Source organism: Phragmites australis, chromosome 6 (genome assembly GCF_958298935.1).
Source record: "Phragmites australis chromosome 6, lpPhrAust1.1, whole genome shotgun sequence".
NCBI lineage: Eukaryota > Viridiplantae > Streptophyta > Magnoliopsida > Poales > Poaceae > Phragmites > Phragmites australis.
Window position 1 is genome coordinate 6,490,872 of NC_084926.1, and position 121,428 is coordinate 6,612,299.

Sequence of the window (121,428 nt, forward strand, 5' to 3'; positions counted from 1 at the left end):
AACAAAATGAATGAAATTGTGAGATACAAAGCACGACTAGTGGCACAATGTTTCACTCAATGACCAGGTGTTGATTATAAAGAAACCTATTCTCCGATGATGGATGACATTACCTTTAGATATTTGATCTCAATAACAGTCAACCTAGAGTTAAAAATAAAATTAACGGATGTTGTGACCGTATATCTTTATGGGAGTCTTGATTCGAATATTTATATAAATGTACTTAAAGGAATACCATTGTTGAATCAGGATAGAAGAAATAGACATCTTTATAACGTACAATTGAAGAAGTCATTATATAGGTTAAAAAAAGTCAGGTCCCAGAATGGATTTTTACATGAAGATGATTTGAATATCATCAGTACAAAAGAAGAAATTGAAGAAGCAAGCTTCTACCTGAAGTCTGAATTCGAAATGAAAAATTTGAGTAAAACCTAGTTTTGCTTAGACCTGCAGCTAGAGCATATGGCAGATGGAATCTTTGTACATCAGTCAAACTACACTCAGAAGGTATTAGAGTGGTTTGGTTTTGAAAAATCATTTCCTGTCAAAACCCCTATAGTCGGAAGATCATTGCAAACAGATCAAGATCCCTATAGACCTAGAGAAGATGGGGGTAGTATTAGGACCGGAATTTTCATACTTAAACGCAATAGGTGCGTTGATGTATTTGGCTAATTGCACTAGGCCATACATAGCGTTTGCAGTAAAACTACTTGCACGATATAGTGCAAAGCCCACTAAAAGTCATTGGAAGGGTTTAAAGGATATTTTGCGTTACTTGCAAGTTAGCAAAGATATGAGTCTGTTCTACATAAAGAATCAGACCTAAATCCGATTGGATACGCAGATGCTAGTTATCTATCAGACCAGCATACAACAAAATCAAAGACTAGCTATATTTTTCTATATGGTGAAACTGTAATTTTTAAAAATCGTCAAAGCAAAATTTTGTATCTATTTCGACAAACTACTCGAAAATAATAGATTTATATGAAACCGCACAGTAATACGTATGACTTAGAAGAGCGATCGATCAAATCCGACAGTCATGTGGTTTGAACACTGCTAACACCCCAACCATTATCTATGAAGATAATGTTGCATGTGTTGTACAAGTGCAATCGGGATTGTGAAAAGCAATCTAACGAAACATATGAACCATAAGTTCTTTTATGCTCATGAATTGCATAAAATAAATAAAATAAAGGTAATGCATACCAAATCATATGAAAATCTTGCAGATTTATTTACTAAGTCTCTCTCCTGCATATAGTTTTAAAAGATATGTTCGTGATATTGGAATGATGAGGCTTAGAGAGTTGCATATTCCAGTGAAAGAATTTTCACATACTATCGTTGCGAGGAATTAAATCTTGGTCAAGAAGATTAAGTGACCAAAAATTAATTATGAAGATTATATGAAATATTTTGGGTGGATTATACTTTTTTTTCGCTTAGATGAGTTTTTCTGAAGTTTCTCATGTTAAAATTTTAATGAGGCAATTCGTATGATCATGTCGCGAATTATGTACTCTTTCTCCTAATTTTTGCAAATAGGGTTTTGGTGAGTTTTAATGAGATATATGTATTTCGTGAGAAGTGACAAGGAGAATTGTTATGAAACCTGAAGTTTACAATCGAATATAGGTCTGTCTTTATCTCTTAAAAAATTCGATTCTATTTTTAACACTACCCCTCATTATAAATATAGATAAATAAATAATAAACAGTTTTGCCTCTACAATATTTTTTTAATTGTTCTATTAAAAAAACACTAGGCTATACTGATAGCAGCAGTTTCTCGCCAGAGAGATCCTGAGCAGGGAACGCACAGCACACTCCACTAAGTAAAAAAAAAAAAGGCAGGCAAGCACGACTGCACGAGACGCATCCCGCGAACATAACTCCATGAAAACGTCCAACCGTCGATCGCCGAAACCATTGGATACCGCCTCCCGAAGCATCACATCAACAAGCACTTGTTAATCTAAACCAAATAGGTTAGCTTTGTAATAATACACAGCTAAATGCATCGTATGATGCAGAGACTAAGAACCTCTCCATTTGCTTTATGAAATAAAATATCCCTTTATCTAAAAAGCATGAGGAACTCGCCAAATGCCAACACCACGCCCGAAAATCAGGTGGTGACGAAGTGGCCTGACGCGACGCGAGGGCCGGCCCACGCGGCAGCGCTGGGGATCGGCAGACTGCACGCCTCGCGCCGCAGTCGGAGTAGCCTGCGCTCGTCTGCTCCGTGCCGTCCTCTCTGGCGCGCGGAGTACACTGTGGAATGGACAGGGACCGGTCCTCGGCTGAATGCACGAGCAGCGCCAGGCCAGCAAGCCGACCACGATTCATGGGGAAGCCAGACGGCGACGAGTGCATGTTCGGGTCGTGCGCACGGGTTTTGGTGGGACTCGCCCGGGTCGAATAAACTAGCCAGCAAGCGCTGTCGGCCTGTCGCCGCTTCAGTACCTCGCGGGCGTGCAGTGAGGGCGACTGCGGGAGTGATGCTCTTGCACGTGTACTGTGCCCGCCGTTGACGCTTGGGCGTTACCACGGTCACGGAGGCCATAGCCTTGGCGAACAACATGCAAAGGACGAGAAGATGACGCCTCTTGCCATCTGGCAATGCCAAATGTGAAGAAGCAAGTCGAGCGGAGGAAGAATGCCATGAACACGTCTTTTGCATGTTGCACAAAGTTATGAAACGTCCTATTACAGAAGCATGCAAATGGCAAAAGCACAGGACTTCAGTTAACTACTACTGTGTACCACTATGTTTTGGGCGTCAATTGTACGGTAAAAAAAGATCGGGAGATAAACACAAACCAGAAAAATCATGACAGCTCACAAGGAAAACCTCGTTTCGATTCCCGGAGCAATCCTTTTCCCCTCAGCAAAAGGATACAGGTCAACCCATCATAAAAACATAAAAAAAACTGCCAGATTATTTCAAAGCCCTCAGCAGCAAATGCCACTGGGACAGGAACTGAGCAAGAGCAAGAAGAACTACGAGAAGAAATAATACATAGGAAATCGATTGCCTGGCCTGCCCTTGTATGCCGCGACGCCAATACGTGTAGGCCGGTTTAAATCTTGGACCACCGCCGCGTTGCCACGCTGCTATTCTTCTCCCCCATTCTGTGTAGATCGAAGGAAGCTGGCAATGGCGAGACGAAGGGAGCCGCAGCTTCCTGCTTGACTTGCATAGCGTTTGAGCCTTGGGGAAGGAGAGAGGTATGCGGTGGGCAAGACGAAGGGAACGATGAAATGGAGTCCAAGCAAGGGAGCAGGTAGCTATGTACTGAGTAGTGGCAGGGAGCTATCCCTCTTCAAGGGCTTAGCCCTGTATGTATTTATTATCTTGTCTGCTGCAGGCAGGTAATTATAAGATGCAGCCGATGCTTAGCGAGTAAAGTCATCTCGTTATCGTGTTCCCAGGTAAGACCTTGCTGTGGGCGAAGCCGGCGATTCTAAGACGCACGAAACTGGTGAGTGAGCAGTGTTGCCTGCATGAGAAGACCGTCGTTTACAGGTGAAAGAACCGTGATCGAGGCAGTTGCTCACTTTGGCTCCTGGATATGAAATTAGAATGGGGTTTGGATAGGATTTGAAATGTACTCCAGGAAAACAGTCGAATCAAATCGTACTCTCAAAACGAACATTGCAAATCGCATGTAAGGATCAGAGATGAAGCATTATGTGCAGAAACTCCTGGGGAAAGATTAAATCTTTTAAGTTTGTTATGTACAGCTCATGGTTCAGAATAGAAACACATTACAAACGATAATAACCACCAAGTACATAATCACTAGTCCGAGAAAAAGGTGAACAAATCGACCGACAAGATACAGAACAGTACAGGAGATTTGCATGAGTATACCAGGAGTACAGAAAATACCTAGCCCACGGCACACACACACACACACATATTTCCTATCGTATGATATTGAGCAAATTCAATGAACAAACGGCACCTATATCTATCTGCATTTGTTGTATCTATCATGCTATCATACACAGGAAACAGTAGTACAAAAATCACTACTGGCAGCGACGACTTTGGGCACCATGAAAGCACTGTTCCCTGTATAAAAAAACAACACTATGTGGAAAAATAACTGCAGCTGCATAACCATCAGGATCCTGCCACACTGTTTCCATTTTCGGCATATGGGGCGTTTGAAGTAGCATCATCCGTGGTCAAATTGGATATGCTATCAGACAGCGAATTCACCTCTTCTCCCTCGGATGGTGCTGTTGTTGAAGCACCATCCTCCGAAGCAATATCAGAGGCTGCATCTGAAGTCATACCATATGGCTCTGGTTGTTCTGGGACTTCAGATGGTGACTGTGGCTGTTTCTGTAGGCTCCAATACATAATGCTAGCAGTAAGTGTTAGGATCATCTTCTGATTCACCTGTTGAACCAGTAAGAACGTAAGGATGCGAACCCATAATGTATTGGCATGACTAACTTTCAATTCTCAAGTGAGAATCAGCATCATTATTTTGAGAAAATAAGAATGATTTAAAACAACACATGATGCAGATAGTGTAACATTTAGCTGAGATCGTGGATGAATTGCAGTAAGTAACACAGCAAGTAATGCGACATACTGGGTATTCAGTTCATTTTTGGTGGCAAAACTACAGGCGGTTTCATATTTACTAGCAATAGCCCTTTTACCTCTATGATGTCCTCTGGCAGCAAAAACACAGAGCATCCAAGCTTCCTTGCAACGCTAATGATGTAGGTAGCATTCAGCTTCTTTTCCTCATCTGACAAATTTAAAAAACAAATTGTAGGTCAGCCAATGTTATGATTCAGTTTTGAAGTCATATGTGAAGAAAACAAAAAAGAACAGTCAGAAATAAGGTCATCAAATTGAGTGCATATGGACTGAAAACAGACCCTCTCCCCCCTTTGTAACAACTTTCCAGTTCACAACCCTCGGCTGTACTGCACTAAGAAGTTCAAGGAAGAACAATCCATTTGATAAGCTCTTGTCCTGAAGGGGAAAATAAGAAAGTAAGCAACTTGAGCTTTCTGACAAGAAAATAGAACTAGCTATGAAAATTTAAGCACCTTGAAACTTTCCATTCGAGAAGTTCTTCCTGACGCTTTCACTTTGCTGTTGGCCCAGTTTAGTATATCAGCATCAGTAATTTCTTTTCCTTGGGACCCTTGGGAGTGGAATCTCAGTCTGTTTAACAGCTGAAGGATATTGAATCTCATCAATTGCCACAGAAGTGCTGAAAGACAACACCAAAAACAAAGTTATATGCTGCTACAAGCAAGATATTAAGGGCACGATCCATTCGTGAGCTAGAAAAATTAGATGCAGACAGACTCACCAACTATCAATTTCTTATTTCCCTGAACAATATCATTCCCAGCTAGATTTACTAAAGAAAACTTTAACTGCTTCCCAATTTTTACAACTTGATTGCAATTCTCCAGTTTTCTAAATGGCAATTTAATAGGGGGTTTTGATGCCAGCTTCCAATTGACAGATCCTGGAGAAACCTTGTCAAGTACTTCAAGAAGTACCCATCTGCATGAGAATATACATTGCTTACCAACTCATTTCGAGAAAAACACAATATCTATCAAATTTATTGTTACCCATTGCGAACATCTTCGAAGACATTGTTCACATATGATTCAACCCCAAGGCTGTTGATCCACATTCGAAAGGCCCTTTCTTCTCTAGATAATAGAACATCATCATGCGTGGCTGTCTGTGTAAGTGTAACTTGTTTGGTGTCACTAGTTAGACCATTCCTGCACAGCATAGGACAGTAGCATCCAGGTGATGATCAGATGACAATGTTGAATTCTTGGCGATTATCTATTAAACTTTTAATGTAAATGTGGCGGAACATGGGGAAAATAGCTCACATGACTTGACAAGATAAGTCACATAATGAAAGTTTTAGTGCTTTTTTGGAAACAAAGGAAGCCATATTTACCTATGCTGGAATATTTGGGCAACAAATGCAAGATTTAAATTGGCAGAGCCCTCGGTGATATCCTTTGGGGTCAAGTATCTTTTACAGTCCAACTTCTCTGCTTGTTCAAGTATCAGTTTAGCCCTCTCACTCGGATCCTTGGTGTCCAATGTAGTTTCAGGGGAATGCTCTGGAGCAAGTGCTTTCAGAAGGTAAGCATAGGCTTCACCATCCTGTACAGCACTAACTTGTGTGACCATGGTTGTTGAAAAGAGTAAGCACAGGAGCATGAAAAAGAAAGCAATTTTGATGGATCAAGTATGGTCTGACACACTTTTCCTATATTGCCTAAGATGATCATAGCATCCAGCTGAGAGGGATAGTAGAACAAAGTAGTCCTTAAACAAATGTCGAAAAACCAGCTTTAGTTTGTCAATATAACTCAAATGCAGCAACAAGATACATCAAGTGGCATGTATCTGCACATAAACAAGTGATTAACAAATTCTGGGCATTTTTTTTTAATCATATGCACCTTCACATCTGAAGAGAAATTGTTAACAGTTTTCTTGTAGCCAGCTTTTTTTAGATGATGATTCATCCACCGAAGCAGCATCTTTTCTGGTGACAAGCTCAAAACCTCATCTATATCCTGCACAATAAGCAGTAATATGAAATCTGATTTAAGAAAACATGCATAAAAAGTTAAACAATGACAGAATGCCTTTATTTACCCTGCTGTCATCAAACAATTCCACCAGCTGTGGGGTCTTCTTGAGGTTCAGATCAGCCAAAAGTTGAATCTGATGATAAGTACAAACAACTCTTGAATTGATGAAGAGTCGGTTGAATTGCCCCAAAATACAAAGCTCAGTTCAATATTTACCTTTATGATTTGTGATATCAATCCAAGAACTAAATGAGGCTGCAAGGACAACAATATAAGTTTGTGTAAGTTATCATGTGTCTTTTCAGTGAATTGCTTGAATCAAAAACAAGAACTGAGAGAAATATTAAAATCACTGCAGGTAGGTAACTAAAAACGTCTGTAACACATGGAGCAGCAGAAAGGAGAAGAAAACATGCAACATTCAGCAAAAGAACAGGGAAATAGAGGGAGCACGTACTAACAAGTGATAAAAACATAGAAAGATAGGTAGCAAGTTAGTTATGATAGCAAGTCTGGTACCCAAGTTAACCAACAATGTACAATACATTAAAGAATAGAGGACAAAAAATTCAATGAAAATGATCATGTAACTTTTCTAGATCTGTTAGTCAGTCACACTGCATAATGAGTTACAAGAAAGGACTTCAAGTAGGGGGACACAGAACATACCCTTCCCTCCACCAAATCCTGCGTACCAATGTTTACAACAGTGCATCCAATGGCCTTTGCAGAATTGAGGCATAGTGTGTGATTTTCATTCCTCTCCCATGGGTTAAGAACTCTTTTTTTATTTATTGCTCTCTCATCAATGGTCCCAGGCACAGCTACATTGATCAGTTTGCTGAGAAAATGGTCCATAAATGAACAACCATCAGAAAGGGCTAGCTTCAGACAATTTCAGTTTAAAGCGTAAATGGGCATGAACCCTATATCTGCTACTAGCTAGAAACAAGCAAGTCGTCTCACCAGAGCAGAACACCGTCCCTGACGAGATCGAACAGCTGGTTTCCCGACGGGTCAATTGGCAAGTACTTCTTCAGAAATGGGTCTTCACCAAGGTAAGTATTGATGTGCGCCACATACGACGACTTCTCAGCCTGATTGAGATTGTGCAGCAGCGTAGTGGTGCTGGACTTGAGAAAGGACGACGAATTCTTGCTGCGCCCGCCCCCACCACCGCCACCATCCTTGGCACTCACCCTCGCCTGCAGATTCAGATACTCCTGAAAAAACACCGCACCAAATTCCCCATTCCCATCAGATCAACATGAGAATGGCGCTCCATTCATGTCCACATTACCATTCAATAACTCAGAGCAACGCCGAGATGTACCCGTAGGAAGGACTCGAACTCAATCTCCTGGTCACTGTCGGGGTACGACTCCGACAAGAAGGCGGCGATCTCCTCCTCGGAGACCACCTCCTTGAGCCCCCTCAGCTTCTTCATCAAGTCCGGCAGATTCTTGGTGGTGACATGGCCGGAATCCCTCTTCAGAGACACAAACTGCAACCCCACAAAACAAAAGCTACCAATTGGGACGAAACCGACGAACCAAACGCAAACAACTGCGATTTGCGGTGGAGAGGAGACGAGCAAAGAAGCTCGCGGATTCGGACGTCACCTTGGCCTTGAGCGATCGGAGCTCGACCTGCGTGAACTGCCCCTGCAGCGAGGGATCGGACACCACGACGCCCACGAATCCGGACATCTCCTCCCGCCAGGGCCCGGTTCCACGCGCCCGCGCAGCGGCTGCAAGAAGAATCCAGATCACAGAGGTCCCGGCCTGGTTGGAACCCCTGGAAAGTAACGAGGAGATGGCGCGTCCGCGGACGCGCCACCGACGGGCGGCGCGCGGCGCGGGGCGGCGAGAAGATACCTTTCGAATTGGTCACGACAATCCCTCCTCCCCTTGTGCGCGCTTTCCTTGTGCTCGACGGAAAAGGTAAGCAATGGCGCCCAGGCCTCCAGATTTCGTGGGGGCCGGGGGAAGCTGTGGAGACGATCAGACGAGGAGAGGAGCGGTAACGGTGGGGCCGGTTTCGTTTGTTTATTCTCAATTTTGTCTTCGATTTAGGTTTCCTTGGGGTTAAGCCATTGGAAAAGGTAAAGAAATTGAGGGAGTTGATTTTTTTTTTTCTTCCTTTCGCTTTCTTCAGGGCTGAATTGATATAATATTATATGCAGAACTACTATACTATATAGGGCACAGTATAATTCATAAATCATATTTTCCCCCTGTTTTATAACCATTAGATAAGAGTCAGAATCACATAAACAAATTCAGGCACCAAGAATTTCCTTATCTAAACATGTTTAGAAAATTAGGGTACCAAACAAGGGTTATAATTAATATGGGTTTCATGTGAATTGATAATTAGCTTTTCTTTAGTTCCGAACGTAGATTCTCAAGAATTCCCATGTATCTCCTTTTAAAGCAACCGATGTTTCTGTTTGGATTGTATGAAATTCATAAGTGGAAAATTGCTGTACTCGTAGATGCTCTGAACTCGTAGATTGTATGTGCAAACCATCTTACATATATTGTTGTAGTTATGAAAAAACTTGATATTTTTCGTTTGGTGAAAATACATTCCGAATTAAGGAGCAGAGTTTTGCTATGCCTTAAACATGTTGTAATCGATCGTTTAAGGCGCCATATTTACATTGAAGAGTACTAGGGCGCAGAGACAAATGCTACAGTAATGCATATTTGATCTTCAAATCGACCCGGGACCGCCGGCGGTGGTCGCGGCGGCGCCAAGCAGTGGCCGTGCGCAGCCTCCCTCTCCCATTCCCGTTTCCCCCTTTTTCTTTGTCAGATCTGAAGCCCTTTGCCTGCTCGCCGTCCAGGTATGCCGGTGGAGTATTGGCTCCGTGGCCGGCGCCGGAGAAGGGATGTGGTGCACTATGCCCATCTCTTTACCTCCACATGCAATTTTCCGTGCTCCCTCCTATCAGTCCCCCTCGTCTCAGATCTGGATCTGGGGGTGGCTTCCTCGTTGAAGGGGAAGAGACGAGGATGGGGGAGGTGGAGGAAGTGGCGGGGAGACCCGTAGCTGCGTCTTCATCGCTCTGTCAGGCCCTCCACGCCTCGTCAAGCCAGTCCAGTTTCGGCAGCAGCTGTGGCCTCCTCCTTCCTTCGGCTGACCGGGCCTGTAACCGGTGCTCCGATTGGCTGGGGTCTAGGGGACTCCGGTGGCTTGATCGGCGCCTCGGCTGCGATGTCGGTGGCTCTCTGGTTTGTATGGCGGCGTTGGCATGTCGCGGGATGAACTCCACGGCTGCGGCGCATTGCTTGGCGGTGGACATCAAGAGAAGGGCAGGTCAATTTGCTTTGCTGGGGTGCTCGTAGTGTGCCGTCGTCCTGAGGAGCAGGCCGACCGTTGACGAGGCCCGTGAGCGGGCTCGCGCCATCGTCCTGAGAGCAGACTACTGGTCGTTTGAGGAGGTTCGTGGAGCGAGCTCGTCGTTTTTTGTCGTGTCGTGGAGAAGACCGATCTGGTGGAGACCCATGCGAGTATTTGGCTTGTATCTTTGATTAAGGTTTTTTTGCTTCTGGTTTTCTTCTGTTGGAGGTTAGAAGCTAAAAGTATAAACAAATATGATTGTTAAAAAATATCTTTTAAAAGAACCTGAAGTTTTTTTTCTGAAAAATAAACTAAAAACTAAAAAGCTAATTAAAAATATTTTTTTAAGAAGTGATGTGCTGAAAAATAAAAAAAAACTGTAAAAATCAAAATTTTAAATTTTAAAGCAGATTTTTCACAAAAATTAAAAATACAGTTTTTTCATAAAAACCAAAAGTAGAAACACAAATAAATAGATCTTAAATCAGGTTGGCCTAACTTTGCGCCCCTGTAGCGTGGTCCTTCGTCTTCGACATGGTGTAAGCCGAGGTTGCCTCTTTTCCGCTCGTTTCAAGCTTGTTCTGCCAATGGGCGTCTTGCTGGCTGCTGTCATTGCTTGTTTCGGCTCGTCGTGCTGGTGTTACCGTTCTTGGTGCAGTGTTGGTGTTGATGCAACGCGCAGTCCGTTGGTGTTTTCGTGGGTTTGCATGATGAGATAAGGTGGGGCTGCTGCCACGGTGAGCACTCCATTGTGGATGGTTGGATTAGTTTGGAGCTTTTGCAAGTGTTGGTTGAGTAATGTGTGTTGCTTCAATCCCAGTCGATTAGGCTTGTTTGTGAGTGGTGGGTGAGGTTTTCTTCTTTTCTTTCTGTTGTGTTTCCGTTTGCTCCGCTTGTAGGAGCAGGTATCTCTGTGCTGTTCCGGTGTTCCCCGTCCAGGCTGATGTTTACTCCTTTCTTTTAATATAATAGGCATCGCTTCTGCCAGTTTCAAAAAAATTGAAACAGACATTCAGAAAGCAAAAGAATGTCAAGACCGGCCACGGGCCATCTACCGGCTCCAGCACGCGTCCTCGTCGCGTTCTGATTTGTGTTGCCGAAAGCGTAAGGCCTGGCGTGTTGCTACTCGCCTACTATTCGCGTCAGAACACACAAACCTGCGTACATGTACGACACATGGCAACCTACGATGCTCTCGCCGCCCTTGGCACATTCTAGCAACACGCGTGGGTCGTTTCTAGCCTTCTAGGCACACGTATTGCCAGCGACGGGCTTTTGATTTTAACATGAGTGTACATACCACGTTTTATATATAAATAGAGAGTCATATTTGTTCGAATGATTGAGAGCCTGGTAGTTTTTATAGCATTTATCGGTGTTTCAGATTCATCAATATCATTCTTATCAAAACTATCTTCAGATGTTAATACTATATCAGTTTTATTAGTTTCATGTTAAATTTCCAGATTAGAACATCCGTATTCAATCTCTTTATTATTAGAATTTGTATTAACTTAAGAAGGGAAACTCCTACTCTATATAAACTGATCGGATGAAAATAACAATTGAAGTACATATGGTTTTAGTTGATCACAGTAATCCACTTCATTATATTCTTCCTCGCGATATCCTTTTACATTCTTTGCATCAATATTTAGTAATACCTCAAGATTTATGTAACTACATGTGCTCGCAAATTGACAGGTGTAGAGCCTAAATTAGCAGCAAATAGTTGATCAATTTAAATATTAGAATAAAATACATGTGCAACATTTGAACATTAAGTATGATCATAAGCAAACATACACGGATAGATGGTACCAGGCGTCCATGCGTGGGCACGCAGCAGTGGGCTGTGCCGCTGGGACTGGTGGCCGCAGGGGCGCTGCGACTTAGGCCGTGGTGGTGAGTTAGCAAAGTGAACTACTCTCTATCGTAGAATTCACCTACTAAATATTACGTATAGAAAAAAAATTTGAGTATATATATATACCCTTGTCAGTGAGTGTGCCCGCCACTGCGTATTGCACGCGCAGCTCGTTTATCCGCGACAGAAATGGAGAAGCAGAAACATTCAGACTTCCAAAGAAAAACTCATAGCAAACAGTGAATACGAATTGGGCTCTAAATGAAGTAATCACAGAGACGCCAGTAAAATTGTGCTTGCGGTGCGAGCTGCGTGAACGAGCAATTCTGATATGTCATGCATCAGGCATGAAAGAAAGGCGACTGGGGAAATCACGGTAAAGTAGACGGCGAACACTTTTCGCATAAAAGAAGCAAAAAAGAAATGACGGCAAACATGCCCAAATATTCATTAAAAAATTATCGCATTGCTGTGCGTATATGCAGCCGAGCTGACACTGGAGCTCCTTCTGTCGAAATTGTCTCGCACTGTGGTTCCAGCGTCCGGCCGATGCATTTCCGAAAATTCCAGATCGCCAGGCTGCTTGCACACGCAACAAGAACGGCCAAAATCAATGTGTACGCGCATTTTCAATGGATCCAAAAACGGAAAGGGGACGAGAAATAGCGATGTGGATGTAGTCGCGCCGATCGGCACAGCTGCGTCGCCAGTACAATCCTTGGCCTATTCGGCGTGGGTCTCGGCTCCTGTGCCGAATGTTACCGAGTGTAGTCGATCTGACGGCAAGAACGAGAGGAAGCACTTGCACGCCCGTCCGTCTCAGAGAAGGAAAAGCAGCAGACACCCCCGTTCAAAAAGAAAGCAGCAGACACGCCATTGGCAAATGCCTAAGTTCAGAGAAGAGAAAAGGGAATTCTGTAAATAAAATACTCCATCTCTGATGGCTTGCTCCGTCTGATCACATGTAAGGTTCATAAATGCATTTGGACACTGAAAACTGTCCCCCGACAGTAACTACGGTAACTATACAGTAATTTGGTAGAAACCAATTAATTTTTTTAAATTTTTGTTTTTTAATTTTGAATTTGTGTTTGCCAGTAACCGCTCGGTTTATGGATACAGTGCTCATCGAATCATCCAATAATCATAATAATTGAACAATATCATTTGTGTTTTAATTTTGAATTTGTGTTTGATCAGTAACTCAAAGACTTATATTTACCATTTATCACTTTGCAATTACATTGATGGCTCGATGTACAATGGAATTAGTGCACAACCATCGTTTTGCCGCTAGCTTCGCCGCTGCACCATAGCCAGAAAAACACGCTCGTGGCAGCCTGGGGACTGGGCAGCAGCTCCGGCCGAGGCCAGCCATGCCAATCCCCACGCCGCAAACTCCACTTGCGTTCCTGTGCCACGCGCCCGCCGCCGCCCGCTCGGAGCTCCGGCTCGGGCTCAGCACGGTTGACGCCCGCGTCGCACGACGTCCTCCCGGACGTTGGCGGCACGTTTCCTCCTCGCGCGTGGGGTGTAGGACAGTACACCCTCTCGGCGCATTTGTGAGACCCGGACGCGTAGGCCCGTGGGCAGCTAGATTGATTAGCGGTGGTCGGTGGCACATCTCCGCTCGAGTCCTTGGCAATACAGCCAATGTCAGTGGGCCTAATGAGAGTGACTAAGCACTGGGGCAGGCCTACCAAACACCGGCCTGGTCTTCGGGCGTCACTTGTTTTTTTGGAATTTTTAATGCAAATAGATCCAATCTAATAATTTCTTTTGGATTCACCGCGACGCTACTCAATACGTGAGGAGCTCAAGCTAAGCAAAGATACCACTGTCACTTCACGTGAGCGGAGTTCAAATCATTACGCTAGAAAAGACGTGTGAGCACGTTCACACCACTGCCCTCCGCCTCTTCGGTGGCATGTGCCACGTGATCAGGATTCAATTTGAGAAAGATCGCTGATGGTAATTCCTATAACAATAATAGCATTCGAGTCGGTCTTTAGTACTAGTAGAACGATAATTAGTTTATATCGTAATAGATTTGTACCAACTATAATAGAACCACTTATATGTATGTAAGTTTGATCTCGAACCGATACGTTAGGTAACTAGTTTATATTCAATTCCAATACTTCTAATGTATATGGTTCCAATGTTCTATGCACTACCTCTTGAGTTTTGAACACTATGTTAATAAGCCAGGAATCCACCTTTGTTAACATATTGACAACTTGTCTTGAGGATGATGAAGAAGAGATGGTAATATTATCAAATTATTCTTATAAATTGTGGTTCATACTTACTACTTAAGTGTTGATTTCTGCATTTGTGCTCTCTGTTTTTAGAGAAACCTGATTCAAGTGTTGTTGATTGATCATTGATGCTTGCTGGTCGAACAATTGTCACTACATCTGTACATCAGCTGCTGATTGCTGCTTCCTGCTGATTGATCATTGACACTTTAAATGCTTGCAGCAGATTCAATTGTATTACTTTGTGTGCTACTTTGTTTCATTGCTTGGAAGTTTCTGATCTGCATATGATGTGTATCAGTGCATGTGCTTGTTTGCTGTTTCAATGGGCTGCATATGATGTTATTTTGTGATGTACTACTATCTTTCTAGCACTATTACTCTATCTGATGCCTGTGAGTTATGATGCTAGCAGCAGATGATGTTATTTTGTGATGCAAGCAGCAGATGATGTGAATGTGCTTGTGCTTGTATTATTTTATCTTGATGCTTGTCTGTTTTATTGTTTCCTTGTTTTGACATGGTGCACAAAACAGAATTGCTGGTTTTGTTTCATTGATGGGATCAACAGTCAAGTTGCAGAGTGCCGACATATTGGGTCTCGGGTCCCTACCGGGGCTGGGGCCGGGGTTGTTTTGAACCCAACTTGCTTTTCGGGTTCAAATCGGGTTTTATGTTTTAGGTGTTAGGTCGGGTGTTCTCGCTCCACCCGATCCTGACCTAACCCGTTGCCACTCTTATTTTCAAGACTAAATACTTAGAGCTACTGAATTAATCTACAATTCAAGTTTCTCTGTTTTATTCCGGTGAATACATCTAGAAACCAGTTTACAACAAGGTAGTTTACCTCATTTATTGTATTTTTATAATTATAAACTAAAAAATTCATCATATATATACACATATTTACAACAAGAAGTATTTAATATAAACTCGTTTAAATAGTGTACTATTTGGTTCTACATTTTTCAATTGTTTCATGTAATAAGTGTTCACAAGATCTGGATAAGTGGCATCGTTGGCACCTCAGCTGATCACTACAAGTAACTCTAGAATTATCTGAAATGATACACAAAACCTGCGCGATCACTAACAAAATAACTCTAGAATTATCTGAAATGATAGACAAAACCTGCGCGCTAAGGGCGCACGAGCTTTCTAGTCAAGACTGGGCTTAGCACATTTTAGGTGAACTCACGAAGAATTCTGACTAACATGTTCGACGTATTGCGCATGCTGCTGCTTGCACCCCAAATAGTATTGCGGCTTCCGGTAGATTTTTTTTTGGGGGGGGGGGGGGGGTTGGAAACTGGCAGGAGCACTGCTCATTCTATTAGGAGAAAAATACAATACGAAGTTCAGGTGCCATATACAGTCGAAACTGAACCTAGGCTAGCGGTCAGGAGATCACTGGCAAGAGGTAAAAAGAAAGAAAGATGCTACAAGATGGAAACATTGAAAAATAACTAGGAAAAAACTAAAGAAATGATAATTTGTCACTCTCAGATTCCTTCGCGAAGCACTATCAATCTCGTTAGCTCTTAGGGTTACCTGCAGCTGGTTTAAAATTTTCTCTTAGAAAATTCTTCTATTCATTTATTTCTAAACATTTCACCAAATGTAGAAGATTGCAGCCTTATGATCCTATTTTAGTTGTTGTTGCATGCTACCGGTAGAATTTTACTGCATTCAAGATGTCATGTTGCCATTTATAATCGCCTCGACCACATGCAACTATCGAGTAATACGAGTCTCCAGCAATCTGTATCCCCTCCGCTAAGTCATTCTCCACCCATCCGTGAATTGAATCTCAGACTCCCGATCCGCGAGATAAGTCATTCTCCGTAAGAATAATAGCGAAAGGGTAAAACCAAAGAGTTCAAATTCACAAAGCAAATCAGGTCACAAGTGCATTGGTGAAATTCATCTCCATTGCTCCGAACTCAACATGCAGTTCGAAAACGAGACCCTGACAAAAGCTCAAGGCGCGCGCGTAGATTGACCGACGTGAGTACCTGACAGTGCTACAATGAACAATCAAACAAGGAAGCGATATTCACACACTGAAACACATGCGCGCACATGATGAGAACCTACGGACAGGACGAACCAGAGTACCAGACAGAAAAGCAAGACACAAACGAAACGGATGATCTGCTCTCGCATAGGAACGGTGAAGTCGTAACCGAAGCAGGTCTCGTCGCCGCCGACAAAGGCTCAGCTCGTCGACGGCCACTCCCGGCGTATGTCGAAGGTGTAGTTGATCTCCAGGTAGCACTTCCGGTCGTCGTCGAGGAACTGTCAAAACAAGAACACACATCCTCTGTTGTCAAACCTTCTGAACTCTGAAGTTACCACTTACCACCCCTGAATTAAAAAAAAAAACTCGTCCTGCGTTTACCTTCGTTCTGGCGGAGTACGATCCCCGGGCAAACATTCCTGACGGGGTGGTGTCCTCCGGCGTCACGTACGTGTAGGGCTCCAGCTGGGGGCTGAACGTGCCGAGCATCTCCTTGGCTCGGTCAACTGCACCACCGCGTGACAACCAGCAAACCATGAGCTGTGAGATCAAGTGACTGCAACGACGTCGTCGTTCGCGGAAACGGGAGGCGTTGAACGGCGTGTCCGGCGAAGATTCTAGCGGTTCGATTTCGGTTTCTCACCTTTGAGGCCGGTCTTCCAGACGGTGTTGGTGTAGCGGAGGCCGGACACGATGTTGTTGCTGACGGAGAAGGTGAACTTGAGCCTGTAAGGGGAGCCGTCCTTGAGGGTGAACCACACGCCCTTGGCGTTGGGCTCCACCGGCAGGGGGAGGAAGATATCGGGCCGGCCGGGCGACAGGATCGACAGACTCGTGATCTTCACGTCCGGCTCCAGCGTCTCTGCAAGCGTACGTCATGGGTTCAAAATTCAAATCTGATTATATCAAATTCGGATGCCATTAATTTTTTTCGCCGCTTCCAGATATTTGCATCTCCCAGTGAAATGACCGAAAAAGTTTCGAATGCACTACATGAATTGTTCTGAATTATGTATTCTAGTGGGGGGCAGGCTCATCCTGAATGGTCTTCCGAGAACCAGGAAGGCTCTTAATGTTCAATTTTTGTAAACAACATATGCTACGCATGAAAATGTGTTTTACGTTCGTCTAAAAAGTCTAAACTAAAAGGCAAAGGGTTCCTCGAACCATGCCCTGCAAAATGTGTTTATCTGAAAAGCAGCAAAAGTAGCATATAACTATATCAGCACAAAAACCAGCATGCCACTTTTCAGAATTGGAAGATGCTGACATTGGTATCCTGTATTCCTGCTATGGCTTTAGGGTCTTGGATTTGTCTCATCATTGCAGAATACAAGATCACCATGCATTAAAAAAAAACGGTGCTCCTCCAGACTTTTACTCGAGGACGACCAGCATGAAACCGAATTGCAAGCCGGCCGGCCTATCCAACGGAGCCCACCGCCTTTCACTTTTATCCGCTGCTTTATTTTCTCACGCTTCCTAAATTAGGAGCATGATTCAGACGATGGGCTTAGCGGGGTTAGGGCTTCGGGTTGGTGGTGGCGGATTCCTGGTGGGCGACAGGCTTAGAGGAAGGTCGGCAGTGGCAGGCTGACTCGATGGAAGAGGAGGGTGTGGGGGCGAAGCGACGAGGTGGCGGGGACGCCACCGGCAGCGGGCAATGGAGGACGCCCTGTGGGCGGTGCCGTGGGGCGGGTGCGAGTGGAGATAGCCTGGTGTAGTCGGGTTAGTGCGGCGGCGGTAGATCGACAGCGGGAGCGCCGCTAGATATGGGTGGAGGCGGGCAGGAGTAGAGCTGGGACTCGGGGCTGTGCTATTTTGGGCCGGTCACGACGCATCACGGTCCAGCCCAAGCATGGCACGTCATGAGCATAGATGGATTGGGTCGGTCTGACATGGATTCATAGGGTGTGTCAGGCCCTGATATGAAGCATGATAGGCGGTCTGGCCTGACACGAAAATAACCCGAGGCATAGTGACCCATAGAGGGGACGACGGCTTAACAAAGCCCAGCAATCGTCGACCACGAATCCTCCGTCGTGGAGAAGCGGTTTGGCCACGGCGGCGACAAGTAGGGTGGGGTGAGGCGCGCGGAGTGAGTATTTTCACTGCCACACGAGCGCAAAGCAGAGTAGGATGAGCTCAAGGAGGCACATGGAGAACCAGACTCACGACGCGGAGGCGAAGGAGGATAGGCCGAGCGGGAAGGCCAAGAGCACAAGCGGGTTGTGGCCTGAGGCGAGGTGCTGGACCAGCACGAAGAGAAGCTGGTCGCAGAGGATGAACGTCCCCCGTGCGAGCAGGACCCTGAGCGTGATGAGGCACTTGAGCGCCACCGCGGTGTTGCCGTTCCCAGACGCCGCGGCTCATAGGCCGTGGCGAGTGCCGCAGCGATGAGTCCCTGTGGATGACCGCCGGCTGGTGGCTCTCGTGGAGGTACTCCAATGCAGTCGCCACCTCGAATACGACCGCCACATGTTGTGCCTAGGGCAGCATGTTCCCGCCGCCGCCGTGGAGCCTCTCATGGAGGTCGTCATTTGACACATACTTGAACACCAACATGTCTTCATCCCGTTCATTGCAGTATCCGAGGAGGCGGATGATGTGCAAGTGGCGAAGGGAGAGGAGCACGTCGAGCTCCTGGCAAAAAGCTCGGTGCAGGTGCTCGCAACTGCAGCTGACCTTGACAGATCTGAAGCGGGAGGATGAGAGCGAGGCGAGGCACACCATGCTGAACCCGCCGTGGCCGATAACCCGTGACGACAACCCCCGTAGTTGTCTCCACCTCCGCGCACGCCAGCTGCCTCGCAACTCCGCTGTCCACCTCCTCCATGCCCACTGGCTCAGCCGGCACCACCTGCGAGCTCGCCACGCCTATCTCCCCATGCTTCATGAGGTCTCTTCCCTAGTAGGCGCATGTGAATAGTCCACAACCCTTGAATATTGTATTGAGTTTCGTGAGCCTTGAAAAGCGAGAATGCAAGTGAGCTCTGGAAAGAATGAGCTCTCTTCTCCTACACTTGTATCCTCTCTCTCTCTCTCTAGCTTTGTTGCTGATGTCGCTGGGTTTTTGGCTCTACCTTCATGGCTTCATGGATAAGCTGGGACAGGTTGGATAGAGGAGGGATATGAAAGAACAATGGCTAATGGATGGCTCACTGGCTCCCCTGTTGTCGCACACGGTCCAACATCGCTGCTGAGAAGTGAGAAATGGTCAAATGAATGAGGATGAGGAGGATAGTGTACAGGAGGAGGCACTCGTCCTTGGGCATTGGCCATCACGTCAAGTGAACATAAATTGTGAACTTTAGCTTTATGCTGTGACTCATAAAGTGCACTGCACACACACTTATGACTCAACTGTGTTATATTTCTATCAACTTTAGCTTTTATGCTGTGACACATCGAGTGACACAAAGTGAAAAAAGGCAATGAGCAAGAACCAGGAGCCCAGGGTAAACGGCTACTTCTCTACTTCTATTTAATCTTCTAGTCTGACGTATATTTTTCTACCACACCAAGTCACCAAATACAGCAAACAACCATGTTGCCTCATTCAAAATCATGTGCAATTCGGAGCAAGCGCGCCAGAGCCACCCAATGCTCAGTTAGCCCCCCTCCAGCTCTCAACCCTTGCCAGTTGTCCCTGAGCATGGTAGATTATGGCATGGACGACCGTCACATGGACGGTCTCAAGGGGTACGAGGATGGACATACCGACACAAATCTGATGGAGCCTGGGGATGTGAAGCATGCCTCTGTTGGTAACACGTCCACCTCGATCGAATGGTGGTCAGAAGCGTGGAAGCATATGAAGCTGGTTGAGGAAATACAGGGTGGTGATATGGCATGTCTCACAATTTGCAATTATTGTAATGCTAAATCATCTGTGTCGACAACAATAGGTACCAAACATTTGAATTGACATTGGAAATGGTGTCAGGAGATGGTTGTTGTTGTTAGGCAGATAGCCGGGCAACCTACACAGACACAAGTTACCTTCGCGCCTGACGGTTCGGTAAGCACATGGATATTTGATCTTTTAGTAGCTCATCAAGAAATTGATAAATATATAGTTTCTGATGATCTACCAATTAGAATGGATAAAGCCTTAGTTTTGAGATAATGATCAAACATGGTTTTTGTCCACAATATCAACATGTTTTGATAAAAACTACTAAGAATGATATTTTAAAATTGTTTCATAGTCAATTAGACGCTTTAAAGCAAAACTTCCATAGCGTGACCTACTCATTTGCTTTAACAAATGATATTTGGACTTCAACACACCAAAGAACATCATATCATCGCACATTATATAGACAACAACTATAACCTAAATAAAAGAGTAATAGGGTTTAGAATCATCGATGAGTCACATACTGGAGAAGTCATTGTCGCACGTGTGCTAGAGGTTATTAAGGAATTTAAAATAAAAAATAGAATTATCTCTATAACTTTGGACAATACATTAGCCAACTAAAAAGCAATGGAGGACCTAGAACCTCACATACATGCTACATTGGTGGGTATGTTCTTCACCAAAGATATATGTGTCATATCATCAACATCATGGTACAATAGATATGACAATGGTAAGTAGATATTTGAACAATATTCGTGGTGTCGTCCGTCTCATCTCTAGTTCTCCTATAATATTTAGTAGTTTCAAAGACTATTGCAAGACGCAATGTAAGAAGCCATGGAAATTCGGACTTGACATGAAAGTGCGCTGGAATTCAACATATATTATTTTCGTAAATACTTAGAATGATGGTTAACTATTTAAACAAACTTATTGGTACATTGCTACACGTTTATGACTTTTTCTAAAAACCCTTTTACAAGGCAACAATGCAAATATCCGGTGTTTATTATCCTACATCATACTTAGTGATAGAGTAGCTCTGGAGAATTGCATCCAAATTTAACAAAAATGAGGATGGCAATGTTTTAGCTACCATTGTTGAACAAATCAAAGATAAACATCTAAAATATTTCTCTTCTATCCCACATCTCTATTGTTCTGCTGTTATATTTGACCCGCACAAAAAGTTGGGTGGTTTGGAGCTTGCTTTGCAGGAAATATATGACTTGCTCAATCTTGATTTCTTAGATGCCTACAATCATATCAAAGAAGAAGTATTTAGGGTTTTCTAGTTATACCAGGGCAAATTTGGATGTAGCCTGCTAGTTTCAAAGTCTACACAGCAGCACAAAAAGCAAGTCGAGTGTGGCCAATTTGTGGAACAAGATCAAAGGCAAGGGATTCGCATTATCATCTCAGCAGACAACTAGGTCATCTTGGAATACCATGGCATAGCTTAACCACTACCTTGAGCAAGATCTTTACACCCATGATCCAATGCTTGTAGACAACAACACTATCAACCTTCTTGCATGGTGGAAAGATAAAGAGCGATTATTTCCTGTGTTGTCACACTTTGCACAGGATGTTCTCCTAGTTCCAGTGTCGATCGTCTTGTCGCAAGCGACGTTCAACATGGTGGGGAGAATTATTGAAGAGCGGAGATCATCACTCACTCCTGAAATGGTAGAGGCAATCACCTGCCTCAAAGACTGTGAGAAGGCGAACGCTAGCACACAACATCAGCTTAAGGATCTGGAGATCACGGAGGCATTAGCGGACCTTGAGAATCTTGATCTTGATGATAATAAGTGAATCATGTGTGTAACGGTGTATTGTACTCTTTTCCTTATGAGGGTACCCCATACTAGGGAGTGAGGTTTTTAATGAGGCAATCATATTGTAACACATTATTTTATAATAAAACTTCTTTATTTTCCTCCAAAAATATTTGATACATCTATTTTAAGTATTATATTCTTTTTTACTCTTTTATTATGCTCACAAGCTGATGCAGTGATGTGTATAGCTTCTGTGTCTGTGTATTGCACATGTGGCATGCGGAGGCATTGACATGAAACATACTACCCCAACATGATAAAGTACCAAAGTACTAAAGCCGCAATAAATTGATCCCACGCATGCCTGCACTGCCCTTCCATCTGGTCACTTTTTTTACCACTGTCATTTTCACAGCTTCACCCATTGCGTGTACACATGGCAAAGTAAGCATGCACATGGACAGATCGATCACGTGTGCCGCTTGCGAGTTGCCAATCCGGCAGGGGGCCTTGTGCTGACACATTGACACTCCACACAAAGTGGGACCCATCGGAGACGGTCGAGTCAATACAAGTGTGTGCGCCACTATGCCTTCATTCACCGGTACGACGATACCCCCACACACTGACACTTCACCCACCCCAGTACTGCACCGCCTGTAGGATGCAGCACCTCCCACACGCCACGATACCGCCCGACAGCCACATACCACCCATCGCATCGTAGGAACAGCACCGGTGTACAGCTGCAGGCACGACCGCATGTGCTTGCCGCTCCCCCGCGGAGCCGGTGAGTGAGAGCGCAGCCTCGATGTTGCCCTTAGCCGTGGTGGCATTGTCCGCCGTTAGCCTTGCGGCCCTTGCCGCGAGCGCAGCCATCGAGGGCGCGTCGTGGGTGACACAGATGGGTCGGTGTAGAGTGCGTATGCGCAGAGGTCTGGCGTCACGTAGTACCTAGGCTCTTGCATAGCTGGTTCACCACCGTCTTTACCCCCATGCCGGAGCCGCCATCCACGAAGACGATGAGCAGGATGAGAAGAGCAAGGAGCATGGGAGATTAGGAGGCGGTCATTGTGGTGGTATGATCCAGGTGGCAGCCATGGCGTCGTCGCCATGTGTGTGCTCCTCTTCCACCTCGTCGTCGCCCTCCACATCCTTGCGGCCGCCACCCACCTTCCTCGACGGCGACTGCGTGGGGCTCACAAGATCGCGGTTCCTGGTTGATTGAGGAGCTGGTGTAATGGTGGGGTGGCACCCGACCTAGCCATCACCATGGTGCACGCTGAGCGCTAGCTTGGATGGCATGAGAGGTGGAGACGGAGTTCCTGAGGAGGATCAAGGAGCTCGCGGCAGCGGTAGTGGTGCAACTGGCGGGCGCGATAGGGTGTGGGTGGCCCGCAAGTGTGGAGTGGAGCACAAGGAGCCTCGGGCTGCCGCTGTTGTTGTGGATACTGAAGCGAAAGAAGCCAACGGCAGGTGGCGTGGTAGTCATGGTGGGACGAGCGATGCTGGGCCCATGCCAACCCAGCACGATGTAGCGTGTAGTGCCGACATGTCGTGCTTGAGCCTCATTGGAGGCTCCTCGTGCTAGTCCAGCACAGTCCAAACATATTCTCATCTCGTCCTAGTACGTCCCGTTGGGCCTGAAGTTCAAAAGGCTGTGCTGGGCTGGTTCGGCCCGGCCCAAATCTCAACTCTAGGCGAGAGGTAGGGGGAGCGGAGCCGACGTCAAGAGATGGGGTAGCGTCGGAAGGCGGGTGCATCGGGAGGTTAAAGATGATTATGAGCCGTTAGGTGCCGGTGCTCACAGCTGTTGCCTGATTTTTTTTTTAAAAAAAACAGGCGTCTGTTTTTTTAGCATCCGCCTTATTTTCTACGGCACAACGCAACACGATTACATGAACCTCACGGTACCGTGTGGGCGGTGCATTAGCGAAGAAACAGGCTAAGCACGGAAACGCATGAACGGCTCACGGGACCATCTCGGCAAGGCGGTGCTGACATGCAGAACTGCTGCATGTGCCGGTGTCCCACTGGAGCATTTAAACAGGGTCGCAAGGACGAGCGAACCAATTAAACGTAAGCACGGAGCAATTTGGTGAAAATTTAACTTATTGCTGTGAGTTTACCTCCCACGGAGTTCAAATCCACACTGCCGAGGAGCTGCTCCTTCCATCGCCGCAGGCTCTCGTCGTCCTACAAACGCAAGCAAGAAATGAAGAAATCAGTGCACTGATACTACTAGCAAGAGCAAGAAGATCAACTCGCATGCAGCTGGCCAGCTGGGAAGCTAGCAGAAGCAGGAGTATCGGCAATGGCGCGCGTACGTACCTTGTCCTTCTCGAACTGGTCCTTGATGCTGACCCTGGGGCCGAGGTCGATGACCTTAGGGGCCTTCTCGTCCTCGTCGACGTCCTCCTCCTCCTCGTCGACGTCCTTGCGGCAATGCGGCGGCGCCTCGCCGCACTTGCCGTTCGCCGCGCCGTTGCCGTGCTCCGCGGGCACAGCGTTCTTGGCCGCCGCCTCCTCCGGCCCGGCGGGAATGCCCTTGCTGGAGTGGGACATGGCCTCGACCGCCGACGACATGGTCACCGCGCACAGCTCGCGCACAATGGCGTCAGCCAATAACGACTGAGCAGACGCAGAGGCGGGCGAGGCGCGCGGGGACAAGAAGAGCTAGCGTTGCAAAAGCGACGAGGAGGAAGACAAAGAAGAGGAGAGCACAGATGCCGAAACGGCACCAAAAGGAGAGCACACGACGTGAGGCGGTGGACACGACGAGGCGGACTCGGACAGGGGGAAGGAACGCGGCGCAAGGCTCCAAAAGGAGGGCGCGGCACGGCGCGCACGCAAAGCAGAGGAAAGAGGGCGACGGGAGATTGGTTGGATCCAACGACGGCAGCGGCAAAGGATAAGGGGCTTTAATTCTCCCCTGCAGGGAGGGAGAGGCGAGTGAGTGGAGACAACGTGACGGGCACGAGTCCTGCGCTGCAACCCCTATTGGCTGTACAGCTGTGGTAGCGCTGGTTAGGAGTCTAAATTTTTAAGACGATGATATGATTGGTGGTTTTGAAGTTTACTGCCTGCACATGATATGGGAGAAGCCATTTCTCCTAAACTAAGCTATATTTGGCACAGCTTATATTTTTTACAATTTATTTATTGAAGAATCTTATAAAAAACATATTCTATAATTTATTGTTAGAACCAGCTCATTAATAATTTACTGTTGAATTCTATCGTTTGACACAGCTTCTACGAAATACTCAGAATCCACAAACAAAAACGGTGACGAACAGAATCTCACACTACATATTAGGTAACCTTTCTAGTTACTCTCAGTAAATCATGGATTGGTAGAAACTTCCATTTACTGCGTAATCAATTTGGTCCAAGATCTGACTGGTGTCTTTCCCTATCCGCGCGGTCAGCTTTGTCCCAGGTCTCGTCCGATATGCCCCTTGTGCATCACGCTCCAATCATGGATATGCACGATGCACCAACACTAGGTCATCGGATGCGGTGTAATGCTCGAATCGATTGGGGCACGGCCGCACGGGCACCCGACGCCAACTCGCCTCGGTCATCAGTACTGCGGCTGAACGTTGTCAAACAGGCAACTACTGCACCAATTTTTCCCTCCATTCAGCCTGGTTGGGGTCCAAAGTGCAAGAAACTTTCTGCCACCTGAAGAATCCTCACATGCCAATGATCAACTATGTAAAGAGCTAGACCAAAGGTGTTGGATCTTATTCAGGCGGGTCCACTCAAAAGGTATGTGGACGACATCTTTTGGGCCGACACCATCCAAAAGGAGCGTGCCAGATGCATTTTTGGGTCCATTCGATGCAGGATGACTTAATCGTAGCAGTAGTAAGTGCATGGTTAGATTCCCAACAACCAGACAAGAATAACTTTAAAGAAAATGATAAATCAATAAACTAACCACCTCTCTTTGATGGGCTAAGTCTTATATCCATCGAATCAAATCTCTCTTATTTAAAAAGTATGTAATGGATCATGCACCCACTGAATCCCTCGCTCCCGACATGTGAGCCGCCTTCTCTCTGCATCACGTCTGCGGTTTGCCTCCCTCTGCTCCTTGAACCGTCATTTCCATCCCGTGTAACCGCGTTCTACCCCTTGGGTCTACCTCCTAATTTCTCCGCTCCTCCACATCTCCTCCACCGATCCTCATCCCAGAAATTGTCCTCCTCCTCGACCTCATCCGCGCCACCTGCACTGACACCCGCCAAAGCCGCGCCGTCCTCCTCCACGACCTCCTTCGTGCCACTGCACCCACCAAACCGCTTCCCTTGCTCCCCCTTGGTTGCCGCCACCACATTTCGTGGTGTGGGCCGTCCTGACGCTCTTCACCACCCCACCGGCCATCTCCTTGCTGCCCCCTCCCAAGAAGAAGGTTCGATCTCAGCCCGCCTCCTCCCTCTTTAACAACATAAAAATTTTCCTACAGCCTCCACCATCATCTCTCATCGGCGTGGAGCACTTGAAGAGGCGACATTGCCTCTTCCGATCACCTCCCATCACAAATGGCTCCCAGGACGACCTCAGGAAGCCCTACCGCAATACCGCCATCAGGAACCACCCCAACAAGGGCAGCGACCCTGAGAAGGTTTGTGATCTTCTTTCCCCGAGAAGGTTCCATGATCCTCTTTCCTTTTCATTTCCTTCTTTGCAATCTGGTTGTGATCCGATCTTGTCAGATCTGGTGCGATAGATCAAGGTCTAGGGTAGCCTTCACTTTGTTGAAATTTGTGTGCTAAAGACTTTCTTGTTTCCATGATGTGATTGTCTACTAGATTTGTTGATGATTCTTGATATGATCCTAGGTCACACCTAGAGACGGAGTGATTGGCGAGACGGAGTGATTGGCGAAAATTCCTACTAAACATTGTATATGTTATAGCTTTGGTGTTTCGCTGTTTTAGGTTTTGACAACTGTTTTTTTAATAATGCAGGCAGGAGCGATGTTGAACAGTCTTGATACCACCAAGCATATTGGCATCAGGTGAGATTGTGATAAATGGTGTCTCGTTCAATCACTTTCTAAGCTGCTTTGTTGGTACCTATAATAGAAAATAGTTTTCAGCCTCTGCGTCGAACGTGATGGACACAATCTGATTCATTATTATAGAATTACTGGATTATTATACAAGCTACGTTGAAAAGGGAAATGTTTAACAAACTATGTGATAATTGAAACTAGCAAGTTGACCCGCTCTAATAGCACGGCTAGACTCACTATAGCATAATAGCACGGTAAAGCTTTACACGTGTGATTAGAAGTGTACTCATTTCAATGCCTACTCATTTTTTTCAATTAATTCTGGTCATTTCAATGCCTACTCATTTATCCCCTTCTGTTATGCTGTAGCAAATGCTTGAAGCTATCAATACAATACATGAGGAACTGATAGTGTACTCTGATTTGAAGCCGGACAATTTTTTGCTCGTGAGGGGTTCACTTAAACTTATTATTGCCAAAGCTACAATCAATGATACAACAAATACTCAAAGTGATTCTCAGGTATCACAAGATAAATTCTGGCACACGCTTGTGCATGCTCACTGCTTTTTTTTTTTTTGCATTCACTTGTGTATTAATAAGAGTATCAATATCTTTAGTTGTAGATACAATCACTATTGTTATCACATATCGTTGTTTGCTGCACCATTCTTTGATTATTTGTTCAAATAAAGATACCCACTATTGTTATCACCTATCGTTGTTTGCTGCAACAGAACAAAGATATCGTAGCAATTCTGTATGTGTTTTTACTCCACATGCCAGCCTGCTTGTGTGATGCTGTCCTATCGGCACCGTTCAACTATATCAAATCCCTACTCAAATTGTATTTTTTAACTTCTAGATTGATAATATGTATGAGCGGGTCGCTATATATTTGGCATGTACTGCATTTACATATGTTATTTTATTTTTGTACAGTCAAGCTTTTAATAGTGAAATTGCTTTATTCAATATGGTGTTTAGGTTCATCAATTCCTTTTTTATTTTCTTTTGTTTATAGTTTCGGAGAGACCTAACCTTAATCTTCCCCTTTTTTGTTTCATTTTTCGAGCGAACAAATTCCATACTTCCCATGTTTGGGCCAAAGTCCCGTTTGATTCTTATCATTCTATCTAAATGAATACATTCCATTATCTTGTTTTGATATACGAGTTAACTAGATGCAGACATTAGTTTGTTGTTTCTAAACTATAATTTATTTTTTTACTCCATCAATTGAAAATGTATTGTTTTGTCCATCCCTGCAATGGCCTCAGCCATATCTCTCTTTCTGGTTGTCCGTTGCTAACTTCATTTCTATCATTTTTCACATATTTTTTTCCATGCAAATGTTGGCATAACAATCTTCTAAAATTGAGGAGCGATGTTGAATACTTCTCATGTGGCTCCTCTCAATTTTAGTTCCTATACCTCGGAGTTTGTCATGTTGCTGCACATTAGAATTTTCCTATGATAACTTGCTCTGCATTGGTGACCTGCAAGATCAACTTTTGTTCATTTTTCCTAATGATTCAAATATAGACTTAGCTCCTGACCATTGATGAAACTTAAAAATGAATAACCACAACACCTGGAGACTCAAATACATAACTACCACATAAATTGATGAGTCCAGCACTGCCTCCTTCCTAGTGACCGCCTCAGTCGCCCCTTGTGACCGCCCGTACATTGAATAAAGCAACGTGCAAAACAACCCCGCCCAAAGCAAAAAATTTCCATGAGGTACTATAATTGACTGAGTGCCATACGACGAGTTACACCATAAGTTATTAGGTGATCGGCTTCATTGATGAGTCCAGCACCGCCTCCTTCCTTGTGACCACCCCAGATGCCCTTGTGAGCCTCGCATGACAGAGATCAGGAGTCGCTTCCCCGTTGGCCCTACGTGGCTTCAGAGCTGCTAGGCCATTGCAGATCTCGCCAAGATTGCCTTCTTGCACTCCAGGAGGAGGGCAGGGTCAAGGGAGCCCCAGGGGTCACCATGGAGATGGAGATGGTCTCATTCAGGCAGGACGTCGGCACTCTTGTACTCACTCTCCTCTTCAACGACCCTAGCATTGAAGGTTCATGCATTTATTGGCTCCTGGAGAGGTCGTCGACCGTAGATATACCAATTCTATTTTGCTTCACTAATTTGAACTGCAGATTTTTTACATGACTGATGTGCAACAAGACCACAATCTTGGTTCATAGAGCTGGCTGATGTGAGGATTGATCTCTACATGAGCCATAAGTGTGGGTTGCTTCACTTTTACATAAACATTCACTAAGTTCGCCAATTAATACTTGCATCGGATTTATTGGTTGAAGGAGTAATAGGTGTAATACTTGCATAGGATTTATTGGCTAAGGGAGTAATGGGTCTAAATAATCAAATATTCTCTTTGCACTCCCCTAAACCTGCAGACATATTGAGAAAAGAAGCCTAATGTATTCCAGACTTCCCGTCATTGCTTTCTCCATGCCAATCATTGCTTGGAGCTATATCATACCCGAAGACCAACCTTGATGTCTTCCGTACCCATTAGATCGGACTATCCAATTTGGATTACTGAATCGACAAGCATCCTTGCTTTCTCTACCACGAGCTTCCTACTCATCCTGTTAACCCCACCCAAAGCAGCCTCGAGTTGGACAACTCCCCATATGTTTGTATCAATTGGGTTGTTGTGTTAGGAATTCTCTCTCTCTCTCTCAATTATCATTTTCTCATTTGCTATTTAAGCTTCTTTCTAGGCCTTCGGCCTATTAGGAGCTTCAAATTAATTTTCATTTTTCTCATATGAAGGATGTTCTTGAAGTGGTGATGCATGTTCTGGAAGTAGAGATGTAATACCAAACTGAAGATTTGGAGTTTAAGTTTGCAATCATCAGTTGTGATTTTGGTAGGTGATCAGTTCAGTTTTCTTGGGCTGGGTGAGTAGAGCAGTAGAAGGATATTACATTTCCTAGATTTGGATGATTTTTCCTTTTCTAAATGCTTGAGAAAGTGGTAGCTGATGATATGTTACTATGAACGTGATGTTTTGATGCCATAGTTTTTTTTAAACATCTATCTACTTCTAAGAAGTGAGAACATATGAGCAGTACAAGGATACATATTAGAAGAACAAATAGTAGTAATAATACAGGGATCATATTGAATGAGACAGAATATGCAAACCATGATTACTTACAGCTTTAAATGTGATTGTTTAGGAAGTAATCTCGCTTGATTTTGAAGTACATGTTTCACTATGCCAAAAAATGTGTTCAGTGGTTGAATCTCCTACAGCTCAAAGTGTTTATTATTTCATTCTCAAATAGGCAACCTTTGAAAATATGCACGATTCCTATTCTATAGCGATGCATAGGCGAATCATGTATGTGAATTGTTATCTTTTAACATTATCATGATTACATATATGTTTAGTTTGTTATTGAAATGATGTATTGTAGCAACACACGAGCTTTGAGACATGTAGGAAGAAGCTTGTTGGTCGATTCCTACAAAATGATGATTGCTACTCATGAAACACTAATAAAGTGTACAAGTTTCTTTTCTAGTGTTGCTTTGCCGTTTTTCTGTAAATTTTTTGTAATTGTTATTTTTTACGTGCTAATATACATTCTAATATGCATAGTACTATTTTATATTTTTTGCCCTTTCTATTGAGACACGGAACTAAACATGAATGCATATAGTGCTGATTTCTTGAAGGTGAAGTCGCTTTTTTCTTTTCCCAAATGATCATTTTATTTGATTAAAAGAGATATGCCTTTGCATACATTTGTCCAAACTGATTTTTTGATGCAGAAGTCATTTCATACAATAGCGATGAAAGCTAGGTTTTTCACAGTCGGGCACCATCCATGATTCTTGAGCCCAACAACTGAAAATTAGGCGGCAGTGTTTTCAATATATTCTTTGCTAGCTATAGTACTTGATATGAATGGGAGTGTGTTTACTTGTTGATGAGTAGTGATTTGTGCACGCGTGTTTTGTCTTTGTAATGGCAAAAAAAACATTATTTTTCTATTGCAACGCACATGATCATTTATATCAAGTTCTAATTAACGATGACTTACTTTCTTATCAAGTTATTGAATAGTTTTTCTTTTACTTTGTCTTCCTATATATTGAGGTTTGTCAGCTTGTTACTTAACAATAGCCTGATTGAATATAACGATATATAGCTCAATGCATTCATCGCTGAGTTCACATTCCAACAATATATTGCAGTAAGCTATAAAATTAAATACTATATCTTCATGTTTGTGTTATATCATTTTTGTCAGTTTAAGAGTGTTTTATTCACTCAAGTTCACAAGTCATTAGTTGGTTAATTATCATTTTGCATTAGCTAAACACAGTCAATTATATTATTTCATGAAAAAATTTAGTTTTTGTTACAACGCACAGACAATAAACTAGTCAACCTAATAAAAACTCTATTAGCACAAGAGGGTATGCTATAGGTAAGAGTTGGGCATGAGCTTTCAATTAAAAGAAGTAAATTTTTCGGGACCAAATTCAGGACAAGATTAACAAATGACCAGAAACGATTAACAAACGGAGGGAGGATGCCGACACGGCCGATATTAAATAAACTTATCTGAATAAGATCTCGCTCGTTGAACAGGCGATATATGACAGCCACCGAATTTTATTTTTAAGACCCTGCGTTGGCCTGCTCCACGACATCGCCTATCCCCGCCCCAGATCTCCCGCCTCATCACCATCGCCCCCAATCTCTCCAAGAGTCCCATTATGACCTCCCGCCTCGCATTCTACCTCTGCCTTGGGCTCCTACGACAAGGTGCACACTGCCCTCAGGAAGAGCGGGGGACACCTCCTGAGTCAAAATGTCGAGCGTGTGGTCAAGCCCAACATGGCTTTCCTGCAGCAATGCGGCCTAACTGATTGTGATATTGTCAAGCTCGAATTGATAGTCCTATTGAAGCCAGAGCGTGTCAAGGAAATTGTGGCGTGCGCTGACAAACTCAGCGTGCCACGTGACTCCTAGGAGGATCAGCGCAAAATTGAACTTCTTGAAGAAAGCTCTTGGATGCTCTGAGGCCGAGCTGGGCATTGCAGTTGGCAAGTTGCCTGCCATTCTGAATTTAACAGAGGTCAGACTAAGCCGCACGGTGGAATTCCTGAAGATGGAGGCTGGTCTAGAGGCTGAGTGCTATTGTGCATAGGCCGGCTGTGTTAACTTACAGCATGGAGAGGTGGATGATGCCCCGGCATTATGTCCTAAAGGTTCTGAAGGCGAAGGGTCCTGTAAAGAATGATATTGACTTCTACACTGTGGTTTCTTTAACTGAGAAGAGATTTGCGGTGAGGATCTTAGAACGTTACAAGGAGACTGTTCCATGGCTGGCAGTTGCTTATGCTGCTGCTTGTGCAGGGCAAGTTCCTCCAGAAATCCGGCATTTAGTGCTTGAAATGGAGATGTTGGATACCCATTCTCCCTCCCAAGCTGACATCTGCTGATAAGTTAACGTGTTAAGTCATGCTTACTTCAGACCGGACTTTTACTGATCTGATTACTCATACCGTGATTAAGCTTGGACCTTGGTAGCATCATCGAAGCGTTTGGAAGATCTTACTTTGGTTCTCGGCTGCTCTTTTTTCCTTGCTTTACGCAGCTTACTGGTTTCGTCTGCAGCTTGCTTAGATAAAGGTTTTTTTTTCCTCCCAGTCTAGTTGTAGTGCCGCTAACTTATTTGATAGCCGATGAATCTTTAGATTTGACTGATGTCTTGCTGGTAAGTAGTATGGATTTTTCGCAATATTCTCATTGATTTGGTGATAAAGGATTGCTTGTTAACAATATCAGTTTGGTAGAAATATCCTACTTTGGCAAGGGTACTGTTTTCATTACTTTGCCCAAACCTAAGGTTTGACTATAATTCAGAATTGTAAGTGTCCTTTCGTTTGATTTTGTGCGTGCGTCTTTAAACTATATTGGTCATTCCGTTCAGGAATTGCAAAAGAGGATGTTTTATCATCTCGTACAGCATAATGTTTGTTATATATGAACTGTTTGAGATGCATGCTAGTTTGAAAATGTAAATTTTTTTATGCATCTACTTGTCTACCTTTGTTTGAGCAATTGTATGAAGTACTTGGCTCCTCACATATGGTTTGTGTAGCTTCTAGTACTGCAGTAGAAAATGATAACTTGGCACCACTCATATATCGTCTAGGAGAATATTATGCTTGCATTGCTAGTCTGCTCACCCAACACAAAGCATCTAAGATGTCAAACTGCCTCAATGTAAAGAAGAAATTCAATTTTGTATTCGGAACTTCCGCCGCTCTTTGGTTTTATTTGACAATACATAGTCCAATTCAATAGAGCACATAAGTTAATAAGTTGATTGGTTGACTCTGTTATGTACTCATGTGTGGATGGACAAAACATGGTACCAGCGGTTACTGATATACTGCAAACCTAAAACAGCTCCTTTCTTCGGAGCAACTCAAACGAGAAGTTCCTTCTACAAGTTTGTTGGGTATTATGTAGTGCTGTGCCTTTCTGAAATGAGATCTATCATGTTTCAGCTTACGTTGTTTGCAGGGAGAACATAACGATTTTGTCTGGGCAGTTGTTTAGTAGTTGTTTCTTATCTGTTAGGACTTGTTTACCATGTTTATTGTTCAAACACGGCAAATACTGAGTGTTAGAATTGTGGCAAAAATTATTTGCTCCTTTGCTTTTGTATTTCAACATGGCTGTTCAATTGTAAGTAACAGGTATGTAGCTATACTCTCTTCACATTTGTGCATCACGGCATGGGTTGATTTGGCACCCAGAATGACCGGTCAAGAAATCCGTTAGGTGTTTCTTCCATGGTTAACTTTTCCTTCTCTGAAGTCTGAACTAAGAGAACGTTAAGTATGTCAGCTAGAATTAGAGATATGGAAGTGATTACTGCATCTGTATGAGTGCTGCTTCACCTTTTGCTACATGTTGAAATGAATCGGATCATCATCAGTGCAAGACACCTACGAAGCACATAACAGCTTCCACCAGGTTCCTCAAGAGAAAGATCGCTGTCTTATGTTTTCTGTCATTTATCCAAAATGTTTGGTTGTGTCTAACTCCAGTCTGTACTAAGTTGCTATCTAAGTTGTAGATTTGTAGCCAAAAAGCTACGGTTTCCTGTACACCTGACCCGATGCTAAAACTGTATTTTTTTTAATATTTTTTTTTTTGTGTCACTTCTGCTGGAGTAGAGCCTTTTACACTTGGTTTAAACTTTTAGAGTTTCTTCCTCAATAACTCCACTTTCCTGCAATCCTACCAGCTGGGAATAATTGCAATGGAATGGCATTTCATTCTGATTTTATCCTACTTTTAGTCCTTTGAGCGATAACCCGATGACCTGCCGCATTTTTTGGGGAGGAAAATGACCTGCCAATTTCTCACGCTGTAAGCGCAGTAGGGAAGAGAGCTGGACCTGATTTGTTTCAGTTTCTCTCTAGAACAGTAGGGTAAGATTTGAAGCCAGCCAGATTTGGAATGGATTTGGCTGTCTATATTCCAAGTTTCTAACGCTCGATGCTGGTGAATCGTAGTGCTGTAGTACCACCTCGCATTCCCTTGTTCACAGTGTGCATAGATGCTCTGGCACACTTTAAAGATCCTCTGATGCACGAATGCTAGAATGATACCGTCATACAACGAAGGGGTAAAAACCAACAAAACTGTAAAAGCAGGAATCCAAGGTAGATGGGAAGGTTGAGTCTTGCCATTACCAATCAATCTCGATTTAGTATTAACCATCGTATGCTTACCCTTGGCGTCAATGCCCAAACCTCAATGCTCTCAAAGCATCCAAATATCCAATCCAAGTGATACCAAGTGTCAGTATGCCTATGCCTAAATAGCGACCTCACACCTAGAGGCCAAATTAAAATGCACGTATTATGTTTCTACCCTGTAGCATGAACACTTGTTTAGGCATTTTAGCAAACACCCTATTCCTGGCGCACAAAGAAAACCAACCATTTGAAGCGCAGAGTAACGACGATAAATTAACAAACTGAAGTTCTGAAAGAGCTCGACAAATATAGTCAAATGAGGACTAAGCTGACTTATGTGACCATGCAAACGCAGTAATCATATGAAATATGAAAAACTGCAGGCCACGCAACAAATGCTATCACCCAAATGAATGATGATATGAAACATAGCAAAATGTAACAAAAGATTAACCGCAACTTGACTCTCATTAGATGCTTAATGAGGCAATGTAAGTAAGGAAAATTGCCCGACAGACAGAAGGGCAGACTCAACCTATGAAGATAGTTACGATAGTGTTTGGAGATTGAAGACTCCAAAAACGAATGTTGGAAGAATTCTCCCTCTACATGAATTATTACTTTCTTTTCGATATGGTAGGCAAAAAACTTCACCAGATCCTGAATGGGCAGGACCAGGAACATACTGCTCTTGTTCGTCATCATTTTTTTCTCCATTTAAGCACCGCCTGAGCCGTACTTCTTTCCAAAGAAGAGGATCTGGAGCTGGTCGTAGCCGGAAAGGACACCAGCGCCAGCAATGGCACGGAGGATGTTGGCACCAGCACCCTTGAACAGGGACTTGGGACCCTCCTTCTTCAGGATCTGTTGGAATGCATCCAAGGAGCTCTTGTACTTGACAGCCTCACCGGAGGTCATCATCATCCTTCTGCGGACAGTGTCAATGGGGTAAGATGCAAGACCAGCACCGTTGGTGATCAGCCAACCCAAAGCGAAGCTGGCAAAGAAATTGTCCTACAAAAGAATAAGCCACATATTTTTAGTATTCGATATCCAAAGTGACATGCCCAAAGAAGATGAAACTGAAATATGACCAAACCTGGAGGTTGCCGGTGAGGACAACTGGCTTAATCGAATCATACAACCCGAAGTACAGACCACGGTACACGATGATTCCAACACAAGAGATGTTAAATCCACGGTAGAGCCCAGCAATACCATCTGTCTTGAGAGTCTTGCGGTAGACGTCCACAAGACCATTGAATTGCCTTTCACCTCCTCCCTTAGCTGCTTTCGCGTCATTGGCCAACCTTGTCCTTGCATAGTCCAGGGAGTACACAAAGAACAGGGAGGAAGCACCAGCAGCACCACCAGAGGCAAGGTTGCCAGCAAACCACTTCCAGTAACCATCCCTGTCCTTCTTAAAGTTGAATAGCCTCTTGAAGTAGTCCTTGAATGCAAAGTTCAAAGCCTACGAAAAAGAAAAATGTCAATCTTTGGTGCAAAAATCTACTGCAATACTAATGTACAGAACGCTAGAGTAATGCCAGTAAATCACATATCAATAAAAAGGACATTATATAAAGATCATTGGGACAACTATCATACCATTGCTGCGCAAGCTATTGCAATATTAACCTATGAAGCGTTGTTCAACTACTGAACATCAAATTTTAACCATATTTATCATAGTATGGATAGAAAAACTATTGAATATTCTACAACCAAGCATAAGAAATTTCAAGAAAAGTGTTGGCTACCTGAGTAGGGAAGTAGCGAATAACATTAGCAGTGTTCCCCCTCCACAAGGAGCTGAAACCCTCATCCTTGATGGTACGTTTAAAGCAGTCACCAATACCCTTGTACGGCTCTGACAGCCTACCAGACTTGATCATTTCATCCTGGTTCTGAATAAGCAGTTTCACACGCTCAATGGGAGCAGCAGCAGTCTTCGAAACAGCAGCTGACACTCCTCCCATGAGGAAATCAATCATGAAGTGTTTGCCCCCTTTCTCAGCTGGTGCATTAGCAAAAAGCGGGGAGGATGTCACCATTGGGACATTCATGCCACTGCTGACAGACATTGAAGCGCCCCAAAGGCTCTGGGTCATGTAGTTCCTTGTGGCAAAACGCCTTTCATAAGATGAGACAGAAGGGCAGATGTTACGGGCCCGTACACCTTCAGAGAAGCTGGAGCTGAGGTGGAACTGGCCACCGAGCTTATGGAGGACAGTCAGTTGGTTAGTTTGGTCCGCCATCACCACCTTAAACTATTTCCTGCAACATTAACATCAAGAAACAATAAGTTAGGACAGTGTACAACAACAGAAACATATTGTATTCTTAAGATTGTTGTGCTTTATTTTGATGAAAGAAAGATATGCAGGTTTTCTAGCAAAGAAACTACAGTGGTACACATATAGATTTCTACAACATGCAATGGGTAATATTATTTTGGAGATTTGAAATAGATAGGGAACCACAGTCATAATCAATCACAATTATTGAAGTAGATATATATAGTGAAAGTAAAGCGGAAATCCATACACATCAACCACAAATAGTATATTAAATCATCAGACAGGCAAACTGTACTTGAACGAATAGAATACTGTTCAATTTAAATTATGTCCATCAGCATCACGAAGATAAACAGAATTCTGGAAACAATGCATGAGATTATGGAAAAATATATAGCTTTGGATTTTCCATTCCTCTAAGAGCCTTCACTACAACTATTGCAGAGTCAGGTCACACGAATTCAATACATCAAGCTAAACTGAAATCACAATAGGAAAGACAAATAAAGCAAGCTCGAACAGCAGTTCTCCTCAAACAGTAACAAGGTTCGGTCAAGTTGGATAAAAATGTGGACCGTGTCCTGATCTCAATATCCTATTTTACTATAAAAATTGAAAAACAGTATTGCATCTCGAACAATAAATGAGATTACTAGAAAGAGATATGAACTCTAATTCTCTGACAAAAACAAGGATGGTTGTTGACGGTAGTGATAAAGACCATCTTTATAGCATATGGGAAGTTCAAATGTGTAACCAGAAATGTTGTGCCAGCTCAACCGAATCTGTTAATTAAAATGCGATTATTTAAAGAAAAAGCTTCCTCTTAGCCTTGCTAGATCAAGATCAAAGCAACTACCAGAGCCTTCAACTTTGCATATAAATGGCCTGATTGATTAAGACAGCCATTCTATTCGTAAGCCACGAACAGATAACAGATCTACGCACGGGAGCATGCAAATAAAAATCATTTTCACATTATACATACTGTTACATTGATGACGACTAAAATATTCGACCCTCCAACCGATCTATTAGGGAAGGGTGTCTGCCATCAGATATCCGTCCGATGGACACAACTCCGCCAGATCTAGCACGCCACTGTCACTATCAAGAAACAGCGGTCAAAACGCCATACTTCTCTTCTCCCAGACCCACTCCCCCTACCAAACCAACCAATAACGGCGCAATCTATAGATTCAGCGACGATCTAAAGATTCAAAGAGACAACCAACCAACAAACAGATGAACCTCCCTGGTCCTTACCAGATCGAAGAAGCGATCAGAATGAACACCCAAGCCCGAGACTACCACGCGAACAATCGAAACGAAACGGAAGGAATGGATCTACGGGAGCAACACTCGGGCAGATCTATATATAACACCGCGCGCGGTCGACGGATCGCTACAAATAGGCAGATGAAATACGAGCCTAACCCGGAAGAGAGAGACTTAACGAGAGACGCGACTCACCCTTCGGCTCCTGAGGCGGGGGAGGCTTCCTTCCCAGTCTCGGCGGCGGCGGCGGCGGCTCCGATCTTTGTGAGGGGGGCGAGGCTTTCTTGGGGCGTGCCTTTTTATCTCCGCCACGCGCGGTCCCTCTGTGCGTACGCCCCAGGGTGGGCCTCCCGTGAGGGCGCGGCTGCCTGGGCCGTCGGATCGGACGGGGCCGGTGGATCCGCGTCTGCACTCGCGCGGTGGGGCCACATGGGGTGGTGGGCTGGCCGTTCCGTGCCGGGTCTTTTGATTCGCTCGATACCAAGATCTGCTGCGCGAATACAAAACAGCAAACGGCGATCTCGTGCAATGGATGCGCGCGGAGAGGTGCTGACGTGGTAGAGACACTGGCGTGTCCAGACTGGAGGAGGGCGCGTGGTGATCCGACGGCGGATCGAGGGGTGTTGGGGGTTTTTTAGGCTTGGACGGACGGTGGATGCCGTGTGGGGGGCTGGTTGGTCAGATCGGGCGAGCGCGACGATTGGGGGAAAGCGGAGGTGTGAATGGGATGGGATGGGGTGCGGGAATGGAACATGGGCTCGTGCGTGCGAAACGTTCAAGGTGGTTGGCGCTCTTCTGGAGACGGATGGTCGGTCCGCTAGGCTGTTGTTTAATATTTTTTTGAGAACGTGTACTGTTGTTTATTTTCTTCTTAATATTTGTTTTGATTTAAGTCTGGACCGTCCATTCTCGGTCTCAAAGGGCACCGATGATGCCGTAGCTTTTCCAAGATGGATGGCTGGTGTGGAAGAAACGCACGATTTCGATTTGTGGAGGGGGAAGGTTGGTGGAAAAATAAAGGTATTCTTATGGTGTCATGGAAATTTCAAATTTGAAAGCGACTGAAAACTAGGCTGCAAATACCAAATTGGAACAATCCATGCATTTTGTTTTTCAAGTGGTCAACACGAAGGTGGCATGCGTGATATAACAATGCAGTTCGTGTCAATGGCCACTCCAAAACCCGTACTCATGTGAAACGGGTGGGGTATAAACAGACCAATTCGTAAAGGTAGCGTATAGGTGTACATATGATTAATAAGGTATGAAGAATGTGTCGTCTATTTATCTAACAAGTACTTGTCCTCAAATAATCAACCTGGAGAACATAGTGAGTCAGCGATATGGCGAGCTCGACAGCTGGTGGTGAGCAAATATCTTCGTGCGGAGAATGAAGATCCATCTGGACACTGATTGATTTCTTATTTAGTTGGTGAGTAACTCTATCTTGTCTGGACAAATTTCTATGTTTTAGGAGTTGTTTGTGTTAGATTGATCTCTAACCCTAACTGGACCCAACGGCCCAGTTGGGCCCTTGATCAGCGCCCTGATCGGGGGCGCCCAGCCCACTATGGCTGGAGGGCCCCTGTCACCCTGCGCTATATAAAGAGGTGGGGGCCGGCGGCTCCTTTTAACGAGGTTCGACTGAGCCGTACACCCCACCGAAACCCTAACCCTAATCCGATCTAAGAGGGGCGCAGCCAGTGACGGGAAGCCACCAGCCACGCCGCCCTGCTCCACCACGTCGACGGCTACACCAACGCCGTCCCCGACCGTCGCTGCCCGTGCGCAGACTCCATCAACGAACGTGATGGAGGCATCTGGATCATCTACTCCGGAGCTGTCAGGTTCGTCCCTCCACCTCTCCTCTCAGTCTCTCAGTAGGTCTTTGATTCAATTGAGAAACTTGTAGCCTCTCGGGCCTACCCTAGATAGTTTCTATAGCGTCAACAATGGTATCAGAGCCTCGGTTGCTAGTGTAGATCTCGACAAGGGCTAGAATCGATTAGAAAAGGAAGTGGAAGGTTAGATCCAGTGCGGGTCTAAGAAGAACAGAGGGTTTCGGCATAACCTTAACCCTAATTGGGTAAAAGAAAGAAGAGAAGGAGGGCTCGGCACGCAAGGCCGAACCCTAGAATCCGCAGACACTCTCTGGGGAAGAAGAACAGTGAGATCCCAAACCCTAGCACAGTGAAACCCTAAACCTAAATTTCCCAAACGGTTAAATCCGAGCAGCAGAGAAGCAAATAGAAGGGGAAGAAGGGGAAGGGGAGGCTTACCTCGCCGTTGCTGACACCGCCGTAGCGCGGCTCGCCGGCGCGCGGGGAGAAGAAGGCCGAGCCGGGGCGCTGCCCGTCGGGCTTTGGCCAAAAGGGGCGCCGCAGCCAGGCCGCTCGACGGCGGCGCGCTCACCCGCTGGGGAGCGCGCTCGCCGGCGAGAGGGCCGGCGACGGCGCCAAGTCCTCGGACTTCGCTCGCTCGCTCGTGCTCCGCTGCGGCTGAGAGAGAGAGAAGAGAGAGGGGCGAATGAGCTAGGGTTTCGACCGCAGCCGGCCGAGCGCCGTTTTTGTTCGCGCGACTCTGACGGACGGCCGTCGGATCGGCGCGGACGGCCGAGATTGAACGGGCCGCTTCGCGGCCCAGGCGGGGCGCGCGGCTGCGGCACTTTGCCGGCCCAGGCCCACGTTGCGGCCTGGGCAGGCAGTGCGCGCGCGCGACCGAGATGGGCCGAGCCGGTTGGGCCGAAAAGGTATTGGAATTTCAAATTGGCTCAAAAAGATAATAATAAAAAAAAAAAAAAATAGTAATAATAATATTATTAATAATAATAATAATTTTTCCCTGTGGGTAAAATTCATGAAAACAGTTCTTTTTTTTCGCTGCGTATTTAAAGTTTTTATTTTCATTATTAAATTCGAACCAACGGGAGAATTTAATTTTGAAAAATGGATATGTTTATTATAATGTTGTTATTATTCTGACCAACGTTGATTAATGGCAATATTATAATGAGATTAATCATGCATTAATTCTATTTCTGCCCAACGGTGATGTAGATTTAATGTATAAACAACTGTATGTTTTAATTTTGACCAACGTTGGAATCAAGGCATGCAATTGTTGTTATTATTTATGTTCTCACTGTATATGAATTGTGTTTTCAGGCGGATACAATTTGATGAGTTGTATCAAAGAGATCCCCACTCTCAAAGGTGACAACTACACGGAGTGGAAGAAAAAGATAGACCTGGCCTTCATCTTGGCTGAGGTGGACTGGGTAGTCACCTCACCGTGTCCCACTGAACCTGTGGCACCGGTGAGGGAGACAAACGAGGCTGATGCCGCTTGGGCAACTAAAGAAAGGGATTTTGAATACCAAAAGATGTCCTATCACCTTGAGCATAGGAAGTGGTTCACTGCCAACAAGAAATGTTTGGCTGTGATAAAGAACACGATTGAGCCTGCAATTTTGGGCTCAATCCCAGAGTATCACACGGTCACCGAGTACCTCGATAGAATAAAGAGTCAGTTCACTGGCTCTTCAAAGACATATGCTACCCAGCTAATAAAGCAGCTGGTGACAGAGAGGTACTCTGGAAATGGTGGCATAAGAGAGCACATACTAAGGATGAGCAATTTGGCATCCAAGCTGAAACCAATGGATCTGACTCTCAAGGAAGAGTTCCTTATCCATCTGATTTTTGCTTCTTTGCCAAAAGAGTTTGACACCTTTGTTGTCAACTACAATATACAGCCCGAGAAGTGGGACTTAGAGAGGCTCATGGCTATGTGTGTGCAAGAGGAGGAGAGAATAAAAGCTTCCAATGGTGGCACTATCAATTATATAAAAGACAACAAGAAAAAGAATTATAATGCTAACTCCTCCTCAAAGTCAAAGGGAAAAGGTCCACATCAGCCTCAGCAGAATAAATTCACAGTGGAGAAAAACCAGTGTCTCCATTGCAAGAAGACGGGACATTATAAGAAAGATTGTCCCGATTTCTTAAAGATGATCATGGCAAAGAAAGGTGAGAACATTATTACGTTCATAAATGAATCCCTGTATATACAGTATTCGAAATCTACTTGGTGGATTGACTCAGGTGCAACTGTTCATGTTGCTAATTCTTTACAGGGATTCCGTTCGACGAGGACTACGCAAAGAAGAGAAAGACACATTAAAGTTGCAAATGGACTCCGAGCAGATGTTGAAGCTATTGGCGATCTTTCTCTAGAGCTTGCTGATGGTTTCACACTTTTACTTAGAGATGTACTTTATGTTCCCTCTTTACAGAGAAACTTGATTAGTGTTTCATGCTTGGACAATGATGGATATGATTGCCATTTTGGAAATGGCAAATGTAAGATAACATTTAATAATGCATGTGTTGGTCTTGCTATCTTACAAAATGAGCTTTATTTATTATCACTACGTGATGATGTGAATGTTGTATGCGATGATGGGAACGTTGCGTGCGACAATGTATCCTCGTCTGCGGATGTAAACAGAAAACGAAAGAGAACTCACGATGCGTCGTCGAAATTATGGCACTGTCGTTTAGGCCATATTTCGAGGGGGAGAATAGAAAGACTAGTTAAGAATGATATTCTTCCTTCATTAGAGTTCTCAGATTTAGAACAATGCAGAGAATGCATAAAAGGAAAATATGTAAAGAAAATTAAGAAAGATGCCAAACGAAGCACAGGAATTCTACAGATTATTCATACAGACATCTGTGGTCCGTTTCCTGTAAAGAGTGTGGATGGTTATGATTCGTTCATAACATTCACAGATGATTACTCCCGTTATGGCTATATTTATCCAATCAAAGAAAGAACAGAAGCATTGGATAAATTTAAGATATTTAAGGCAGAAGTTGAAAACCAACACAATTTAAAGATTAAGATAGTCAGGTCCGACCGTGGGGGGGAGTACTATGGTCGGCATACCCCATATGGCCAAGTTCCTGGACCTTTTGCAAGGTTCTTACAGGAGAATGGCATAGTTGCCCAGTATTCTACACCGGGCGAACCTCAGCAGAATGGAGTAGCTGAAAGGCGCAATCGTACCCTGATGGATATGGTGCGCAGTATGATAAGTTACTCCACCTTACCGTTGAGCCTGTGGATGGAGGCGTTAAAAACCGCCATTCATATTCTCAATAGAGTACCAAGTAAGTCGGTGCCCAAAACACCGTATGAGTTGTGGACAGGAAGAGCACCCTCACTAAACCACTTACGTGTGTGGGGGAGTCCTGCTGAGGCTAAAGTATTTAACCCAAACATTGGAAAACTAGATCCCAAAACAGCAAGTTGCCATTTCATTGGCTACCCAGAAAAGTCAAAAGGTTTTCGTTTCTACTGTCCAGACAGACATACAAAGTTTGTAGAAACGAGACACGCTGTCTTCCTAGAGGATGAAATGATGAGGGGGAGCATGGTAGCTCGAGAAATTGACCTTGAAGAGAAGCGGGTGTATGCACCCACTCCGATGATTCATGAGCCATTTTTCTCACTACCTGCTGTCACTGCACCGACAGTGCAAGATACTGTGGTGCCAGCACCTGTTGTTATTCCACCTGTGGCAATAATGAATGACGATGAGGAACCTGTTCTTCAGGATTCTGTAGAACCTATTGCCACACATGAGGGGGAGCAACAACAGCCTCAAACAGAAGATGTGCCAAATGTGGAGGCCCCTAGAAGGTCTCAAAGAGTTAGAAGATCAGCTATTCCTGCTGATTATGAAGTGTACAACACTGAAGAATTTCAAATGGAGGATGATCCCACCTCATTTGAAGAAGCCATGAGAAGTGATCATTCATCAAAGTGGCTTGAGGCCATGGAAGATGAAATGAAATCTATGAATGCCAATAAAGTTTGGGACTTAGAAATAATTCCTAAAGGAGCCAAAACAGTAGGCTGTAAATGGGTCTACAAAACCAAGCTTGACTCCCAAGGGAATATAGAGAGATATAAAGCGCGACTTGTGGCAAAAGGCTTTACGCAAAGAGAAGGGATTGATTACAATGAGACCTTTTCTCCAGTCTCATGTAAGGATTCCTTCAGAATCATAGTGGCGTTAGTGGCACATTACGATTTAGAATTACATCAGATGGATGTAAAGACGGCATTTCTCAACGGGGACTTGGAGGAAAATGTTTATATGGCACAACCGAAAGGATTTGTCATGGAAGGAAAAGAACGAATGGGATGCCGCCTAAAGAAATCCATTTATGGATTGAAACAAGCTTCAAGACAGTGGTACTTGAAGTTTGATCAGACAATAAGGAATTTTGGGTTTAAAGAGAATGTAGAGGATAATTGTATCTATGCAAAGTTTAAGAATGGGAAGTTCATCTTCCTTGTCCTGTATGTAGATGATATCTTACTTGCTAGTAGTGATGTCAGTCTACTACTGGAGACAAAGAAGTTTTTGTCCTCGAAATTTGATATGAAAGATCTTGGTGAAGCTTCGTTCGTTCTAGGGATCGAGATTCACCGAGATAGAAGTAAAGGGGTATTAGGACTATCACAAAAGGCATACATAGAGAAGATCTTAAAGAAATTTAGTATGCACAAATGTAGTCCCTCACCTGCTCCTATAGTCAAGGGCGACAGATATGGGGATTTTCAATGCCCCAGGAACCAGTATGAGATCGATCAAATGAAAACGGTTCCATATGCTTCAGCTGTCGGAAGCTTACAATATGCTCAAGTATGTACGCGCCCTGACTTGGCATTTGTTACCGGGTTACTTGGCAGATTCCAGAGCAATCCTGGAACAGAACACTGGAAATTAGTAAAGAAAGTCTTGCGTTATTTGCAAGGAACGAAAGGCCTCATGATGACGTATAGAAGATCAGATTCACTCCATATAGTGGGATATTCTGATTCTGATTATGCGGGAGATGATAGAAAATCCACGTCTGGATATGTATTTACTCTCGCAAGGGGAGCTATTTCATGGAAAAGCTCAAAACAAACCGTCACTACATCGTCCACAATGTATGCCGAGTTTGTAGCGTGTTATGAGGCAACGGGGCAGGTGAACTGGCTAAAGAAGTTCATACCCGGTTTGAAGGTGGTTGACGACATCTATAGACCACTTAAGTTATACTGCGATAATAATCCAGCAGTACAGTATGCTCACAACAATAAGTCAAGTGGTGCTGCCAAACACATTGACATAAAGTATTATGTTGTGAAAGATAAAGTCCGGGATCATGTCATAAGTCTTGAGCATATAAGTACCAAAAAAATGCTCGCGGATCCGCTTACAAAAGGCTTACCACCCAACGTGTTCAGAGAACATGTAGCCGGCATGGGTTTAAGGGAAAGCCTATAAAATTCCTGGACAAAAGAAGGCCCAAAAGTTAAGTATCTATTTCAGAACAGAGTGGTGTGTTTTAGTTGTTAAATCTATCGGCAATTGACCGTGACGATGAGACATGCTCTATGCGCTAATCTGTAATGGAATGAACAAAAGTAAATGATATGAAAATGAAAGATGGAATGAGATCAAGGGGGAGATTGTTAGATTGATCTCTAACCCTAACTGGACCCAACGGCCCAGTTGGGCCCTTGATCAGCGCCCTGATCGGGGGCGCCCAGCCCACTATGGCTGGAGGGCCCCTGTCACCCTGCGCTATATAAAGAGGTGGGGGCCGGCGGCTCCTTTTAACGAGGTTCGACTGAGCCGTACACCCCACCGAAACCCTAACCCTAATCCGATCTAAGAGGGGCGCAGCCAGTGACGGGAAGCCACCAGCCACGCCGCCCTGCTCCACCACGTCGACGGCTACACCAACGCCGTCCCCGACCGTCGCTGCCCGTGCGCAGACTCCATCAACGAACGTGATGGAGGCATCTGGATCATCTACTCCGGAGCTGTCAGGTTCGTCCCTCCACCTCTCCTCTCAGTCTCTCAGTAGGTCTTTGATTCAATTGAGAAACTATCTAGGGTAGGCCCGAGAGGCTACAAGTTTCTCAATTGAATCAAAGACCTACTGAGAGACTGAGAGGAGAGGTGGAGGGACGAACCTGACAGCTCCGGAGTAGATGATCCAGATGCCTCCATCACGTTCGTTGATGGAGTCTGCGCACGGGCAGCGACGGTCGGGGATGCAGCAGGAGTGCCATCGTCAGGCTCTACAAGTGCGCACACATTAGCAAGCAGCGGGTCTAAAAGATCAAGAGCCGGTACTTCCGTAGTTTGGCAAGACTTTGAAAGGATCTACAAAGAGGAAGATGGGGTAAGTGTCAGGTATGCTAAGTGTTATATTTGTAAAAATAAATTATCTGCAAAGCCCTCGGGTGGAACGGGGCACTTGAAGAGGCACGACATAAGTTGCAAGCGAAAGAGTGGAGCAGCCATGAAGCAGACGGTGTTGCAGTACAACCCCGACGGCTCTGTTCATCATTGGGAGTACGACCCTGCCAATGCTCGAAAAGAGCTATGTCGCTTCATTGCAAGAGCGGATCTACCACTCAATATCGGTGAGTCTGCTGCATTTGAAGATTACATTAAGCAAGCTCATAATCCTAGGTTCACGCATGTTTCTAGACAGACAACTAGTAGGGATATGGTAAAATACTACAATACGTGTCGTAGCAAACTTAAAAAAATGTTGCAAACATGTACATTTTCAGTTGCTTTGACCTCGGACATATGGGCAGGTAGGGCTAGAGAGGATTATCTTAGTGTGGTTGCTAATTTTGTTAATAATGATTGGGAATTAGAAAAGAGAATAATAGGTTTTCGCTTGATTGACAACGCGCATACCGGTGAAAATATTGTTGAAAAAATATCTCAAGTAGTTGCAGACTTTGGCCTCACGAATAAAATATTTTCTATCACTTTAGATAATGCCGGTGCAAATTCTAGAGCAATGGATATTCTTACTCCGTTGTTTAGTACTTATGCTGAATCTTTCTTGTTACATCAACGTTGTGCTTGTCATATTATCAATCTTATAGTAAAATCCGGTTTGAAGAGGTTATCGCGATACTTAGAAGATTTTCGTACTGCAATATCTTTTGTGAACTCCTCTAACCAACGAATTGCAGCATATAAACAGTATTGTGTTGCAATGGGTGTGCGTCCACGTAAGTTTGCTCTGGACATGCCGGTGAGATGGAACTCTACTTTCTTGATGCTTAAAAATATTATACCATATAAGAGCATATTTGGTGTGTTTATTCATACACATTACCATCAGCATGGGGGTCAAACTTTACTCACGGAAGCGCATTGGTATGTTGCTGAAAGGATACTGGAGTTTCTTGAATTTTTTTATGATTCAACTGTGAGTTTATCAGGAGTTTATTATCTAACATCTTGTTTAGTAGTGCATAATATTGTTGAAATTGCTACTCATTTAAATAACTATGAAAATGACAATCTTTTAAGAGATTGTGTAGTTCCTATGAAATCTAAATTCTTAAAGTATTGGAAAGAAATTCCTTTGTTATACGCTTTTGCCTTTATTTTAGATCCTAGAGCTAAAATTGCAGCTTTCTGTAGAGTTCTCGCAATTCTAGGTGATGCTCTTGGCCATGATTATTCTAATTATTATACTAATATTCGTTCTAAGTTATTCGAAATTTATAGTAAATATGAAACAAAGTATGGCGGAGTTCGCCTGCAACGACCTCCACTAGCACCCACAACAAGTAAGAAGACGACAATGTGGGGGAAAATATTTGGTGCAGGTTCTTCATCAAGAAGTTCAGACTCTTCGTCACGATCGTCTACGGGCACCGGAATTCCAACATCCGGAGGGGAGCTAACTACCTTCATCGACAGTGACGTTATCAGCCACGAACAAGAAAACTTCAACATACTGCAATGGTGGCATGAGCACAAGACGAATTATCCAGTCCTTTCACTGTTAGCGCGAGATTTGTTAACGGTTCCTGTATCTACAGTTTCTTCTGAGGCTGCCTTCAGTCTTACAGGAAGGATAATTGAAGAGAGAAGAACAAATCTGTCAAGTGAGATGGTTGAAATACTCACTATAGTAAAGGATTGGGAACAAACTGAAGCACGAATGCAACACACTGCAGAAAATACTGAGCTTGAAGAATCATTCCAAAATTTGTATCTAGATGCTGATGAGAACGTGTAATTTTAAATTTTCTGAGCTATGTTGTACTCTTTTTTCCTTTGCTAGAAAGGTTTTTAATGAGGCAACCTATCAATAAAGCTCATTTTTAGAATTAATCATGTGCCCCTATTATTTCTAAGTTTTTTTATTCATGTTTTTTGTTTATTTTTTTAAAATACCCCCTGCGGCCCCACCCCCACCTACCTCTCCTCTCATCCCTATAAATACCATCTACTCCATCTCAAACTCCACCCTGCCCACCCATCTCTCTTTTCCTATTTGCTAGCCAAGTAGCCAGTATTCACTTCACATGAAGAAACTAATTCCATATTTCAATTCATGGATCAAGGCGCCGAGAACTCAGGTGCATGGTCCCAAGTGTGGCAACATTTTGAAAAGGTCTTCAAAGAAATTAACGGGGAACAGGTAAGATTTGCTAAGTGTAATATATGCAGTATAGAAATAGGTGCCAGATCTTCACATGGAACGGGACACTTGAGGAAGCATATGAAAAATTGCAAGCAAAATTCTGGGGTTTCTAATGAAACCATGTAATTTTTGGAGCATAATCATTGGTTGTACTATTTTTTCCTTCTAGTAGAAAGGTTTTTAATGAGGCAACCAATCAATAAAGATGTTATGTATTTATTTTTCATATTTTTTATTGTTTTTTGGATTTTTTAGCTATTATTTTTGATTTTTTCCTATTTTTTTGAGTGCTGATGGGCCCAACGTGCCTCCACCGTGCCGGCCGGGCCCGTCGTGCCTCCACCGTGCCGATCGGGCCCGTCGTGCCAAACGGGCCTATCGTGCCTCCACCGTGCCGAACGGGCCCATCGTGCCGACCGGGCCCATCGTGCCGACCGTGCCGTGGGCCGGCCCGGCACGGCACGATGACAGTTGGGCCGTGCCGTGGGCCGACGGCTCGGCACGCGGGCCGGCACGGCACGGCCCGTAACAGTAAATGGGCCAATCGGGCCATGCCGATTTCGGGCCGTGCCGAGATGGGCCCATGCCGGGCCGGCCCGATTGGCCCATTTGGCCATCTTTATTAGGGACACATGAAGTTATATAGGTCCAGACCAGCTTAGGGAAGAGTACGACGAATCTAGTAACTTCATGATTTCACGACAACCATGCTGTGGGAATGGAAACTAAAGCAACACTCATGTGTTGGAGAAGAACTCAATGTAATCGGCACAAAGTCGATATTCAAGTTCCCACATCGCTTCATCTTCCGTATGATTACTCCATTGAACCTTAAAGAACTTCTATGATTTGCGTCGCATCTTCTGTTTGGTTTCATCAAGAATGCGAACAAGTGCTCACAATAAGAAAGATTGGGTTGAAGTTCTTGGTCATTTACCATCACAACTTCAGTTGGAACGTCGAGACATTTCTTCAATTGCGAGACATGAAAGACGTTGCGCACAACAGAGAGGGATGGAGATAGCTACAGCTAATAAGCAACCTCACCACGTCGGGCAATAATCTGAAAAGGGCCAACGTAACGTGGCGCTAACTTTCCCTTTATCTAGAAATGTCATGTTACTCTGAGGGGAGAAACCTTGAGATAAATGAATTCTCCCATCTTGAACACAAGCTCACGCCGACGACGATTGGCATAGCTTTTCTGGCGAGATTAAGCTGTGAGAAGATTCTTGTGAATGGTAAGGATATGCTCTTCCACTTCTTTGACCAAATCTGGGCCAAGAAAACCTCCTTCACTGGACTCGAACCAATTTAAAGGTGTTCGACACCTCCGTCCATAGATAACATCAAAAGGCGAAATCTTAATACTGGATTGGTAGCTATTATTGTAAGAAAACTTGATGAATGGTAAGCAAATCTCCCATTTCTTCCATATGTGAGAGCATAAGCTCGCAACATATCCTCAAGTATTTGATTTACTATCTCTGTCTGACCATCAGTTTGGGGATGGTAGGTGATGCTATGGAATAACTCAGAACCCATGACTTCGTGGAGGCTCCTCCAAAAATAAGAGGTGAACTTAGTACCCTGATCAAAAACGATCTTCTTCGGAATCCCATGAAGGCAAATAATCCTCGAGAAATTTAACTCCACATACTCCTTGACACTATAACAGGTCTTGACGGGAAGGAAATGTGCGGGCTTAGTAAATCGATCAACAATCACCCAAATTGAGTCATAGCCTTGAGGGGTCTTAGGTAGCCAGGTAATGAAATACATATCGATTTCTTCCCACTTCCAAGAGGGAATTGGTAAAGGTTGGAGCGCTACATCTAGTTTGAGATGCTTGGCTTTCACTCCCCGGCAAACATCACACTCAGCCACATATCGAGCAATCTCCCGCTTCATGTGAGTCCACCAAAATCTTTTCTTGAGGTCTTGATACATTTTAGTGCTCCTGGGATGAATAGACAACAAGGAGTCATGAGCTTCATCCAAAGTTTTCTTCCTTAACTCATGTACCTTAGGGACCACAAGTCGCTTTCCAAACCACAACATGCCTTGTTCATCCTCTAAAAAGGCAATAGCTTTGCTCTCTTTCTTCTTATCATGAATTCAAGCAATACCCTTGTCTTTTTTCTATGCTTCCTTGATTTGGTCGAGAAGGGTGGATTTGGTCTCAAGATTTGCAAAAAATCCCTTTGAGACTGTCGGTGTATCAGGAACCAGGGGTCTCTGAATCCCGAGGCCAGGCCAGCCATCCGCCACATGGCGCCATCCCGCGAGGTCTCTCCTATAGGATGAGAAAAGCTCAAGTCTTGGGAGAAGGTGCTCGGGGCCACATTCAGTGATCCCCGAGCACCCCAGTTCCCCGATGATCCACGAAATTCGAGTACCGGAAAGAAAGTGCTTGGGGAGGTGCCCGGTCACCCCCGAGCACCCTAGTCCCCCGACGATCAGAAGAGCTAAGTTCCGGGAGAGAGTGCTCGGGGCTGCGTGCGGCAGCTCCCGAGCGCTCGGTTCCCCGAAGATCCGTACAAGAGTGCTCGGGAGAGAGTGCTCAGGGCTGCACGTGGCAGCCCCCGAGCACTCGGTTCCCCGAGGGTTCGTGCAAGAGTGCTCGGGAGAAAGTGCTCGGGGCTGCGCGTGGCAGCCCCCGAGCACTTGGTTCCCCGAAGGTTCGTGCAAGAGTGCTCGGGGATGTGAACAGTACCCCCGAGCACTCGGTACCCCGACAACCCAGAAAGGCCCCCGAGGGGCCTGCCGATGAGGTGTCAACCAGCCAGAGGTCCAATGCCGCATTTAATGAGCGTGCGTGGCCTAACACCTCCAGCTGCTCCCGCTGCGCTCAGCGTCAGTTCCTGCCCCGTTTTGGCATAGAGGCGTGGGGTCATTAATTGCACAGGTCCCGTCCCATGCCATCCGGCTTGTCTCGGGATAACGTCGTGAGGATCAAGGCGTTCCGTCTGCCGCACTGCTGTGGCAGGGGAACAAGACAGGGCGAGCACGCCGGGTTGCTCTGCGGCTGCCCGGTGGGCCCTCTCCACGGCGCCCGTTGCCAGGGCATTTATGGTGACGGGCGACCGGGTGTGCGACTCATTTTCCACCCCCGGTCACTTCACCCAGAAGAAATGATGACGCTCTTTCCATTTATGGCGTCTCGGAACTCAAGCCCCCTTCTTTCCGTTCGGGGCATGTCGTGGCCGGCGAGTACTTAAAATAGTCGGCAACACAGAAGAGAGGATACGCACAAGAGACCAACCACAAGACGAACGAGACCAAGAACAAAGAACACAGCGCGAGAGTAGACACTGTGAGCAAGGTTGAGCACAGTTCCAGCCGAAGAACAAGGAGCCTCAAGCTCTTAGTTAGGCCAACATCCTTGTAACCAGCAACATCCTTGAGAGACTTCCTCATGACAGTTATAGCATCCATACAGGAGTAGGGTATTACGCCCCCGTGCGGCCCGAACCTGTCTAAATTTCGGTGTATTTACTTCTTCTTGCACTAGGTCGTCACCCCCACCACCGGCCGTTGTATTCATTTCCATTTATTTCTCCGACGAACTTATTCAGGATTATCCCCCCGGCCGAATCTCTAAAAAGGGGTCTCTCGGGATCCCTGCGACAGGAGTTAATCCTCCGACAGAGACCATCTTGAATCTAAGTCTCTGAAAATCATCACAGAGTGTGGTATTTTCAGGCTTGACCATAAGATAATTGCACTGAGCATTTCGACTCAAGGCATCAGCAACGACATTTGCTTTGCCAGGATAATAATGAACCTCTAATTCATAGTACTTGATCAATTCAAACCATTTTCTCTGTCTCATGTTGAGGTCAGCTTGGGTGAAGATATACTTGAGACTCCTGTGATCGGTATAGATATTGCAAAGATTTCCAAGGACGTAGTGACGTCATATTTTTAGAGCATGCACGATGGCTGCAAGCTATAAAACGTGAGTAGGATAATTTTCTTCATGACATTTTAATTGAAGAGAAGCATAGGTGACGACTCGTCCTCTTGTATGAGAACACAACAGAGGCCTATGAGAGAATTTTTATTGTGGAATTCCTTCACGATCTTGTTACAAGCTTCTGACGACCATCCATTTTGACCCTTATAATCAAGGGTGTTGTGCTCATGCAACAACTCAACAAGGGTCTTCTCTAGGACTAGATTCCAACAAGGGGCTCTTGATTTTTCTACATAAAACAAGGATCAAACATCAACTGTAGAATTTCAGAGTTGTAAAACTGTAGAGTTTGATGTGTAAAACAACTAGTACTATGTTCTCTAGTTGCATACCTCTTGGAGAATCTCCATGCTTCTTTGTAGGATAGCCTTTAGTAGAAATTTTCTTTTGTGCAGCTTTAGACAGGAGCATGGTCAACCTTGGAGAACCTCTTCCAAGCATATTAATTGTGAAAATATGAACAACACAATATTTATAATAGAAATATTGGAGTAAATGTATGTAAGATGCAGCCAACATAACTTATTCATAACACAATATTCATAACATGTTCAAGTTATTACAACCCACAAAACATCAAAACATAGGATTACCGCGAGCAAGTCCCGACTATGCTTTAGCTCCCCACCACCTTGCATATCCTCGTATTTTTTCTTTGTGTCGTAGGGTCGCAAGGCAAGCGTCAACATGGAATACGATAATCGGCTTATCTTACCATTAGAGCGACATGTGAAAGTACAAAAAGTTCTTAAACCAACAGACACCACAGACAGTGCTTAAACGATACAAACGGTCTGTGGCACCCAGGTCTCCCCTCCCTAACTACCCATAGCATCAGCTCACATCTCGTCTCAATTTTTCCAGCTCACCATCCCAACATATCATTTCTTTTTAACTGTAGTTGAAATTCTTGCAACTCACGAACGACGGTTACATCCATCACTCAACTTTTATCGATGACCTATGAAATGCTAAGTAATTACCGCATCACTTTTAAGTTGGAGCGTGCCATGAAAATACCTAGGTTACAAGGATCAGGATTAACAACTTTATCAAGACAGGTACGATGCAACAAATAAGATCTACCCGATTCCGACATCGACTCATTATCACATGCATCTACGACATATAACAAAATCGAACATATTGACTAACTATTTACTAAAACATAGGAGAGATATGATAGATGCTTGTTTGGTGCTTTCCCTGATGCTTCCTGTGCAACACTCACGTAACTCCACTTGTTCGTTTATGGTTTCAACCACGCGACACTCCAAAGCGTCAATTTCTAAATAAAGATGACAGTGCATCGCAATGAGTATGATGACACGCAATGAAAGAGGCTCCACAATCTATGACAATAGCGGAGATGCAATGCTTCACGATGCAAGTTTAAATCATTAAGGATTTCCTTAATTTAAATTAGTGTTATGGATTTAATTACGCTTAAATAAAGCTCAATTCAATTTAGAAAATTAACTATGTTTAACATGTGTGTGTGTCGGTGTATTCAGAACCAGGGGTCCCTAAGTCCCGAGGCCAGGCCGGTCATCCACCACATATCACCACCCTGCAAGGTAAGAAGAGGCTAAGCCCCGGGAGAAGGTGCTCGGGGCCGCCGCCTCTGGTTCCCGAGCACCCTAGTTCCCCGATGATCCGCCGAGCCCAAATACCAAGAAGGAAGTGCTCGGGAGAGAGTGCTCGGGGCTGCACGTGGCAGCCCCCGAGGACTCGGTGCCCCGAAGGTCCCACCGAAGTGCTCGGGAGAGAGTGCTCGGGGCTGCACGTGGCAGCCCCCGAGGACTCGGTGCCCCGAAGGTCCCACCGAAGTGCTCGGGAGAGAGTGCTCGGGGCTGCACGTGGCAGCCCCCGAGGACTCGGTTCCCCGAAGGTCCCACCGAAGTGCTCGGGAGAGAGTGCTCGGGGTTGCACGTGGCAGCCCCCGAGGACTCGGTGCCCCGAAGGTCCCGCCGAAGTGCTCGGGAGAGAGTGCTCGGGGCTGCACGTGGCAGCCCCCGAGGACTCGGTGCCCCGAAGGTCCCGCCGAAGTGCTCGGGAGAGAGTGCTCGGGGCTGCACGTGGCAGCCCCCGAGAACTCGGTTCCCCGAAGGTTCGCGCAAGATCATTCAAAGACCCGAAGGGTCCCGTCGTCAGGGTGTCATCCAGTCAAAGGCCCAATGCCGCATTTAATAGGCACGCGCGGTCTGACATTCTGATATCCTGACATTCTCGGCTGCCCACGCCCCAGTGTCAGACCCTGCCATGCACTGGCAGGGGGGCGTGGGTCCATTAAATGCACGGGTCCCGTCCCGTTTCATCCAGGTGCCTCGGGATAACGTTGCCAGAATCGAAGCGCTCGGCCTGCCACCCTGCCCTGGCAGAAGAACAAGACAGGGTGGGCGCACCGGGCACCTCTGAGGCTGCCCGGTGGGCCCCTTTCATGGCGCCCCGAGGCTTCCGCAGCGGCTGGAGGTCGAATGCGCGCCGCATTTCTCCACCGCCCCTGTCACTTCACCAAGATGAGATGATTGCGCCTTTCTCCGTGGGATTTTGGCATTCGCGTCCCCCCTTTCCCATTCAGGATATGTTGAGGTCGGCGCACCTATAAAAGAAAAGGATGGAGAACATGAAGGGGGGTGTGAAAAAAGAGGAAGAACGACAGCCCCCGACCACCAGACAACCAACAATCTCCGACGAACCAGGTCAAAGATAGATTGACGGACACTCAAACCAGCTCAAGTTAAGCTAGAACATAAGAGCCTCAAGCTCTTTGTAAACAGTTCTCCCCTTAGAACCAGATACCTCCTTGAAGAATCCCCTTCAAGGGCAGATATAACACTCACACAGGAGTAGGGTGTTACGCCTCCGTGCGGCCCGAACCTGTCTAAACCCCAGTGTACCCCTTTTTCTCGCATCAGAGCGATCATCTCCCACCAGCCATTGCATTTGTTTCCGTTCCCGCTTATTTCCCAACAAGCTTATCCAGGATCATCCCCCCGGCCGAATCTCTAAAAAGGGGTCTCTCGGGATCCCTGCGACAGGAGTTCATCCTCCGACAGTGTGAGTATTTTTAATGATCAGGGCATAATATAACAAGTTTAACAAAATTGATTTCATCAATTTGGGAGTTACCTATAATTAATTATGAACTAATGAAACTTAAACACATTTTATTGTTCAAAGAAATATCAACATGTATTCCATGGCTCCTAATATTTTTAACATGTATAATATGGATAAACAAAGCTAACAAAATTGGTTTCACAATTTTTAGAGCTATATTTAATTTTCTTTGCATTTTACAAATTTTAGCTGATTTAATGGTTGATCAATAAATCAATTTTGCGATTTCTGATTTAACCGAATATTTAAACACCAAAAATACTTTTTGCATCGGGGGAGGGCTAGCCACACAGGCTGATCACCGCGGGCCCGGCTGGCTGACCCATGCCGGAGGCGCAGAGTGTCGAGCGGTTCTGGCGACCTCACCGGCGGCGAACAGCGGTGCAGCTCGACCAACGAGCGGCACCAGAGGCATTGGCACATCACGGGGAGCTTGTTGGTGGCACATGTGGTCGACGGCAATGGCCGAAAGATAGCTAGCGGCGATAGCACGGTGACAGCTAAGTTTAGCACACTGGTGGTGAAACGACGACACAAATGACCCAACTAAGAGCACCTGTAGCTCCTACGGTGAGCACGTGAATTTGATGGCGCAACTATTGGCCAACAAGACGGCCGTAGCTCGTCAGACGGCGAGCACACAAGCGACAGCGGCGGGTGGCTCACGTCGAGACCCGCCTTGGCGTCGGGCAAAAGGGAAAACGAAACGCGCCAAAGCATCAAAGGATCGTGGGGAAGCTCACCGAGCTTTCGGTTGGGCTGGAGCAGCAGTGTGGTGGCAAGTCAACGGAGGGGTGGCACAGGAAACCACTGGAGAAGAGGAAGATGGCGTGAGGAGCTCAAATCCAGCGGGGGAGAGACAAATTCACGCGAAGAACCGCACCAAGAAGGTCTCGACTTCCTCCTCCGTGCTCCACAGGGCTTGGGCCTGGCTGGACTGGCCGCGGGCGGGATGGATTTGGGCGGCGGCATGCGTGTGCGTGCTCTGTGCTGCTCGGCCGAGTGAAGGACGGAGCAGAGAGAGAAGTGATAGAGAGAGCGAGAGAGACTAAGGGGGAGGGGATAAGGGTGGCGATCGACGCATCTGGAACGCAGAGGCGTGGCCCGATTGCTGGCAATGTGGCGCTAGCCTTCCTCCAACGTCAACGAAAGCGGCGATCGCCCTCCAACGTCGACGAAAGCGGCGACCACCCTCTCGAAGTCACTCGGCCGAGACAGAGGAGAGAGGGATGACGGGTGGGACAGATGAACAGTGGTCGAGCTGTGAAAAGATCTCCCTTCTTCTCTAATTCAAAAATCGACCTTCCTTTGTTTCAAAAATTGTTAAACAATTTTTGTTGGAATCTATAACTCCCGTGCAACCCATTTTAACTGGTTCGATCCAAAAATCTTGAGCCAATTTTGAATTAAAAATCTCTAAAGTTGCAACCTTTTTGCAACTTACACAGATTTTTAAGGCTCTAATTTAATTCCCAAATATTTGGAAAGAAACCACTAATATTCTTCACATGTCATAGACTAATTTATAAGATTATTTGACCCTATGTTTCATAGCAATTTTGTGAGTTGTTTCACAAGGCATCAATTATTATTAAACTCAATCATTTTTTAATCTTTAATTGCATTAGTTACTTGATCAAAACATCAATTATGATGCTAATGATGCTCACAAACGTTTAATGACATGTTTAAACATTTTAGACTGTCACAGTGAGTGTGGGATCTAGGGTGGGCGCGTGACTCATTTAAGACTTTTTAAGTATTAGAGATTAGGTCTCCTTAGAAAATTGAATTTTTTTTTCCGACTCTTACATTTGTCCTATAAAATTAAATTGATTCTTGTGAAATTCATATGTTTCAAATGAGTACTTAATGGTTTTTGTTGTTTTCATGCCACACTGTGAATAAGGCTAGTCTCACACGTACAGGACCAGATCCCAAGATTATTCTCCCTAGTCCATAGCTCAATATATTTTTATTCACTTGGGGTGAACAAAAGCTTAGCCAGAACTGGACTCTCTTTTTTTTTTTGCGGGGTACGAGAGATTTAAGGTTTTTGGTTGCCTAATAGAATATTGCAACAACTTATTGTGTCCAGGACGAAGTTATAATTTAATTAATGGTGGTGTAAAGTACATAATTCAAAGTAAATATTAGTCTTAGTGCTCAATTCACCATCTTGCATATATAGTCAAAATAAGATAATTAATACTAAAATTTTGATTTATTCTAGTTCTAGAGCATTAGGTATCATACCTTAGCTTCGTCTTTGATTGTGTCTATGACATACAAGACCAATTTAAAGAAAAGTTTGACATGGCTAACATGTAGCTACCAACCAAACGGCTGCTTAAGTCGATCAAACATGACTAACCTTTTCCTCGCTCTCTGTTTTCTTCGTAATCTTACTCACTCAATAAAATCTTGAATTTTGGTTGACCTAAAATTCATTTGATACTTAGGTATAAGTTTCACCTTTCTAATTAATATTTATACACACCTATTTCTGTAAAAAAATAATTATCGCTGACAAGCAATATGTTTATCTTTTCTTAAAAAAAAAACCCTCGAACCAATCTAACCACCAACCATCCTAACTTCATTCAATATCTGCATTCTAATACCCTCACTTTACCAACACGGGACACTGTAATGCACATACTATATCTCCGTCCAATACAATTATAATGCTGCTCACCTCCTTATCCTTTTAATTCTCGTCATGCATTGCTCTGACCATCTCTATATGGACCTAATGCTCACTATTTCTACTTCTCCAGCTAACCTTATCCACTGTGATCCTCCACGCCTACCGACAAGCACCAATAGTCCCCTTGCAACATCCGTAATCCACTATTATATTCCTATCACCTTAACGATTATAAGACCAGAAATTCGATGAACCTTAAACCTGATATGTCTCTTATAGTCGGTACGAGTCCAAAGATAATAAACTTCATAAAATAAAACCAATTACACGGAGGAAGCATTATGTGGCAAATTAACAATGACCACCTCATTTTGCACTCTCATTAACCATATGCTTTGACGCTATAACCACGGGCCGTCCTCTACAGCCAACTCATGTCCACCTCTGCCTCCGCAAGCAGAGGCGGTTGCCCACTCAATCCGGCGGGAACATAGTCCCCGGCTTCCCTCCCTCCCCGCGCCCAATTTCCGTTTCTGCCCCAGACCTCGAAACCCGTTTCCCCACGTCTCAGGGGTAGAACCGTCATTCCAAGCCAACCCCGTTTTTAGGAATCCATTCCCCGCACCGTTGCCACCACAAAGCTGACCTGCGGAAGCGCGACGAAGACGAAAGGGACCGAGCGAAGCTGCGCGCCGCACCAACCAAACCCTAGACGTCCGGCGGGCGCCACGCGGCGACGAAGACGGAGGAGTCCTCGCGTCGCCTTGGTGTCCCCGAAGTCGTCGTCGGTGCAGCTCGATCCCGGCAGGTCTGATCCGGCTCGGCGGTCATGTCGAAGAGGTAACGATACGGTTCTTCCTGCACGCTCAATTAGACTGCATTTTCTACCGATTCGAACTGGGGGCGGTGCTGTGAAGCTTAGAGGCGGATCGTGTTCGTCTCGGTTGTAGCGATTTAGTTCGGATTTAACTTGAATTATAGCATCGTAGCGCGGTCTTTGTGTAGAATGGAGCGGAAGGCAGTAATTTTGGATTACAGGTCATTTGTAAGTTGTAACTGCCGAGGTGACTAAATTAAAGAAATATCCGAGGTCGTGATTTTGGAAATACCAGAGTACGTTTGGTCGCGTAGGGGATCGATCTCCCTTTGCATCACTAAGTATTTGAGTGGGGACTCGAGTCAACTATGTAAGTTCGAGTCGCAGACTTGGCTGGTGGGAGTGCGCGGAGAATGGTCTTCCGAACTGCTGAATGCAATTTGTTTGGTGGAAAAAAGTAAAGGGATGATGTGTGTTTTCCGGCATCTTTTTTATCTTTTTGAGTCAGGAGTAAAGTGGAGGTGGTGGTGAACTTTTTAGGACATGAGGACAGAGGGCACGGGGAAACACCGATCCACTTACATCAATAAGCGAGTAGTGGAAATGTTTGACAATCGCATCTGATTCCATGATTATGAAAGAAGAAAATTTCAGAGTGCAACAACATACTAGGAAACATAAGAAACTAGGCCCATCATCCTGTCAGTTATGTGATGCATGAGAAACACGCTATTGGGGAATACAATGCTTCTTTTTGAACTAACATTGCATTCCTGGTATGTTGGACTGAACTCTGGTGTCTCCTATTGAGGACTGAATTCGTCAGCATAGCATACCGTAATTTTATTGTGGTATTCATGTAGGTCAGATAAGAAACATAGGCAGTTCATAAGGTGTTTTGCTGATAAGATAGTACAAGAAATACATTATAATAGAAGAAAGTATCCATGAAGATACTACTTGACTTTCATGCAATTTTCGGTTGGAGGATAAACTAACAACGATGATTTTTTTTTTTGTTTATTCATCAGGGTCCCTTGCAAGTTCTTCTTGCATGGAGCTTGCTTCAAAGGAGATTACTGTGAGTTCTCCCATGACTGCAATGATCAACCAGATAATGTAACTTACATACTTCTAACTTCAGACCACTTTCCCTTTACATGCTTCTTACTTCAGTCCACTTTCCCTACGCTGCCTGATTTGCAATAGCATGGTCTTGTATGTCTTACTGTAACGTTTTCCCCCCACAGGTTTGCACATTTTACCAGAAAGGTGCATGCTCCTATGGTAGCCGTTGCAGATATGAACATGTTGAAGCTCGTCGTAACCACCCCCAACCATCTACTACTGCAGCATGTGCAGCATCCGATTCTTCTGAGCTAGTCAGTTATTCTGGACGCCCTCATTGCAGAGAATGCCAAACAGATGTATGCAACCAAACACAAAAGATATGCAAGCCTACAACAGCACTGTCTTCTCGTCGACCTGCGTGGACAGTTGATTGTGATAAACATAACAATCCAGAGGATGGCAACAGCTGTTCATCTAACCAAACTGCGCAAAACCAAATATCACATTGTCTTGCTCATCTGCCAATCTGCTCTTTTGCTGCTGCTGGTACTTGTCCTTATGGTAAAGACTGCTCTCAGATTCATGGAGATATATGCGCATTCTGCGAAAAACAGTGCTTGCATCCCTGTCGTCCCGATGAAAGTCGAATGCATATCAAGCTGTGCAAGAAAAACAACAGACGTCTTGAGGCCTTGAGAAAAAGTGAAGAGATAGAGTGTGGTGTGTGCTTGGACCGTGTGCTTTCAAAGCCCACGGCAGCGGAAAGGAGATTTGGATTGCTATCTGATTGTGACCATTCCTTCTGTATCTCATGCATTAGGAATTGGCGTAGCACCTCTCCTTCATCTGGCATGGATGTGAACTCTACACTCAGGGCTTGTCCAATATGTCGCAAACTGTCATACTATGTTGTTCCTAGTGTTATGTGGTACTCTTCGAAGGAAGAAAAACAGGAAATTGTTGATGGTTACAAGGCCAAGCTCAAGTAAGATACTTGCTTTAAAATTTACATTTACCCTTAGGCACACCCCTTACGTGATCTGCTTGAAAATGTTCAGATTAGTAACAACAAAGGGCCTGTAGTGTTTCAGTTGTCTAAAAGTGGAACCTGCCGTTTTCTAAGATGAATTGCTCATATGCTTCGGACAAAGTTTCTTTGTCTTTTCTGCCAAAACAGAATTTGATTCATTAAGCCACATATATGCCATTGCAGGTCTATTGATTGTAAGTACTTTGACTTTGGAAAGTGCACCTGCCCCTTTGGTAGCAGATGTTTTTACAAGGTATAAACATACTAATCTTCTTGGGACATCTGATTTTTTTTTTCATTTTCTGCACGTCTAATATAATGTCTGGAAATGAATTGCAATTAAATTTATCCAGCTACCTGCTTCTTATCTCTTTGTTTCAATGCTTCAGATCTATAGTTGGTTTGGCCTGTCATACTTGGATGAAACATAATTAACATATCACATTGGATGTTAATTTTACTGCCAATACTTCTTCGTATTTTGAACTAGAAGTCTAGAACCTTTGCATAGCAGTTTGCAACTTTAAGCTACCTACGATCAGTGCTAGCATGTAGCATAGGGCATTCGCAATCCTTAAGAAGGTTTAAGCGGAATGGTACTAGTATCAAAACTGCAGGTACATTTGCACGGTGAATTGCTACCATTTCGTGGTGCACTATGATAGTTGAAGATGCATCCCATGGTTCTGACAAACGATACTGCTTGATGGCCCAAGTGTCCCCCCCCCCCCGCCCACCGAATGCTCACACCTGGAATATATACTTTGTAGAGTTCCATATACGTTTCCTTTTGTCGTAGTACTATCTCGTCAGTCTTCCGTTGGCACTTTGCTGCCCTGTTTTCACTCCTATAGTTGTATGTTTTCCAGCATGCCTACAGAGATGGCACTTTGGAGGAGGTGGTACTGCATCAGCATGATGATGGCGATCGAAGCACAACGATTGCGAAAGATATTAGGTTCGTATTCTCTATCCTATCAGGCTTCCTTCCCGAAAAAAGGCAGGAGATCTTTTCTTTCTATCCTATCAAGCTTCCCTATTCAATGTTATAGCTTCAACCTCGCTTGCTGATAGAAATCATGTTTGCCTCCCAGGTTGTCGTACTTACTCACCCGGCTGCATATTTAGGGAGGGACCAAATTCAGCCCTTTTCTGTACTATTATCTTTTCTTTTACCGGCCCCCTTTACCCGGAGGCTTCTTTGAGCCTATTTTTACAGGAGCGTGCGGGAGGGGAATCGAACCCCCGGCTCACCTCTCCAACGAGGAGTTGCCGCTGGGCTACCATGCCCTCCGCTTCTGTATTATTATCTTTCACCAAACAAATTGAGTTGATTGCAGTTCTCTGACCAGGCATTCCTGAATTTCGTTTTCTACTGAATAGTAAAACATCCAGAAATACGCCAACCAATAGCTCGTTAAGGAAAAAAAAGAGTCCAGCCAATCGCTCGTTAAGGAAAAAAAAGAGTCCAGCCAATCGCTCGTTAAGGAAAAAAAAGAGTCCAGCCAATCGCTCGTTAAGAAAAAAAGAGTCCAGCCAATTCTGAATTTTGTTTGGTACTGAATATTCAAGGCGTCCAGAAGGGAGCAGTTTCAAATAGAGCCACTTGGAAGCTACAATTTCCTGTCAGGTTGGTTGTTGTGACCAAAATATATTGCACAGGTGATCCTCGAATGCTAAAAGATCACTGGTTGGAAACTTCAACCCTTCCTCGGTTCGTCCCATATGCACGGGCTGCACCGCCTTTCTGTTGCTCTTTACTATTTTGTCTTCCTACCCAATGCAGTCATTTTGGGTTTGCTGCCGGAAATCTCAAAAAAAAAAAAAAAAAACCCAGAGCCGGATCTGTGAACCTGAAGACGACCGAAATGATATCTCACACTGCGGAGAAGCTGGGCGTGTGGAATTAAGTTCAATTTAACCCATGGGTAATCTTATGAGCAATCTTTCGTCGTCTTTGGGTTACCAGAGCGCCGGTAGAACAGAACAGTATCTCATTTGCTCTCATGTTGAGAGGGCAGTGACTGTATATACCTCTTCATTTCTCAGCTTTATCCATGGAAAGAAGTTGTTTGGGCCAAACGGGTCGATTTAGATCTTTTGGTTGCATGACTATAACCAGAGTTCTTGGTCTTGCGCACATTGCTGGTCACTGTTACGAGTTCTTGCAAATTATATGCAACGTCGACAGCGTTGTCGACGATGCTAGGATTCTAGGAAGGTTTTGAGTGCAGACGAACCTTGAGAAAACACATCGAAATCAGAAAGCGTAATGACGAACAAACAGATGAGACCCATCGTCTTTATTCATAGAGCCCACGGCACGATACAAGATGTACATACAGCAATGAAGTATGATACAAAAGAATAAGCAACAACAGATCACAATGGCAACTCAGACACACTCATCGCTACTAGTACTAGCTAAGACGAAAACAAACGGGGTCCAATCTGATACCGAACTCTGCAGCGAACTACACACCACCTACTGCATGAGCCCACCCGCGACGAGGATGGAGAACACGGCAGAGCACGCCACGGCCAGGGCCGACGCCGCGGCCCCCGCGGCCGCGCCCGTGACAGGGGCCGGCGCGGGCGGCACGCCTAGGTCCATCTCCTGCGCCGACGCCGCGGCGAACAGCGCGGCCGCCACCGCCACGAGTAGCACTGCAGCGCGGGACGCCATCGCGAATGCTAGAGCAAATCAGCAAGCTAAGGAAGCGGCGAATGCAAGGGTGGCTAGCTGCGGCCAAGCTAACCAGAAGCAGAGAAGCAGTTTGTGATTTGGTGGAACGGACGGCACGGGGGAGGGGGGGTATATAACGAAGGGGCATGTGTTCGCGAGTCGCCGTCGCGGGCACTGGGCGCCTGTGGCGCGACGCGTGGCGCGACGCGTGGGTGTCTCGGTCTCGGTCTCGGCGCGCGCACGCGAACGCGATTCCATCCCACCACACCTCGCGTCCGGTGACGCCCACGGCCCAACCGGCGTTGATTGGCGCGCGCGCAACCGCGACGCGTCCCCTACACGGCTCGAAGGCCAGCTACGCCGAGACGAGACCATTCAGCCACCGCCATGTAACGTCTCGAATGTCCAGTACACCATCCGTCACCCAACGACGGCCGTGATTAGCGAGCAATCGTGCGAGTATCACACCGCAAATGCTCGTTGATTGGTCGCTGCCGACTAGTATGCTACTCGGTCGGGTACGTAGCGTGTCGCCTACGTATTTCAGGGTCAAGGGTAGCTGTCGTACACATACACGTACGTGCGCGCACGCGCGTACACCTGCCCTGGACCGGCCGGATGCAGTAAAAATGGCGCACATGCGGTGTAGGGTGTCGTACCGGTGCGGCTACCGGCGGCCACGCACCGTATGGAACGTTCCAAAGTCTTCACGGTCACTTCAGCGCTTCAGTTCGCGCGGCGGCCGTAGACACGCCGCAGCCGTGGACGGACGGTCGAGTATGTTGCAAGCGGTCGACGGTTGCGCCGGGGAAGATGGCAGGAATGACCTTTTGACAGAGACCGAGGGATCGGAGATCAAATCAGCTCATGTGTCCTTTCCTTGCTGGAGCAAGAAAGATATCTTGAAAAACCTTCTAGGTGCACCTAAAGAAGAGTCCCGATGGATTTCTCACAATACCAGGGAAATGCATCTTCTGTGTGTCCGTGTCAGCTTTTCAAGTATACGTGCCTATGCTGGTTTCTAACACACACGGACCATGCATCGTGTTTTGGTCGAAATGGTGCGATCGCACGGTGAACGAGAGAACGTGTGGGTGTGTTGGTATGAACAGGAGGTGAGCCGCATCATCTTGCGGCCAGATGAGACGAGGGCGTGCCAGATTCGGCGCCGTCTAAGTTGCGCGCGGTAAGGGAGTGATAGGGAGGGCTCAGCTGCAGGCAGAGAAGCTGTCCGTCTCGGGCTCAGCGGTCGACAGACCCAATAGCGAGCGAAACCGGCGGCATTGTTTCCCACACTTGTACGGCGGCGGATTGATGCCCGGCCAGGCCTGAACCTCCTACTCCTAGCTAGCGCGAATGCGCGATGGGATGTCTCGATCGCCTGAGCTGGGTTGATGTTTTTAGGGAAATCGACTGGTTCAGACTTCAGACTGACGAGATCAGCAAGGGAATTCTGAATCTGTCCTGTCATTCGTTTCACCATTAAAGCGCGGATCCTCGACGATCAGCTGCTGCGCCTATCGTCGCGCTGCTGTTGGCAAACATGACCTGAGTCGTTTCTTTTGAATTGAGTGCTTGTTTAGAACTTTTGAACCAGCTGCTGGAGAGCTAAGGCCATATTTGTTTCTATTTCTTGTTCTATTTCTACTGCTGCCAAGGTTACTGAGAAATGGTTTATGAGAAGTTAGAAATTTGTTTTTTTTAAAATAAATAAAAACTGAAAAGCTCGTTAAGAGATATTTTTTTTATACCAAAAATTTATTACATAAACCAATCACCTATTTTAAAAACATCTTTTCAGACTAGGTAAAAGCACAATTTTTTAGAAAAAACCTAAAAACAGTAACCCAAATAAATATTCCGTAAGATTAACAGCCAGAGTAACATTTGTACCCAACGAACTTGGTACTATCTTCTTCTTCTTTCTTTTTTGCAAGTGAGCTCGCTGCATAGTGATTAATTAGACAATCTGTCTGTCGTAACAAAATTCCAGGTTAACAATTTATCTGCCATGTCATTAGGTGGCTACCTAACGCCTGAACTTTCTGCTTGTACTTTCTGGTTCGTGGTCAGATGCTTTAGGAATCTGATGAGCTGACAGTGGCAATTGTGGTTGCGTAGTTCGGTTGGACAGACTGATTATTGGTGCGAATTTTCAGAGTTCAAACCAACGACCCGATTATCCCCAGCCTCATACAGAATGAGTTTGACGAGCCGGAAGCCGCCATTGTTCGGAGAATTAGAGATGTTTTTCTGCCACGTGTTTTCGGCTTTGGACTTCAAACGCGAAACCATTGGTCAGAGCGTGGCCTTGGGCCCACCGCCATGGAACGTTGTTGCTTGACGACCTGGCGCGCTGATCATGGGCCCCATGACACCGCCGACGAGTCGGCGATGCGCGGCGCCAGTGAGGTTTGAATTGGCTTTTTATGCGTGTCTGTGCGGGCCTGCACAACCAAACTGAGTTTCCTCCTATCATCACGACCAGTTGAAGTAGGTTGTCGATATCTTTCTGCCAGCTTAAGAGATGGTGTTCGATATAATCTAAGGCGTTTATGCAGTGTAAAAGAGGAACATATGACATGGACCAAGGAGTTTTAAAATGTTCAGTTGACAGCCTGCGCTTAATTTATCTGGTGTCAGCATTTTTATTTGAAAGCGCAACAACTCTCATTTTCATAGTTAACTAGCAACTACACATGTGTTTTACACATACAGAATTAATTTACTATATAGTAATATATTAAAGTTAAATATTGGACGTTTAGGTATGAATGTTAAATAATGATATATTGAATATATTTTTAGAATATATGAAAAATAAACATTAGATGTTTATAAATATAGAAGATAATTAATGTGTGATTAAATGTAGTTTTAAAAGGAGGAACGGAGAGAATCTTTTTATGTGATTGTTTTAATCAATTTAGGTGCCAATAGAGATCATTTGATTTTACCATAATCCGTGTATTTATAGGAGTATATAGATAGATATAGATATATAGATATAATATATATAGACATAGATTCCGTAACTAATATTTATGTATATATTATCATTGTTGGGGTTTTTAAGTATCGTTGTTATTTCCCCTTCGGTGAAAACTAGATGGTCTTTTGATCAATCCAGTGCTAATTTTGCCTATTCACCGTCGCACAAACAGTACACAGATCTGTGTTTCCTCTCCTGTTTCGTTTAGCGATGACCAATACGTGCGTCTGCGTTGACCAAGGCCAAATTTCCGTAACCAACGCACAGCCAGAACACGCAAACGCGCGTGCGTGCGTGCGTGCCCAGAAGACGGACCCGTTCGATGATCGAACGCAACGAACCACGCCACAACACGACCCGTTCGTCCCTTCCCCGAGAGATCACCGCGCGGCCGCCCGCCGGGCCGCTTCTCGTGCACATGCAGGCACGTAGCGAGGCGCCACCACATGCGGCCCACCCACTCATCTCAAAGCGCATCAGATTAGTGGGCTAATCCCGCTATAAATCCCCCGCCCTCCCCTCCGTCCCCAGGCAAGCAGCGAGGAAGGAAGGAAGGCCCGCGCAGAGCCAGCTAGCCAAGAACCAGCAGCCAGCTCGCTCGCCGCGCCCGCCCTTCTTCCTCGTCTCCGTCCCGTCCCGCCGCGGTCCACCTCGTTTTACAAGGGATGGAGATGAAGAAGATCGCCTGCGCCGTCCTCGTCGCCGCCTCGGCCACTGTGGCACTCGCCGCGGAGGCCCCGGCCCCGGCCCCCACCAGCAGCTCCGCCGCCGTCGCTCCCGCCGTCGGCGTCGCGCTCGGGGCCGCCGTGGCCTCGTTCTTCGCCTACTACCTGCAGTGAGGCGCCGGCCGCCCGGAGGAGGGGCAAGAGCGGAAGGCCGGGGAGATATGGCTACGCTGATCCGAATACGCGCGTGGATTCCGATGCATGCGCGTGTTTCGATTTGATACACCTTTGCCTTCTCATTTCTTCTTCTCCTAATTTAACGAATTGATGTCGCTGATGCGCCATTTTAATTTGGTGCCTTTCTTGTTTGTTCTTCCCTTCGAGAGAGGGATTGATATTGTATCACTGCTTGCCATTTGTTTGGATCAACTCAAGAATTTGATTTAATCATGGCGTTGAGGTGCTTTGCATGCTGTCCTGATGGTTCTGAGGTCACCAATTCATGGCATTTTTGTTGTGCGTGTTTGAGGAGGTGCTTAGCGTGTATCCGTGTACGACGCTCGTAATGCTCTACATTTTTGCCTCTTCGTTCTCTCTTTCATCAGGCAAGAAGAATAACCCTTTTTTAGGGAGGCAAGAAGAATTACTACGCAGGCAAAGTCTATAGAGAAATAAACAAGAAGTGAGAACATTTTTTTATCAAACAAAGTTAGCATCAGCACTTGCAAGAATGGTTGAGTAAAAGAACTTGCGAGATCAGAGTGCCGTACTCTGAAGGCCCAATGCTTCAAACAAAGCAAGTAGGAATTCAAACTGTTCTCTGTACTCATCCGGACAAAACTGCACTCCGATTTCAGAGTAGAAGAAACTGCTTTAACATTCCAGGATTACATGAACGCTTTAAGGAGTAACTACCACAAAATGCTGTAAAAGCAGCACACAATCTACATAAATGAAGGAGCATAACGACTTAGATCCAACAACTCAAAAAAGAATGGAAAAGAAAAGACGATATACTCTCTCGCCAACGACAAGCAGAAATATCTCGCTACAGCATCGACATTCCAGACCATCATACTCTGCAGGTAGCACGCATGCACCAGAAAGGTTCAAGCTCACAAAAGTGGTTCCCACAAAACTCCAGAAAGGCTGCAATCCTGCATCCAGTGGCCAATAACACTTGTTTTTGTGTGATGTTTCGCAGTGCTGGTGCAAGCAGCATGTGCTTGAGCATGGCCGCAAGTGATTTCCAACAACACACTTCACAGAAAAATAGACACCGAAAGAGGCCACGATGTAGCACCACCAGATTCAGAAGCAAATACGTGTTATTTCAGGCACCCATACTGGACTTACCAGGAAACCAAACACACTCACCCAGCACACACCAAGGAAGAGAAGATTAACCTAGATGCAAAAGATATTGTTCTACATAATGAACAAATATTAAAGTGAGAAGGGCATATACCCAACAAGAGAGTATCTCATTTCAAGGACTTCAAAAGCTTGTAGCCACTACACCTTGGCCTTGCAAGGTCAAGAATGTATAACCAATAACATAAGGATTTCCCCATCCTGGTGCAAGAAGGAAACAGCAATGTTTGTATAGGCTTGATGCTATGCTCAAGGAGGTTAGCACCAGGCAAGGGTTGAAGAACTACATGCAGTGCTGAAAGTTCAGGACTGTGGCTTTCCTTGAGTGAAGAGAGATCTGAAACTTGATGGACTCTGAAGCTCAATGAGGTTGATGTGCATACTCCTTACATTACATGTGCCTACTTATAATGGCAAAAAAGCACCAATAATTGGCAATGCTTATCCAGTTGATTGGATAAGAGCTAGTTTAACCAGAAGGTAAGACCTATCTATTGGTGGTGGACAATCCTGCCGGTGAATATGTGCTATCCAAAAGCATGGTGACAAGCCATTACACAGTGTTGTTCAGAAGAAGCATAAGGGCTATGATACCTAACTAATTGGGAATATCTGGTGCATATACTGTACAAAACATTTCTCCTTGACCTAAGCTACAAGCCTACAAGGTAAACACGGTGCAGTATACTGTGTTCATCAGGTTTGCTTTCCAGAAATGATGGAGATCTGTAATGGCCTGTCATAGAAATACATGATTCTTTTTATTTCTCATCCTTCTCAGGTAAAAGGAGACCAGTAAAAGGGTCATGGGAATCGGGGATCTTAAAATGAAATATAGCTCTTCAGAGCCAACAGGAATCGGCAGATCCCAATGTTAAAGAATTAATAAAAGCACAGATTTTTAAGAACCACTAGGTTAGAGTGTTATACTGCCATGTATTAAACTAAATAAAGCTAGACCACAATGTATCCGTCAGGAAACAATGGACAATGATAAAATCCAAATCTTACAGCTCAGGAATTTCAAAAGCAACTAAGAAAAAAAATCAACTGCTTCATTCATGCCAATATCGTTAAAGACCAGTACAGCAGTACTAATAAAAAACTAATCTATCAATTCAAGCTGTTATCCCTACAACAGCTTTAACAAGGACCTTAAAAAAACTAAGATTTGTCTGGATTACATTAGCGCACTCGTAGAGGACCAATTTGATATGTGAACTGGAGCTGCAGTTAAGTAAAGCACAGCTTTTAAGAACCATTAGGTCAGAGCGTAATACTGTAATGTTTTAAACTACATAAAGCTAGAAAACGATGTATCTGTCAGGCAACAATGGAGAATGAGAAACTCCAAATAAATGAAATAATACTACTTAGGAATTTCAAAAGCAACAAGGAAAAAAATCAACTAATTCGTTCATGTCATGGTTGTCAAGACCAAAACGGCAGTACTACTAAATAACTAATCGATCAATTCAAGCTGTTATCCCTACAAGAGTGTTAACAAGGAACTTAGGTAAAAAAAACCAAGAAGTAGCTGGATTCACTGCCACACTCGTAGAGGACCAAATTGATCTGTGAATTGAAGCTGCAGTTAGCCAAGAACATTACACTTCCATCTCTAATCACTTCATAAACAAACAATATCAGCGAGTTTTTTTATTAGATTCATCAAATTATTGCACAATCACTAGTTGGCTATAAGAGGGGGCAGACATGCAGTAGGTAAGCTAGACCTATAGGATAGCTAATCTGACCATTAAGATATCATATTGAAGTTGACTTTTCTAGCTTCATGAAAATTTATTTGTTCAAACAGAAAACAAACAAATTACTTGTTCAAACAAAAGACTTAAACGAATATTTTTTTACAATACTTGGACATAGAATAGCCAAGGCATGATAGAGACGGCCAGTTAGAGAATAATGGTACGTTTGAATATAGATGATTACATCGATGTGGTCATAACAGAGGAGACAGCAAATGGAGAAACACTGTGCTATTGAAAAAAGATCTAGCTCTTAATAGAGGCATGAGCATTTCAGCATCGAAACGAATCTCAAATATATAACTTTTACTGTAGCTAATTATAAAAGAAACATCGTGATAGCTCCACATCATCTAATCTTCTAGAACTTAGATTATCATATTGGGACCATACGTGCCCCCTTTTTTATCTTCTTGATCCCACTACAGCATTATAGAAATTACAAAAAATAACTAAGGACTAAAGAGGGGGAAAGAGATCCCCAAGGTAACAACATTTTAGAATATTAGTTGAGGATAATATGCAAGGATGTTTAAACTCCATAGAGTCTCATTGCCAAAATATAGATCATATATTTCGATTTCTAACTAGACAATCACTACCAAGATAGTTGCCTTCAAAAAATAGTAAATAATAGGATGAGCATTGTTGGTTAAACTACTGAAAGATTATGATGAAACCATTTTTTCCAATGATTTACAATGAAGGTAATCCTCTCAAAAAAGCACAGGTCTTGACCACCGTTATTGTATTTGATACACTGTTATTTCCTTGACATCTTGTAAAACCCTACATACTACTTGACATTACATAAGCCAATCCTGGAGAGAACATAACTGATCGAATCTGAGATAACAACTGAGCAAATAATTAGATAAGCAGCTTACATTACAATCTGATCTCAGTATTAACTGAATCAGCAATAGTAGTCTTCTAGCATAAGGTGATCATATAAAATTTCCAAATCACAAAGGTTCCAAAACACAATTCAGAGGTATGAGGATCAGTAGGCGATCTAAAGTGTGGTTATAGCCACGTTATTAACAAACAGAATATCAGCATGGAGCTGATTCAACTAAAATTTAAGGACGATGGTAAACTTCTCCAACTGGTTCGATCCAGCTGAAGAGGAAGATCATTGTACTAGAAACATTTCAAACAATCACATTATGATCTCCTTAGTCTTGTCTCGTGTACAATCACCAAAACTAAGCACAGTGTCCAACATTCAAAAGCACAAAAATTTCGGAGTTCAAAGTCTACTTGCCTATACCAGTGCTTTCTTATTCCTCAGTTACTGACACTAACCATCCTTCCCGCAGAGATTGTAGCAACTGACCCAACAGATACCCCGAGAACACAAGAGATGGCCACCACCCGCGTCCGGAGCAGCATGAGGTTAACGTTCTTCGTAGCCTGGAGGCACAGAGTTAGCACCTGCAGCCTCGCGTTGGCCTCCATCTTCTGGAAGAAGGCGATGGGCTTGATGGCGCGGCGCAACACCAGGGCGACTGTGAAGGGGAACGCGAACGCCACCACGCCCTGCACCGCCGTGGCCGACTCCACCCCGAACGGGGCGGCCCCATAGGCGATCCACGCGCCGGCGGCGAGGTGCGCCCCTCCGAGGAGCGCGAGCGAGGCGCTGAGGCGCTGCACGGTGCGGCGGAGCGCGTCGAGCTCCCGCCGCGTCTCGTCGGCCAGCGGCGACGTGTCGCGGTCCACCGTGGGGCCCTCAATCTCCTGGTGCCGCATCGATTCCGGCGAGGCGGGCGCGGAGCCCGCGCTGGGGTTGGGGTCCGAGGGCCCGGAGGCGGAGGAGTTGGGGCTGGAATCTGGGGACGTGGAAAAGAAGCAGAGGCCGGGGTGGAAGAGGATGTATGGGTTGCGGCCATAAGCGAAGGGCTTGGATAGGTGCATCGCGGCGGCCGCCGTTGGGCTCAGGAGGCGCCGGGAGAGGTGAGAGAGCGCCATCGTGGCGCGGGGGGGGGGGGGGGGGGGATTGCTTGATTGTCACTAATTTCACTGCGATTTTAAGAATTGCCACTCATTTATTTCGTTTCTACATATCATCATCAAAGGGAGCTTTTTTGTTACTAATTTGTCATTTCATGGTTTTTAATGTGTTTTTTTTCACCTACACCAATCACTAGAAAAGACTGTTTTGTTTTGCACTTGATCGAATTGAATCAGACCCTTGGACCCAATGGAGACTCCTTCGTCTCAGCCTCGTGCATCCCCCCACTTCTAGTGCCATGCTGTGTCACCTCACGCCCGTCCCACCTCGTGTCATCCCACCCCGCGTCGCTTCGTGTCCATAACGTTTGAGGATCCAACACATTTGAGGTGAGAAATCAAAATCAAAATCTCCGTCTTATCGATACAATTAGTGGTCAATTTGAGATCAAAATCCTTAGATTGTTCATGGCGATTTGAGGTAGTCGAGGTTAGTAGCGATGAGGATGGACCTCAAAGACGTCACAACAGGGTAGACAACAGTATTATTTTCATGTTTTCTATTAGTAGAGGGAATCCTAACCTTTTTTTTTCCTATTGTTTGGTCTGTTTGCTCACGTAGAGCTGACCCTGATCTTTCGTTTAAAGTAGCCGCTAGAATTCCATCCTACATTGCGAGACTTAATGATGGAATCCTATGGCAAATTGAGCGCCAAAATCTAGAATGAGATGTCAATTTAGCCAGTGGGTACACTATGGAGAAGCTAATTAGTGATCTTCGCTCGAGGGTTGAATAGGGCTCCTTTCAGGAACCACATGTTTGGTGTACTGATATAGACACAAATCAACAAGAAATAGTACATCGTGGCTTGAAATAAAGTGTGATTACATCAATAACAATCTTTGCAGAGTGTTTCAACTGTTAGATTAAGGGAATAAATGATCTACCTCTAGGTGATCTAGCAGACAAGCTTAGAGAGATGGTAATAAAGCTCTTTGAGAAGAGGAGAAGGATTGGGGAGAGATTTATAGGGGCTATATTACTTGTCATATTACAACAACTAAAGGCAAAGATTAGGACTTTGGCCACTTGAGAGTGGTAAAAGCAGCTGCTTGGAGTGCTGAGTTTGGGACAATGGTGAGAAAGCAAGGGTTAGGTATGTAGTCAAGACAAAGACAAAGGAGTGTACATGTCTAGAGTGGTAGCACATAGGCAAGCCCTGCACACATATATTGGCATTTTTTAGTACTCAAAAGAACATAAGATATGAGGATTATGTATATGAGTACTACTCAATACAAATGTTTAGAGCTGCATATGAGGGTGAAATAGAGCCTATGACAGAGAAGTCTCAATGACCAAAAGTGCAGCTTGGGTTTGAATTTTGAATTGGGAGCTCTACTTAAAAAAGAACAATAGGTAGACAGAGAAAGTTAAGCGTCAAAGGATGTCTTGAAAAAGGATGTGCAACTAAGATCAATGAACATCCAAAACAGCTACAAATGCTGGAAATGTGAAGCTTTGGGGCATAGGCAGACATGTTGTCTATCTAATGGCATAAAAAAAAGGCAAGTTCAATGTTTTTTTACTTGCTATTCTAGTTATGCAATTTCTTTTATTCATCATTGTCACATCTATTTCATTTCTCATTGTCACAGGAAATACAAGCCAAGAAAAAATACAACCAAAGGTACTTCTATCCCCAAAAGATCAAGAATTGAGAAGTCTGACTTGCTTCTTGATAGCCCAGGAGTTCGGACTAAGAGGTGAGCTCTTGCAAATAATATTTTCTATTATGCCTACAAATTAAAATTGTTACACTGCAATGTCCTTAGATTTTTAGGCAACTTGCAATGTTGTTTGGTGTTGCCTCCACATAATTCAACAATACAACCGCACCTCCATCTACAACATCTCTAGCAAAAGGATGGAGTTCCAAGAAGATGACTCCAAAGAAGAAAAAGAACTGAACACAATCTATGGTGCAGCAACTTTTGTGATCTCTTTAATTCCCTGAGACTTGAACTCTGTAATGTCCTAAGATGTGAACTAAGATATGGACAACCTTGCTATGTTACCTAGGAAGTTGAATTCTAAACTAAGATGTGAACAGATTATTACGTTGCCTATATGATTTGGTATGATCAGTATGTGGATTGTTATGTGGATACTGTTGATGCTTTTGTTTTTGCATGTGAACACATGTTTGATTTTGTCTGTACAGCAATCATCCGCACAAAGTTCTGAAAACATGATACCAGGGTGTTGGACAACATTGAGGTCTATGTATATACAAAACAGAATGAGTAAACCCTGAATCACATTGCAGTGACAGAATACAGGGACAAAAGAGTTCTTATTCAATAATATGATAACTTTATGTACCATGTACAAAATGTTTGATTCGACGATCACGAAGTTACAGCTATTAAGTCCCAACAATGTTAAACTAACAATAGATATCTATTTCCTGCTCCCACCCTGGAAAACCTCATTGCATTTGGTAACAGACTGATGCACAACTTTCTTGGGTTTGATTGGAATTGACCTGTTCCTGTAGGATGGAAAGCAGAAGCACATGAAAACTTCTCCTGCATTAGCTATTGTAGGAGTGAAGGGTTGCTGGTAACAATGGCGTATGTTCAGTTGGTACTAAGACAGAACAATTTACCACAACGTCTTTATACAATTTGATTATATTTCTTCCTGGGTCGTCACTTTTCGCCCAGACAAAGACAATTTTTGCACTTTGTTCTCCTGATCTTCAAAGAATGCAAATGATATTGAGTTAAGATAAGTTTTGAACCAATCTTGCTGCAAAAACTGCAACATTTTAGACTGAAATCAACTGACAAATCACAGAAACAGACAAGGAAAAACAAAATATATGCAAGTCTAGCTAGAAATCTATATGGATGGAACCACATGCAACTTTGCCATGGATGGAACCACAACCAAAATATAACCACCGACACCCAAATCCAACCCTTCCATGAGCCTAGGGCATCCATCAGGCCCCGAGCTCGTCCATAAACAGTAGCACAACCGCCCGAAGTGGTAGCACCAACAACAACTCGAGGCCCCTGGCGGCCGCTGACGTCGGGGCTGACCTGGAGAGGATGACAAATCAGTATTTTTTTTTAAGGAGTCCCGATTGGGAATATGGGTCTGATTCAATTCGGTCAAGGGCAAAACAATATTTTTCATGTGGCTGGTATAGGTAAGAAAAAAGAAAAACACATTAAAAATCATAAAATGAAAAATTAGCAATGGAAATCTCTCTTTGATGGCAGTTTGTAGAAACAAAATAAATAGGTGACAATTCTTAGAAACACAGTGAAGATTGGTGGCAATCAAGCAATTTTTCCCATCGTGAATGGCGTTGGAAAGAGAGGTCGTGGCAACAGCGTGGTTGCAGCTACTCGACTGATTCGGAGAAGTCTGGGTGTGTTTGGTTCACTGTATGGGTTTGTTAGAGATGTATTAGTGAAAGCAGGTGGAGCAGAGTTTTTGTCGAAAATAAGAGTGTGGTTGTTAAGTTTTCTGTTTGATGGATCGAATCTGTGATGGTATGAGTGGATGTAAAAGTTGAAATTATGATTAATTGTTTGTATAAAAATGATTTTATGATACTGACAACGAGCCTATCTACATGAGTAAGTGCAGGAGTCTCTATCCACCGAATCAAGCTATAGAGTAAAAACTGAGCTTTATTCACAAGCCAAACTGTAAGTGTATATTTATGTTTCCCCAAATCAGTTATACGTTTGCTTCCCTCGAAGGCGCTATAAGAAAAGTATGCTTTGCCAGCAAAGGAAAAACTCAGGGACACGGGGGCCGGAGCACGTGCCGACCGCACCGCTCACGCTCGCCGGCAGGTTCGGGCTGCCGTCCTCCCCAATCCAGCGGCGGCCGCAAACCCTCGCCGCAAGAAAGAAGAAACCAATCAAATAAAAAGCCAAAACCCCCAGCCCACACAAGGCCAAGGCCAGCGCCATGGTGGTGTACACGCAGGAGCACGTGTATCGGCACCCGTGGGACCGCGTGACGGCGGCGGTGTGGCGCAAGTTCACGGACCCGGCCTCCCGCCCGGCGCTCTCCCACGTCGCCGACGTCCACACCCTCCACCGCCGCCTCGACGCCGACACGGGCCGCCTCCACGCCGCGCGCTCCATCACCGTCCGCTCCCCGCCTCTCCCCTTCATCCTCCGCCGCCTCCTGCCCTCCGCCGCTGCGTCCCCGTCGGGCGCTGCGCTCTGCCACTGCGTGGAGACCTCGCTCGTCGACGCGCCCCGGCGCGCCATGGACGTCGTCGTGCGGAACGTCAGCCTCCGGGGCCTCATCGAGGTTGAGGAGCGCGCATCCTACAGGCCCCACCCGGAGCGGCCCGACGAGTGGACACAGTTCAGGCAGGAGACCACGATCCGGTGCCGCCCGCTCGCCGCGCTCGCAGCCGTCGCCGAGAAGGTCGAGAACCGCTGCGCCGAGAGGTTCCTGCACAACAGCGCCAAGGGGAGGGAGGTCGTCGAGCGGATCTGCCGGTACCTCGAGGCCGAGGCCGCCGGCGCAGCCCCCTCCGGCATCTGATCTGACCTGGTCTGGTTTGCGCCTCCTTCCTTGATCTGATTGGATCGAAGGGTTCGCTCGATCTGTGCTGCGTGTGCACGGACAAATCGGACCTCGCCTCCTAGGCCCTTGTTTTACTTTTCTTTTCTTTTGTATGAAGTGACGAGCTGAATCCTGCACGGAGTAAAGCTTGAGCCATAGACTTAATTTCTTCGTTGTCTGCGCCTCTGTGGAATGGAACCAGTTAACCTCCCTTTTGCGCATTTCCTTTTTGATCTATTGCGCTAATCTGAGCAGTTGACCTCGATTGATGATTATGCTGATTCCTGAGAAAGGCGAACTCAATAGATGGCTGTTGAATCTGGGAGCATAGTTCTGTGGTTTTAGAACAGGCCGCACATTTGGTTGATTGGTAAGAATGGCATGGCGTATTCTGTGAACTGCAACGCTTTCTTATAAATTGCATCAAGAATTTCCGTGGTTCTTCTAAATCTTGTTTATTATCAGCATTGCGCATAGCTTACCACTTTGGTGGTTCACCTTTACTGTTGCTATGCTGTTGGTTTTTTTTTATATCTTTATCTCATTTCATGGATTTGGAAGATACTTGAAATGATTTAGTTCAACATCATTCAGAGCATAAATCTAGTTAGTTCTCAACTGCTAGGGAACATCGCTGTCGTGAGAAACTGCTAGTTCAGAAAACAGGAATGGTTCAGTGTATGCTTTCCTTAATCTTTTGGCCTGAAATTGTGTCAAAACTTGCCGAGCACATCTGCATGCTGCAGGTAGCTACAAGTCTCCACTTGTTTATGCTCTGCCTATGAACTTTTTACTGCATGCACATCCTCTTATACCAATCGTTATTTGCTTGTTCATTACTGTTTGTTATCTCTTTGCCAAGCATATTTGGCACCTGACATTTTTTATGCATTTAAAGACAACAATGTTTTTACAAGGGCGTGATCTGAAATCTAAACTGCTTCTTCTTTATCCTAGATTCCTGAACTGGTGATGTGTGGGAAACATGGAAGAAATACAGATTGAGTCAGTTCTGTGAATGTTTCAATGCTAGCTATCTTTAATTTCGCATGTACGTTGTCGATTGTCAAAGGCCTTATGTTTCAGTCAGTATCGCAAAGACTGAAACATGTTCTGTACTCCTGCTGGAGTGCTTCAGAAATTTGAATCTATTAAGGGTATGTTTTGTTGTCTGAATCTTTCTCAGCCTGCATGAGCGGATACGTATAATCTCAGTAAGAAGCGTCTTTGGTTGTTTGTTTCACTCCTCAGTCTGGTCTGACGGATGCAGACACTAATCACAATCTTAACTCTTGCATCCGTTTATACGGTCTCAGATTCAACGAACCAAACACTTTTTTTTCAACACATATAACTTTACTCAGCCTGTTTTCTTTCAACATGCTTATACGATGCAGCTCTACAAAACTTTGTTTTAGCAACCAAATACACCATAAGGGTACATTTAGGAGATGATTTGGCCTTACCACATTTTGTTGACATGGTGCGAGAGGATTAGAGTCTTCTCTGGGAATCCTATTATGAAGGTAGCTTTACATGGTGATGAAACTTGTTTCTCCTGGTGAAAATGATGTGATGGAGAGGTAAACCTAGTTTTTGGTTGTCACTTGGGTCTTGGGGTCGTGGACGAATTGTATGCGCTGGTTCAATGTATGGGGTCTATGCCTCTTCTGTTCGTGTTTAGCGTGGTGCTTTCTAGGTATGTCGCTATGGTTTTGTGAGCATAGATGGATTCTGTCAGTTTTGCTTTGCAGGTAGCACTGATTTTGTCTCAACAATGAAAGATTGAAGGGGGTTTCCACTGGTCTAGAATCCAGATTGAAGCGTTATGCGGCAAGGTCGCAGCTTTTGTTGTGTGCTGTACTGCCGTTGTTTGTTGTTTTAGTTTGCTCTGAAGCGGATGTCTCTGTTTGGAGAGTTTGCTCTTTTCTTCATTACTTTCTGGCTCCATTGTGTTTGATCTCTGAAATTCGGTTCCTTGAGAAGTGAGTTGCAATATCATTCCTGCAATCCCGCTTATCAAGAGAGCAGCTGGTAAGTTCATGTATTGCCTATGGTTGGGGTTGGGTTGCATTTCTGTGCTGCTAGCGTCTGGCTAGCGTGCTCAGTTTCACATCTCTCATAATTATAGTGTACAAAAAATCATAAATTAGAGTGTGTTACTCTCTCGGATTATAAATATATGTCATTTTGAAAAATGTTTTGTTAAACTTTTTAAAATTTTAACCTACAATAGCTTTTAAAATATTTGATTTGAAAACTTTAAAATCATGTGTAAAATTGTCTTTAAAGATGATTTCATAATATCATAAATTCAATAAATTTTATAAATATATTTTAATAAAAAATAATAAATCAAAATTATATATTAGAGATGGTGTTTTATCTAAAATGATGGGAGATATGTATTTATGATAGGAGGCAGAACGTGTTACCGATACTGACCCACTCAGCCGATAGTGACAGTGCAGACTGGAGTAACCAGAGCAAAAACGGACTGAACCATCCTTACAGCGAACGATATCCTTGGAAACAGTGGCGGATCTAGGATTTTGGGCGAGGGTGGTCCAGACGACCTGACCGAATGGCGCTGCAGCCCAGCCCCCTGACCGGCGGCGCGCGCTGCAGTCAAGCCCAGGCCGCCAGCGCTGCAGGCTGAGCCGCTAAGGGACGGCCGAACGGACGGGAGTCGAGCGAGTCGATGCGTGGCACCCGTGCCACCCATCCGCAGGGAAAAGGAAAACATAGATTAGTGGCAACATCTCAAGGTCAAGCATATACAAATCGGGGCTGAGAAAACTGAAAGACTCTCAAAACACGGCTCATGATGCTTGAGCTGACAGGCAGAATACGTGTTAGCGTGTAAGCTCCTACAAAATTTTCATTTGGCAAATCTCTCTGCTTTGTTCTGCAGCAGAAGTAGCCTATGGCCACACGACCGTCGCCACGGTCAAACGACGGTACGCGCCCAAGAAGCAACAGCGGGAGCGGGCGAGCGGCAGGCCCTGTCAAGCTCGCGCAGCTCTGACTCATCGTGCCAGACCACCAGTCGCTCATCCGCAGCGTCCGACAAGCCACTAAGCCAGTGACGGACGACACTCTAAATTATAGGTGGGGCGAACACACATGACAAACTTCACTATTATTAAACATAGATCGGATGCGCATACCACAATTATATTAAAAATCACACGAATCTTAATACAAACAGGAAATAAACAATATTTTTAAACATTTAAGATGGTACCTTTCATAAGAAAAGTAAAGTAGCAGAATAAATAATTTTTGCACCATATAGGCATATAATTCAACGTACATCAACAGCTAAAAGGAGCAACCTGTCAATTTGGAATTATGTTAGGCATATTTCTAATTGAGCCTTCTGATCCCGTGATCCCCACGTTCAGTAAAACCCACTAGCCCAGACGGCTAGGCCCAACAGAGCATACCTGATACCCCTTCATCTTCGTGCCTTTCTTCGTCTCCAGAACGAGTGAACGACGGACATGAGGACAGCCATGGCGGGTGCCGCCGCCCGGGTGCTCGACTTGAACGCCCTGCACTGCTCCTCCTCATCTGCAGCAAATTCTTAGGGTGGTCCATGGACCACCCGTGCCACCCACTGGATCCGCCCCTGCTTGGAAAACATCTCTGCTCACAAGCGTCAAGTATCAGATAGTATTAGGCCAAAAGAAATAATAAAATACGAAAGGTCTACGTGGATGGGCCCAATTCAGCGCACATGGGCCGGTCGGGTATTTGCTGGGAGAGGCCCAAAATGGCAGGGAGCCCTAACTCGCGCAGCTATAAAAGCGCGACCCTGGCGAGGGCATCTAGGGTTTATCTCCTCTCGCCGCAGCCTCCCTCGAGCGCAACAAAGGAGCAAGGCGAACGCGGCGGCGGCGGCGGCCGAAGATGTCAGAGAAGAAGCGCGGCGCCGGCACCCGCAAGGATGAGGTGGTGACCCGTGAGTACACCATCAACCTCCACAAGCGCCTTCACGGATGGTATCGTCCCCAACCCTGTCTCGTCCATTCAAAAGCGCTGTGTGCGCAGCAGAGTAGATCCGCCGTCTAGAGATTAGTTTTGCGCTTTTGTCTCCGTACTGTTTGTGTTGCGCTTCGTCTAAGATGCTGGCGCGGAGGGTTGCGGCCGGCGAGCACTATGTGGGCTTGCGAATGGCTGATACACCTGTTTGGATCGGTATCCTTTGACCAGCTAGAGTAAAGCCGGAATCATCTGACCGAGCGGGATTATCTTCTGGTGGATCCTGCTCTTGAATTTGATCCCACATTTGCTTGTGTAGATCTTCTGGTTTATGATAACGGCCTTGCTTAATGAGTAGCGACTATGCCTATTGGTTTTACTCTGGGTGCTATTTGATTAGGTGCCAAGCGGGTATAGTCAGGTGTCTGCCTTATAATTCTGTGGCTGCACACAGTTACATGCCCGGAAGATTTATTCTGCTCATCGTTACACGTATTGCTTCTCGTTATGCTACCATGTGTTCCATTTGAGCGGTACATTTTTCTTGGGTGACTTAACCCTTTGTAGCTTGTCCATGCCGAGATTGTTTGGTCATTGTCCTATATTGCCAGGCTATAATATATTTTATCCAGTTGTTTCTGTTTCATCTAGTTATGTCACTACTATATTGTTGTTGCTTGCTTTCATACAAGTTACTGTGCTATGCATCTTACTGTGCTATGCATCTGTTTGAAGCTTTATAACTGATCTAATAATTTGGTTTTTATTACCCGGACATAGTCAGGTATCTGTCTGATACAATGTTGTGGTTGATACAGTTACATGCCCGGTACAAAGATGTCGCTCATCGTTACACATGTTGCCTTCATATGCTGTCATGTGTTCCATTTGGGTGCTACATCCATATGACAGTACATTTTTTGCTTTTTACCAGCGTGTTACCTTCATATGCTTTCAAGTGTATTTAGTGTCGTTACCAAAACTCTTTTCCAGCATCTTCCTGTCTGCTGTATTGCAAATCAAGTTGTAGTTCATTTATCATTTTTGTTATTAACTAATCACTGAATTATTGTATACAGCACCTTCAAGAAGAAGGCACCAAATGCCATCAAGGAGATCAGGAAGTTCGCTCAGAAGGCCATGGGCACAACTGATGTCCGGGTCGATGTGAAGCTCAACAAGCACATCTGGAGCAGTGGTATCCGAAGCGTGCCAAGGCGAGTTCGTGTCAGAATTGCCCGCAAGAGGAACGACGAGGAAGATGCAAAGGAGGAGCTCTACTCCCTGGTCACAGTCGCTGAGATCCCTCCAGAAGGTCTCAAAGGTTTGGGAACAAAGGTTGTCGAGGATGAGGACTAAGCCCCTCCATTGTTTCAGCCAGTTAGCACTTAGCGCAATATCTCTGCTGAGAGCGAAATTTGGGAGTCTTGGTTCAGCTTATTGTTATCTACTGTTGATGACTTTTGTAATAGAAGATTCGAGATGTTGCTTATTTCTTTGAAGCGCTTGAAATTTTGACTTGTTTGTCAAGTTGGGACGAGTATCTGCTTGGCATGCGATGAACCTAATATCCATCCTTAGTTTTTATGCTTGATAATTTGTCTCCTGATACCGTGTACATAGTTGCTGTTGGGGATGTGTTTTCTACCATCAGTAGCCTGTTTGCCGATTTCAGTATCTTGAAATGTTGGTGTATTCTGAATTCTTGCCGATGATCAGGTACTTGCATCGTCCATTCGTCCTAAGTATCAGTGATCTTTAAAGTGTTGAGTTGTAGCGGCATTTGTTTGTTTACATTTCAGCTACCTGATGCAGTTGTCGATATTCTGAATTCTAGCCATTTTTGTAAAAGTGGGGCGGGTTGTGTCGTCAACCTGCTGGGCTGCCTGCACCATAAGCCCAAAAGCTCACAAAACGCCGGAACACTACTCGTTTCATTGGAGCGGTTCTAAGTGGGCAGTTCGTAAGTCCTAGTGGCATCGCACAAACCTGTGAACTCAAGATGGCGATGGTGAGCCCTGGTCATCAGGCGAACTCGTCCCCACCCCTGGTATGTGTTTTAAAACTAGTATAAAGCACCTGTTACATTGAGTTGTAAGGAGATTTCTAAACGAGAGGAAACTATTATAAGGTCTTTTTTTTTCTTGGAATAGTTTCTTTACAGGCGTAGGAGCTCCTCATCTTTTTCTAGGTTCATTTTTTCTCTCGATTTAGAGTCTTTTTGCTGCTGCCAATTTTGATAGCCTGACGCCTCTCTCCGTTGGGGTTTTACAGTCTTCAAGTTTAATTTGTTTGCATGAAGATTTATCGGTTGCCTATCCTAGTTAAATTCAACATCTTTTTTGAATGTGTTTTCAGGACTTAAAAAAAGTGCTTTCAGCCAAAATTGTGGTTGCTTCTCCACTACTTGATCTATTGCAAGAAGGTCTAACCTCCCCTCCCGTGTAGATTCTTCTGTTCTTGACTTTGCTGATCAGTAAAGCTTCTCTTAAAATGGGATGAACAGAATCTGAAACTGATATGTTTTGTACCTATTTTTATGTAAGGATTAGCTTAGAAACTAGTCAAATAATCAGTAACCACTACTTGTACCCATTTTAGCAAAGTCCTTTAAATGGACTTACATTGTCTTAGCAACTTCAGACAATGTTTATTTTCTTTTATTTTTCAATGTTGTACATATCTAAACAACTTTGCTTTGGTTGTCTATGTAAGCCTAAGAGGGATAGGTGTTGTCCTCAATGGTGAAGTGAAAGATTCCCGAGGGCAAGCGAGCGAAGGCACCAGATTGGATCATATGCTTGCTCAAATAAACTCTAATAATGATGCTTCTTTGAAAGATTGGAAATTTGATCAAGAAGTATCTCGACTTGAATTGGTTAAGTTGATTATTGTGCCTGAATTGGCTTTTAGTTTAGCTGAGTGCCCAAAATTCAGAAGCTTTGTTGCCAGTCTAAATCCTTGGTTTACACTAATTTCTAGAACTACCATCAAGACTACTTGTGTTAGCACATATGGGAAAGGGAAGGTAGTCCTATGAGAGATTTAAAAAAAATCAACTTCTAGAGTCTCTCACGACCGATTTGTGGACCTCGAATCAAACTCTAAGCTATTTGCGTGTCACATGTTACTATATTCATGATGACCTGAGAATCCATAAAAGATCATAAAATTTACTCTCGTAGAGACACCTCATGAAACCATGCTTAATGCAATGTTGAGGAGTCTCTAGGATTGGAATATAGGAGATGAAGTCTTTGCATTAATATTAGACAATGCAACAATAAATGATTCTTTTTTGAGGTCTTTGCAAGAAAATCTTGTAGCTAAGCGATTGCTAGTTTGCAAAAGAGAATTATTTCATTATCAGGGTGCTATACATGTCGTTAATCTCATAGCTCAAGAGGGTTTAAAGGCCATAAGTGGTGCTACATACAACATCAGAGAAATTGTAAAGTATGTTAAGAGCTCCCAAGCTCGCAAGCAGAGATTTGAGGAAATGGTTGAGCAAGTGGGCATATATGAGAAGTTTCCCCCACTTGATGTAGCCACTTGTTGGAATTCATCATATAACATGCTCCAAACATCTTTGTTATATAAGATGTCATTTGAGGCTTTGAGTCGAGATGACACTCAGTACATATACGAGCCTTCAGATGAGGAATGGAACATGACTGACAAGTTTTGTGGTTTGTTGAAAGTATTCTCCGATGACAAGCTGCTACTTCCATCGTATTTGGGAGGTGAAGAAAATCCTAGAAAGAGAGTCGTCAAATTTAAACTTGGTTATTGCAACTGTGGTGCATGAGATGCGGCAAGAATTTAAGAAATATTGGGATATGTCATTCTTGAAAATTTGCATTCCTGTTGTTTTTTATCCTCGGTTTAAGTTAAAGTTTCTTAAGTTTCGCTTGAGGCATGGCTTTGACTCTTTCATGAATATTCCTTACAAATGGGTGACTCAGTCTTTGAGAATGCACAAACAAACAACAATAATGAGTTAAATGTTGATGAAAGTAGCCCATGGGCAGATTGGAGTCAACATCAAAGTGCATAGCAAATGAAAAGAGTTAGTGAGCTAGGCAGATTGGATTTCGACATTCTGTAGTTTTGGAAGATGTACTCAACTAAGTATCTTATACTTGCACGTATGGCACATGATTTGTTGGTAGTCCCAACATCAACAATGGCTTCAGAATCTGCTTTTTCTACCGGAGAGAGGGTGTTCAATGATATAGGAGCAGGCTAAGCAGCGATACAAGCTCTTATTTGTCTTCGAGATTGGATAGAGAAAATGGTACATTTCCCTACACTGAAAGTTTAGGTAATCTTTTTTAAAAAGTCCTAATGCATGTAATACTTGTGATGTCTGATGCATCCTGTCAAAGGGATGTCTGCATCCATCCATCAGGCTTTGCTGCCTTCTTAGCTTACTTGGTGCTCCTGCTACTATCATATAGACATCTTACTTCATATTAGTTATTTGTGATCCTATTTTTAGCAGTTGAGTATTTACTTGATGTAAATTGCCTTTCCTTATGATCTTGACTATGAAATTGATGGAAACTCCTGTTATTGGGAATCTGCATTCTGTTTTGCATGCAGTTCAGTTATCCTATAAGCTAACTCTATTTAACATGGTATGTTTTTACTAAATATTCCTTTGTAACAATGATTTGCACATTGATCTTCTATTCTTTCTCCAATGGATATTTGACTGCTTCGGGTGCACTTGTTTAGATCATGTACAGTACAAGCATGAGATGGAGTGCAGATGGAAGCTTGAGATTGATCTTTCAACATGACAAATCCTTGTATAGCAGTATGCTGATCACACTCATGCTGGGTATTTGTCTGCATGTTCTTCGGTGCTGTGGTTGCTAAGTGAGCTATTCATCTTTGTCCGAGCTATTGTCCTCCGAAATGACCACACCTATAAAACATCTATCAAAGAAACAGTTGAACTGCTCTTGCCTCTTACTACTGATGCAATGTGTACATAGTTGGGGATATTTTTGCTCCTATTTTTTATCAGCTCATCCGGTCATGCACATTCATATCCAGTTTTTTTTTCCTTTTAGGAACTAAGTAGCTATGAACAGAGTAGGACATGTTTTGGTCTGGATGAACCATGCGCAACATGATTAATAGATGTTCTTAATTTTATGATCTCAGCATTGTTGTATGTTTGGTACTTTGTGCTTGATTTGCTATTTATGCTTAGCTTTGTTAATGAGCTAATTGGTACTGTGGAAGAATCTATTTTGCACCATGACCTGTTTTGACTTCTGCTTTAATATATTACTTTAGTAATTCAACTCGTTGTGACTATTTCTTGAGTTGTAAATATGCTTCTCCGTTATTTTCAGTCATGCGGCACGGCATGGTAAGAAAATTAACATAGTGCATTTTGCCCCAAAGCTAGTAAAGCCCGCAAGGCCGAAAAGCGTACAGCAAGCAAAGCTGCATGCAAGCTAGTGGAGGCATTGCGGGCTGCCGCGAAAAAGCTTGTGGCGGTGTGTGGCCTGCCGCATGTGCCGTCTAAGTGCTGTGGCTGGTGCAAATGGGGGGTTGGGGGCAGCCGCAATCCACCCCACTTGCATCGTTAACTATGGGCATTTTTACCAAACTCCAGCTTTCCCTATGCCGTATAAAAAATTGAGGGCAACTGGGCAAGCATCCTTACTGGTCTGATCTGCTTGACCGCCATTGTTGGTCACTTGGACAGTATTGCTTTCTCCTAACTCTCAGCATATGCACGGTAGAATACCAGTTAAGGGGCATTCAGCTCGGCTTCATGAAGCTTTGCTGACCGCATAATTCAGGGGCGTGTCATATTAACATCTGATGTAAACGGCAGGGATAGAGGGAGAACATCTCACGGAAACCTGACAACTCACAAGAAACGTAATAAGAAGTTAAGAACACTAGCCAGGCATGAAAATTATTCTCCCCGTAAAAAAATTAAAGCTCCAAGGAAGATATTCAATGGTCCGGACTCCGGAACATTAGTCAAAAATCACAACACAAGGCTAAGATACATGCGTTGCATTGAAATTGGAAATTATGGATGGGTCTCCACTCTCCAGTCTCCAGAGGGTAGTATCAGCAATTTGTATGCCCTCGGCCATCAGAAATGAATCTGTGACAATTAAATGAAATGAACCGTGAGGTCTCAAAATTATCTGAAACAACGCAATGACAGACCTAATGGACTGTAGCAGCATAGAGCAGAAGTTTAATTTCAAATATTGAATGATGACAAGCGAAGCAAATGTTGTCAACTTTTATTGGGCAAAGCGGGATGCTAGAATAACCTCATCAGAACCTAAATGCAACTCAGTTAAGCAGAACAGAAGTAATTACTTAAACCAAATAAACCACACAGCTTGGTCCGACCTTGGGTTGGGCCATTGAACCGTGAACTGCGAGGCTCACCGGTTCGTATCTTGTTCAGTCCTAATAGCTATGCTTTCAAGTGCTACATGAGTTCTACTGAAAATGGCAAGAAGCTTAGGTTAGACATCTTAGAGGTTGACCGAATTACCAAGTTTAGAGGGAAAATATAAGGACCTATTACAGCACAATTGCTATCCAGTATCGCAGAACCTCATAGAACCTACAAAAGTATGTAGTGCACAGAATTTCCCAATCTTAGCGTCATGCATGTTGAATTTTTACATGGCACATCAGTAGGTTTAGTTTTGACATCAAAACCAAAGGCTCAGCAGCAAATCTCGTCTTTCAGCACCAATTAGTATACATTCTATAGCAAGCCAAACTGACTCCATAGTCCATAAACAGATATGCTATTCACATAACACTGTTAGCACATTTAGTCAGTGGCAGATGAATACTACTGCAGTTTACCACCATCAATCTACAACATTTCGTTCAGCACTTACAGAGACGAGACATAGCAATGCAAAGCATATACCTGTGAATCAGAAATAGACTGCCATCTGAACCCCCTTCTCCACGAACCCGCATTTGGCGTAGTAGGCGCGCAGCTCGGGGGTGCAGTCGAGGATGACCTTGTAGCAACCGGCCTCCCTGGCGATCTCCACGAGGCGGCGCACGACGCGGAGCCCGAGCCCCCTGCCGCGCGCGGCGGCGTCGACCACCACGTCCTCCACGTGCCCCACCTTGCCGCCGCCGCGCAGGAACTTGCGCTCCACGAAGAGGCACCCCGTCGCTAGGATCTGCCGCTCCGGGGCGGAGGGGTCCTCGGCCACGAGGATGACGTGGTCGTCGCCGTGCGCCGCGAGCTCGGCGAAGCGCGTGGCGAACTCGGACGCGGTGAGATCCGGGCAGGTGGAGAGCTGGGAGAGCAGGGACACGAAGCCCCTCTCGCGGTCGGCCAGCTCCAGGCGACGGATTTGGATGGAGCCGTCGGTCTCGGCGGCGGCGGCTGGTTCCGGTGATGTGGATGCCATTTGGGGCCGAGAGCTTGGATGGGGACTGAGGCGTTTTAGCGCTTCCCTCTTTTTCTGTGAACACGTCGCACAGGCCGTTGGATAGCGTATCAGCGCTCTTGATTGACCGTGCCGGAGTCAGTTGATATAAGAACCTCTGCAACCCTATTCTCTTCCTCCATTCACTTCTTAATTCTCTTTCCCATTCTTATTCTCATTATTTTCTCTCATCTCTGACAGCTTTTCTTCGAGAGAAATCGCGAGAAGAAAACAGAGAGAATCTCATCCTAAAGAGAATGATCTTAAAAATCCATTCGTAAAGAAAACCGTGAAGGGAAACCATTAGAGCGCTGAGGGGAATAAAAATTTCATCGTGAAATGAATTTAAACCCTGAAGAAAAACCCTTAGAGATAGTCTAAGGACGTACCAACGATATACTCAGATAGTATATGATATAATAGATAACTTTTTAATAGACTAGTTATAGTATACTCTTTAAAATTAATATAGATTCACATATAATAGAGTTATAAAAGCTTGTGTGTATTTTGAAATTCACAATAGACTATCTACCAGTTACTAGCTATCTTTTATCTCTCGTCTCCTCCACGTACGATAAATGCTAACATGTATTATTATAACTAATTGATTTGGCATTGTTAGAGATGCCCTAGATTGGTTTTGGATATGCAATGTTTGACCGTGTTGAAAGCCTAGAACGAGATTTGCCAAAGCTCATGTTTGGTAAAATACAAAAACTAAAAGGGAGATCCGTACAAATTGCGTGGCTAGTATTAAGAATCCAACTATACTTGTATTATTGTATCATTATGACTTTATTATTAATTTTTATTTACCTAATATTGCTCTTTTTCTGTCATTACTATACTCCTACTCAATAGCCATAATTTGAACTTGGATCTAGCGTAACATTTTTTCGTCTGTTGGGGCACTATATCATCATCTCTTTACTTTATTTCATATAGATCATGCTTTGCAGACACTTATTATTGTTTTTTCTACGATTTGAATACATTTGTCATCATCTCGTATTGAGCTATGTTTCTTCTATTTTTTCTATTATATTTTAGAACAAAAGATCATTTGAATTGCAAGTGTGAACTCTTAAATGCATGCAGGGTGCTACGAACTTGTACATTAATTAAAAAATTGGCATTTAGATTAATTATTTATTAATGACAGAGATGGATAATATCGCAACAGGTATATGTGTGTTTTCGGTTTATTTTTTTAATGACATCGGTGGATCATTTATAAACACTAGCAATTGCACACGTGTTTTACACATGTGTAATTAATTCAGGATAAAGTAATCAAAAGAAGTAAAAAACTGTAGCATAATAAAAGAGAAATTTACATACACGATGATTGAATCCATGTGCCCATGCAACACAGAGATTGATAGTGTTGAGGAGATGGTCGTCATCGATCAACGGAGGTGGCCAGCGTTGATGAGGTGGGTGCGAGCCAATGAGTAGAGATAGTAAATGCCCATTCATGGAGGTGATCAACGTGTGACATAAGTTGAGGTTGTTGTCTGTCGATATGTGTAGGCGGTAGTATAGATCGAAGATTGTGATCAGATTTTGGAAATATACTAAGAGAAAGAAAAAGAGCATAATCGTTGGAGATCTTGTTGTACTTTTGAAAGAGATGAAGGTCCCATTTGGATAGACTGTGGCTTTAGAGTTTCTGGCTGGCTGAGGAAGCGATTGTTGCTATTGAATTTTAGTTGTTGGTTTTTACAATAAACTTTTAATTTCTCAACACACAAAAAGCTAGAAAAACTCATTTCAGCATATTTCTTAGCTTCTAGTTTATTTCAACCACAATCACATCCTCAACTAGCCAAAAACTACCAGAAGCCAGGACCAAAAATCAGCCCCCTAGATAGCTTCTGGCTTTTTTCATGAAACAGCCAGAAAAAAGCTTATCTAAAAGGGGCCGAATAACATACCGTTGATTAGCTTTATCTTGATTACGTGATGATCATTTATCTTGATCTAAATTTTAAAAATAGAGTGACATTGCAATCAAGAAAGACGATAAGGATGATGTGTGGTAAGTAGGTTGATTATTAATTAGCTAATTGATTATGATTTTTTATATTATAGGAAAAAGTAAGAGACGGGGCCAACTTTGATTATAAACCGTTTTGATCGTGCAAGATATACGGTAGAGATCGTTCGAATCTATAACAACTTGTTTATTTTATAAGAGTATATATGTATAAAAATACTATATTTTTCTCTAATTAACGTGGTAGTTTCTAGTCCTTAAAAGAGCAAAAGAGGGGGATTTTTTTGGCTAATTACTAATATAATAGATAAATGTATCAACCCTTGCCGAGTCTGATTCACAAACAGGGCATTTTTTTTACATTACCTGGTTCCCCTAGAATTTGTTTATCTGTTTATCCACATCTTATACTCATCCATGGCTATGTTTATGCTATTTTATATGCTTAACACTCCAAGAAATACATCCAAAATAGCGATTTTAGCATACACTGGTAGCCAAAGTGTCTACTTATCTAGTTATGATATTAAACTTTACAACAATTTTGGCCTTTAGGCACCTATTTTACATGTTTATATAAGTTTAAACACATCTAGAGTAACAAACAACGAACATGTCTCTGTCGTAACCTGTGTTTGAGGTCAATGGAGATGGCTATTTTATTATCTCTCCAGAATTAGTTAGTACTATTTTTTTTCTCGACTGTTTCCACAGAGTTGTCATCCATTCTTGCTCTAGTACAGCATCATTATTGCCCGTTCACGAACGGGGGCCGAACTTGATCGGCAATTACGTGTGGGAAATAGGTTACTTGGCTGTCACTTGTGCGAGATGAGATGGTCAACGAGGAATATATAACTGTTCGTTTCTATTTCATGACACCAGATTCCAATGAATCCATGTTAGTATATAATTATTCGACAGCCTATGATTGGTGAATCTCTCTATATATATCGATACCGTTGAGTAGCAGCGCAAGCTAGATCCATTATTTCTTTTTATTTTTCTATGGACAAGGAATTATTTACGAGCTACCCATTGGAAATTTTCTTCAGCCCTGATGTCATGGATGAGTCGGCCTAGAAAGAGAATATTGAGATTCAGCTCTGTTTCAGCGAATTGGATTCATTGGTAGTACCATGATACTCCAATGAGAATGTGAGCCGTGATTGGGACGGCTTGACGAACGGGAATCGCTTAATTGACTTTGGGAAGAATGGGAATCGTTAAATCAGGGATACTGCAAGTCTTGTCAAGAGGACAAATTGTGTTAAATAACTATTCGAATATGTAGATTTAAATTTCCTTGGGGAATAAAGCAGCACTATGATTAAGTTTGATGGCCGGACATTCAGCTCAACGAGTAGACTAGGTGACATGAAGCCTATTGAAATTGTGGTGCAACTGTTGAAGATGGGCACTACTATCTTCATTTTCTTTTACTTATTATTTAAGACATTATACGGTCTTTAATATACATATTTTAGTATTATTTTTTTATAATTAATTTTAGTGAAAATTTTTAAATATAGAATCATATGATTTTTTTTTGGCAAATTCACACATATTATTTGCATGTATCTAATTCTAGCAATTTTATATGTATAAGTGATCAAAGTTTTTTAAATTTGATTATACGTATTTTATAACAGCATCCCTTTAAGAACGGAAGTAGCAATAAGCTACAGAACTACAAGCAGTAGGTTTGAATTATGACGTGATGCAGCTACCAGAATCAGACGGCTGAGATCTACGGATTAGATGGACCGTGCCAACGTAAGGTGTGCGTGGTGTCTCACACGATGAATTCCAAGCTTGCTCTAAGGATGTGATTGGTTGTCTATGTAAGTAGAGATAAGAAAAAAAAGAATATAACTAGAATAGATGGCAGCTAGACCCGTGGGTTTGGATCTCCGCGGATTCTGCGCCCAGCGGGTACGGTTGCTAAATCCCGCACACGAGTTTGGCGGGTTGGGTGCGGGTTTGTACCTGCACATATGAGTGCCCACATGTCACCCGGAAACATTTGTTCTCTGAAGTCTGATCTCTCAATTGACCCACCCCAACCCAGAATGGCTAACTAGATGAGGTGAATAGTCGGTTCTAAAAATTCTAACCAGATTTAACCAATTTTAATGCAAAATTAAAAATATCGGTTACAATACATATAAAATCCATAAAATCTATATATCAACAAAGTGATCAATTTCATATCTATATCAAAGTTTACAACCTAGGATGACATGTAAGCAATTATAATTTTAGAAATGTAAATAGCATAAAATAAATGAGATTAAGTAGACAAATCATAAAGGAGACACCAGATTTTTTACCATGGTCTCGGAGACATACCGGTCTCCCCTAATCTATGTTAAGATGGGTTCAAACGTTTAACTGCTCATCTATTAAGTATGCAATTCTCAAAACGAGAAGAGGCTCATCATGAGCAACCTGATCTTGAATTGGATTAATTCAATGAATCACTTACTATCTTGATTTCACTAGAGTTAAACTTTACCACGCCGGTAATGCATGTACAAAGCCTCTCACAATCACATCAGTCCTTCTCACAAGCTCCTTTGAGAAGATCACTAGATCATAATGTAGCATCTAGGTCTCTAGGTAAGTGATAAGTGTTTCGTTGATTAATGATAACCGTATTATTGTGACTAACAAGTTTGTTTTGAAGGTTATTAAAATTTAGTTCATAATGATGATTGAGTTTTCTTGGTCCCTAAAATCGATTCTATGAATGATCAAAGGATATGAGTATCAAGATTAAGGATCTTCTAGTTCTAAGTGTCACAAGGAGATGAAGGACTCTTAGAATAGTATATATCTCTTTTCTTAGTCTTTTGATCGTACTATAAAGAGTGGCTAATAATAGTAGTTTGAACTAGTTGAGTCTAGACTTGGTTGGATGCACACTTATAAAATTCTAGCACTAGATATCTTAGAGAAGCCTATGATTAAGATGTCAAGAATTTAGAGCTCAAGATCGTTTGAATTGGATGAGTTCAGAGAGAATTACACTCACCGGATGGTCTGGTGCTCAGATTGTTATACACACCAGAGTGTTCTTGACTCAGGAGAAGCTTTTCAGAAACAACACATCGGATGGTCTGATGTTAGAGTGGTATGAACACCAGAGTGTTTTATAGAAGAAGTGTAGTTTTTAGAAGAAGAAGAATGCACTCACCGGATTATCCGGTGATCACTGAGATAGCCTCACTGGAGTGTTTATCCAGAGTTCTGTCTGTTGGCTCGGTGCAAAATGCACACTAGATGGTCCGGTATGTGGATAGAAGACTTCATCAGAGTATTTCAGCAGTAACAACTAGTGACAGCTAGCAGTGGCCAGCCGTTGGAAAAAGGTACACACCGGATTGTCTGATGTGTGTGAGAAGGTGTACACCGGATCATCTGGTATCACAGAAAATATGGATGGGTGGGCAACGGCTAGATTTAGAACTCTAGTCTATAAATACCCCCTTATTTCGTCTCACTTAATGACCTGGTGAATTCAGAAGAGCATATACATTGTGTGTGAAATCAAGAAGCAAGAGAGTGCACTAGATTGATTTGCAAAGTTCTTAATTGAAGATTAAGGATATCATTAGTGCATAGAGAGTAGCAAGTGTGCATCTAACTGTAGTTTAGGCTTGATCCTGGTCAAGTAAAGCTATTGATTTGTTACTCTTGATGGTTGGTAACATCTAGCCGATCTTGATGATTGGAGATGTGTTGATGAGCTCTTAGAGATCTTGTGGGAGCCCAAAGAGAAGCTTTTTGCTTGGTTTGATACTCGTCAATATGGAGATAGAGAAGTGGTAATCATGAGAAAATACTTGAGTCTTGGTGGCTCAAGGGGTAGCGATATCCTTAGTGGATGCTCCAGCGAGGACTAGGGGGTGTGCCAACTCATCAATACCTTAGAAAAAAATTTGGTGTCTTCTTGTCCATCTCTTTACTTTTCCGCATTTACTTTGAGCATTTGCATTCTTAATGTCACATCCCAAACCCGTAATCATGTATTTAAGCATAATCATGCATCATTAGAATCATATTTAATTTTGGGCAATTTTATTTTTTTAGCACTAGAGCACCTCGGTTTGGGTAATAAAATTGGAGAAAGAAATTCGAGAGAGAAAGAAATGTTTTTGCAGTTGAAATGGACTTGTTTCTCTAGCGAATAGGGCCCATATGGGTGGCCAACCACTCCGTCTCCTTCTCAGCAGCAGCATGCCCCACTCACTCGCTCTCTCCCTCTCCCACACACTCTTTCTCTTCCACCCAAGCAAGCAAGAGCTGCTCCCCCTCTCCCTCGAGCTCTCTCTCATGTGTGGTACCCTCGCATTCACTAGCTCATTAGCTTCCCATCCATCCATTTCTTGTTCGCAAGCATGAAGAATTCGAGTCGTTCATGATCTCTTTTGGTGTTTTTGATGTTTGGAGCTAATTAGAGGAGTTTGGATGAGTTTGAGCTAGGAAATCGTGTTCCTTTATTGGTGGATGATGTCTATAACTCATTTGTTAGTGCAAACCATTCACTCCTTAGATTGGTGAGGCGCACAAATCAAATTGGTCAAAGTTTCCCTGCGAAGAAATCTCTCTGTAACAACTTGGAGGTTCCGGGTGTAATCTGGAAGTTTCAGGTAGCACTGGGAAAATCCCGTTGAATTGTACTTGGAAATTTTGTGGGTTTAGTGTGTAAATTGAGTCTAGAACCATTGGGCTAGTACACATACATGTTTATGTGGGATAGATTTAGCATACAAGATGAATCGGTAAGGAAATCAACGAGAACGCAATTTCTTCTAGAACCCGAAAGTTCTAGGTTTGCAACCCGAAAGTTCCAGGTGATCCTAGTTAGATCTAACCAAGAACCCCCACCAGGAAATTCTGGGTATAGCCTGGAAGTTTCAGGTAATTCGAATTAACTCTAATTGAGCACCATCGCTCAGAGCCTCACTCGGAGCATCCAACCCAACCCAAAAGTTCCGGGTATAGCCCAAAAGTTTCGAGTTAAGCCGAGTTAGGATTAACCGAGAACCCCATTCAAAGCTAAACCCGGATGTTCCGGCTCGACCCAGAAGTTCCGACCTCAACACGGAACCTCTGAGTCAATCAAAACGTGGCAACCCGAGGACCCTGTCCGGAGGTTAACCCAGAAGTTCCGAGTTCAACCCAGAACTTTCAAGTGCTGTCAGAAGTTCAGAAGTTGTGTTCTTTCGCGTGTTGTGTACTTTTAGCTCATTGTTATGTTGCATCCTCGTGTAGCATATTTCCTTGCATATCTTTCATGCTCGTTATTGCATGCACTCTTCTTTAGAGAACAAAGGACCTGAGTGTGGCATGGGGGTGATCGAAGGCGACACCGAACCACCGGAGTTTTGTGAGTGTTGCGCAAGTAGTATCAGGCAAGTATCGGAGCATCAAGGCAAGCATCTAATCATATTGCATCTTATATTTTGGATCTTGTGAAGTCTCAATTGATAAATTATGCTCATGTAAGTTATGCATGCTAGAGTTCTAATGTTGGATTATATGGGTAGAATCTACGTTGATGAATTATTTCTACCTTGATCTTGTTGACGATCCTTATACTTGTAGCCTGGTGTCAGTGTATCGAGTAAAGGGGTACCCTGGAAAATAGGCCCAGTGAGGGATACAACGGCCAGAGGCGTATATTTCCTAAAACTGGTCGGTCGGATGAGCAGGGTATGGTTCCCATGACCAGGACGAGGCATACGCGACCAGTCTCCCTTCACCATCACATAAACCCGCGATCGGCCTCACTGGTCGCAGGACCAGATCTGACACAACCTGTCTAATCGCATTTATTGACATCTACTCAAGTATTTTTCTTCCTCAGGTGCCTACTCCAGTGGGCAAATTCATGGATGGCGCAGAGGGGTCTTGTCCCTCTTGTAGCATTAAATGCTACGGAGTGGTACTTTTGCAGGTTGATATGGCACCGCACAACGGACAAGACATTATCAGCAAGCTGATCAAGCAGGTGGTTGGAGACGGTCCTCCGTAATGATGGCTTGGGTTAGATATTAGGGTGAGCAGAGTCTTCTATTTGGACCCACACGTAAGTTCTCCTCCTCCCTACTATATAAAGGGATGAGAACTTCGTTTGTAAAGAAAAAAGATTAAGTCTGATAGCCAGCTAGAACTACCTCTGTAACCATTTGAGATTCTCCATAACACAACACACAGGACGTAGGGTTGTTATCCTCCGGGAGGTCTGAACCTGTATAACACCATGTGTCCCTGAGTTCATTGTAGGCGCACGCATCGATTCTTGAAACGTCGTTCACGCACCCGCTGTCCAGCATACCCCGAAATCACTATCAGGGACTAACCCTTGACACCTGAGTATAATCTTGAGAATGTCTTACTTAAAAGTGATATGAAATGCTTAGCAGTGCATAGGTCTTCGGTAGAAGTCGAGCGGTGGAATGTTCCATCGTTCACGAGCTGTAGTGTCAATTATTGTTCACAATGATGATAACAATATGGATTGTATGAGAGTGAGGATTAAACAAGATGTGGGCAGTGCTAGAGGTATGTCAGGAGAGGAATCTGGATGTTATAGACTGCTTGCATTGATTAAGTAATGTCCGTCGGTGCCGTTGGCTCTAGCACTTTCCATACTAACCACATGTCGATCTAATGGTAAGACAAATCGATTATCATACGTCGTGCTGGCGCTTTTCTTGTGGCCCTATGACACGTAAGAAAAAAAGAATAGGAGAAAGAAGGTGAAGGGGAGCCAGAGGTGTTCGGGACATGCTCGCAATAACCCCGATGCCATAAGGGTATGTGCAAGTGGGTAGTTCTGGGTATGAGAAATGTTGACATGAGTACCCCCTTGTGTGGGCTTGTGTGGTCATGCAAGCCAAATATTCCTCGAGTCATGTGGGTAAAGTTGTACCCCCTGCAGGGTGTAAGATCAATTCGAATTCTTGTGCTCTCAATCATGAGCATGTTTGTGTCAGTCGTAGAGTCACGAATGTGAGATGATATGGTGTTGAGATGTAATTGAGATGGTCCTATTCTCATATATATTGATGATAGTTCCAGTTACATATATGTTTATGTTGCTGATTACAATATAGAATTGTATAAATGGTTATGTGTAGATGCTTACACATTTATGTCAAAAATTGCTTTCGCATGTGAATCTACTTAATCTTGTTGTTGTTTCTTGCTAATCATCTAAATGCATAATCCTTTGAGTCAGGTTATTTATATGTACCCATTATAGATTAAGTCTTGCGAGTTCCTTCGTACTCATGCTGCTCTTTTAGGTTCAGGAGGCGAGGATGAGCTACTGTTTGGTTACTTCATGTCCACCGATGTAGGTGGCGGGTATGAGTAGTGCAAACTACTCGAGTGGCGCGATTTTAGGGTGGAGTACAAGGGTGTGTGGCTCCACCTATATTTTGTTATTTATAGATTTCATCTTCCGCTACGTAGTTTCTCTTTTGGCTAGGAGGTGAATATGTTCCTTTCGTCTCCTAGCTCTTTTTTGCTGTAAACTGTCAGAAATTGTAAATACTTCAAGACTTGTAATGTAATTTTCTTTCTCGCTCGTTATTAAGCTGTTGTGATGATATATGTTGGAAAGGTATGTGTTCCGATCTTGGACACAAAACACATACCAGGACTACCGGATGATATTCTGATTAATCATTGCAATCGTGATTAAGTAAATGATCAACTTAATGATTAATAAGAATATTATTTGGATGGTTTCTCACACTTGCAAGCCTTCAATTCCGCAATTTACTTTGTATTCTAGCTTGCTTGTTTAGTTGCGTTCCTCTAGCTCATTCGTGTAGTTGCATTATCTTTCATCTAGGATAAAATTGCTACTTGTTCTAGAATTAGGTAGAATTATGTTTAATTAGAGCTCATTTCACTCTCCATCTTGGGCCATTCGATCCTTTCACACAATGCTACCATACCGTCTAGGTGTTGGCAAACACCAAGAGTAACCAGCCAAGACGAACTCGACTCTCACCAAGTACCTAAAAATCAATCTCGAATGTAAATGCACTTGATTTCTACCTCACAACCCTCTCTATATGCAACACATACACAAATATATGGAGAGGACATTACTTAGCTCAAGGATGCTCAATGGGGGCCGGAGAGTATCTCTAAGTCGTTGAACATGAGATATATATAGGCCACTCAACCAATACTAGTCGTTATACTCGAGATGACCTCTCCGCGAATCTAGTAGTTAAACTGCCACTTACCCAACGACTCTAAAACTAGCCGTTACAGTCTTTTCAGGCCTTCGAAGGTCAGACCCACCTTGAAGGTCTGACCGCCAACCATTTCAGAGAGATGAAAGTTCTATGTTGGTTCCAATAATCAAACCAGCCATCTCTCCAGGAAAAAGAAGGATCTCTGCAAACTTCGATGGTCAAACCGGCAATCTTGGCGGTCAAACCGCCACTCCCAGATCAACATAACTGATATTTAAAGAAATGACAATAACTTTTGAACCCGATGTCCAATGTTAGTGATCTTGTACTCTACAGAAAGTTTATTCAGATGACTACACATTCCAATTGAGTGCTTGATCAAACACATTGGAACAAGCCTAGAAACATAGTCCAAAGATCCACCATAAGGAAAACTACATGAACCTCAATCGTCTGCAAAACAAATTTGCAAAGTAATGGTTTCATGCGACCAAGGGTTAAAGCATTCACTATGACACTTGCCACACGGAGTAGGAGCATGGCCTTGAGCTATTTGCAAAACACATTTGCAAACTAGCATCCTACAAAAGAGAGTATGCTCATGCAAAATTGAGCTTATCAACACATGGTAAAACTCAAGCAATCGTCTAGACCCCTCTTAATAGTACGTCATTTATCTAATCAATCCGGTTATTTCTCTTCTTTAATCACAATTGAACAGTAAAAAAAATGCTCTACATTTTATACCATTGACTTGAGCTAGCCATCCCATTAGACTTAATAAACACATCATCCGAGTCCCGATGCTTCTTCTAGGCTTGTCATTAGCTCTTCACTTGAGCTTGATGATGATGATCATCCTTGCTTTCCATCTCGATCATCTCTTGATCTTTTGAAAGTTTGATGATGTTCACTTGATTGCTTCCCATGCACCAAGTATGGAAGATTTTTCTTTTAACATCATCTTCATCAAATTCACCATCAAGGTATGAACCGTAAGCATCAAGCACGCAAGTTATCTACTAAGCTTATCTTAATCTTGCTCTTCCAATTCGACATATCAAATATCTTAATTCAATACTTGCCTTTATAGGGAACATAACTCAAACCCACTCTCAAATACATAGCACATGAGTTAGTCTATAAAAGCTCAATTGATAATCATATACATTTAGCCATTTAATCTCTACAAGTGACTTAGCATGCACGCTTATCGTCAATCTTCTTTGAGCTTCTCTTTCATCTCATGAGCATCACCTAGAGCTCAATGATTTCAATGCATCTCTTTGATCACATGACATTCCTTAATAAATTCATGCTCAATCCTCCATGCGTCACCTATTGAATAACTTACTAATAATTCTCAATATAATTGTTAGTTCATAGGTATTGTCATTAATTATCAAAACCACACTTAGAGGTCAATGCCTCAATCGACCGAAACCCTAAATTGTTGGGTCGCCGCTGCCACTCCCTGTCTCGGTGTCTCCTTGACTCCCATTCGCTCCTCGAACCGTGCCGCCTCACCGTTGGTGGTCTCCTCGTCCGTGACCACCTCCACTGCGCCGCCCCAGCAGCAAGAGCAGCATCTGCTTCCCCTGCCTCTGCTCTCCATGCGGTAATTCGAGCTCATCCACGACGTCACGACCAGGCAGGCATAGGAGGGCAGGGCCAAGCGACGTCACGACCGGCGCGGGGGTGGGGCCAAGGAGTAGGACCTCACCGTCGAGGAGGCCAAGCGTCTGCACTAGGTAGGACGTATAACGTCCCAAAATCCTATTTATGAGATTTTCTTATTTATGGGAGACTACGAGTTTAATTTTGAAGAAATTGAGTTTCTTTAAAACTTTGGGAGTATAAATTGGATTATTTCGGAATTCATTGGTGTGTTCAATCTGTGGTGATTGATTTGTTTGGTGTTAATATATTTATGAGATTTTCTTCCTTTTATTTTCTTGAGTTTTTTTTGCATCAAAAATCATGTTTTTTTATTCATAGTATCTTGTTTTGAATTCTAAGAAAATTCGGTTTAGCCAAAAGTTATAAAAATTTAACTGAATACACTTTATGGTTTGTAATATTTTGATAATTTTTGGTAGAGTTTTTAGAGCGCATCTCAAGAGGTTTTGAAAATAAAAATGCTCTTAGTTAAAAATAGATGCGTACCTTGAGAGCCGCCTTCTCTCTTCCTAGCCGGTTTTCTTTCTTTTGGCCCGACTCAAAACAACCAACAACCATGGTACGAGAAGCTTCAGTCATCGTCCTCCTCGCCATGCTGCTCCTGTGCTCGGCGGCGGCCAAGGACAGCGACCATATCGCCTCCCATACGCTTGTCCTCCTCATCCTTATCCCCTCACTCAAATCCGCTCACCTCTACGTGCCCACGCACCTCTACTCCCTCTCCGCTCTGCCTGCTGGGCTCACGCTGAGCGTGCGGCGTGGTGATGCCACCGTGCCCCGCCTCCCTTCTCTGGCTTTTAAGACAAGCAGAGCAAGCCATCTCTCATGTTTCCTCTCTCTCACCTCACTCGATCACACCAAGTTCGCAAGCTCACCCGGTTTGGCGAGAGCGCGACCATCCTCCTCGGCACCGACAGTTCCCATCAGTTCGCGTAGCTGCTCAGTATCTAGGAAGCCAACTTCTAATCACTTGGCCACGCTGACCTCTGTAGCTCCGGTCACCGCCATCTCCACCGAGTTCTACCTTCGACAGTGAGCTTCCAGTAGACCCTCGAGTCTAGTGCACCCTCCATTTGAGAACCCAAACAGCCACACACGATTGCACTGACCTGCATGTTTCATGCATCACACCGCGCGTTGCCGTCGTCGAGCTTGCTCCAGCCACCCCTAAGTCATGTGTGTCACTTCACGAGGATCCCATGGCGCACTGAACCTCTTGGTACCTTCCACTGGCCGAGCCATCACCGAAACCACCGCCGGCGATGCCTCCGGCGAGCCCCACGGTCTACTCGTTGCTGCGGTCTAACCTCTATACTATTATTTATTTTTTGCTCAAAATGACTATGACTTGTATATTCATAGTAAAATAAATACAACTCAGAAAAATATGAAACTAAGTTTGTTAGTTTCGTTTTGTCATACTCTACATGTTAAAAATGTTAGAACTCATGCAGTACTTTCTGATAATTAATTAATTAATTAAATGTGTTTCAGCTTATTCAAATCGCAATGAATTAATTCAATATACTAAAAATGTGAAACCACTTTCATTAGCTCTATCTTGTCAAGAACTAAAGTATAAAAATGTAAGTTTTCACGAAAATTTCAAATTAAGTTTGTGATGATTTAAATGTGCTCAATCTTGTTTAGTTCACCATTAAATCTTGGAATGTCTAAAATTTATTAATCCAATTCTAATGATATTTATAAAGAGTACTTTATAGGAAAAAGGTTGTCCAGCATGTTAGATGATTTTGGCCATTGCTGTAGCACATGTTTTAGTCTCACATTGTTAACTTTTAAAGATTATACATAATTTAATAAAAATAATTTAGGGGTGGGACCACTTCCAAAAATCTTTGTTGTTGTAACCTTACACAAGAAAAATACATTTCACCCATACTCCGATTAACACAATTCTTATTAAAAATTCATCTAAAATTATGTTCTTTATTTTCATGCAAAATATTTTTTTTTCATTGCTGTGGATTTTCTTGGATGAATTTATTTGCATCTTTTGGTGTTTATCAATCGAGTACTCGGTGTGTACGTGAGTGCGATCGGCGATGAGCTGAATGATATAGAGTAGAAATATCATAAAGGTGAGAGGCAAGCAATCTCTTAATCATTTTGAACCCAGTGTTTACATTTATTTGATGTATTGATTATGAAATTTTATTATGCATGCGCAGATATTTTATAAAAACTACTGATTGTGATAGTAGTCATGACCTAATTGAATCAATGTCAACTCTCCTTGAACTTGTTAATCTTAACATTTTTATCCTAGGTTGTGGGATGACATGTTGGGTAGAACCAGACTAAGGTGTGATAGAAATGCTTAGCCCCGTTATCTACCGGTAATTTATTTGGTTGTCACACTATCACTTGGGACATGGAAAGATTTGTTAAAATAGTCAAGTCGTTTTTACTGAGAAACTTAAGTTGTTTAGACAGGACGGGTTTATGTCAATGTGTGTCAGAAGGTGAGCGTCATCTCACAGAACAATGTATAGGTGGAGACCTGCTCGTGTTGTATGAGGCTCGGTACCTTGTACCAGGAACTAAGGGATCAGTACAACCACATGTGCTGGTATGGATGACGGCCCTAGATTATTAACCTGATTAGTTTTACCCTTGCTTCTTGGAGTTGGATTTCTGTATGTGCGGGTAATCCACGAGGTGGGTGTATCCGAAGGGACTCCCATGGCTATACGCGTGGGACCAAAGTCTGTTGACACAACAATTAATACCCTCTAGACTAGTGGGACCCAACATATAGTAGAGCTAGCCTCTAAGGTACTTAGTTTAAAAAGTAAAGGAGGAAATAATATTAATCGGGAGGAGCAAGGGTTAGAATTAAACGGTGTAACGGCTTTGTCTTGACACACTATGTACACCCAACATATAGAGTGTACGGTATCGATGGGCACCACCAAAGGAAAGTTCATGTCTTGTGGGTAAAATATACAAACTCTGCAGAGTAATAAATCTATTCGAATAGCCGAGCTCGTGGTCAAGAGCCCCTTAGGAATGGCTGCATGGTTTAGATTATTTGTTTTGGGATGTCGTGTTTCACTTGTAGGCATTAGTGTAAGTATTGTGTATGTCTAGATGGAGAAACATCTTCATGGTTTGTGGTAGACATGAAGGTGTTGTTCATTTGTTTGCTTTATGCTCTTTAAAATTGCATTGTGAATCTATTATTATGAGTACCTTCTAAATTGTCATTGCATTTATGCCAAAGTTATATATATGTTGGTCATCCTTCAATTCAACCTTCATCTATTGTATGTTGTAATACATATAGCTTGTCAGCTGAAGTTGGTTATTCAGAATAATGCTAGGAAATTAGAAAAATGATGATACTGGGTCTTTTTAGGATTCAACTCCCGGTCGGTTGCCTATGGGCGGGTTTGAGGCACACTCGCTGGATGTTTGAATCTATATGGTTGTATTTTCCTGCTGCATATTCTTTTATATTTTAGACCGGTTGGTCCAAGTGTTATAAATGTAATCCAATTAAACATTTTTGCCTTTGTAAAATGTATGGATGTGATATCATCGTTGTAACCGTGTGTACTTACTACTGATCATAGGATAAGTATAGTGGAAACACGGAGTTTCGAGTAATCTAATTACCCGAGATGTTACAATACGGAGGCAGCACAAGGACCCAACGAGTCTCTTCGCCGGGTTTTGGGTCCTCGTTGGGTTTGAATGCAGGAGCACATTTTAACCCGATTAGTCATTTGGGTGTGGGTTGGGTTTTGAATTTCGAGTTTTGTGGCAGGTGGGTTTTGGCTAAATCCGCACGTGATCCAACCAATTGCCATCCCTACGTATGGGTCTTGTCTGCATGGATCGTATATGCAGTCTGAGGGGAAATAGGCTGAGTGAAGTCATATTTATTGAAAATAAGAGTATTTATTTTGTTGTATCTGTATGGACAGACTTAGATAAGTTTCTATTTTACTGACCGAATCTGAGGACACACGAGCGGATGCAAAAATTAAGATTATAATTGGTTGGTCGTATGAAAGTGATTTTGTGACATTGTAAATGGACCTGTCTGTATGATCCGCTGGGCCAGGATACAGGCGTATATTTGCATCCGCCGGGCTAGGTTGGAACACTGTATACAGACAACCAAACACGTTTCTCCTTGAGATTATGCGCATTCATCAGACCAGGTTCCTCCCACGAGGGCAACCAATTAGCCCCTAAGGGCGTGTTTGATTCCGCATATGAGGTTTATAGAACTGCATCGTATAGGCAGACTGAGCGAAGTTATATTTGTTGAAAATAATATTATTTGGTTAGTTGTATCTGTCTGTATAGGCTGAGCTGAATTTCTGCTTGTTTGATGAATCTGAGACCGCACGAATGGATGTAAGAGTTGAGATTATGATTAGTTACTCATATAAAGATGATTTTATGACACTAACAAATAAATACATCTGCATAAGCAGATGTAAAACTTGCATCCGTCAGATCAAGCCGTAGAGTGAAGCTTCACTCTTGGATCAAGATAAAATCATATATTTACATCTATCAAACTAAACTGTAATAGTAAATATAAACAAATAAACATATTTCGCTATAATATATATCTATCCCCTTAGATATACCGGAGGAGATTTGGGTAACCAAACACACTGTAAACTTCTCCCCTGCGCCATCCACTGATAACGCAAGCCAAATTTAACAGGTTGTTCATCTAAAATATCTTGTTCAGCGACCCGGCGGTTGTCCGGCCCGACGCGCCATCTTCTCCTCGGTCAATATCACTCGGTCGCTGCCATTTATACCCTCCTCGGAAGCGTATTGTATTTCTACCTCCTCTGAGCAATCTGCTGCTTACCGCGAGGCCGCGAGGGCTACTCTCAGTTGCGTACTTGCGTTGGTGATAGGGCAGCGCTCGCTCAAGTCAACAGCGCGAGCTGCGCCGCTAGATCCCTTCGCGTATAGATACGCAGGTCGGCCTGATTCGATTGCCCTCGCGAGAAGGGGGTGGTATGCCCATGGAGAGCGGGAGGAGGCAGGGGGTGGTGGTGGCGATCGAGTGCGTGGCGGGCGGGTCGCGGGCGGAGGAGTGGGGGCCCGGGAGCAGCGAGACGGTGCAGACGGGGGACGTCGTGGAGGAGCTGCTCATCGGGGTCGGCGGCCGGGGCGGGCCCGCCGCGCACGCCTCACCCTTCAAGGGCGGACGCGCGGCGCTGCAGAAGCTGCTGCACGCCGCGTACAAGCGCGGGGACACGTCCGTCGAGGTGCGCGTGCGGCGCCCCGCGCAAGGCCAGCAGATAGTCGCCGCCGACGAGGAGCTGCTGGCGGCCGCGTTAACCACCGCCAGGATGCAAGCCTGCATCGTGCCGCAGGAGGCTGCCGTTGGCGGGATCGGCCGCAGCCGGCAGTACGTTCTCCGTTCGATCCGCGACCCCAACTACGCCGTCGGCCTCGTCGACCGCATGGAGAGCGAGTGCATCGCCATCCGAGGTAAACACTGCACACCACTACCAGCACCAGGCATGCTCGTTTCTTCTTTGTGCAGATAAAATTCGATATTTTTTGCAATTTTTAATTCACTTTTAGTCCGTACGGACACTTGGTTCGGTTTGCGCTGGCTCTAGAAAGAAAAGTAAAAGTAAAAGTCCGCGACTGAGTTTTCCTTGCATGCCGGGTTAGACTTGAGAAAAAGGGGTGGTGCGTGCTCATGCCTTCTGCATGCGACTTCCGTGCACAAAAAGTTGCGCAGCTAGGTCGGCTTGATAGGTGACATGTGCTTTATCATTTCCTCCCTCTTGAGAGAAAATTTGGCGTGTTCACAATGTTGATTTAGGTTTCATGATAGGCATGTACTTGGATCAGTGCAGACTAAAACAGTCATAAATGGTCACTTCTAAGAGCATATGATACATGGTCTGATCCTCGTGTCTAGGGATATGTTCAGAATATCCTGGGTCTGATGGGATAGACCCATGGAGACTGTAGAAGGTATTGATAGCATTGTCGTTCTTGTTGTGGCGAGGACTGCTGGTTTGTTGGGAAGTTTCTAGAGTAGCTAGGCCTGCACAGATTTTAATACTGTAGTCCATAATCCAGATGATGCATACAAGCAATGCTCTGTAGTCAAGTATATTCTTCGGAACATTACAAACAAGATATCGAAGATCTGGTTCTAGATGTTGTTATTTCTTCCGTTTGTAAGCCTGTTGACGATAAGATGCAGATAACGCTAGAATTCAATATCGAATATGCAGATGATGGTAATAACATGGCCAATCATAATTTATAGGGGAGTGAGACAAAACCTGGGAAGTCTGCATGCAATGTTTCTACTCCTGTCAGTAAAAAAGCATCCGTTTGCTCTAGTCTAGCTCAAGATGCATACTTCCAGGAAGCAGACACGGTGGTGCACGTTGAATGGAATCAGCATTTAGATTCAGTCATACACCGCAACCACTTGCCGATTATTGAATGCCCATCTAACGTGATTATTTATCTCATATAAGTTGTTAGTGCAATTAGAAGATTCCCCACTGGACTTTTTAACCTCTTATCTGTCTCATAGATTGTTAATTATTTCTCAAGAACGTGTACCACATCGTGCTCATATTCTCAATCGGAGCAAAGCTCATGCATAATTGCAGATCATGGGAAACCATTGATCTGAGATTGGGAACTCGTCTGCTGTTCTAATGTCATGGCCGTCGGGCACTGGCCGTTGGTGCTTTCTTCAGGGTCGAGGAGCTCGAGGGTGGTGTGCGCCCTGAGCAAGGCGCAGTTGCAGGACGGCTACGTGCCCTACCCGTGGGAGAAGAAGATGAGGCAAGCGCTCCCGATCCCCAACTCCAGCAGCTTCCTCTCCATGCTCATCCTGCCCAAGGCGCTCGACCGCGCCGGCTCCCGCTACAACTCCGTCGAGGACACCCTGGCCCGCGCCAACGCCTGGATCCTCTCGTTGCAGGCGACCGGTGTGCCCATCGTGTTCTTGAACGTTCAGACCGAGGCCCTCCTCACCAAGGTCTGAGGAATCAAACTTGTACAATTGCATCTTATTCTATGCATGCCTTCCCAATGATCTGACGTTCTTATTGCAGATCTCTGGCGAGACGGCCTCCGCGACGGTCAACGCGGGGTCACTGGCCGACCTCCCGAACCTCGCCAACGCCAGCCTTTACGGGTTCGAGGACTATCACGGCGTGGACATCGGCGTGGTGAAGGCGGTGCGCGTTTGGTACACGGCCGCCGCGGGGGAAATGCCGGTGGAGATCACCCTCGAGGAGGGCGACACCAGGCTCGGCTTCGACATTAGCCGCACCGAGGAGGTACGCGAACTTGTCTCACTTGCTAGTTGCTACATTCTCTCCTCGATTGTGCACGTGTTTGATGTCTCCGACTGAATCTCTTGTGAGCAGGGTTTCATCTACATATCGTCCGTCATGGAGAACGACGGCGACCGCCACGCACCGTCGACGCGGTCCGGGCTCCGGGACCTCTACCGGGAGGCGAAGCGCGCGTCCAAGCTGCTGGTCATCTCTAGGGTATCGGGCCGAAAGGTCCTGCCATGGATGGTGTCGACGTCCGGCGCAATCCGGTGCTTCGACACCGTGTCCCTCAGCCAGAAGCTATCCCTGCACCGGCACGCCCTGCGCCCGATCCTGCTCCACGTGCTCATGTGGAACGGCAACTCCGCGCCGACTCACCCTGGGCGCGAACCCTGCCAGCTGCCGCTGCCGTCGCCGGCGTTTGCCGAGCTGCCGCAGCAGAATTCGTTCGCGTGCGTCGAGCAGCCGGTGCAGACAGGAGAACCCGGGTTCATGCATGAGAGGGACACCGCAGGGGACGCATCCTTCAGGTTCCATAATTTCTCGCTGCCGAACAACTGGGTCTGACGAAAGTACGTTGCACGAGCTTGCACGTCCCAGTGGATCGCTGTACATATGCATAGGCGTGTAGCCTATTGCTTGAAGTGTAATTTTGGTCGATGAACATTCTTATGTTTTAGCTCAACTTTAGACACTACAGTTTGCATTAGGAGAATAACAATTCACAGTGGATTCTAAGGACAGCAGGCGATACCACTGGCACACTCCATGTGCAACAGTGCAAGTTAAAGAGATATTTTTTTCTTTTCTTTTCACAACTAACAGTGTGGTTTACAAGGGGATATCTATCCATTATTTTAAGGTCATCTTTAACAGAAACTCTAAAAATTCACCTTCTATAACACTATTATAGTATCTCCTATCACTATTACAGCATCTCCTATCACTATTACAGCATCTCCTATTTTTTTTATCTCTAACAAGCACCCTATTTCCTACATTCTTTTATTCTCCTCCTCCCCTCGAACCCACGGGTCAGCCTCAATACACAGTGATGCAGGCTGCTGCATTGTACCGCAACTTTGCCGCCGAAAAACACAAGCGGCACTCCTGTAGCATCAGATGCTGCTTCTGTTGGAGTGCTGCAACTGCGCTGCAAACGGCAAAAGCTCAGGTGGCATCCGGCACAGTAGTTTAGAGTCTCGTTTGCCGTTTCTCTTCGAGACGGCCTAACAAGAGAATCGAACGAGCATAGCTTGCATTGACATAAAAGAGTGCAGTGGGAACAACAGAAGCGCTCTCACTATGCCAGCATTCCAAAATGAAGACACAATATAAGTTTGGATAATTTAATTTTGCATTCTGATCATCTGTCAGTAATGAGATATTCTGATTTATCTGCTGCTGCATAAAGCCTAGTTTCCATCCTTTCCTTTCAGATTAATCACTGAAAGCTCCTGTTCAACATAATCCCCACCGCAAATTGACGGATAGGAATGAGCGTTGGGTGTTTCAGCAAAGTTGCCCAGTGGCTTAAGAATTGCATCGGAAGCAATGTGCGAGAATAACTATTTACACAAAAGGACAATGATTTAGTCAATAACACATCACAGCAGAAATACTTGCAACAAACTAGCAATTATTTGAATTCATAGTACTTACTGTTGAAGAAACTCGCCACAGGCCTCTATTTTGTTCTTTTGCTAACGCTATAGCCTCTAATGTTCTCTTGGTTACCACTACCTCATGCATTCCAGCCAAACACTCGCTGCCGGTAAGCCATTCCAGCTATGTAGAAAGAACATCCAATTAGTAAAGAGTTGTACTTCTTATCTTTGTTGACTTATTGCAGGACCAGCTTTCACTTGTTAACCACTTCTGTCCAAGTATTTGATATCACAAAGACGTATATAAAACTAGAGCTCGATCCATATGATGATAACAGCATTGCTTATGAAAACAAGTATTCATATGATGGAACAAAACAAAGATGATATCATCGTATTGAAAAGGTTGTCCCCAAATAAATTGCATAAATATATTCTTCAATCAACAATGAGTGCACATCAATTAAAGATAAGTTCAGTAAAAGTGGCCAAGCTAACCTGTTTTCCTGACTGAATGAGAAGGCATCCAACAGGGACCTTCACCTCCATCCTTTTACCATTCCTTAACCAGATATTCAGGCCTGGAAATCTACTTCGGCCATGTATAGTCAAGAAATTAAGATCATAATGGAACCCAGCGAAAACAGTGCCCTCAGAACCATGACGCTGCAGGTCACTTCCAGTTGGTGCTAGGAGGTGTGGTCCCTAGTGTTCACAAGAATAATTGAGCAATCTCTGTGAATACCATCTATAAGACTGCAGTTTAATTGCACAGCTACAGAATAAAAACACTCATACTGCACCTTTTTGAGGGGAGTACAGAGCTAATACTAAATCTTGGAACCTACGAAAGTACTTTCAATTTACTAAGTAAACACAATGATGGGAGTTGGTATTATTTTAAGAACTTGCATTTCAAGTCGATCCACAACTTACAACAGAACAAGAGCGTACAGAGAATTAGAATTTTACCTCCTTCATCAAAAAAGTAAATGCATCCTTTGGCAAGCCAAGTCCAATTGCAGCCATCTCAGCAACAACCTACGTAAATACAGCCGTATGGCACAACCAAGTTATGTATAATACAGCAACACTGTAGATACTGCAGAAAACATTGATTAACTCAGAAAGGTGCCATACATGATATACGTACCTCAGTTGCAGAAATCATTTTAGAACCCCACGAAGCCATCGTCTCTTTCCACTCGGGTAATCCATCAGGGATAACAGGCTCTGAGTTTAGCTCCTAGACAAGGTCACTGACAGCTCATTATCCATAACAGCACAACAAACCACCGAAGATAAGTGACACATGCCATTTTCTTAACTTTGAAATTGCACAGAAAATTTCACATAGGCGAGTATTCGCAGGGCGAGGACCCACTCTCCAACATGTACCTATTTCGGGTCCGGCCCTTTAGGGGTGGCTGGCTGAAACTCTTCGGGCATACTCTTGATCTTCTCCTGCATGTCCTTGTCAACCAGGCTGCGAGGAACCTCCACCCCTTCCGGTGTCACGCCGACCTTTATCATGAACAAACATAAGCAAAAAAACATCGTCACAACGAGCACAGTTCAGCTTTTTATCACACGCACAGTAAGTACAATCCTAGGTTGTATCAGTATTGGATGTCATGGCCATTTTACAATGCAACCAATCATAGTGGTGATCTAGATCCAGCAAAAGTAGTGTTCGTCCCAGAAAAGTGAATTCAGTGCTTAGAGCCGTCCAAACTCCCAAGCCCTCGCCTCCGATCGAATCAAACCTGCACGCCGAATTTGGCTAAGACACAGAAAAGGAACGCGAGGGACCGAGGGGGCGGGTACCTGGTAGTGGAGGTGGGGGCGTTCCTGGAGGCGCTTGGCGTCGTCGGATCGGGCGAAGTAGCGCTCGATGACGTCGAGGAAGCGCTCATTGTCGGCGGCGGAGCAGCACGGGTCCTTCACCAGCAGCGCCCCCGTGTCCCGCAGGGTGGCGCTCACCGTGGCGCACAGCGCGCGCACCTCCTCCTCGGCCGCCGCCGCCGCCGCCGCATAGCCGGCGGCGCCGAGGTATGGCGTGAGATCCACCACGGGAAGGTCCATGGTCTGCTGTTTCGCGGCGCGGGAGAGTCGAGTTGAAATCGCAAGAGCATCGAAATGCGAGGGGGGATCAGGGCCCGGACACCCGCGCATCGGTGTGGAAGTGGAAGAGCTAGAGCAATGGTGCGTGAAGTAGTAACCGAGGGGAGGGAGAGTTGGGGCCGGAACGGCAAACCGGGTGCGCACGGAACCGATCTGGATAGAGATTCTCCCGATCCGGCTGGCTGCAGCTGCACGCTGGCATGCACGATTGGAAAGGTTTTTTCGAGGATAGAAAGCGGCAAACTGCCTCCAATTTTTGTGATGAGTTAGCTCGCAACTGCCTCCGTTTTTTTGTGCTCACATGTGCTGGCTTTCCAGATTAACAACTGTTTCGAAAATTGCGTGCTGAATTGAGAAAAAATATTTCATCTGATCATAAATACATATTATTTTAGATATTATTTTAGATAAGACATGATTTTCGTGCATAGTTTTGATCAATACTTTTTATTAGAATATATTTATGAAATTCATTGAATTTGTGATATTATGAAAGCATTTTTCAACACAAACCTATACATATGATTTTAAAGTTTTCAAATTAAATATTTTAAAAACTATTATTGATAAAAGTTTTAAAAGATTGACCAATATTTTTTATAATGACCAGAGGAGAACGTCGTAGTAAACTTCTAAAAATAAGCATCTACCTAAAATGAGTGGGATGCATATGGTAGCTCACTAGCTATATGTGTATACTTGGTGACAGCGAGCGAAATCTGATGAATTTCAACTTCGCTAGGAGGCAAGCAAGTTTACCACACTTATTTTATGCCAAAACTAAACATGCTCACATTACAATTTCTACAGGGTTGAATTCATGGGTCTACTTGATCAGTTTAGAGAATAAAATGATTTAGCCATGCACGAGTGATTGTAAAAAGAAACGAGAACTTATCCATCCTATCATATCTGCAAGAGCGAAGTTAGAGCTTAGTCCACTCTAGTGCACTACTCAACATACCCTAAATACATCAGTGCACTTGCAAGATCAAAAAGCTAGTGCCGGGTGCACACACCTAGGTAGTGTTTGGTTCCTTGTACTATCCCATGCAAGTACCGATTGGTCCTGGATCGAAGCTTATCTATGTGTTTGGTTCATTGGATTGAACCACGTCGTGCATGATGAGGTCGTCTAGATTTCATGAATATTCCTTGAAGATGTTGTATGAGGTGGTGCGGCAGAAGTCGTTGAACCAACTGGTATAGGACATTCTCGTCACCCTACCTCACACTCTTGAGCATCGCTCTCAGCACTACATCGCCGCCCCCTCGCTGCGTTGTTGCTCCCTCACCGCTGCGTTGCAGCTCACCTCCCACGCCGCATGATCCTGGCCTTCGTCCCGCAGGTGCTGCCCATCATGCTCTGTTAGCGGGGTGTTGGTGTTGGTGGATCTGCTGTCGGCGGGTCTGTTAGTGTTGGTGTTGGTATATCTATCGTTGGTGAGTGTGTTTGTGTTATTTTTTTTCTATTGGATGTTGTTCAGTTTGTGATTAGGTCTTTTGGTTTAGTTCAGTCCATAGTTCTTTGAGTTCACTTCACATAATATGAGAATATATTGCTGCTAGTAACCTTGCATAGAACTATAGATAGTTTTTTAGGAGAATTCTTGCTGAATTGTTCAGGCAATATTTTTGAATTGTGCCCCATATATTTGCTGAATGCTGCAATTACAATCATTGTGTAACATTACATAAGGCAGCTTAAGACTCGACATGTTCTTGAAATTTTACTATTGGATTTTGCATTATTGGTCTTGAATTTTTTGGTGATTTCAGTGTACATTTTGCTGGATGTATTGGATGTATGAAGTGTCATTTGCCCTTACAGTTGGATTCACAATCATGGGTCTTGAAATTTCTAGGAATATTATACATTTGTTGCTGTTGCTTCTTTGTGTTGTCACTTTGTGCCATAGAGACCACCAAGTTTGGTTGCTTAGTGAGTTTGTGTTGTCACTTTGCTGGCGACAAAAGTGAAGGCAACAGAGAAATCAGGGAAACAGATTGTGACAAGATGTAAAAACGGACTGCTAAAAGAATTTAGTGCGGTAAAGTTACCAACGGTAGGGAGAAGATTATCATAGCTATCTAATTCAACTAACCAAATATGATTTTGTATCAACTCGTACAATCCTATATAGATAACCAAACAAAAATATATAACATTTTGTATAGACAGCCAAACATTTTATCTGTGTCATCTCATACAATATCGTTACATCCAGGTGAACCATCCCAGATATATTCTAGTTAATGCAAGCAACCAAATACTACTTAAATTATAGGTGAAAAAAGAAAGATACGAACCTACAAATATTAAAAATAAAATTGGCCCATGATGTCAATGCGCCAGGGTAACCCCATTGGGCTTTGCCCTGCATATCTGTGTGATTGTACCATGGTGAACCAACCATTCTATATAACAACAGCTCAAATATACACCTTTCGGTGTGTTCTTTTAGAATGATTGTTACAAGTAACGTCTCAAACTATACAGGTTAAGCTAAATCTTTCGGCTTTTCTTTCAAAATGATTATTGCAAGTAACATTTTGACCTACACATGTTAAGTGCCTGTTTGGTTAGACATTAGTATTGTCACACCTAAGATTAGGCTTGCCACATGTTCTAAGGTTGTTGTTTGGTTTGCTACTAATCTTAGGTTGTTAAAGATTGTTAGGGTCTATTTGTTTGGGTTTCTGTTTTTAGGTTTTTCTGAAAAATTATGTTTTTGTTTCTACAATATTTTTTTAGCTTTTTAACACATAATTTTTCAGAAAAGTATCTCTAAGCGAGCTTATCAGTTTTAGTTCATTTTTTCTAGAATCAGTCTTCTGCCTTCTCCAAAAACCACTCTATAGAACTCCGTTTGTTCTGGCTTTTAGCAGCAGCAGAACCTGAACCTGAAGCAAGAAACAATTAGGACCTTAATCAATTTAGGAGGCTCTGCTATAGAAATTTTTGCCACAGTTGTGAAACCGAAAAAACAGCACCACAACACTCTGGCGCGCCACAACACGAAAAAAACTTACACCCTCTCTTCGTTAAAGTCACCCCCTTGACATGAGCCATCATCTTAACTTGGCTCATCTTCTTTTCTACTTTCTTCAAATAGCAATCTCTCATATGGTAACCCTCTTTCTTGCACTTGAAGCAAGTGATGAGAGTCTTGATCTTCTTTTGATTTTGCCCCTTGATCTTGACATTATTGGATTTGTTCTTCTTATTAGATTTTGCATCAAGTCCACAATCTTTGTGCGAGCAACAAAGATTAGCAGGCAATTCATCATTAGATATAGAATTGACATTAAATGAATTGTTAGAACTAGCACATGTTAAATCTATATTATGCAAGAATGTGTGCTAATATCCACATAAGGTTTATATGATTTTATCGTTGTGATAATTACCTCATGATATATTTCTAGCATGGCGTGTGAGTCCACAAGATTTTCATGAGAGCACACAAGCTCATCATGACTTTCTTGCAAAGCCACATGCTTGCTAGTAAGCTTTTCAACTTGAACCTTTAGCTCAATATTTTCTTTCTCCAAATATGCTACATAAGAATTAGAGTTAATAGCACAAGCATCATCAATAGAAGAAATAGTAGATTTATTCTTAGATAAAACATTGCAATTAGGACATGATATTTCTAAATCCACTAGAGGCATAGCATCTAATTTATCAAGCAAAGAGATATGCTTAACTTTAAGATCCCTATAAAGATTGGATAAAGAACTATGGGATTCTTGAAGTTCTTCATATTTCACATTTAAAGCTTTAAATTCCTCAATTTTCTCAATGAGAAATTTTTCTTGTCTCTCAAGGCTTTCTTCTAAGCCTTCCACGGTGGTCATGAGCTTGATCATTTTAGATATATTCTTTTTGCTCAAAAGATCAAACCCGAGCTCATCACTATCATTAGCACTAGAACTAGCTTTAGCATTATTAATCTCACTTACCGATTTTCTTTTACCTTTTGCCATAAGGTATAATGGAGAATCGATGTGAGGGGATGAGCATCTTGGAGAGGTGGATACTTCTCCACCTAGGCTTTGTCTCTCGTAGACTTCTATTTCCTTCAAAAAGTTAGTCTCACAAATACTAGTGAAAATAGATGCATCGTTATGAGAATAAGGAACCATATCATCATGATAAATAGGTATTCTTGCACTAGATGATATGCAAGGGTTAACAACACTACTAGAAATAGAAAGCTCATTGCAAGTGTTGTTAAGATCCAAAGGAGGGATTGGATACTCACTTATCACACTCACTATTTTATTAGCTTGCTCGTTATTAAATGTTGATAAAGTGGATAACGGAGTGACTTCCTCTTGGACAAATGAGAAAGTCATTTGGTGCCCCTTCATGGTGTGATGATGAAGTAGAGCATTCCATAAATGACGTCTCCGGAAGAAGTTCTTCTTCATCACATTTGGGCTTGTCATATCTTTCTTTGAGAGTAGTCCAAATGAGATGAGCGTCCTCAAGTGGCATGATAGATTCAACAACATCTATGCTCAAAGCATCAAATAAAACATTAGTGGCTTGAGCATTGAGATATATGCATTTATCTTTCTCTTCAAATGACAAGAGATTATCACTAGGAGGAGAAATGCTCACATCTACAACTCGCTCTATTTGAGGGCCCATAGCCCTAAAGATATTAAGCATGCGAGTACTCCAATCACAATAATTAGAACCATATAAAAGGAGTGGCTCTACGTGCACTAATCCACTAGTCGACATCTTTACTCTCTAGGCGATAAAGCCCGAAAAAAGAGACTTGGCTCTCATACCAATTGAAAGGACAATGATGTCACCTAGAGGGGGGTGAATAGGCGTTTTACAAAAATTCGTCCCTTTTTACCGTTAGCCTAAACTTGCAGCGGAATATAAACTAACGGGTTTTTCACAAGTGAGAAACCTAAATATGCTAGACTCAACTAGTGCACAATCACCCTAAATAAGTGTGGAAATTATAATCCTAATGTGAAAAAAATTACTCTAATCTAGCGAGAGATATTTAATAAAACTTAAATTAAAAAAAGGCTGAAACACTGTTCATATACCTAAAATTACTATTCACCGGATACTCCGGTGAAGACCGGATTCTCCGGGTTGTACAGTTCCGGAAACTCCGTTGAAGACCGGATTCTCCGGTTTCTGTACAGAACAGAGCCCGAAATTGAATAATAAAGATGAGTAGAGAGTTCTAGCTCCAACCAAGTGATGTCGTGTGTTCCCGAAGATGATTCCAAGTAGATCCACTTAGAACCTACACTCGAATACACATAAACAAGTAGATCAAGCAATATGCACAAAGATTGAGTAAGAACTCAAAAAGTAAAGAAACAAGAGAGGAGACACAAAATTTGTTTCCCGAAGTTCGGATTCACCATCGTGAATCCTACGTCTTCGTTGAGGAAGCTCCAACGAGCCGGGTCTCTTTCAACCGCTTTTCTCGATCCACTCTTGATTTCTTCCCTTGCGGAGGCGAAATCGAGCCTTTCACAAACTTTCGTGGCAACCCACAACCTTGGGTGCTCGTCGGCGACGCTTAGCCGCCTAGGAGGCTTCACCTCCAAGAGTAACAAACACGACAACGAACTTCTTGCCAAGAACTCAAGTGCTCAAGATTGGATTTTAGCTCACATGCACTCAATCTTCCAATCTCACAACCCAACTCTCTTTTCTTCTCAAATCGCACACTAGATTAGAGTGGGAAGGAGTTCTTTTGGCTCTAGAGGATGTTCTTTTCGTGCCCTTGCAGCAGCCCCAAAGGATGGGGTGAGTGGGGTATAAATAGCCCACTTCAAACAACTATTCGTTACTGTTCTGACACACCTACCCCGGAGTATCCGGTGAACACTAGAGTATCCGGTCTCATTCCAAAAACGACATCAGAACGTGTCAGAACTAGCTGTTATGCTCTTTTCTGGACTTTACCGGAGTATCCAGCCTACACCGGAGTCTCCGGTCGGTACTTAACACAGAAAACAGCCCCGGAGACTTCCCAGAGTCTCCGGCCACTCCAGGTACCGGAGTATCCGGACTTCACCGGAGTCTCCGAGTACAGCACAGCTGACCTCCGAAAAACGTCGATAACTTTTGATCCCGGAGTCCGATTTTGACGATTTTAGACTCTATAGAAAGCTTATTCAGAGGGCTACACATCCCAACTAAATTCATGACCTAAAGAACATAGGATCAAACTAATATCACTCTAAAACCTATTTTGGACACTTCCACACTTTCCGCTTCGGACTCTTAATAAGAAACTCTCACTTTGGGTTTGGTTGGGAATTCTTGAGCACTGAGACGCGACAATTAGCTTACGTTGCATCCCTCTTAATAGTGCGGCATACCTATACTCAAATTCAAAGATAAACTCGTTTGGACCACTTTGAGCATTTGAAAACTTTCAAGTACTGCTTCTTTCTTTCAAACCTTGAGGGTTGCCAACTTTCATATATTCTTCACTTGATTCTTCATATGATTGATGTGAATCATCCATAGCTTCCCATGGCCTCGCACGGTCCATTGACGCAAAGTCTTTACTCGCTCTTCACCGCCGCCTTGGTCCTTCGGCGCCAAGCCATTTGCTTGCCCTTCACCATGGATGGTCCATCGCAGCCGAGTCTTGCTTGCTCTTCACCGTCTTGCCATAGAAAACCTCTTTGTATTCGACATCTTCAAGGAATTCATTTTATCAAATATAGAGTCCACTCTTGTTCTTTACTCTTGGCATATATGATTTCAATTCAACTTATGCCTTCTTATGGATCCTAACCCCAACTCACTCGCAAGCACAAAGCACATGGGTTAGTCCATAAAACCTAAATGACAATATTTATACCTTAAGTTACTTGATCTCCACAAGTAACTTATTAGCCTTCATGCATATTGTCAATCTTCATATAGAATCTAACCCCACTCATTATTAAACACATAGCACACGGGTTAGTCCATAAACTCTATTGACAAGTCATACATTTAGTTAATTGATCTCCACAAGTAACTTAGCCTTCAAGCTTATTGCCAGTATTATTGAGCTTCTTCTTCTTCTTATGAGCATCACTAAAATCTCAATGACTTTTGATGCAATTCTTTGAACTCATGGCATTTCTCAAAGAATCCATGCTTCATCATTTATGCATCTCCTATGGAATAACCTAGAGCTCATGCATATCTCTTATCCATGCATCTGCTATAGAACAACCTACTAACAAACTCAACACCATTGTTAGTCCATAGGTATTGTCATTAATTACCAAAACCACACATAGGGGCTAGATGCACTTTCAAGGCATCACATTGCCAAAGCCTGTTTCACCGCGGAGCTTGCTGGGGAAGGAGGCAGCTACCCAATGATGGGGAACGAAGAGTGAAGGAGGTGAATGACAGTGCGTAGCGAGGCGAGACAACTGGCCATCAAAGAGCACATCAGGAGCTCAGACGATTACGCGAGTCCGTGAGGCTGCAAAGTCGAGTGGGTGAAGACACCTGCAATCTAGATCCAGATCCGTGTATCCAATCGTTCCAATCCTTTGTTCCAACATTTATTTCTTCTTTTCTCAATGACGAAGGTGGGTTTGCTTGCTTGATCGTACTCTCATTTTTTGTTTTACTTGTTCTCTTCCTCTTCCATGCAAACAATCGTGGGGTCTTAAACAACACAATCTCGATTGGACTCTCAAACAAGACAATCTTCAGGTAATTTATTTTAAGCGAGCTATTACAACCATGGCAGAATGAAACAACTAATTTATTTTCTATAATTGAGATTTGTTATGACATAAAAAAAACAAGAGCTTACCCGTCAATCTTACGTTCTTACTTCAAATTGCACAAAATTGTAATTGATATGGTGTAGCTTTCTTGATTATTGTTTGTTGTTCAGCTGTGAACGCATCTATTCTTGCTCAAATTTGGATATCCACCTTATGCGACAACAATAGCTCTTCTGACCCTTGTAGCACTTTGCTTTGTCTTGTACCTCAAGTTCAGAGTGCAACTTGTGTAGAAGGTGCAAATGTAATGCCTCGACCTGACACTTTAGGTGATGCGTGCTTATCTTTTACTTCTATTGGTAGTTCCTGTTTAATTTATTGGTGTGATGTTTGTTCCTTTTATCCTCTCCGATGTTCTCTGCTTACTATATATGCATAAATAATATAAAAAATAATTAATGATATATTATTGCTTACTTGTACCTCTTTTTTAATTTGTATTACAAAGTAAACATCACTTATGCTTGGAATTCGTGGTTTGTTTTCTAAGTGAACTTTTATCATATACCTTTGTTTATTTCTATCATATAAGTATAGTAATATTTTGGTAAATATATTATTTTTTCCTAGATGGGTCAGACAAAGTTATATATCCAGTATTACATGAACCACTACTACATATGGAGGAGAAGGTTGATTACCGCTGTTACATTATGTTTAGCGATGTAATGGTATATGATTGATATTTGGGAAAAGGGGAGGAAAGTTGTGAAATATGCTCCCATATTGGATAGAGATATTGAACGGGAGTCACGATTGAACCGCTTGTATAATGGAACTGGCGCACATTATATCAATGAGTTGCGCATGCGAAAATTAGTTTTTCACGATCAGTGCACTCATATTAGATCACGTAGTTTGTTAGTGAACATATTGCATGTCACAGTGGAGGAACAAGTTGCAATATTCGTCCATGTCGTGGGTTAAAATTGGTCAAACAGGTCAATTAGGTTTGAGTTCAATTGATTAAGAGAGACGGATAGTAGGTACTTCAATGCAGTTTTGGACGCCCTTTGTATATTTGCTCGTGATCTTATACGCATCAAATCGACTGAAACATATATTAATATAACAAGTAGCCTAGATAGATTTGTCTATTACTTTGAGGTAAAAGGCCACCTATTAGTTTTTCAAGTGCTATTGTAGATTCTGTCTCCATCTAATTGTACATCACTTATCTCTTTTTATAGGGATGTATAGGAGCTTTGGATGGTACTCATACACCAACATGTGTCCCTATCCATATGCAAGATAGATTTAGGGGTAGAAAGGTTATTCACATCCAAAATGTATTAGCAGTTGTTGATTTTAATCTACGGTTCACCTATCTTCTTGTTGGATGGGAGGAGTCCGTCCATGACTCTTATATGCTTTAAGATACACTATCACGCCCCACTGTCTTTAAAATACCAAAAGGTAGCATTATTACACATGACTCACATATAGAACTATTATCACTTTTTTTTTCAATTTTAGATATTTTCCTATACATTTTAGATTATTTCAGCCGATTTACCAATATAACTATGATCATTTTCACTATTTTCTAGAATATCAAAAAAAATTATGTATATATACATATATGCATACATATAAATATGTACACATATATATACATAACCGTATATGTGTATACACACCTACATGAGACCCATATTAACAGTAACTACAACACATGACCAGTAGATTTACTTTAAATCTTAGCCATTTAATATATGTAATAGATTAGTGCTGAACATGACTATTGGATCTGCTAAGAAAAAAGAAACTATCATGGACAAGATTAGAGACACG

The 121,428-nt window shown here is 43.8% G+C and overlaps 11 protein-coding genes and 1 pseudogene across 13 annotated transcripts; 5 read left to right on the forward strand and 7 right to left on the reverse strand.

Annotated features, from left to right (window-relative positions):
- Positions 1-3,789: 3,789 nt before the first annotated feature.
- LOC133921360 (fimbrin-4-like) lies at positions 3,790-8,695 on the reverse strand. Its single transcript, XM_062366200.1, has 15 exons — positions 8,514-8,695; positions 8,259-8,386; positions 7,970-8,140; positions 7,603-7,859; positions 7,306-7,477; positions 6,853-6,891; positions 6,701-6,769; positions 6,502-6,618; positions 5,988-6,199; positions 5,641-5,799; positions 5,370-5,569; positions 5,101-5,267; positions 4,927-5,023; positions 4,702-4,793; positions 3,790-4,432 (listed from the first exon to the last, which is right to left on the reverse strand). The coding sequence occupies exons 2-15, from the start codon at positions 8,343-8,345 to the stop codon at positions 4,151-4,153; spliced, it is 2,121 nt and encodes a 706-aa protein (XP_062222184.1). The 5' UTR covers positions 8,346-8,386; positions 8,514-8,695; the 3' UTR covers positions 3,790-4,150.
- A 7,370-nt stretch (positions 8,696-16,065) lies between these two features.
- On the reverse strand, positions 16,066-24,678 carry LOC133920399 (rho GDP-dissociation inhibitor 1-like). Its single transcript, XM_062365020.1, has 5 exons — positions 24,116-24,678; positions 23,914-23,980; positions 16,776-16,994; positions 16,514-16,638; positions 16,066-16,410 (listed from the first exon to the last, which is right to left on the reverse strand). The coding sequence occupies exons 1-5, from the start codon at positions 24,368-24,370 to the stop codon at positions 16,330-16,332; spliced, it is 747 nt and encodes a 248-aa protein (XP_062221004.1). The 5' UTR covers positions 24,371-24,678; the 3' UTR covers positions 16,066-16,329.
- LOC133923285 (salt tolerance receptor-like cytoplasmic kinase 1) lies at positions 18,220-19,407 on the reverse strand (annotated as a pseudogene).
- A 10,349-nt stretch (positions 24,679-35,027) lies between the features above and the next one.
- Positions 35,028-88,824, reverse strand: LOC133921366 (ADP,ATP carrier protein 2, mitochondrial-like). Of its 2 annotated transcripts, XM_062366208.1 has the most exons (5): positions 88,810-88,824; positions 38,364-38,411; positions 36,351-36,867; positions 35,690-36,061; positions 35,028-35,604 (listed from the first exon to the last, which is right to left on the reverse strand). In XM_062366208.1, the coding sequence occupies exons 3-5, from the start codon at positions 36,846-36,848 to the stop codon at positions 35,308-35,310; spliced, it is 1,167 nt and encodes a 388-aa protein (XP_062222192.1). In that variant the 5' UTR covers positions 36,849-36,867; positions 38,364-38,411; positions 88,810-88,824; the 3' UTR covers positions 35,028-35,307. The 2 variants fall into 2 exon arrangements, with proteins under 2 accessions (XP_062222192.1, XP_062222191.1); XM_062366207.1 differs by lacking the exon at positions 88,810-88,824 and having other exon boundaries at positions 38,364-38,517.
- Positions 39,657-42,175, forward strand: LOC133920819 (uncharacterized). Its single transcript, XM_062365384.1, has 3 exons — positions 39,657-40,015; positions 41,333-42,105; positions 42,158-42,175. The coding sequence occupies exons 1-3, from the start codon at positions 39,979-39,981 to the stop codon at positions 42,173-42,175; spliced, it is 828 nt and encodes a 275-aa protein (XP_062221368.1). The 5' UTR covers positions 39,657-39,978.
- Positions 59,061-62,725, forward strand: LOC133921362 (E3 ubiquitin-protein ligase makorin-like). Of its 2 annotated transcripts, none has more exons than XM_062366202.1 (6): positions 59,061-59,298; positions 60,307-60,356; positions 60,526-61,331; positions 61,560-61,629; positions 62,246-62,334; positions 62,471-62,725. In XM_062366202.1, the coding sequence occupies exons 2-6, from the start codon at positions 60,330-60,332 to the stop codon at positions 62,502-62,504; spliced, it is 1,026 nt and encodes a 341-aa protein (XP_062222186.1). In that variant the 5' UTR covers positions 59,061-59,298; positions 60,307-60,329; the 3' UTR covers positions 62,505-62,725. The 2 variants fall into 2 exon arrangements, with proteins under 2 accessions (XP_062222186.1, XP_062222185.1); XM_062366201.1 differs by having other exon boundaries at positions 59,066-59,298; positions 60,307-60,394.
- Positions 71,715-72,844, reverse strand: LOC133921363 (uncharacterized). Its single transcript, XM_062366203.1, has one exon. The coding sequence runs from the start codon at positions 72,831-72,833 to the stop codon at positions 72,153-72,155; it is 681 nt and encodes a 226-aa protein (XP_062222187.1). The 5' UTR covers positions 72,834-72,844; the 3' UTR covers positions 71,715-72,152.
- LOC133921364 (uncharacterized) lies at positions 76,614-77,645 on the forward strand. The gene has a single exon (XM_062366205.1). It carries the CDS (start codon positions 76,813-76,815, stop codon positions 77,401-77,403), a length of 591 nt encoding a protein of 196 aa, XP_062222189.1. The 5' UTR covers positions 76,614-76,812; the 3' UTR covers positions 77,404-77,645.
- Positions 81,250-82,934, forward strand: LOC133921365 (large ribosomal subunit protein eL31). The gene is made up of 2 exons (XM_062366206.1): positions 81,250-81,431; positions 82,491-82,934. Exons 1-2 carry the CDS (start codon positions 81,340-81,342, stop codon positions 82,768-82,770), a joined length of 372 nt encoding a protein of 123 aa, XP_062222190.1. The 5' UTR covers positions 81,250-81,339; the 3' UTR covers positions 82,771-82,934.
- LOC133921367 (probable glucosamine 6-phosphate N-acetyltransferase 2) lies at positions 87,262-88,862 on the reverse strand. The gene is made up of 2 exons (XM_062366209.1): positions 88,349-88,862; positions 87,262-87,553 (listed from the first exon to the last, which is right to left on the reverse strand). Exon 1 carries the CDS (start codon positions 88,845-88,847, stop codon positions 88,356-88,358), a length of 492 nt encoding a protein of 163 aa, XP_062222193.1. The 5' UTR covers positions 88,848-88,862; the 3' UTR covers positions 87,262-87,553; positions 88,349-88,355.
- A 16,736-nt stretch (positions 88,863-105,598) lies between these two features.
- On the forward strand, positions 105,599-108,915 carry LOC133921368 (uncharacterized). Its single transcript, XM_062366210.1, has 4 exons — positions 105,599-106,271; positions 107,516-107,799; positions 107,876-108,103; positions 108,194-108,915. The coding sequence occupies exons 1-4, from the start codon at positions 105,794-105,796 to the stop codon at positions 108,668-108,670; spliced, it is 1,467 nt and encodes a 488-aa protein (XP_062222194.1). The 5' UTR covers positions 105,599-105,793; the 3' UTR covers positions 108,671-108,915.
- A 431-nt stretch (positions 108,916-109,346) lies between these two features.
- On the reverse strand, positions 109,347-112,042 carry LOC133921369 (uncharacterized). The gene is made up of 6 exons (XM_062366211.1): positions 111,538-112,042; positions 110,864-110,956; positions 110,683-110,751; positions 110,209-110,415; positions 109,766-109,891; positions 109,347-109,671 (listed from the first exon to the last, which is right to left on the reverse strand). Exons 1-6 carry the CDS (start codon positions 111,883-111,885, stop codon positions 109,519-109,521), a joined length of 996 nt encoding a protein of 331 aa, XP_062222195.1. The 5' UTR covers positions 111,886-112,042; the 3' UTR covers positions 109,347-109,518.
- Positions 112,043-121,428: the final 9,386 nt, after the last annotated feature.

Coding starts and splice junctions, on each gene's coding strand:
- LOC133921365 (XM_062366206.1), top strand. CDS start 81,340: ATGTCAGAGAAGAAGCGCGGCGCCGGCACCCGCAAGGATGAGGTGGTG. Junction 81,432..82,490: donor CACAAGCGCCTTCACGGATG/GTATCGTCCCCA, acceptor TATTGTATACAG/CACCTTCAAGAAGAAGGCAC.
- LOC133921367 (XM_062366209.1), bottom strand. CDS start 88,847: ATGGCATCCACATCACCGGAACCAGCCGCCGCCGCCGAGACCGACGGC.
- LOC133921364 (XM_062366205.1), top strand. CDS start 76,813: ATGGTGGTGTACACGCAGGAGCACGTGTATCGGCACCCGTGGGACCGC.
- LOC133921368 (XM_062366210.1), top strand. CDS start 105,794: ATGCCCATGGAGAGCGGGAGGAGGCAGGGGGTGGTGGTGGCGATCGAG. Junction 106,272..107,515: donor CGAGTGCATCGCCATCCGAG/GTAAACACTGCA, acceptor TGCTTTCTTCAG/GGTCGAGGAGCTCGAGGGTG. Junction 107,800..107,875: donor CCGAGGCCCTCCTCACCAAG/GTCTGAGGAATC, acceptor TTCTTATTGCAG/ATCTCTGGCGAGACGGCCTC.
- LOC133920399 (XM_062365020.1), bottom strand. CDS start 24,370: ATGTCGTCGGCGGTCGAGGCCATGTCCCACTCCAGCAAGGGCATTCCC. Junction 23,981..24,115: donor ACCAGTTCGAGAAGGACAAG/GTACGTACGCGC, acceptor TTGCGTTTGTAG/GACGACGAGAGCCTGCGGCG. Junction 16,995..23,913: donor GGATTTGAACTCCGTGGGAG/GTAAACTCACAG, acceptor GTACGCTTGCAG/AGACGCTGGAGCCGGACGTG.
- LOC133921360 (XM_062366200.1), bottom strand. CDS start 8,345: ATGTCCGGATTCGTGGGCGTCGTGGTGTCCGATCCCTCGCTGCAGGGG. Junction 7,860..7,969: donor AGTTCGAGTCCTTCCTACGG/GTACATCTCGGC, acceptor GTGTTTTTTCAG/GAGTATCTGAATCTGCAGGC. Junction 4,433..4,701: donor TGCCAGAGGACATCATAGAG/GTAAAAGGGCTA, acceptor CTGGTTCAACAG/GTGAATCAGAAGATGATCCT.
- LOC133920819 (XM_062365384.1), top strand. CDS start 39,979: ATGGAGGCATCTGGATCATCTACTCCGGAGCTGTCAG. Junction 40,016..41,332: donor ATCTACTCCGGAGCTGTCAG/GTTCGTCCCTCC, acceptor TTGTGTTTTCAG/GCGGATACAATTTGATGAGT.
- LOC133921369 (XM_062366211.1), bottom strand. CDS start 111,885: ATGCGCGGGTGTCCGGGCCCTGATCCCCCCTCGCATTTCGATGCTCTT. Junction 109,892..110,208: donor TCATTCAGTCAGGAAAACAG/GTTAGCTTGGCC, acceptor CTTTCTACATAG/CTGGAATGGCTTACCGGCAG. Junction 109,672..109,765: donor TGTGGCGAGTTTCTTCAACA/GTAAGTACTATG, acceptor TTGTGTAAATAG/TTATTCTCGCACATTGCTTC.
- LOC133921363 (XM_062366203.1), bottom strand. CDS start 72,833: ATGGCGCTCTCTCACCTCTCCCGGCGCCTCCTGAGCCCAACGGCGGCC.
- LOC133921362 (XM_062366201.1), top strand. Junction 61,630..62,245: donor GTAGCAGATGTTTTTACAAG/GTATAAACATAC, acceptor TATGTTTTCCAG/CATGCCTACAGAGATGGCAC. Junction 62,335..62,470: donor ACGATTGCGAAAGATATTAG/GTTCGTATTCTC, acceptor TTTGCCTCCCAG/GTTGTCGTACTTACTCACCC.
- LOC133921366 (XM_062366208.1), bottom strand. CDS start 36,848: ATGGCGGACCAAACTAACCAACTGACTGTCCTCCATAAGCTCGGTGGC. Junction 36,062..36,350: donor TTCGCTACTTCCCTACTCAG/GTAGCCAACACT, acceptor TCTTTTTCGTAG/GCTTTGAACTTTGCATTCAA. Junction 35,605..35,689: donor TCCTCACCGGCAACCTCCAG/GTTTGGTCATAT, acceptor ATTCTTTTGTAG/GACAATTTCTTTGCCAGCTT.